The following is a 126,599-nucleotide window of genomic DNA, read 5'->3' as shown; positions in this document are numbered from 1 at the left end:
TACTACTAACATAACTACACAGAAAGTCCTATACTACTAATACCACTACACATACAGCCCTATACTACTAACATAACTACACAGAAAGCCCTATACTACTTATCCAACTACACATACAGCCCTACTACTAATACAACTACTCACACAGCTCCAAACTACTACTACAACTAAACATATTGTCCTGTACAAGTAATTCAACTGAACACACATCTCCACACTTCTAATACAACAACACTTACAGCCCTAAACTACTAATACAACTACTCATACAGTCCTAAACTAATAATACATCTACACATACAGCCCTATACAACTAATACGACTACACACACAGCCCTATAATACTGATCAACTACACACACAGCCCTACTACTAATACAACTACACACACAGCCCAAAACTAATAACACAACTACACATACAGCCCTACTACTAATACAACTACACACACAGCCCCATACTGATAATACATCTACACATTCAGCCCTACTGCGAATATAACTACACACACAGCCCCATACTACTAATACCACTACACACACAGTCCTCTACTACTAATACAACTACACATAAAGCCCTATACTACTAACATAACTACACAGAAAGCCCTATACTACTAATACCACTGCACACACAGCCCTTACTACTAATACAACTACATACACAGCCAAATACCACTGATACAACTACAAACACAGCCACATACTACATTGAAAACTACACATGCAGCCCTACTACTAATACAACTACACCTACTGTCCTAAACTACTAATACAACTGCACACAGCCCTATACTACTAATACCACTACACATACAGCCCTATACTACTAACACAACTAGACACACAGCCCTATACTACTGATACAACTACTCAAACAGCCCCAAACTATTCGTACAATTACACATACTGTCCTGTACTACTAATACAACTGAACACACATCTCCACACTTCTAATACAACAACAGTTACAGACTTAAACTACTAATACAACTACACATACAGTCCTCAACAAATAATGCATCTACACATACAGCCTATACAACTACACACACAGCCCTATAATACTGATCAACTACACACACAGCCCTACTAGTAATACAACTGCACTAGACGGCCCGTACTAATAACACAACTACACATACAGCCATATACTACTGATACAACTACATACACAGCCCCAAACTCCTAATACCACTACACATACAGTCCTATACTAATAATACATCTACACATACAGCCCTATTCAACTAATAAAACTACACACACAGCCCTATACTACTAATACAACGAGACCTACATCTCCATACTACTATCACAACTACACACGCAGCACTATACCACTAATAAAACTAAACACGCAGCCCTATACTACTATCACAACTACACACACAGCCCTATACTACTAATGAAACTACACACACAGCCCCAAACTAATAATACAACAACACATTCAGGCCTACCTCGAATATAACTACACACAGCCCTATACTACTAATACAACTACACACACAGTCCTCTACTACTAATACAACTACACATAAAGCCCTATACTACTAACATAACTACACAGAAAGCCCTATACTACTTATCCAACTACACATACAGCCCTACTACTAATACAACTACTCACACAGCCCCAAACTACTACTACAACTAAACATATTGTCCTGTACAAGTAATTCAACTGAACACACATCTCCACACTTCTAATACAACAACACTTACAGCCCTAAACTACTAATACAACTACTCATACAGTCCTAAACTAATAATACATCTACACATACAGCCCTATACAACTAATACGACTACACACACAGCCCTATAATACTGATCAACTACACACACAGCCCTACTACTAATACAACTACACACACAGCCCAAAACTAATAACACAACTACACATACAGCCCTACTACTAATACAACTACACACACAGCCCCATACTGATAATACATCTACACATTCAGCCCTACTGCGAATATAACTACACACAGTCCTCTACTACTAATACAACTACACACACAGCCCCAAACAACTAATACAACTACACATACAGTCCTATACTACCAATACAACTGCACACACTGCCCCACACTACTAAATCAACTATATTTACAGCCGTATACTTATAACACAACTACAATACAGTCCTATAACACTAATACAACTGCACCTACTGCCCTATACTAATAACACAACTACACACACAGCCCTATAATACAAATACAACTACACACACAGCCCTACTACTAATACAACTAAACTAAACGTCCCATACTAATAACACAACTACACATACAGCCTACTACTAATACAACTACACAGAAAGCCCTATACAACTAATACAACTACACACACAGCCCTATACTACTAATACAACTACACATACAGCCCTATACTGCTAATACAACTACACACATCCCTATAATACTAATTCAAGTACACACATCCCCATACTACTAATACAACTACACACACAGCCCTATAATACTAATACAACAACACACACAGGCCTAATCTACTAATAAAACTTCACATGCAGCCCTATAGTACTAATACCACTACACACACAGCCCTATACTACTAACACAACAAGACACACAGCCCTATACTACTGATACAACTACTCACACAGCCCCAAACTACTACTACAACTACACATACTGTCCTGTACTACTAATACAACTGAACACACATCTCCACACTTCTAATACAACAACAGTTACAGACTTAAACTACTAATACAACTACACATACAGTCCTCAACAAATAATGCATCTACACATACAGCCCTATACTACCAATACAACTACACACACAGCCCTATAATACTGATCAACTACACACACAGCCCTACTAGTAATACAACTGCACACAGGCCCGTACTAATAACACAACTACACATACAGCCCTATACTACTGATACAACTACACTTACTGCCCTATTTTAATAGCATAACTACACACACAGCCCTATAATACTAATACAACTACACTTACTGCCCTATTTTAATAACACAACTACACACACAGCCCAATAATACTAATACAACTACACATACAGCCCTGCTACTAATACAACTATTTGTGTGTGGCTAAAATAAAATAAAATTGATCAGAAATACTGTGTAGACATTGTTAATGTTGTAAATTAATATTGTAGCTGGAAATGGCAGATTTTTTATGGAATATCTACATAGGCGTACAGAGGCCCATTATCAGCAACCATCACTCCTGTGTTCCAATGGCACGTTGTGTTAGCTAATCCAAGTTTATCATTTTAAAAGGCTAATTGATCATTAGAAAACCCTTTTGCAATTATGTTAGCACAGCTGAAAACTGTTGTTCTGATTAAAGAAGCAATAAAGCTGCCCTTCTTTAGACTAGTTGAGTATCTGGATCATCAGCATTTGTGGGTTTGATTATAGGCTCAAAATGGCCAGGAACAAAGACCTTTCTTCTGAAACTCGTCTGTCTATTCTTGTTCTGAGAAATGAAGGCTATTCCATGTGAGAAATTGACAAGAAACGTAAGATCTCGTACATCGCTGTGTACTAATTCCTTCACAGAACAGAGCAAACTGTCAGTTTAGCTGTGCGGTTCTATCAACAGTATTTCTACAATGAATTTCCAGGAGGAGAAAGGAAAACCAATAGGCTAATCTACTACAGACTCTCTGAGTTGGCTGCAGTATAATAATAGCAATAGACTAGGCTACCACTGAAATATCAAGTTCTCTTCATTCATTGTAATACATACTATTTTACTAATACTCCTCTCCTCTCCTCCTTTCTGTCAGCTATACCATTCAACTATTCTGTCATTGAATACAAGTTGAAGCAACAGTAATGCCGGTGTGTGTGTGTGTGTGTGTGTGTGTGTGTGTGTGTGTGTGTGTGTGTGTGTGTGTGTGTGTGTGTGTGTGTGTGTGTGTGTGTGGTGTGTGTGTGTGTGTGTTTTTAGGACTGATGAATGACCACAAGGTGGCAGTATTTGATCAGCAATTGTGAACCACTATGTTCTAGTTTGGCTGGAGTGGACTACAGTACAGTAACCATAAACCCTGACCCTGACCCCAGCCCTAGTAGACCTTACATCCTATGCCCTTGAGGATATCGGAGACGATTTGACAGGTGTAAGAAATGTGTGTAAGCAATTTGAAAACATCATGAATTCAATATTTTTTCAGCATTGACCTTTAAACATGAAGAAGGTAGTGATGGTGATGATGATGATGATGATGATGGTGATTTACATCAATTGGTCATCTCTGGTTTGACTATGAAAATGTAGAAAATGTTGACGACAATGAAAAGTATTACAAAGTGAGAAGCAACTGTTTAACTTCTTTGGGATAGGGGGCAGTATTTTCACGGCCGGATAAAAAACGTACCAGATTTAATCTGGTTACTACTCCTGCCCAGAAACTAGAATATGCATATAATTAGTAGATTCGCATAGAAAACACTCTAACGTTTCTAAAACTGTTTGAATGGTGTCTGTGAGTATAACAGAACTCATATGGCAGGCCAAAACCCTGAGAAGATTCCATGCAGGAAGTGCCCTGTCTGACAATTTGTTGTCCTTCTGTTGCATCTCTATCGACATTACAGCATCTGTGCTGTAACGTGACACTTTCTAAGGCTTCCATTGGCTCTCTAAAGCCGCCAGAAAGTGGAATGGGGTGTCTGCTGTCTCTGGGCAAAGTACAGCAGCAGAGTTTGTAAGTGGTCAGCCTGGGGACAGTGAGACTGGAGATGCGCGTTCACGAGACTTCTAAAAAAAATTATTTCAGTCTTTGAATGAATACAACGTTGCCCGGTTGGAATATTATCGCTATTTCACGAGAAAAGTAGCATAAAAATAGATTTTAAACAGTGTTTGACATGCTTCTAAGTACGGTAATGGAATATTTTGAAATTTTTTGTCACGAAATGTGCTCGCGCGTTACCCTTCGGATAGTGATCTGAACGTACTCAGAATATTGCAAAATGTGCTTTCGCCGAAAAGCTATTTTAAAATCGGACATAGCGATTGCATAAAGGAGTTCTGTATCTATAATTCTGAAAATAATTGTTATGTATTTTGTCAACGTTTATCATGAGTAATTTAGTAAATTCACAGGAAGTTTTCGGTGGGTATGCTAGTTCTGAACATCACATGCTAATGTGAAAAGCTGTTTTTTGATATAAATATGAACTTGATTGAACAAAACATGCATGTATTGTATAACATAATGTCCTAGGAGTGTCATCTGATGAAGATCGTCAAAGGTTAGTGCTGCATTTAGCTGTGGTTTGGGTTTATGTGACATATATGCTTGCTTGGAATCGGACAACGGGGTTCGATTCAGGAGAAGTGTATCTATAAAATGGTGTAAAATAGTCCTATGTTTGAGAACTTTGAATTATGACATTTTGTGGTTTTAAATTTGGTGCTCTGATTTTTCACTGGCTGTTGAAAAGTGTGGGACGATTTTGTCCCAACTCCCCTAGAGAGGTTATTAACATTTCATTTACCAAAGATGTTATGTGGTACTTCACACTACAGAGTTTCATAGTTGGCTCCAGCTGGTGTTTTGTATAAATGACCACTGAACAAAAGGTAACATTGCAGACGGTGCCTTTATTTAAAACAATCTGAGAGCTTCTCCAATGAAGCCTCTCCCAAAATGTGGACATCAGCGCTTACTGGAACACAGGAATGGACGTTTGAGCCAGCAAGGGGCATCATTCTGACCGCGGGAAGCTGGGAAAGAGAAACAGAAAGGTAGGTATTATTTTTGTTTTATAAATATGTAGCTATAAAAGGAATAAATTCCCTTTAAGGTGTATTTTACTACTATCCAAATGATTGATGTATAATGAGCGGGAGACGAGTCTGGGGACAGGAATGTACCTCCATAATTCATCTCCATGCAATGCTCCCGGCCGTTCGTGTTGTCTTTCACAACAAAAGGGTCGGAGTTAGAGGGTTGACCCGGGGCCCAGTTCTGGTAGTTAAACCTGGACCCGTCGCTCCACAGCCAAAGACCCTCCTACAGAGCACACAGGACGATGCATCACCAGCAGACAGTAAACACTATATATACACACTGTAGTTACCTGGAGAAATGTAACCACTCTCAGACTCCTAGACAGAGCTATGGATACCAGGACTGACCATCTATGAGATAAGCATGATTTAACCATGGCTTGAAGCTAGACAGTGTTTGTAATATTAGATAACAAGCTTAGAAAACAAACTGATATGTGGGTTAAGGCACCACCAGGCCTTTATAGGTTCTATTCATCAAGAATCAATGCATCCTATATGTTTCAGGAGTGTTGAACAAACGGTGCTTCTGACCTTGATGGCATCGTTGGCTCCAATCCAGGTGCGCTGGACTTTCCCGGTACTATTACTGATGACAGACTGAAGGAAACGATACTGGGGAAGGCTGTGCACTGACGCCAGGTTACCTCCCAGGAGCAAACATTTCCTCTGGAGAGAGAGAGAGAGAGACAGACAGACAGACAGAGAGGGAGAGAGGGGGAGAGAGAGAGAGAGCCAGAGAGAGAGAGGGGAGAGAGAGACAGAGAGATAGAGAGAGAGACGAGGAGAGGAGAGAGAGAGAAACAGAGAGTGAGTGAGGGGTGGGGATAGAGAGAGAGAGGGGAGAGAGAGAGACACACAGAGACAGAAAGAGAGAGAGAGAGACAGAGAGAGAGAGAGAGACAGAGACACAGAGAGAGAGAGAGACAGAGACACAGAGAGAGAGAGAGAGAGACACAGAGAGAGAGAGAGAGAGACACAGAGAGAGAGAGAGAGAGAGAGAGAGAGAGTGGAGAGAGATAGACGAGGAGAGAAGGACGAGGAGAGAGAGAGAAAAAGAGAGAGAGTGAGGGGTGGGGAGAGAGAGAGAGAGAGAGAGAGAGAGACAGAGACAGAGACAGAAAGAGAGAGAGAGAGAGAGAGGGGAGAGAGAGAGAGACAGAAAGAGAGAGAGAGAGACAGAGAGAGAGAGAGAGAGACAGAGACACAGAGAGAGAGAGAGACAGAGACACAGAGAGAGAGAGAGAGAGAGACACAGAGAGAGAGAGAGAGAGACACAGAGAGAGAGAGAGAGAGAGAGAGAGAGTGGAGAGAGATAGACGAGGAGAGAAGGACGAGGAGAGAGAGAGAAAAAGAGAGAGAGTGAGGGGTGGGGGAGAGAGAGAGAGAGAGAGAGAGAGAGAGAGAGAGAGAGACAGAGACAGAGACAGAAAGAGAGAGAGAGAGAGAGAGGGGAGAGAGAGAGAGACAGAAAGAGAGAGAGAGAGAGAGACAGAGAGAGAGGGGAGAGACGAGGAGACAGGTAGAATATAAAGATAAATAGAAGGAATGGCAAGTCATGATATAGTTGAACATACAGAGTCAACTGCAACCCTGTATGGCCACCAGACAGGGATGGAAATAGCCTCCTCACTAGTCCAACTATAGTGCTTTTCAGACCAGGCTTCTAGATTATGTACAGCAGACATCCAGGTACCTCTGCCTCTGGCCATGTGGTCTGGACGGGGACGTAGTGATAGCAGTGTGTCGCATCGCAGGGCCAGCCAGGTGGGCAGACTCTGTGATCACACTCTGTAGGGGGGAAGAGATCATCATTTAGAAAGATTAAAGATTAATAATAAAATAACATTATTTCAGAATGCTTTTTAAAAGACTTGGGGATCTATTCAATCAGCGTTACAGATTCCATGCTAGAAATTTTAAGGTAATTTCAGATTGAGCAGTTTGCATGCAGCGTTTACCGTGAATGCTGTCTCTGCTGAAGACGGAACATTGCCTTTAAATTTCAAACTGAACGAACCTAGATCAGTTTCAGAACTATGAAACCACAACAGACCTATAAAATAATTCTATTTTAGCGAATACGACGGGGGCCCCAACCAGGAGCTCGGGGTCCAGTGACTGTTAAACCAAAACCTAGGTCACTAGGTGTTAAGGTTGCAACAATAACATCAAATAAAATCTGATGAGTGTGAACAGGTCACCAAAACCTTTGGTCAGAATACCGCTGCTATCCCTTGCATCTCCCAGAGCAAAGACAGCGCTGAGAAGCAGAAGAGTGGTCAACATCGCCATGGTGATAGTCTCCTGAGAGAGAGAGAGAGAGAGAGAGAGAGACACAGACAGAGAGACAGAGAGAGAGAGAGAGAGAGAGAGAGAGAGAGAGAGAGAGAGAGAGAGAGAGACACAGAGACAGAGAGAGAGACACAGACAGAGAGACAGAGAGAGAGAGAGAGAGAGAGAGAGAGAGAGAGAGAGAGAGAGACAGAGAGGGAGAGAGACAGAGAGAAAGAGAGAGACACAGAGAGAAAGAGAGAGACACAGAGAGAGAGAGAGAGAGAGAGAGACAGAGAGAGAGAGAGAGAGAGAGAGAGACAGAGAGAGAGAGAGAGAGAGAGAGAGAGAGACAGAGAGAGACAGAGAGAGAGAGACAGAGAGAGACAGAGAGAGAAAGACAGAGAGAGAGAGAGAGAGAGAGAAAGACACACAGAGAGAGAGAGAGAGAGAGAAGCCGTCAAGACAAATTCATGGAACCAGATATCAAATCAGTGGAACGGCAGGGGGTACTTGGGAGGTCAGGGAAACCCTGTTTGTTACTTAACTTACGGAACTGCTGAGGCAGCGTTTTCCAAACTCGGTCCTGGGGAACCCCAAGCTGTGAATACATATTCATGTGTACTAGGCTAATCTACTGTAATTGGTAGAAAACATGATACCTGAGTTTTGGCAGCTGACTTGAATTCCTTAGCACAGTAGTTCTTAAACTCGGTCCAAAACGTTCACCCATTTGTGTCCCTAGTAACGAGTTTCCAAATGGGACCCTTTTCCCTATGTAGTGCACTACTTTTGACCAGAGCTACATATAACCAGGGCTACATATGCCCTATGGGCCCTTGTCTAATGTAGCTAACTTCAAAGGGAATAGGAGATCAGTTGGGATGAAGACAGGTACAGTATTAGATGAACAGATGTTGAAATCTCACCTTCTGAAGTCTTCAGTTGTAGCTTCACTTCTTCAGAGATCTTCAAAGGTCTTCACTGGGTCTCTCTCTCTCTCTCTGTCCTGCCTGTGAGTTGAGTTCCAGTCTCTCTCTCTCTGTCCTGCCTGTGAGTTGAGTTCTAGTCTCTCTCTCTGTCCTGCCTGTGAGTTGAGTTCTAGTCTCTCTCTCTCTCTGTCCTGCCTGTGAGTTGAGTTCTAGTCTCTCTCTCTCTCTGTCCTGCCTGTGAGTTGAGTTCTAGTCTCTCTCTCTGTCCTGCCTGCGAGTTGAGTTCTAGTCTCTCTCTCTGTCCTGCCTGTGAGTTGAGTTCTAGTCTCTCTCTCTCTGTCCTGCCTGTGAGTTGAGTTCTACCTCTTCCTCCTCTCCTTTTTAAGGACCCATCCAGTCAGACCCCTCCCTCCATTTTTCTCTCTCTCTCTCTCTCTCTCTCTCTCTCATCCTTTACATTGAAATGGAATTTAAATTCACTTCCTGAATTGACTGTGTAATGGGAATATTTAAGATGAATAAAATTCATTATCAGTTTAGAGATTAAACATAATTTATCATATTTAAATATGTTCCCTTTCTGTAATACACACGATGTCCACTGTTCTGTTTGTGACATTTGGGTTGATTTCCACTGTTCTGTTTGTGACATTTGGGTTGATGTCCACTGTTCTGTTTGTGACATTTGGGTTGATTTCCACTGTTCTGTTTGTGACATTTGGGTTGATGTCCACTGTTCTGTTTGTGACATTTGGGTTGATGTCCACTGTTCTGTTTGTGACATTTGGGTTGATGTCCACTGTTCTGTTTGTGACATTTGGGTTGATTTCCACTGTTCTGTTTGTGACACTCGGGTTGATGGTCACTAGACTTGAATCAGAATGTTATGGGTTAAACTCCTATCCGTTGATAGTGATTGACGCCAGACTGGAGGTACAAGGACAGAGGACCCTGATTATTATTGTAGTCTCTGAACACTGTGTGATTCTGCAGCAGGCAGCAAATGAAGTCACTGCTTTCTGTTTTGACTTTTTACAAGCAAATTTGTGAAGAAATGGCTGTTTCTGGTGAATTTTGAATGGTAAATATGCCCACAACTTTCCTGATAATTTGGTCAATATATCCGAAACTCAACTGAAGTACCAACACTTTCTGTATTACTTTAAACCTTTGGTCTAACGAGTTCAGAAAGTCAACACCAAACCCCATGCTTTACCTCAATTTAAATGTCATAACCCATTAATCTATTTGTGTACCCTTCACTACATTTGAAATGCTCCCCTCAAAATGAATTGTAACAAAATGATCCTAACATATAATATAATTATATAACATATAATATAATCCCCTTTAGAAATGGGTCTAACAACATATTGGTCCATATGAACAGGCTGGTGTTTTTCAGCACCTGTAACCCATCTGTTATTCAACATTATCACCTGTAACCCATCTGTTATTTAGCATGATCACCTGTAACCCATCTGTTATTCAACATTATCACCTGTAACCCATCTTTTAATCAGCATGATCACCTGTAACCCATCTGTTATTCAGCATTATCACATGTAACCCATCTGTCATTCAGCATAATCACCTGTAACCCATCTGTTATTCAGCATAATCACCTGTAACCTATCTGTTATTCAGCATGATCACCTGTAACCCATCTGTTCTTCAGCATGATCACCTGTAACCCATCTGTTATTCAGCATGATCCCCTGTAACCCATCTGTTATTCAGCATTATCACCTGTAACCCATCTGTTATTCAGCATGATCACCTGTAACCCATCTGTTAATCAGCATGATCACCTGTAACCCATCTGTAAATCAGCATTATTGTTGTTACCCATCTGTTATTCAGCATTATCACCTGTAACCCATCTGTTAATCAGCATGATCACCTGTAACCCATCTGTTATTCAGCATTATCACCTGTAACCCATCTGTTATTCAGCATGATCACCTGTAACCCATCTGTCATTCAGCATGATCACCTGTAACCCATCTGTTATTCAGCATGATCACCTGTAACCCATCTGTTATTCAGCATGATCACCTGTAACCCATCTGTTAATCAGTATATCACCTGTAACACATCTGTTCTTCAGCATGATCACCTGTAACCCATCTGTTATTCAGCATGATCACCTGTAACCCATCTGTTATTCAGCATGATCCCCTGTAACCCATCTGTTATTCAGCATGATCACCTGTAACCCATCTGTTAATCAGCATGATCACCTGTAACCCATCTGTTATTCACCATTATCACCTGTAACCCATCTGTTATTCAGCATGATCACCTGTAACCCATCTGTTAATCAGCATTATAACCAGTAACCCATCTGTTATTCAGCATGATCACCTGTAACCCATCTGTTATTCAGCATTATCACCTGTACCCCATCTGTTATTCAAAATGATCACCTGTGACCCATCTGTTATTCAGCATGATCAATTGTAACCCATCTGTTAATCAGCATGATCAACTGTAACCCATCTGTTATTCAGCATTATAACCTGTAACCCATGTGTTATTCAGCATGATCACCTGTAACCCATCTGTTATTCAGCATTATCACCTGTAACCCATCCGTTAATCAGCATGATCACCATTAACCCATCTGTAATTCAGCATGATCACCTGTAACCCATCTGTTATTCAGCATTATCACCTGTAACCAATCTGTTAATCAGCATGATCACCTGTAACCCATCTGTTATTCAGCATTATCACCTGTAACCCAGATGTCATACAGCATGATCACCTGTAACCCATCTGTTATTGAGCATGATCACATGTAACCCATCTGTTATTCAGCATGATCACCTGTAACCCATCTGTTAATCAGCATATCACCTGTAACCCATCTGTTCTTCAGCATGATCACCTGTAACCCATCTGTTATTCAGCATGATCCCCTGTAACCCATCTGTTATTCAGCATGATCCCCTGTAACCCATCTGTTATTCAGCATGATCACCTGTAACCCATCTGTTATTCAGCATGATCACCTGTAACCCATCTGTTAATCAGCATGATCACCTGTAACCCATCTGTTATTCAGCATTATCACCTGTACCCCATCTGTTATTCAGCATGATCACCTGTAACCCATCTGTTAATCAGCATTATCACCTGTAACCCATCTGTTATTCAGCATCATCACCTGTAACCCATCTGTTATTCAGCATGATCACCTGTAACCCATCTGTTATTCAGCATTATCACCTGTAACCCATCTGTTAATCAGCATGATCACCTGTAACCCATCTGTTATTCAGCATTATCACCTGTAACCCATCTGTCATTCAGGTTGATGACCTGTAACCATCTGTTATTCAGCATGATCACCTGTAACCCATCTGTTATTCAGCATGATCACCTGTAACCCATCTGTTATTCAGCATTATCACCTGTAACCCATCTGTCATTCAGGTTGATCACCTGTAACCATCTGTTATTCAGCATGATCACCTGTAACCCATCTGTTATTCAGCATTATCACCTGTACCCCATCTGTTATTCAGCATATCACCTGTAACCCATCTGTTAATCAGCATTATCACCTGTAACCCATCTGTTATTCAGCATGATCACCTGTAACACATCTGTTCTTCAGCATGATCACCTGTAACCCATCTGTTATTCAACATGATCCCCTGTAACCCATCTGTTATTCAGCATGATCCCCTGTAACCCATCTGTTATTCAGCATGATCCCCTGTAACCCATCTGTTATTCAGCATGATCACCTGTAACCCATCTGTTAATCAGCATGATCACCTGTAACCCATCTGTTATTCACCATTATCACCTGTAACCCATGTGTTATTCAGCATGATCACCTGTAACCCATCTGTTATTCAGCATTATCACCTGTAACCCATTTGTTTTTCAGCATCATCACCTGTAACCCATCTGTTATTTAGCATGATCACCTGTAAACCATCTGTCATTCTGTAAGATCATTTGTACAATATATCCAAATCCAAGTTCTTCTGTTCAAGGCCACTGGATAATGAATAAGGGCCCAGTTGTTCTACTCTGAGACAATTTGTAAAAAGGGCCCAGATCTTCTACTCTGAGACAATTTGACAACCATAACATCTTTATTAAGGTGACAGAACTACACTACTAATACAACTACACACAGCACTGTACTACCAGTACAACTACACACAGCACTGTACTACTAATACAACTACACACACAGCCCCACACTACTAATACAACTACACACACAGCCATATACTTATAACACAACTACAAACAAAGCACCACTATTACAACTACACACAGCACCATAATACTAATACAACTACAAACAGCACTGTACTACCAATACAACTACAAACAAAGCAGCAAACCTCCAATACAACTACACACACAGCCCTACTATGAATACAACTACACAAGAAGCCCCATACTAATTACACAACTACACATACAGCCCTACTACTAATATAACTACACAAACAGCCCTATACTACTAGTACAACTACACACACAGGCCTATACTACTATTACAACTACACAGAAAGCCCTATACTACTAATACAACTACACACAGCCCTATGCTACCAATTCAACTACACATACAGCCCCTTACTACCAACACAACTACACATACAGCAGTATACTACTAACACAACAAGACACACAGCCCTATACTACTGATACAACTACTCACACAGCCCCAAACTACTACTACAACTACACATACTGTCCTGTACTACTAATACAACTGAACACACATCTCCACACTTCTAATACAACAACAGTTACAGACTTAAACTACTAATACAACTACACACACAGTCCTCAACAAATAATGCATCTACACATACAGCCCTATACTACCAATACAACTACACACACAGCCCTATAATACTGATCAACTACACACACAGCCCTACTAGTAATACAACTGCACACAGGCCCGTACTAATAACACAACTACACATACAGCCCTATACTACTGATACAACTACACTTACTGCCCTATTTTAATAGCATTACTAACTCAACAACACACAGCTCTATTCTGTCACGGCTGTCTGAAGAATAGGACCAAAGCGCAGCGTGCGTTCGGTTACACATTTTATTATAACTGTGAAACTATGCAAGACATACAAATAAACTCATAAACAAAACAACAAACCATGTCGAAGCGGTGCAACATACACTCACTCAAAATACAATCTCCCACAAACCCAGTTGGGAAAAACAACAACTCAAGTATGATCTCCAATTAGAGACAATGATAACCAGCTGCCTCTAATTGGAGATCATCCCAAAAAAACAACAACATAGAAATACAGAAACAAGAACATGACAACATAGAAAATCTAAACTTACCACAACCCAGTCACGCCCTGACCTACTCTACCAAAGAAAATAAAAGCTTCTATGGTCAGGACGTGACATATACTACTAACACAACACCACATACAGCCCTATATTACTAATACAACTACACACACAGCCCAAAACTACTAGTACAACTACACATACAGTCCTGTACTACTAATACAACTAGACACACAGCCATACACTACTGATACAACTACTCACACAACCCCACACTACTAATACAACTACACTTACAGCCCCATAATACTGATACAACTGCAGACACAGCCCCACACTACTAATACAACTACACACAGGCCTAATCTACTAATACAACTACACAGAACGCCCTATACTACTAATACAACTACACACACATCCCTATACAACAACACACAGCCCTATGCTACCAATTCAACTACACATACAGCCACTTACTAATAACACAACCACGCATACAGCCCCGTACTACCAACACAACTACACATACAGCCCCTTACTAATAACACAACCACACATACAGCCCCGTACTACCAACACAACTACACATACAGCAGTATAGTACTAACTCAACTACACAGCTGTAACGGTCGTCGTATGAAAGGGACCAAGGCGCAGCGGGTTGAGTGCTCATTTTAACTTTTCATTTAGAACACTGAAAACACAAGACAAGAAAACGATCGAACGAACAGTAATACAACAACAACTTCTCACAAAGGGACAGGTGAAAACAGGGCTACCTAAGTATGACTCTCAATCAGCAACAACGATGTACAGCTGTTTCTGATTGAGAGTCATACCAGGCCAACACAAAGAAATACACAACATAGAAAACCATAGAAATACAAAACAAGAACATTACCCAAAAACCCCGGAACACATAAATCAAACACCCCTCTTACATAAATACACATCCCATTAAACCCCGAACCACATAAAACAAATACCCCCTGCCAGGTCCTGACCAAACTACAATAACCAATTTTCCCTTATACTGGTCAGGACGTGACAAGAGCCCTATACTACTAACACCACTACACACACACACCTATACAACTAATACAACTGAACACACAGCCCCATACTAATAACACACCTACACATACAGCCCTATACTACTAACACCACTACACACACACACCTATACAACTAATACAACTGAACACACAGCCCCATACTAATAACACACCTACACATACAGCCCTATACTACTAACACCAATACACACACACACCTATACAACTAATACAACTGAACACACATCCCCATACTACTAATACAACTACACATACAGCACAAAACAACTAGTACAACTACACATACAGCCTTATACTACTAACACCACTACACACACACCTATACAATACTAACACCAATACACACACAGCCCCACACAACTAATACAACTGAAAACACATCCCCATACTACTAATACAACTACATACACAGCCCAAAACAACTAGTACAACTACACATAAAGTCCTATACTAATAATACAACTGTACACACATCCCCAAACATCTAATACAACTACACACACAGCCCTTCTACTGATACAACTACATACAAAGCCCTACTAATAACACAACTACACACACAGCCCCATACTAATAACAGAACTACACGTACATCACTACACTACTAATACAACTACACACACAGCCATACACTACTGATACATCTACACACACATCACTATAATACTAATACAACAACACACACAGCCCTACTACTAATACAACTACACCCACAGCAAAAACTAATAACACAACTACACATACAGCCCTACTACTAATACAACTACACACACAGCCATACACTACTGATACATCTACACACACATCACTATAATACTAATACAACAACACACACAGCCCTACTACTAATACAACTACACCCACAGCAAAAACTAATAACACAACTACACATACAGCCCTACTACTAATACAACTACACCCACAGCAAAAACTAATAACACAACTACACATACAGCCCTACTACTAATACAACTACACCCACAGCAAAAACTAATAACACAACTACACATACAGCCCTACTACTAATACAACTACACATACAGCCCTACTACTAATACAACAACACACACAGCCCTACTACTAATACAACTACACCCAGAGCAAAAACTAATAACACAACAACACACACAGCCCTACTACTAATACAACTACACATACAGCCCTACTACTAATACAACAACACACACAGCCCTACTACTAATACAACTACACCCAGAGCAAAAACTAATAACACAACTACACATACAGCCCTACTACTAATACAACTACACATACAGCCCTACTACTAATACAACAACACATTCAGCCCTACTGCGAATATAACTACACACACAGCCCCATACTACTAATACCACTACACACACAGTCCTCTACTACTAATACAACGACACATAAAGCCCTATACTACTAACATAACTACACAGAAAGCCCTATACTACTAATACCACTACACACACAGCCCTGTACTACTAATACAACTACATACACAGCCAAATACCACTGATACAACTACAAACACAGCCACATACTACATTGAAAACTACACATGCAGCCCTACTACTAATACAACTACACCTACTGTCCTAAACTACTAATACAACTGCACACAGCCCTATACTACTAATACCACTACACATACAGCCCTATACTACTAACACAACTAGACACACAGCCCTATACTACTGATACAACTACTCAAACAGCCCCAAACTATTCGTACAATTACACATACTGTCCTGTACTACTAATACAACTGAACACACATCTCCACACTTCTAATACAACAACAGTTACAGACTTAAACTACTAATACAACTACACATACAGTCCTCAACAAATAATGCATCTACACATACAGCCTATACAACTACACACACAGCCCTATAATACTGATCAACTACACACACAGCCCTACTAGTAATACAACTGCACAGAGGCCCGTACTAATAACACAACTACACATACAGCCATATACTACTGATACAACTACATACACAGCCCCAAACTCCTAATACCACTACACATACAGTCCTATACTAATAATACATCTACACATACAGCCCTATTCAACTAATAAAACTACACACACAGCCCTATACTACTAATACAACGAGACCTACATCTCCATACTACTATCACAACTACACACGCAGCACTATACCACTAATAAAACTAAACACGCAGCCCTATACTACTATCACAACTACACACACAGCCCTATACTACTAATGAAACTACACACACAGCCCCAAACTAATAATACAACAACACATTCAGGCCTACCTCGAATATAACTACACACAGCCCTATACTACTAATACAACTACACACACAGTCCTCTACTACTAATACAACTACACATAAAGCCCTATACTACTAACATAACTACACAGAAAGCCCTATACTACTTATCCAACTACACATACAGCCCTACTACTAATACAACTACTCACACAGCCCCAAACTACTACTACAACTAAACATATTGTCCTGTACAAGTAATTCAACTGAACACACATCTCCACACTTCTAATACAACAACACTTACAGCCCTAAACTACTAATACAACTACTCATACAGTCCTAAACTAATAATACATCTACACCTACAGCCCTATACAACTAATACGACTACACACACAGCCCTATAATACTGATCAACTACACACACAGCCCTACTACTAATACAACTACACACACAGCCCAAAACTAATAACACAACTACACATACAGCCCTACTACTAATACAACTACACACACAGCCCCATACTGATAATACATCTACACATTCAGCCCTACTGCGAATATAACTACACACAGTCCTCTACTACTGATACAACTACACACACAGCCCCAAACAACTAATACAACTACACATACAGTCCTATACTACCAATACAACTGCACACACTGCCCCACACTACTAAATCAACTACATTTACAGCCGTATACTTATAACACAACTACAATACAGTCCTATAACACTAATACAACTGCACCTACTGCCCTATACTAATAACACAACTACACACACAGCCCTATAATACAAATACAACTACACACACAGCCCTACTACTAATACAACTACACTAAACGTCCCATACTAATAACACAACTACACATACAGCCTACTACTAATACAACTACACAGAAAGCCCTATACAACTAATACAACTACACACACAGCCCTATACTACTAATACAACTACACATACAGCCCTATACTGCTAATACAACTACACACATCCCTATACTACTAATTCAAGTACACACATCCCCATACTACTAATACAACTACACACACATCCCTATACTACTAATACAACTACACACACAGGCCTAATCTACTAATAAAACTTCACATGCAGCCCTATAGTACTAATACCACTACACACACAGCCCTATACTACTAACACAACAAGACACACAGCCCTATACTACTGATACAACTACTCACACAGCCCCAAACTACTACTACAACTACACATACTGTCCTGTACTACTAATACAACTGAACACACATCTCCACACTTCTAATACAACAACAGTTACAGACTTAAACTACTAATACAACTACACACACAGTCCTCAACAAATAATGCATCTACACATACAGCCCTATACTACCAATACAACTACACACACAGCCCTATAATACTGATCAACTACACACACAGCCCTACTAGTAATACAACTGCACACAGGCCCGTACTAATAACACAACTACACATACAGCCCTATACTACTGATACAACTACACTTACTGCCCTATTTTAATAGCATAACTACACACACAGCCCTATAATACTAATACAACTACACTTACTGCCCTATTTTAATAACACAACTACACACACAGCCCAATAATACTAATACAACTACACATACAGCCCTGCTACTAATACAACTATTTGTGTGTGGCTAAAATAAAATAAAATTGATCAGAAATACTGTGTAGACATTGTTAATGTTGTAAATTAATATTGTAGCTGGAAATGGCAGATTTTTAATGGAATATCTACATAGGCGTACAGAGGCCCATTATCAGCAACAATCACTCCTGTGTTCCAATGGCACGTTGTGTTAGCTAATCCAAGTTTATCATTTTAAAAGGCTAATTTATCATTAGAAAGCCCTTTTGTAATTATGTTAGCACAGCTGAAAACTGTTGTTCTGATTAAAGAAGCAATAGAACTGGCCTTCGTTAGACTAGTTGAGTATCTGGATCATCAGCATTTGTGGGTTTGATTATAGGCTCAAAATGGACAGAAACAAAGACCTTTCTTCTGAAACTCGTCTGTCTATTCTTGTTCTGAGAAATGAAGGCTATTCCATGTGAGAAATTGACAAGAAACGTAAGATCTCGTACATCGCTGTGTACTAATTCCTTCACAGAACAGAGCAAACTGGCTCTAACCAGAATAGAAAGAGGAGTGGGAGGCCCCGGTGCACAACTGAGCAAGAGGACAAGTACATTAGAGTGTCTAGTTTGAAAAACTGACTCTTCACAAGTCCTCAACTGGCATCTTCATTAAATAGTACCCGCAAAACACCAGTCTCAACGTCAGCAGTGAAGAGGCGACTCCGAGATGCTGGCCGTCATTTACAACATTAACAATGTCTACACTGTATTTCTGATCAATTTGATGGTTTTTTTATGCAGTTTTATCAGGTAATTAACAGTTTAGCTGTGCGGTTCTATCAACAGTATTTCTACAATGAATTTCCAGGAGGAGAAAGGAAAACCAATAGGCTAATCTACTACAGACTCTCTGAGTTGGCTGCAGTATAATAATAGCAATAGACTAGGCTACCACTGAAATATCAAGTTCTCTTCATTCATTGTAATACATACTATTTTACTAATACTCCCCTCCTCTCCTCCGTTCTGTCAGCTATACCATTCAACTATTCTGTCATTGAATACAAGTTGAAGCAACAGTAATGCCGGTGTGTGTGTGTGTGTGTGTGTGTGTGTGTGTGTGTGTGTGTGTGTGTGTGTGTGTGTTTTAGGACTGATGAATGACCACAAGGTGGCAGTATTTGATCAGCAATTGTGAACCACTATGTTCTAGTTTGGCTGGAGTGGACTACAGTACAGTAACCATAAACCCTGACCCTGACCCCAGCCCTAGTAGACCTTACATCCTATGCCCTTGAGGATATCGGAGACGATTTGACAGGTGTAAGAAATGTGTGTAAGCAATTTGAAAACATCATGAATTCAATATTTTTTCAGCATTGACCTTTAAACATGAAGAAGGTAGTGATGGTGATGATGATGATGATGATGGTGATTTACATCAATTGGTCATCTCTGCTTTGACTATGAAAATGTAGAAAATGTTGACGACAATGAAAAGTATTACAAAGTGAGAAACAACTGTTTAACTTCTTTGGGATAGGGGGCAGTATTTTCACGGCCGGATAAAAAACGTACCAGATTTAATCTGGTTACTACGCCTGCCCAGAAACTAGAATATGCATATAATTAGTAGATTCGCATAGAAAACACTCTAACGTTTCTAAAACTGTTTGAATGGTGTCTGTGAGTATAACAGAACTCATATGGCAGGCCAAAACCTGAGAAGATTCCATGCAGGAAGTGCCCTGTCTGACAATTTGTTGTCCCTCTGTTGCATCTCTATCGAAAATACAGCATCTGTGCTGTAACGTGACACTTTCTAAGGCTTCCATTGGCTCTCTAAAGCCGCCAGAAAGTGGAATGGGGTGTCTGCTGTCTCTGGGCAAAGTACAGCAGCAGAGTTTGTAAGTGGTCAGCCTGGGGACAGTGAGACTGGAGATGCGCGTTCACGAGACTTCTAAAAAAAATTATTTCAGTCTTTGAATGAATACAACGTTGCCCGGTTGGAATATTATCGCTATTTCACGAGAAAAGTAGCATAAAAATAGATTTTAAACAGTGTTTGACATGCTTCTAAGTACGGTAATGGAATATTTTGAAATTTTTTGTCACGAAATGCGCTCGCGCGTTACCCTTCGGATAGTGATCTGAACGTACTCAGAATATTGCAAAATGTTCTTTCGCCGAAAAGCTATTTTAAAATCGGACATAGCGATTGCATAAAGGAGTTCTGTATCTATAATTCTGAAAATAATTGTTATGTATTTTGTCAACGTTTATCATGAGTAATTTAGTAAATTCACAGGAAGTTTTCGGTGGGTATGCTAGTTCTGAACATCACATGCTAATGTGAAAAGCTGTTTTTTGATATAAATATGAACTTGATTGAACAAAACATGCATGTATTGTATAACATAATGTCCTAGGAGTGTCATCTGATGAAGATCGTCAAAGGTTAGTGCTGCATTTAGCTGTGGTTTGGGTTTATGTGACATATATGCTTGCTTGGAATCGGACAACGGGGTTCGATTCAGGAGAAGTGTATCTATAAAATGGTGTAAAATAGTCCTATGTTTGAGAACTTTGAATTATGACATTTTGTGGTTTTAAATTTGGTGCTCTGATTTTTCACTGGCTGTTGAAAAGTGTGGGACGATTTTGTCCCAACTCCCCTAGAGAGGTTATTAACATTTAATTTACCAAAGATGTTATGTGGTACTTCACACTACAGAGTTTCATAGTTGGCTCCAGCTGGTGTTTTGTATAAATGACCACTGAACAAAAGGTAACATTGCAGACGGTGCCTTTATTTAAAACAATCTGAGAGCTTCTCCAATGTTGTCTCTCCCAAAATGTGGACATCAGCGCTTTCTGGAACACAGGAATGGACGTTTGTACCAGCAGGGGGCATCATTCTGACCGCGGGAAGCTGGGAAAGAGAAACAGAAAGGTAGGTATTATTTTTGTTTTATAAATATGTAGCTATAAAAGGAATAAATTCCCTTTAAGGTGTATTTTACTACTATCCAAATGATTGATGTATAATGAGCGGGAGACGAGTCTGGCGACAGCATTGTACCTCCATAATTCATCTCCATGCAATGCTCCCGGCAGTTCGTGTTGTCTTTCACAACAAAATGGTCGGAGTTAGAGGGTTGACCCGGGGCCCAGTTCTGGTAGTTAAACCTGGACCCGTCGCTCCACAGCCAAAGACCCTCCTACAGAGCACACAGGACGATGCATCACCAGCAGACAGTAAACACTATATATACACACTGTAGTTACCTGGAGAAATGTAACCACTCTCAGACTCCTAGACAGAGCTATGGATACCAGGACTGACCATCTATGAGATAAGCATGATTTAACCATGGCTTGAAGCTAGACAGTGTTTGTAATATTACATAACAAGCTTAGAAAACAAACTGATATGTGGGTTAAGGCACCACCAGGCCTTTATAGGTTCTATTCATCAAGAATCAATGCATCCTATATGTTTCAGGAGTGTTGAACAAACGGTGCATCTGACCTCGATGGCATCGTTGGCTCCAATCCAGGTGCGCTGGACTTTACCGGTACTATTACTGATGACAGACTGAAGGAAACGATACTGGGGAAGGCTGTGCACTGACGCCAGGTTACCTCCCAGGAGCAAACATTTCCTCTGGAGAGAGAGAGAGGGGAGAAAGGGAGAAAGAGAGAGAGAGACAGAGACACAGAGACACAGAGACACAGAGACACAGAGACACAGAGACACAGAGACACAGAGACACAGAGAGACAGAGAGACAGAGAGACAGAGAGACAGAGAGACAGAGAGAGAGACAGAGAGAGAGAGACAGAGACACACAGAGAGAGAGAGAGAGAGAGAGAGAGTGGAGAGAGAGAGACGAGGAGAGAAGGACGAGGAGAGAGAGAGAAACAGAGAGAGAGTGAGGGGTGGGGAGAGAGAGAGAGCGAGAGAGGGGGGAGAGAGAGAGAGAGAGAAAGAGACAGAGACAGAAAGAGAGAGAGCGAGAGAGGGGGGAGAGAGAGAGAGACAAAAAGAGAGAGAGAGAGACAGAGAGAGAGACAGAGAGAGGGGAGAGACGAGGAGACAGAGAGGGAGAGAGGGGAGAAAGAAAGAGAGAGAGAGACAGAGAGAGAGGGGAGAGACGAGGAGACAGAGAGAGAGAGGGGGAGAGAGAGAGAGAGCCAGAGAGAGAGAGATAGAGAGAGAGAGACGAGGAGAGAGAGAGAAAGAGAGAGTGAGTGAGGGGTGGGGATAGAGAGAGAGAGGGGAGAGAGACAGAGAGAGAGGGGAGAGACGAGGAGACAGAGGTAGAATATAAAGATAAATAGAAGGAATGGCACATCATGATATAGTTTCTCAACCCTGTTGAACACAGATTAAACCTACAGAGTCAACTACAACCCTGTATGGCCACCAGACAGGGATGGAAATAGCCTCCTCACTAGTCCAACTATAGTGCTTTTCAGACCAGGCTTCTAGATTATGTACAGCAGACATCCAGGTACCTCTGCCTCTGGCCATGTGGTCTGGACGGGGACGTAGTGATAGCAGTGTGTCGCATATCTGGGCCAGCCAGGTGGGCAGACTCTGTGATGCCTCTCTGTAGAAGGGAAGAGATCATCATTTAGAAAGATTAAAGATAACGATTAATAATATAATCACATCATTTCAGATTGCTTTTTAAAAGACTTGGAGGATCTATTCAATCAGCGTTACAGATTCCATGCTAGAAATTTAAAGGTAATTTCAGATTGAGCAGTTTGCATGCAGCGTTTACCGTGAATGCTGTCTCTGCTGAAGACGGAACATTGCCTTTAAATTTCAAACTGAACGAACCTAGATCAGTTTCAGAACTATGAAACCACAACAGACCTATAAAATAATTATATTTTAGCGAATACGACGGGGGCCCCAACCAGGAGCTCGGGGTCCAGTGACTGTTAAACCAAAACCTAGGTCACTAGGTGTTAAGGTTGCAACAATAACATCAAATAAAATCTGATGAGTGTGAACAGGTCACCAAAACCTTTGGTCAGAATACCTCTGCTACCCCTTGCATCTCCCAGAGCAAAGACAGCGCTGAGAAGCAGAAGAGTGGTCAACATCGCCATGGTGATAGTCTCCTGAGAGAGAGAGAGAGAGACAGAGAGAGAGAGAGAGAGAGAGAGACAGGGAGAGACAGGGAGAGACAGGGAGAGACAGGGAGAGAGAGACACAGAGACAGAGAGAAGCCGTCAAGACAAATTCATGGAACCAGATATCAAATCAGTGGAACGGCAGGGGGTACTTGGGAGGTCAGGGAAACCCTGTTTGTTACTTAACTTACGTAACTGCTGAGGCAGCGTTTTCCAAACTCGGTCCTGGGGAACCCCAAGCTGTGAATACATATTCATGTGTACTAGGCTAATCTACTGTAATTGGTAGAAAACATGATACCTGAGTTTTGGCAGCAGACTTGAATTCCTTAGCACAGTAGTTCTTAAACTCGGTCCAAAGCGTTCACCCATTTGTGTCCCTAGTAACGAGTTTCCAAATAGGACCCTTTTCCCTATGTAGTGCACTACTTTTGACCAGAGCTACATATGACCAGGGCTACATATGCCCTATGGGCCCTTGTCTAATGTAGCTAACTACAAAGGGAATAGGAGGTCAGTTGGGATGAAGACAGGTACAGTATTAGATGAACAGATGTTGAAATCTCACCTTCTGAAGTCTTCAGTTGTAGCTTCACTTCTTCAGAGATCTTCAAAGGTCTTCACTGGGTCTCTCTCTCGCTCTCTCTCTCTCTCTCTCTCTGTCCTGCCTGTGAGTTGAGTTCTAGTCTCTCTCTCTCTCTGTCCTGCCTGTGAGTTGAGTTCTAGTCTCTCTCTCTCTGTCCTGCCTGTGAGTTGAGTTCTACCTCTTCCTCCTCTCCTTTTTAAGGACCCATCCAGTCAGACCCCTCCCTCCATTTTTCTCTCTCTCTCTCTCTCATCCTTTCAATTGAAATGGAATTTAAATTCATTTCCTGAATTGACTGTGTAATGGGAATATTTAAGATTAATACAATTCATAATCTGTTTAGAGATTAAAACATCATTTATCATATTTAAATGTGTGATTCTGCAGCAGTGTCATAACCCACTATAATATTTGTGTACCCTTCACCTGTAACCCATCTGTCATTCAGCATCATCACCTGTAACCCATCTGTCATTCAGCATGATCACCTGTAACCCATCTGTTATTCAGCATCATCACCTGTAACACATCTGTTATTCAGCATGATCACCTGTAACCCATCTGTTATTCAGCATGATCACCTGTAACCCATCTGTTACTCAGCATGATCACCTGTAACCCATCTGTTAATCAGCATTATCACCTGTAAACCATCTGTCATTCAGCATGATCACCTGTAACCCATCTGTTATTCAGCATTATCACCTGTAACCCATCTGTAATTCAGCACGATCACTTGTAAACCATCTGCCATTCAGCATGATCACCTGTAACCCATCTGTTATTCAGCATGATCACCTGTAACCCATCTGTTATTCAGCATTAATACCTGTAACCCATCTGTCATTCAGCATCATCACCTGTAACCCATCTGTTATTCAGCATCATCACCTGTAACCCATCTGAAAACTTACTGTTGTGATGTCACATCCCTTTCAATGAAGACTTACTGTTGTGATGTCACATCCCTTTCAATGAAGACTTACTGTTGTGATGTCACATCCCTTTCAATGAAGACTTTCTGTTGTGATGTCACATCCCTATCAATGAATTGACTACTGAGGGAACGTAACAGACCCGTTTAGTGTACAACATTAAGTTTGTAGGCTACACAACCAGATAAAGCCGATCAAGGAGGGGGAGCGGCAGAGGAGTACTCAGCTACACACAATATATCCAAATCCACAGACACTGGGTTATGAATAAGGGCCCAGATTTCTACTCTGAGATGCTGTGTGAATAAGGGCCTGTTACTTCTACTCTGAGACGCTGTGTGAATAAGGGCCCAGATATTCTACTATGAGACACATTGTGAATAAGGGCCCAGATCTTCTGTGAGTGTATTACAGTTAATAATAGTTAATTAATAAGTACTGAATACAAGCACATAAAAAACAGCTATATTACACCAGACATGTTCAATAATTTTGATGCCAAGCCTGAACAGAGGAATCTAACTGCAATGGGATCAAGGACCTCATTGTTTTGGTTCTGAGGTCTCCATTCCCTTGGAGCACAGGACCCGATGTTCTAGCCTTGACGACGACCTGACGACAACAAAACTAACACATCAAACATTCTGAAACAATTGGGATTGTTTACTCATCGTAACCTAGATAGAGTTACAGAGGACAAGCACAGCATCTTTATTAAGGTGACAGAACTACACTACTAATACAACTACACACAGCACTGTACTACCAATACAACTACACACAGCAATGTACTACCAATACAACTACACACAGCACTGTACTACCAATACAACTACACACAGCACTGTACTACCAATACAACTACACACAGCACTGTACTACCAATACAACTACACACAGCACTGTACTACCAATACAACTACACACAGCCCTATACTACTAATGCAACTACACACAGCACCACACTACCAATACAACTACACACAGCCGATATACTACTAATACAACTACACATACAGCCCTATGCTACTAATTCAACTACACATACAGCCATTTACTACTAACACAACTTCACATACTACTATTACTACTATTTGTTCATTTTTATCAGCTAATTAACAACGTAGTTTTACAGTTTTATCAACTAATCAACAGCGTACACTACCGTTCAAAGGTTTGGTGTCACTTAGAAATGTCCTTGTTTTTGAAAAAAAAGCTATTTTTTGTCCTTTAAAATAACATCAAATTGATCAGAAATACAGTATAGACATTGTTAATGTTGTAAATTAATATTGTAGCTGGAAATGGCAGATTTTTTATGGAATATCTACATAGGCGTACAGAGGCCCATTATCAGCAACCATCACTCCTGTGTTCCAATGGCATGTTGTGTTAGCTAATCCAAGTTTATCATTTTAAAAGGCTAATTGATCATTAGAAAACCCTTTTGCAATTATGTTAGCACAGCTGAAAACTGTTGTTCTGATTAAAGAAGCAATAAAACTGGCCTTCTTTAGACTAGTTGAGTATCTGGAGCATCAGCATTTGTGGGTTTGATTATAGGCTCAAAATGGCCAGGAACAAAGACCTTTCTTCTGAAACTCGTCAGTCTATTCTTGTTCTGAGAAATGAAGGTTATTCCATGCGAGAAATTGCCAAGAAACTGAAGATCTCGTACAACACTGTGTACTACTCCCTTCACAGCTCGGTCCTTAGTTGGTGGGAGATTCTGTCACGGTTGTCGTTAGAAATGGTGGACCAAAACGCAGCAGGTATGTGTATACTCATCTTCTTTATTATAAGGAAAGAAGGCAAACCTAAAATAAACACGTATACAAAAAGAAACACACCGACAATAAACAGTCCTGCTTGACGCGGAACAAAACAAGAAATGATACTCACAACTAACAACGGTGTGGCATGCTCAACAAGCAGTGCTCACAAACAATCTCCCACCAATGACAAACACAAACACACCCTAATATATGGGACTCTCAATCAAAGGCAAATAGACAACACCTGCCTTCAACTGAGAGTCCCAACCCCAATTAACCAAACATAGAAACAGACACACTAGACTAAACATAGAATACATGAAAATCAAAACAGTGCCCAAAAACCCCGGAATACTTAAATCAAATGCCCCTTCAACAAACACACCACCCCGAACCACATAAAACGAATACCCTCTGCCACGTCCTGACCAAACTACAATACCAATTAACCCTTATACTGGCCAGGACGTGACACTCTAACCAGAATAGAAAGAGGAGTGGGAAGCCCCGGTGCACAACTGAGCAAGAGGACAAGTACATTAGAGAGTCTAGTTTGAAAAACTGACTCTTCACAAGTCCTCAACTGGCAGCTTCAATAAATAGTACCCGCAAAACACCAGTCTCAACGTCAACAGTGAAGAGGCGACCCTGAGATGCTGGCCGTCATTTACAACATTAACAATGTCTACACTGTATTTCTGATGAATTTTATGTTTTATTTAATGGACAAAAAATGTGCTTTTCTTTCAAAAAACAAGGACTCTCCTGCACCTGACTTCGCCTCCCGTACACACCCCTAACAGCTGTGCAGTTTTATCAGTTAATCAACAGAGTAGCTGTGCAGTTTTATCAGTTAATCAAAAGAGTAGCAGTGCAGTTTCATCAGTTAATCAAAAGCGTAGATGTGCAGTTTTATCAACTATTCAACAATGTAGCTGTGCAGTTTTATCAGTTAATCAACAGCGTAGCTGTGCAGTTTTATCAACTAATCAACAATGTAGCTGTGCAGTTTCATCAACTAATCAACAACGTAGCTGTGCAGTTTTATCATTTAATCAATGTAGCTGTGCAGTTTTATCATTTAATCAACAACGTAGCTGTGCAGTTTTATCATTTAATCAATGTAGCTGTGCAGTTTTATCATTTAATCAACAATGTAGCTGTGCAGTTTTATCATTTAATCAACAACGTAGCTGTGCAGTTTTATAATTTAATCAACGTAGCTGTGCAGTGTTATCAACTATTCATCAGAGTAGCTGTGCAGTTTTATCAGTTAATCAAAAGCGTAGCTGTGGAGTTTTATCATTTAATCAACTGTAGCTGTGCAGTTTTATCATTTAATCAATGTAGCTGTGCAGTTTTATCATTTAATCAACAATGTAGCTGTGCAGTTTTATCATTTAATCAACAATGTAGCTGTGCAGTTTTATCATTTAATCAATGTAGCTGTGCAGTTTTATCATTTAATCAACAATGTAGCTGTGCAGTTTTATCATTTAATCAACGTAGCTGTGCAGTTTTATCAGTTAATCAAAAGAGTAGCAGTGCAGTTTCATCAGTTAATCAAAAGCGTAGCTGTGCAGTTTTATCAACTATTCAACAATGTAGCTGTGCAGTTTTATCAGTTAATCAACAGCGTAGCTGTGCAGTTTTATCAACTATTCAACAATGTAGCTGTGCAGTTTTATCAACTAATCAACAGCGTAGCTGTGCAGTTTCATCAACTAATCAACAACGTAGCTGTGCAGTTTTATCATTTAATCAACAACGTAGCTGTGCAGTTTTATCATTTAATCAATGTAGCTGTGCAGTTTTATCATTTAATCAACAATGTAGCTGTGCAGTTTTATCATTTAATCAACAACGTAGCTGTGCAGTTTTATAATTTAATCAACGTAGCTGTGCAGTGTTATCAACTATTCATCAGAGTAGCTGTGCAGTTTTATCAGTTAATCAAAAGCGTAGCTGTGGAGTTTTATCATTTAATCAATGTAGCTGTGCAGTTTTATCATTTAATCAATGTAGCTGTGCAGTTTTATCATTTAATCAACAATGTAGCTGTGCAGTTTTATCATTTAATCAACAATGTAGCTGTGCAGTTTTATCATTTAATCAATGTAGCTGTGCAGTTTTATCATTTAATCAACAATGTAGCTGTGCAGTTTTATCATTTAATCAACGTAGCTGTGCAGTTTTATCAGTTAATCAAAAGAGTAGCAGTGCAGTTTCATCAGTTAATCAAAAGCGTAGCTGTGCAGTTTTATCAACTATTCAACAATGTAGCTGTGCAGTTTTATCAGTTAATCAACAGCGTAGCTGTGCAGTTTTATCAACTATTCAACAATGTAGCTGTGCAGTTTTATCAACTAATCAACAGCGTAGCTGTGCAGTTTCATCAACTAATCAACAACGTAGCTGTGCAGTTTTATCATTTAATCAACAACGTAGCTGTGCAGTTTTATCATTTAATCAATGTAGCTGTGCAGTTTTATCATTTAATCAACAATGTAGCTGTGCAGTTTTATCATTTAATCAACAACGTAGCTGTGCAGTTTTATAATTTAATCAACGTAGCTGTGCAGTGTTATCAACTATTCATCAGAGTAGCTGTGCAGTTTTATCAGTTAATCAAAAGCGTAGCTGTGCAGTTTTATCATTTAATCAATGTAGCTGTGCAGTTTTATCATTTAATCAACAATGTAGCTGTGCAGTTTTATCATTTAATCAACGTAGCTGTGCAGTTTTATAATTTAATCAACGTAGCTGTGCAGTGTTATCAACTATTCATCAGAGTAGCTGTGCAGTTTCATCAGTTAATCAACAGAGTAGCTGTGCAGTTTTGTCATTTAGTCAACGACGTAGCTGTGTAGTTTTATCATTTAATTAACGTAGCTGTGCAGTTTTATCAGTTAATCAACAGAGTAGCTGTGCAGTTTCATCAGTTAATCAACAGCGTAGCTGTGCAGTTTCATCAGTTAATCAACAGCGTAGCTGTGCAGTTTTATAATTTAATCAACAATGTAGCTGTGTAGTTTCATCAGTTAATCAACAGCGTAGCTGTGCGGTTCTATCAACAGTATTTCTACAATGAATTTCCAGGAGGAGAAAGGAAAACCAATAGGCTAATCTACTACAGACTCTCTGAGTTGGCTGCAGTATAATAATAGCAATAGACTAGGCTACCACTGAAATATCAAGTTCTCTTCATTCATTGTAATACATACTATTTTACTAATACTCCCCTCCTCTCCTCCTTTCTGTCAGCTATACCATTCAACTATTCTGTCATTGAATACAAGTTGAAGCAACAGTAATGCCGGTGTGTGTGTTTGTGTGTGTGTGTGTGTGTGTGTGTGTGTGTGTGTGTGTGTGTGTGTGTGTGTGTGTGTGTGTGTGTGTGTGTGTGTGTGTGTGTGTGTGTGTGTGTGTGTGTGTGTGTGTGTGTGTGTTTTTAGGACTGATGAATGAACACAAGGTGGCAGTATTTGCACCTAATGTTCAGTACATTAAACCATTAACCCTGACCTCATTCTAAATCTAACCTCTAGTTTGGCTGGAGTGGACTACAGTATTTGCACCTAATGTTCAGTACATTAAACCATTAACCCTCACCTCATTCTAAATCTAACCTCTAGTTTGGCTGGAGTGGACTACAGTACAGTAACCATAAACCCTGACCCTGACCCATGCCCTAGTAGACCTTACATCCTATGCCCTTGAGGATATCGGAGACGATTTGACAGGTGTAAGAAATGTGTGTAAGCAATTTGAAACATAATTAATCAATATGACGATGGTTATGATGATGATGGTGATTTACATCTCTGGATTGACTATGAAAATGTAGACGACAATGAAAAGTATTACAAAGTGAGAAGCAACTGTTTAACATTTCATTTACCAAAGATGTTATGTGGTACTTCACACTACAGAGTTTCATAGTTGGCTCCAGCTGGTGTTTTGTATAAATGACCACTGAACAAAAGGTAATATTGCAGACGGTGCCTTTATTTAAAACAATCTGAGAGCTTCTCCAATGTTGTCTCTCCCAAAATGTGGACATCAGCGCTTTCTGGAACACAGGAAGGGAAATGTAAACCAGCAGGGGGCATCATTCTGACCGCGGGAAGCTGGGAAAGAGAAACAGAAAGGTAGGTATTATTTTTGTTTTATAAATATGTAGCTATAAAAGGAATAAATTCCCTTTAAGGTGTATTTTACTACTATCCAAATGATTGATGTATAATGAGCGGGAGACGAGTCTGGCGACAGCATTGTACCTCCATAATTCATCTCCATGCAATGCTCCCGACCGTTCGTGTTGTCCTTAATAACACCATGGTTATAGTTGGAGGGTTGACCCGGGCCCCAATTCTGGTAGTTAAACCTGGACCCGTCACTCCACAGCCAAAGACCCTCCTACAGAGCACACAGGACGATGCATCACCAGCAGACAGTAAACACTATATATACACACTGTAGTTACCTGGAGAAATGTAACCACTCTCAGACTCCTAGACAGAGCTATGGATACCAGGACTGACCATCTATGAGATAAGCATGATTTAACCATGGCTTGAAGCTAGACAGTGTTTGTAATATTAGATAACAAGCTTAGAAAACAAACTGATATGTGGGTTAAGGCACCACCAGGCCTTTATAGGTTCTATTCATCAAGAATCAATGCATCCTATATGTAAAAGGGCGTGTTGAACAAACGGTGCTTCTGACCTTGATGGCATCGTTGGCTCCAATCCAGGTGCGCTGGACTTTCCTGGTACTCTTCCTGATGACAGACTGAAGGAAACGATACTGGGAAAGGCTGTGCACTGACGCCAGGTTACCTCCCAAGCGCAAACATTTCCTCTGGAGAGAGAGAGAGGGGAGAAAGAAAGAGAGACAGAGAGAGAGAGAGAGAGAGAGAGAGAGAGAGAGAGACAGAGAGGAGAGAGAGTTGTGAGAGACAAACAGAGACACACACACAGAGAGAGAGAGAGATGGGAGAGAGAGAGAGACACAGAGACACACAGAGAGGAGGGAGAGAGCAAGTACCTCTGCCTCTGGCCATGTGGTCATGATGGGGACATAGTGATAGCAGTGTGTCTTATGTCTGTGCCAGCCGTTTGGGCAGGCTCTGTGATGCCACTCTGTAGGGGGGAGAGAGATCCCATGAAATAACATTATTTTACATTTTAGTCAGTTAGCAGACGCTCTTATCCAGAGCGACTTCCAGTAGTGAATGCATACATTTCATACATTTTGTGTATTTATTTATTTTTCCTCCGTACTGGTCCCCCGTGGGAATCGAACCCACAACCCTGGCGTTGGAAACAACTGAGCCACACGGGACCGTTACAGAACAGTACAGTCTGTTCCCACCAGACAATCTGATTCATCAAAAGTGCGTTTCAGCTGTTACTGAGCAACACATCACGGCCAACCGCGTGTTGTTGAAAAAATGACCGATTCACTTTGAAAAGTAACTTTTCGGGCAACATGACAAAATTTGCATAGAAAGGTGTGTTATAGATCTGTAATTCTCATTGAAAGCAAGTCTAAGAAGCGGTAGATCTATGTGCACTATGTCCACGCTTCCCATTATAACATTTTGTTTTTGCGTCTTCATCATTCGGTTTTGGAATAACAGCTGAACATATTATATTTGTGGTTATTGAAAATATATTTCACAGCAGTTTAGATTGTACAATGATTCTCTATATTTAGATCTCTATACTTGCTTGTTTTGTAACATAAACTGTCATTTTTACCGGTTATCAGGTTCTCCATAATATGTTTCTCACCTTTCCGTGGACGAATGTGTTCCTCTGAGTCAGATCGATCTTTTGGAGGAGGAATGTGTTCCTCCGAGTCAGAATAATCTGTCGGAGGAGGAATGTGTTCCTCCGAGTCAGAATAATCTGTCGGAGGAATAATTTGTTCCTCCGAGGGAGAACTGTTTTCCTCTGAGTCATACGGATCTTTCGGAGGAGGAACGATTTCCTCCGAGTCACAGCGATTACGCCGATCCCCTACAACAAAAGAGAGACAAAGAGAGAGGGAATATTGAGACAGGTGCTTTTTAAAAGACTTGGGAATCAATTCTATCAGTGTTACAGATTCCATGCTAGAAATGTTAAAGGTAATTTCAGATTGAGCAGTTTGCATGCAGCGTTTACCGTGAATGCTGTCTCTGCTGAAGACGGAACATTGCCTTTAAATTTCAAACTGAACGAACCTAGATCAGTTTCAGAACTATGAAACCACAACAGACCTATAAAATAATTATATTTTAGCGAATACGACGGGGGCCCCAACCAGGAGCTCGGGGTCCAGTGACTGTTAAACCAAAACCTAGGTCACTAGGTGTTAAGGTTGCAACAATAACATCAAATAAAATCTGATGAGTGTGAACAGGTCACCAAAACCTTTGGTCAGAATACCTCTGCTACCCCTTGCATCTCCCAGAGCAAAGACAGCGCTGAGAAGCAGAAGAGTGGTCAACATCGCCATGGTGATAGTCTCCTGAGAGAGAGAGAGAGAGAGAGAGAGAGAGAGAGAGAGACACAGAGAGAGAGAGAGAAACCGTCAAGACAAATTCAGTGAGTACTTCAGAGGGTATGGGAGTGCAGTGTTACCTCTCAAAGAACCTCCAGCCATTCCACTTATCAGACGTATTCCAGATCTATCATCAAATCAGAGCAGATTTAACTAATGAACGGCTTGGGGATTTAGTTGACCTTGATATCAAATCAGTGGAACGGCAGGGGGTACTTGGGAGGTCAGGGAAACCCTGTTTGTTACTTAACTTACGTAACTGCTGAGGCAGCGTTTTCCAAACTCGGTCCTGGGGCACCCCAAGCTGTGAATACATATTCATGTGTACTAGGCTAATCTACTGTAATTGGTAGAAAACATGATACCTGAGTTTTGGCAGCTGACTTGAATTCCTTAGCACAGTAGTTCTTAAACTCGGTCCAAAACGTTCACCCATTTGTGTCCCTAGTAACGAGTTTCCAAATGGGACCCTTTTCCCTATGTAGTGCACTACTTTTGACCAGAGCTACATATGACCAGGGCTACATATGCCCTATGGGCCCTTGTCTAATGTAGCTAACTACAAAGGGAATAGGAGGTCAGTTGGGATGAAGACAGGTACAGTATTAGATGAACAGATGTTGAAATCTCACCTTCTGAAGTCTTCAGTTGTAGCTTCACTTCTTCAGAGATCTTCAAAGGTCTTCACTGGGTCTCTCTCTCTCTCACTCTCTCTCTCTCTCTCTCTCCTCTCACTCTCTCTCTCTCTCTCTCTCTCTCTCTCTCTCTGTCTCTGTCTCTCTCTCTCTCTCTCTCTCTCTCTCTCTCTCGCTCTGTCCTGCCTGTGAGTTGAGTTCTAGTCTCTCTCTCTCTGTCCTGCCTGTGAGTTGAGTTCTACCTCTTCCTCCTCTCCTTTTTAAGGACCCATCCAGCCAGACCCCTCCCTCCATTTTTCTCTATCTCTCTCTCTCATCCTTTACATTGAAATGGAATTTAAATTCACTTCCTGAATTGACTGTGTAATGGGAATATTTAAAATGAATAAAGTTCATAATCATTTTAGAGATTTAAACAATGTTTATCATATTTAAATATGTTCCCTTTCTGTAAGACACACGATGTCCACTGTTCTGTTTGTGACATTTGGGTTGATGTCCACTGTTCTGTTTGTGACATTTGGGTTGATGTCCACTGTTCTGTTTGTGACACTCGGGTTGATTTCCACTGTTCTGTTTGTGACATTTGGGTTGATTTCCACTGTTCTGTTTGTGACATTTGGGTTGATGTCCACTGTTCTGTTTGTGACATTTGGGTTGATGTCCACTGTTCTGTTTGTGACATTTGGGTTGATGTCCACTGTTCTGTTTGTGACATTTGGGTTGATGTCCACTGTTCTGTTTGTGACATTTGGGTTGATGTCCACTGTTCTGTTTGTGACATTTGGGTTGATGTCCACTGTTCTGTTTGTGACATTTGGGTTGATGTCCACTGTTCTGTTTGTGACATTTGGGTTGATGTCCACTGTTCTGTTTGTGACATTTGGGTTGATGTCCACTGTTCTGTTTGTGACATTTGGGTTGATGTCCACTGTTCTGTTTGTGACATTTGGGTTGATGTCCACTGTTCTGTTTGTGACATTTGGGTTGATTTCCACTGTTCTGTTTGTGACACTCGGGTTGATGGTCACTAGACTTGAATCAGAATGTTATGGGTTAAACTCCTATCCGTTGATAGTGATTGACGCCAGACTGGAGGTACAAGGACAGAGGACCCTGATTATTATTGTAGTCTCTGAACACTGTGTGATTCTGCAGCAGGCAGCAAAAACCTTTTTCTATTGAACAACAACATTATCTATATAATTCTTACTCGTGCTAATGAATTAACCATGGTGTAGTATTTCATTTGTCCCAAGTTAGCTCACAGATTTGACAGTTTGTTAAAGGAAAGATTCACCCATTTTGAATGTTATCGGGGTTTTTTTCGTGCATCTCTGAGCTATGTTCTATCGTTCCCTGGGTCATTTCATGTTTTCCCTTTTGTAGTTGCAGCCTGGTCTCAGTGACTAGACGTAACATACAGTAAGTCGTACTCTAGGCATAAAACTAAAAGAGAGTGGTAAGTCATAGTGGATGGTTGGGGAGCGTCTAACGCGAATGTCTAACAACCCAACTGTTGCCTGTTCAAATCTCATCATGGACAATTTTAGCTAATTACTATAAATAATATCATAATATATTATATAAATATATATAATTACTATAATTACTAATTACTTTTAAGCTCCTTACTACTTTTGTTGCTACTTTACAACTACTTAGCATGTTAGCTAACCCTTCCCCTAACCCTAACCTTAATGTTAGCTAACCCTTCCCCCAACCCTAACCTTAACTTTAGCTAACCCTTCCCCCAACCCTAACCTTAATGTTAGCTAACCCTTCCCCCAACCCTAACCTTAATGTTAGCTAACCCTTCCCCCAACCCTAACCTTAATGTTAGCTAACCCTTCCCCCAACCTTAACCTTAATGTTAGCTAACCCTTCCCCCAACCCTAACCTTAATGTTAGCTAACCCTTCCCCCAACCCTAACCTTAATGTTAGCTAACCCTTCCCCCAACCTTAACCTTAATGTTAGCTAACCCTTCCCCCAACCCTAACCTTAATGTTAGCTAACCCTTCCCCCAACATTAATAACCCAGTGTTTCCCAAACTCGGTCAAATCACATTTATTTGTCACATACACATGGTTAGCAGGTGTTAATGCGAGTGTAGCGAAATGCTTGTGCTTCTAGTTCCGACCATGCAGTAATATCTAACAAGTAATCTAACCTAACAATTTCACAACAACTACCTTGTACACACAAGTGTAAAGGAATGAATACGAATATGTAATAAAAATATATAAATGAGTGATGGCCGAACGGCATAGGCAGGATGCAGTAGATGGTATAGAGTACAGTATATACATATGAGATGATTATTGTAGGGTATGAAAACATATAAAGAGTCATTGTTTAAAGTGGCTAGTGATACATTACATCAGGATGGCAAGATGCAGTAGATGGTATAACGTACAATATATACATATGAGATGAGTAATGCAGGGTAAGTAAACATTATATAATATAAAGTGGCTAGTGATAAATTGATTACATTGATTACATTCCATTTTTGCATTATTAAAGTGGCTGGAGATTTGAGTCAGTATGTTGGCAGCAGCCACTCAATGTTAGTGATGGCTGTTTAACAGTCCAATGGCCTTGAGATAGAAGCTGTTTATCAGTCTCTTGGTCCCAGCTTTGATGCACCTGTACTGACCTCGCCTTCTGGATGATAACGGGGTGAACAGGCAGTGGCTCAGGTGGTTGTTGTCCTTGATGATCTTTTTGGCCTTCCTGTGACATCGAGTGGTGTAGGTGTCCTGGAGGGCAGGTAGTTTGCTCCCGGTGATGCGTTGTGCAGATCTCACTACCCTCTGGAGAGCCTTACGGTTATGGGCGGAGCAGCTGCCGTACCAGGCGGTGATACAGCCCGACAGGATGCTCTTGATTGTGCTTCTGTAAAAATGTGTGAGTGTTTTTGGTGACAAGCCAAATTTCTTCAGCCTCCTGAGGTTGAAGAGGTGTTGCTGTGCCTTCTTCACCACACTGTCTGTGTGGGTGGACCATTTCAGTTTGTCCGTGATGTGTACGCCGAGGAACTTTAAACTCTCCACCGTCTCCACTACTGTCCCGTCAATGTATATGGGGGGCTGCTCCCTCTGCTGTTTCCTGAAGTCCACGATCATCTCCTTTGTTTTGTTGACATTGAGTGTGAGGTTATTTTCCTGACACCACACTCCGAGGGCCCTCACCTCTTCCCTGTAGGCCGTCTCGTCGTTGTTGGTAATCAAGCCTACCACTGTAGTGTCGTCTGCAAACTTGATGATTGAGTTGGAGGCGTGCATGGCCACGCGGTCGTGGGTGAACAGGGAGTACAGGAGAGGTCTGAGAACACACCCTTGTGGGGCCCCAGTGTTGAGGATCAGCGTGGTGGAGATGTTGTTACCTACCCTCACCACCTGGGGGCGGCCCGTCAGGAAGTCCAGGACCCAGTTGCACAGGGCGGGGTCGAGACCCAGAGTCTCGAGCTTAATGACGAATTTGGAGTGTACTATGGTGTTAAATGCTGAGCTGTAATCGATGAACAGCATTCTAACATGGGTATTCCTCTTGCCCAGATGGGGATAGGGCAGTGTGCAGTGTGATGGCGATTGCGTCGTCTGTGGACCTATTGGGTCGGTAAGCAAATTGAAGTGGGTCTAGGGTATCAGGTAGGGTGGAGGTGATATGATCCTTAACTAGTCTCTCAAAGCATTTCATGATGATGGAAGTGAGTGCTACGGGGCGGTAGTCATTTAGCTCAGTTACCTTAGTTTTCTTGGGAACAGGAACAATGGTGGCCTTCTTAAAGCATGTGGGGACAACCACCTTAATTCTACAGACACAAGAGTTTTCACCCACACTCTGCACACAGTAGTTTTTCTAATGTAGCTGATGCTCACACACACCCCTCTCCCTTCACATTTAACTGTTTACTCAGCCTCTGCTGAACCATGGTGATGTAGCGTATGGCCATGTCCCAGAGCATCAAAACGACTACATTCCACTGCCGACTGACTGATCTACAAAATGCATCACAAGTTACGACTCATTATCATTCATAGATCAGTCAGTCAGTCACAATTTACCCATGATACATTGCGGTTTTGATCCTCCATTCCTCGATTTTAACAAACGTTCTAAAAACATATATATATATATATATATATATATATATATATATATATATGTATGTATGTATCTATATATATATATATGTATGTATGTATGTATGTATATATATATTCTGGAGGCTACAATCTATCTGTCTGTCGTAACAGATACTGCAGTTGAACAAGCATGACGCAGTCCCTACACTTTGGACACATTTTTTGTGATGATGTAGGGTAATCTTTATAGTTTGCTGTCACGTCTTCAGTTGCTGAAAAAGATACCACTACTTGACTGACTCCTGCACAGCTTAGCCAATGTTTGTAGTGATGATGAATAAAAGGACATAACATCGCTAATTAGACTGCATGTTTGTGTTCCACCTCTGGGCAACCTAAAGTTTTATATCAAGACCGGTAAAAAAAAAAGTCTTGACAATCGAGCTGGTTCGTTTTGCATCGCCCGGCGCCATAGTTTTGCCATAAAAACAAATATCTTGGCGAGAGTAAATAGTTGCATGTAACTCAGCAGCTAAGTAGAACATTAAATCGTTATTACGTTTGCAATACTGACAACAAAGTTTTGTACGAACATGTCGACAAAAGTATTTTGTGTAAAAACATGTAAATAGCTGCATGTAGCCGATAACCCCACCTGAAAAAAAACTACAGGAAGTCAGATCATTGCGTTTCGGTACACCACAAATACATTCATTTCCAATGGATGCTGCGTTGCTTAAATGGGATTTATCGGTTTGACAGAAATGGTAGCAGACAGGTGAATGTTGAACTTTTGTTGCAGACATACACAGATGATGCTGCGTAGCATTTTGTGCGATAATGCTGTAGTTTTATTTTTTATTTTTGCGACGTGTAAATTTGATAAAGCCAACCTACACACCACACAGAACACACTGCAACTGCCTCTGCGAGACAAACGGCAGCGTTCCCTAGACTACCACAGTATGAGTCATAATACCCATAAGACCTAGCGGTCGAACAGGGAAATGGTTCCCAATCGTTCCCTAGACTACCACAGTATGAGTCATAATACCCATAAGACCTAGCGGTCGAACAGGGAAATGGTTCCCAATCGTTCCCTAGACTACCACAGTATGAGTCATAATACCCATAAGACCTAGCGGTCGAACAGGGAAATGGTTCCCAATCGTTCCCTAGACTACCACAGAATGAGTCATAATACCCATAAGACCTAGCGGTCGAACAGGGAAATGGTTCCCAATCGTTCCCTAGACTACCACAGTATGAGTCATAATACCCATAAGACCTAGCGGTCGAACAGGGAAATGGTTCCCAATCATTTTTCCACCATACATTTTTTCCCATAGGGGATTTTTAGAAACACTTAAAAATAAGGTCTGTTTCATTTTTTTATAAAACGTTTTTTTTTTCTCACCTTTATTTATTAATGTAGGTTTACCATGACGTGACGTTTTGATAACCATGTAAATCCCTCTTTGACAAGGTGACTTTTATCAATATATTCGCCTGTATTTACCCCCCCCCCCCAAAAAAAAAATATAATATGCAAATTAGTTGCTAATGTGGCTTTCATAAAGAACTACAAATGATGATACTGCTGAATCGAGGCAAAGGTAAGAATCTCTGGATTCACTATCTAATGTTTGTTAAATGTAGTCATTAATAAATTGGCAAGTATTCTTTTTTTTAAAATGGTATCTGGTATTTCCAAGCGGTCTCCCGTCCCAGGACTAACCAGGCCTGACTATGACCAGGTGTATACAGGTTTGTATGACCATAAGCTTATTTTCTTTACCCCGTTTTGACCCTTGGCTTATATTTGCAACTCCTCAATGGGCTCGGAAAGAGGCGAAGGTCAAGTCATAAGTCCTATCTTAAATACATACACCCGCCTGGCCACCTAATTCTCATCACACTGCTCTCTTAACCCGGATGTCAGCCGCACCAATGTGTCGGAGGAAATACCTCCACTGTGGTGAGATATATACGAAATGAAGGTAATTCTCGTGTATCAAAAGGCAATGACGATTTTGGTGTGATCGAGGCGTGAGATAAGAAATGCAACAGTTTGGTGTACAACATGAAGTTTGTAGGAAATCCCCCTTATGCTTCATAGACTACTGAGGGAACGTAACAGACCCGTTTAGTGTACAACATGAAGTTTGTAGGAAATCCCCCTTATGCTTCATAGACTACTGAGGGAACGTAACAGACCCGTTTAGTGTACAACATGAAGTTTGTAGGAAATCCCCCTTATGCTTCATAGACTACTGAGGGAACGTAACAGACCAGTTTAGTATACAACATGAAGTTTGTAGGCTACACAACCAGATAAAGCCGATCAAGGAGGGGGAGCGGCAGAGGAGTACTCAGCTACACACAATATATCCAAATCCACAGCCACTGGGTTGTGAATAAGGGCCCAGATTTCTACTCTGAGACGCTGTGTGAATAAGGGCCCAGATTTTCAGTGACTGTATTGCAGTACATAAGTACTGAATGCAATCAAACGTCATATTACACCAGACATGTTCAATAATTTCGATGCCAAGCCTGAACAGAGGAATCTAACTGCAATGGGATCAAGGACCTCATTGTTTTGGTTCTGAGGTCTCCATTCCCTTGGAGCACAGGACCCGATGTTCTAGCCTTGACGACGACCTGACGACAACAAAACTAACACATCAAACATTCTGAAACAATTGGGATTGTTTACTCATCGTAACCTAGATAGAGTTACAGAGGACAAGCATAACATCTTTATTAAGGTGACAGAACTACACTACTAACACAACTACACACAGCACTGTACTACCAATACAACTACACACAGCACTGTACTACCAATACAACTACACACAGCACTGTACTACCAATACAACTACACACAGCACTGTACTACCAATACAACTACACACAGCACTATACTACCAATACAACTACACACAGCACCACACTACCAATACAACTACACACAGCACTGTACTACCAATACAACTACACACAGCACCGTACTACCAATACAACTACACACAGCACTATACTACCAATACAACTACACACAGCACCACACTACCAATACAACTACACACAGCACTGTACTACCAATACAACTACACACAGCACTGTAATACCAATACAACTACACACAGCACTGTACTACCAATACAACTACTGTGTTTGTTTGTGTGTGGGTGTGTATGTTGGTTGTTGATAAGGCTCTGTGAAACTCACAGGGAGATTGGGGGGGGGGGGGGGGGGGGGAATTTACTTCTTTCACCATTCTGTAAAACTTGATTATGTGGATCACAAAGGTGGGTCATTACCTAATAATAAACCAGGTGATGAGAGAGTAATAATTAGTTAAGGGAAATAAATAGTATATATATATATATATAAATGTTATGTAGTGGATGAGGAGCTTTGAAAGTCATTCCTCAGCCTGACGTGTTCCCCCAGTTGAAGAAGGCCTAATAGCACGACGGGTATAGAGACTCTTCAGGAGGAACGGTCACGTGTGTTTGGGTAGGCAGAGCGGTTCAGAGTTTCAGCGAAATCAGGGGGAAAGTGGTACTCGTCAAGCAAGTACCACATACGTCCTTTCTTCGCGCGTACCGCGACGTCCTTTACAGTAAACGTGAAGCAGTTGAATGCAACATTCTGATATGTCTGAAATGACACAAACGTTCACTACTGTGTGCTTTTCATAATAGCTTACACTTCATATGTTTTGATCAATTCATTTCAGGTTGTTAAATGTACTAAATTATTCGTCTGAGTAAAACTGCACCAGGCTGGACATCAGCAAGCTGCTATGTAGCCCAAATAACTCTGTATATAGTGCCCATAGGCTTCAGTGAAAAGTGGTGCACTATATAGAGAATAGGGAGCCATTTGTAACCAAGCCAATGAACAATGATAATTCTATTTTCTTAAATTCCTCAAGAGGTTGACGAGTTTCATTTGTTTTGAATTTCATAAGGAAGTGTGATTAGAATGTACTTGTCACGTACTGTTCTCTCCAGATAAAGGTGGAAAGCTGTCGACTTCAAAGTAAACAGATTCTTCTGGCATCGCTACAGTGCGTTGATAAAATAACCCCCAATCAAACCAGTAGCCTAAACTACGGCAGACTCTGTGGCTTCAGTTGGCTGCAATAGATTGCTTTTGGTCTCTCAGTCAACTATTACCAAACAACTATTCTGTCATTCAATGTGGGTTCCCGAGTAGTGCAGGGGTCTTAAGGCACTTCATGTCAGTGCTAGAGACGTCACTACAGACACTCTGGTTCGAATCCAGGTCGTATCACAACCGGCCGTGATTGGGAGTCCCATAAGGCGGCGCACAATTGGCCCAGTATCGACCAAAACCAAACTGTTCTAGTGTAACAGTATTGTTTTCCTTGCTCAAACCAGGGATCCTTTGATCTCATCAGCAACCATCACTCACAAAGAATCATTACCGATCGCTCCCCATGTGGAGCAAAAGGAAACATCTAGGTCTCAGAGCGAGTGACGTGAACGCTAACTAGCTAGCCACTTCACACCGCTAACTAGCTAGTCATTTCACACCGCTAACTGGCTAGTCACTTCACACCGCTAACTGGCAAGCCACTTCACACCGCTAACTAGCTAGTCATTTCACACCGCTAACTGGCTAGTCACTTCACACCGCTAACTGGCAAGCCACTTCACACCGCTAACTAGCTAGTCATTTCACACCGCTAACTGGCTAGTCACTTCACACCGCTAACTGGCTAGTCATTTCACACCGCTAACTAGCTAGTCATTTCACACCGCTAACTAGCTAGTCATTTCACACCGCTAACTGGCTAGTCACTTCACACCGCTAACTGGCTAGTCATTTCACACCGCTAACTGGCTAGTCATTTCACACCGCTAACTGGCAAGCCACTTCACACCGCTAACTGGCTAGTCACTTCACACCGCTAACTGGCTAGTCATTTCACACCGCTAACTGGCTAGCCACTTCACACCGCTAACTGGCTAGCCACTTCACACCGCTAACTGGCTAGCCACTTCACACCGCTAACTGGCTAGCCACTACACACTGCTAACTGGCTAGTGTTAAGCTCAGAGAGATGCAAGAGGAAGCTGGTCTCTAAGGAGCTGTTCCTATAGCAGGGTCTCTCATTCCTGGTGGGCTGTGTCGTTTGTCTGCAGACTTTTGCTATTTCCTTTCCACAACCAGGTGAAAGGTGTCCCTAACTAATCAACGACCTTAATTTATTCATCAAGTATAAAGGGAGGAGCGAAAACCCCCAGAAGCTCGGCCCTCCAGCAACTAAGTGTGCCACCCCTACACTAAAGGTTTTTGTCCCACTGTAAAGTGTTCAACTTCTTACTTAGACACCAGCGGACCAAAAAAAGAGCATCTCAACGGCTGTTTTTAAATAATAAAAAAAAAAAATTAAAACAGGAAGTCCCGTTGATGTCAGAAGTGTTAGCCTGGTCCCAGATCGTTTTTTGGGGATAAATACCTTTCAGATGAATATCTTTGTAAATTATTGACAGTATTCTGCTAATAACCTATCTAGGTTGGGAGATTAGTTGTTTACAGGAAGAATAACAACATGTGTTTATTGAAACGTGGTGACACACGTGGTCCTATGATGGGTAATTGAGCAACTCTGGGGCCCAGTTTTTCTAAAATTCTAAATCTCTCTGGATTTCGCCTATAAAATACATAGAAATGGAATGAATAGAACGGAAGTGCCCATTCAGTTCAATGATTTGCCAGTTCTATTCATTTAATCCTATTTGAGAAACGAAATCCAGACACTTTTAGAAAAACTGGGCCCTGGTGAACCTTTGGGTTCACATTGATGATGCTTATTATGATGATGATGATGATTTGAAAAATAAAAAGAAGATGAAATGTAGTCTCAGATTATTCAGGGAAAAAACGTCCCTTGGCGCTACTCATACAATCCGTGGCTACACACAGATTCCCACTAGATAGCACAGCCACAAAGTCCACCTTTGGCGATAGTAATAATTCTAGAAAACAAAGCTTCGTTTTTTAAAATCTTAATTTAAGTTTAGGGTTAGCCATAAAGTTGTCAGTGTGGTTAAGGTTAGGTTTAAAATCTGATTTTAACAAGATCAATTCTAGAAATAGTCGGGTGTTAATGACTTTGTGGCTGTGTTAACTAGTTACGACCTTACACACGGTAAGGTAGAACTACTTCCGGGATTTGAATGTAGTTTTGATATTTTGTTTTACTTTTCCGGTTTTCAGAAAAGTTCCAATTGTACTTTTGTCCCAAAGTCTCTAATAGTTTCCTGCTGCAGTTTTACATTGATAAATTTAATCTAGAGATTAAATCCAAAGGAAACGGACGAAGAAAATACATCTGAAAGAAATAGAAGGTAAAACTTTGCACATTTTTCCCGGTCGTTGTTTACGTTTTGTTCGCCAGGAGACATTCATAACTAACAATGGGTAGTCTACAAGTTTTACTTTAAGCAGGCCTAATTTATACTTCTAATCACGGAAACAGAAGATGTTGTTTAGAGAAATGGATTGTGAATGATTTCTAATTGATATGACTTATCTCTCTTCGCAGTCGTGTGACTAGTAGTCAGATGAGAGGAAGACAAAGAAACTAACTTCTCACTGCTCTGGCCAACTTGTTGTATAATATGAATGGCCAGTAACTGTTGTGAATGTTTCAGGGGGTTATTTGCAATAGGCCCAGCTTATTATAATATAATTATAGACGTTTTATCCGGTTGTTATGTAAATGATTTTACGAGACAACTATTCTGTCATTGAATAACAGTAACGTTACTAGTTTATGTGTGTGTTTGTAGTATTGGTGAATAACCGCAGGTGGCAGTGTATGCTAACCAAACCAGAACGACCCTGTGGTAGTTGGACAGCTGGAGTGGAGAGGAGGAAGGCTCAGTCAGAGAGGAGAGAAGGCTCAGTCAGAGAGGAGAGAAGGAGGAGGAAGGCTCAGTCAGAGAGGAGGAGGAGGAAGGCTCAGTCAGAGAGGAGGAGAGGAGGAGGGCTCAGTCAGAGAGGAGGAGGAGGAGAGGAGGAAGGCTCAGTCAGAGAGGAGAGGAGGAGGAGGAAGGCTCAGTCAGAGAGGAGAGGAGAGAGGAGGAGAGGAGGAAGGCTCAGTCAGAGAGGAGGAGAGGAGGAAGGCTCAGTCAGAGAGGAGAGGAGGAGGAGGAGAGGAGGAAGGCTCAGTCAGAGAGGAGGAGAGGAGGAAGGCTCAGTCAGAGAGGAGAGGAGGAGGAGGAGAGGAGGAAGGCTCAGTTAGAGAGGAGGAGAGGAGGAAGGCTCAGTCAGAGAGGAGGAGAGGAGGGGCACGACACTCAAAAGGAAGTGTTCAGCTTGAAAATGAAAGGAAGTAGAATCTAATAATTATATTTCCATGTTTCTACTTCTCCCGTTTGACTGTCTGTAAAATGTGTATTCTGTCAAAAAGAGAGGAAGGATGATGGTGGAGGGGGAGAACCAGAGAGGGGAGACCTTCATACCCAGTGAGGGAGAGGGGTCTGGTGGACAGGAGACCTTCCATATGGTAAGAACCACCAGGTATCCAGGACACTAGTGTCTGTTGATGATAATATGTTTGGGACAAGAAGAGAACACATTAAAACTGCATTCTGGGATTTGAAAAACAACAAAACCGGAGTCCCCACCGTAGAATTTCATATAGTAATTAAATATCTCTATGGTCTCCTCTGGATATTCTTCCAGAATCAATTTGGCTGGATAGAAAGATTTAAAGTGACCATTGGAGAGGTTTTCCAGATCCCCGAGTCTACTTTAACAATATGAACAATGTGTTATGTTAAATATAGTATGTACTATACATTAACAATATTAGACAACACTGTATCATGTCAAGGATATCAGCATTTAGTGCTTATCGGCTTCATAATATCTAGAATAGATGAGTTACATCACTAGTTCATTCAGCCTGTCTACTGTTCTGATCCGTGGATTTATGAGATAAGACTACCATTGTCCAGTGATGTGGCAGGTAAAGGGTGTGGCACAATGATGTCATCAACAGGTGACTCACCTGTGAAAAGTGTAGTAGCAAACACACACACACACACACACATCTCCCCGTCTCTCTGTCTGCTAACCTCCCCTTCTCTCTGTCTGCTAACCTCCCCGTCTCTCTGTCTGCTAACCTCCCCTTCTCTCTGTCTGCTAACCTCCCCGTCTCTCTGTCTGCTATCCTCCCCGTCTCTCTGTCTGCTAACCTCCCCTTCTCTCTGTCTGCTAACCTCCCCGTCTCTCTGTCTGCTAACCTCCCCTTCTCTCTGTCTGCTAACCTCCCCGTCTCTCTGTCTGCTAACCTCCCCGTCTCTCTGTCTGCTAACCTCCCCGTCTCTCTGTCTGCTAACCTCCCCGTCTCTCTGTCTGCTAACCTCCCCTTCTCTCTGTCTGCTAACCTCCCCGTCTCTCTGTCTGCTAACCTCCCCGTCTCTCTGTCTGCTAACCTCCCCGTCTCTCTGTCTGCTAACCTCCCCGTCTCTCTGTCTGCTAACCTCCCCGTCTCTCTGTCTGCTAACCTCCCCGTCTCTCTGTCTGCTAACCTCCCCGTCTCTCTGTCTGCTAACCTCCCCGTCTCTCTGTCTGCTAACCTCCCCGTCTCTCTGTCTGCTAACCTCCCCGTTCTCTCTGTCTGCTAACCTCCCCTTCTCTCTGTCTGCTAACCTCCCCGTCTCTCTGTCTGCTAACCTCCCCGTCTCTCTGTCTGCTAACCTCCCCTTCTCTCTGTCTGTTAACCTCCCCGTCTCTCTGTCTGCTAACCTCCCCGTCTCTCTGTCTGCTAACCTCCCCGTCTCTCTGTCTGCTAACCTCCCCGTCTCTCTGTCTGCTATCCTCCCCGTCTCTCTGTCTGCTAACCTCCCCGTCTCTCTGTCTGCTAACCTCCCCTTCTCTCTGTCTGCTATCCTCCCCGTCTCTCTGTCTGCTATCCTCCCCGTCTCTCTGTCTGCTAACCTCCCCGTCTCTCTGTCTGCTATCCTCCCCGTCTCTCTGTCTGCTAACCTCCCCTTCTCTCTGTCTGCTAACCTCCCCTCCTCTCTGTCTGCTAACCTCCCCGTCTCTCTGTCTGCTAACCTCCCCGTCTCTCTGTCTGCTAACCTCCCCGTCTCTCTGTCTGCTAACCTCCCCTTCTCTCTGTCTGCTAACCTCCCCGTCTCTCTGTCTGCTAACCTCCCCGTCTCTCTGTCTGCTAACCTCCCCTCCTCTCTGTCTGCTAACCTCCCCGTCTCTCTGTCTGCTAACCTCCCCGTCTCTCTGTCTGCTAACCTCCCCGTCTCTCTGTCTGCTAACCTCCCCGTCTCTCTGTCTGCTAACCTCCCCGTCTCTCTGTCTGCTAACCTCCCCGTCTCTCTGTCTGCTAACCTCCCCGTCTCTCTGTCTGCTAACCTCCCCGTCTCTCTGTCTGCTAACCTCCCCGTCTCTCTGTCTGCTAACCTCCCCGTCTCTCTGTCTGCTAACCTCCCCTTCTCTCTGTCTGCTAACCTCCCCTTCTCTCTGTCTGCTAACCTCCCCGTCTCTCTGTCTGCTAACCTCCCCGTCTCTCTGTCTGCTAACCTCCCCGTCTCTCTGTCTGCTAACCTCCCCGTCTCTCTGTCTGCTAAGCTCCCCGTCTCTCTGTCTACTCTCTCTGTTTTGTCTTTCTTCTTTTTGCTTACGCACACACACACACACACACACACACACACACACACACACACACACACACACACACACACACACACACACACACACACACACACACACACACACACACACACACACACAGCAGTGTTTGTCCAAGGTGACTCAGTGTGTCCGGACTGTAAGGTGACTCAGCACAGGTGTTCTATTCTTTCTTTCTTTCTGTTTGTCTGTTTTCACTTCCTACCAGAAGGAGTCCGTTGTTGAGGACAACACAGAACCGGATGAGGGTAAGGCAGTAATAAAATCAATTAATCACCTCTCACCCTCACCCCTCACCCCTCACCTCTCACCCCTCACCCCTCACCTCTCACCCCTCACCTCTCACCCCTCACCCCTCACCTCTCACCCCTCACCCCTCACCCCTCACCTCTCACCCCTCACCTCTCACACCAGACCCTATAGCAGTGGTCCCAAACTAGTGACCCGTGGGCCTCATTTTTTTTTAGACATAGGACTAAAAATCTCATGTTATTTGTCACATTCTTCGTAAACAACAGGTGTGGACTAACAGTGAAATGCTGACTTACGGGTCAGAGATAAAGAAAATAGAGAATTAATAGAAAAGTAGTAATGAATCCACAAAGAGTAACTATATTTATGTATACAACAGCAAACCAGATCCAAGTAATTTTCATTTTGGAAATCAAAGTTTTCCCACGCGTTAGAGAGATATGTGATCGTATACAAACGGAAGCATAGTTTTGTAAATAATGTTCTCGTCAAATATTATATCTGTTTGGGCTTCTTGATCCCTACCATGTAGGTTCACGGAAGCCAACCACAGGACCAGTGGTTGTCACGGGAAACCAGAAAATTCCCGCCATTGAGAAACTGGAACAGGTTCGCAAATGGAGCATCACTACTTATAAGGTGAGAGAGGGGGAGGGAGGGAGGGAGGGAGGAGAGAGAGAGGGAGGGAGGGGGGGGAGGAGAGAGGAAGGGGGGAGGGAGAGAGGAGGGGGGGAGGGAGGGGGGGGAGGAGAGGGGGAGGGGGGGAGGAGAGAGGAAGGGGGGAGGGAGGGAGGGGGGAAAGAGAGAGGAGGGGGGGTAGGAAAGGGGGTAGGAGACGGAGGGGGGAGAGGGAGGGTAGGAGACGGAGGGGGGAGAGGGAGGGGGAGGGAGGGTAGGAGACAGAGGGGGGAGAGAGTGAGGGGGGAGGAGACGGAGGGGGGAGGAGACGGAGGGGAGAGGGAGGGAGGGGGGAGGGAGGGAGGGGGGGAGGAGACGGAGGAGAGAGGGAGGGGGGAGGAGAGAGGGAGAGGGGGGTAGGAGACGGAGGAGAGAGGGAGGGGGGAGGAGACGGAGGGGAGAGAGAGGGAGGGGGGAGGGAGGGAGGGGGGAGGAGACGGAGGAGAGAGGGAGGGGGGAGGAGAGAGGGAGAGGGGGGTAGGAGACGGAGGAGAGAGGGAGGGGGGAGGGAGGGAGGGGGGGAGGAGACGGAGGAGAGAGGGAGGGGGGAGGAGAGAGGGAGAGGAGACGGGGGGAAGTGAAAGGGAGGGAGGGGGAAGAAAAGAGAGAGAGGGGGGAGGAGAGAGAGAGAGGGAAGGAGGGAGGAGGGGGAGAGCAAGTTACTCTTTAAGAAACTCCTTTCTCTGCTTGTCCTGCATGTTACGTCTCTTTCTATTCCTCTCTTCCTCACCTCCCTCTCTCTCCTTTCCCTCCTCTCCCCTTCCTCTGTCCCTCTCTCCCTCCACCCCTCCTCCCCAGTGTACCAAGCAGGTTCTGTCAGAGAAGATGGGTCGTGGATCCCGTACGGTCGACCCAGAACTCGAGGCCCGCATCGACATTCTCCGTGATGACCGCCGCCGTTATGATCACGTGACCTGCCTGGCCCAGACACTCGCCACGCAGCTCGCCCAGGTCACACAGACGCAAAGGACTCTGGGCGATGCCTTCACCGAGCTCAGCCTCAAAACGCCGCCACTACACGTGAGACATTTTAATACCTTTTATTTTGAAAGAACATTCCTCTAGCCTGGGTACCAGTCCTCTAGTCTGGGTACCAGTCCTCTAGTCTGGGTACCAGTCCTCTAGCCTGGGTACCAGTCCTCTAGCCTGGGTACCAGTCCTCTAGCCTGGGTACCAGTCTGTTTAGATACCAGTCCTCTAGCCTGGGTACCAGTCCTCTAGCCTGGGTACCAGTCCTCTAGCCTGGGTACCAGTCCTCTAGTCTGGGTACCAGTCCTCTAGTCTGGGTACCAGTCTGTTTAGATACCAGTCCTCTAGCCTGGGTACCAGTCCTCTAGCCTGGGTACCAGTCCTCTAGCCTGGGTACCAGTCTGTTTAGATACCAGTCCTCTAGCCTGGGTACCAGTCCTCTAGCCTGGGTACCAGTCCTCTAGCCTGGGTACCAGTCTGTTTAGATACCAGTCCTCTAGCCTGGGTACCAGTCCTCTAGTCTGGGTACCAGTCCTCTAGTCTGGGTACCAGTCCTCTAGTCTGGGTACCAGTCCTCTAGTCTGGGTACCAGTCCTCTAGTCTGGGTACCAGTCCTCTAGCCTGGGTACCAGTCTGTTTAGATACCAGTCCTCTAGCCTGGGTACCAGTCCTCTAGTCTGGGTACCAGTCCTCTAGCCTGGGTACCAGTCCTCTAGTCTGGGTACCAGTCCTCTAGTCTGGGTACCAGTCCTCTAGTCTGGGTACCAGTCTGTTTAGATACCAGTCCTCTAGCCTGGGTACCAGTCCTCTAGTCTGGGTACCAGTCCTCTAGTCTGGGTACCAGTCCTCTAGTCTGGGTACCAGTCCTTTAGCCTGGGTACCAGTCCTCTAGTCTGGGTACCAGTCCTTTAGTCTGGGTACCAGTCCTCTAGCCTGGGTACCAGTCCTCTAGTCTGGGTACCAGTCCTCTAGTCTGGGTACCAGTCCTCTAGTCTGGGTACCAGTCCTCTAGCCTGGGTACCAGTCCTCTAGCCTGGGTACCAGTCCTCTAGTCTGGGTACCAGTCCTCTAGTCTGGGTACCAGTCTGTTTAGATACCAGTCCTCTAGCCTGGGTACCAGTCCTCTAGCCTGGGTACCAGTCCTCTAGCCTGGGTACCAGTCTGTTTAGATACCAGTCCTCTAGCCTGTGTACCAGTCCTCTAGCCTGTGTACCAGTCCTCTAGCCTGGGTACCAGTCTGTTTAGATACCAGTCCTCTAGCCTGGGTACCAGTCCTCTAGTCTGGGTACCAGTCCTCTAGTCTGGGTACCAGTCCTCTAGTCTGGGTACCAGTCCTCTAGTCTGGGTACCAGTCCTCTAGCCTGGGTACCAGTCTGTTTAGATACCAGTCCTCTAGCCTGGGTACCAGTCCTCTAGTCTGGGTACCAGTCCTCTAGCCTGGGTACCAGTCCTCTAGTCTGGGTACCAGTCCTCTAGTCTGGGTACCAGTCCTCTAGTCTGGGTACCAGTCTGTTTAGATACCAGTCCTCTAGCCTGGGTACCAGTCCTCTAGTCTGGGTACCAGTCCTCTAGTCTGGGTACCAGTCCTCTAGTCTGGGTACCAGTCCTCTAGTCTGGGTACCAGTCCTTTAGCCTGGGTACCAGTCCTCTAGTCTGGGTACCAGTCCTTTAGTCTGGGTACCAGTCCTCTAGCCTGGGTACCAGTCCTCTAGTCTGGGTACCAGTCCTCTAGTCTGGGTACCAGTCCTCTAGCCTGGGTACCAGTCCTCTAGCCTGGGTACCAGTCTGTTTAGATACCAGTCCTCTAGCCTGGGTACCAGTCCTCTAGTCTGGGTACCAGTCCTCTAGCCTGGGTACCAGTCCTCTAGTCTGGGTACCAGTCCTCTAGTCTGGGTACCAGTCCTCTAGTCTGGGTACCAGTCCTCTAGTCTGGGTACCAGTCCTCTAGCCTGGGTACCAGTCCTCTAGCCTGGGTACCAGTCTGTTTAGATACCAGTCCTCTAGCCTGGGTACCAGTCCTCTAGTCTGGGTACCAGTCCTCTAGTCTGGGTACCAGTCCTCTAGCCTGGGTACCAGTCTGTTTAGATACCAGTCCTCTAGTCTGGGTACCAGTCCTCTAGTCTGGGTACCAGTCTGTTTAGATACCAGTCCTCTAGTCTGGGTACCAGTCCTCTAGCCTGGGTACCAGTCCTCTAGCCTGGGTACCAGTCCTCTAGTCTGGGTACCAGTCTGTTTAGATACCAGTCCTCTAGTCTGGGTACCAGTCCTCTAGCCTGGGTACCAGTCTGTTTAGATACCAGTCCTCTAGCCTGGGTACCAGTCCTCTAGTCTGGGTACCAGTCCTCTAGCCTGGGTACCAGTCCTCTAGCCTGGGTACCAGTCCTCTAGTCTGGGTACCAGTCCTCTAGTCTGGGTACCAGTCCTCTAGTCTGGGTACCAGTCCTCTAGTCTGGGTACCAGTCCTCTAGTCTGGGTACCAGTCTGTTTAGATACCAGTCCTCTAGTCTGGGTACCAGTCCTCTAGTCTGGGTACCAGTCCTCTAGTCTGGGTACCAGTCCTCTAGCCTGGGTACCAGTCCTCTAGTCTGGGTACCAGTCCTCTAGTCTGGGTACCAGTCCTCTAGTCTGGGTACCAGTCCTCTAGTCTGGGTACCAGTCCTCTAGCCTGGGTACCAGTCCTCTAGCCTGGGTACCAGTCCTCTAGTCTGGGTACCAGTCCTCTAGTCTGGGTACCAGTCCTCTAGCCTGGGTACCAGTCCTCTAGCCTGGGTACCAGTCCTCTAGTCTGGGTACCAGTCCTCTAGTCTGGGTACCAGTCCTCTAGCCTGGGTACCAGTCCTCTAGTCTGGGTACCAGTCCTCTAGCCTGGGTACCAGTCCTCTAGTCTGGGTACCAGTCCTCTAGTCTGGGTACCAGTCCTGTCTGGGTACCAGTCCTCTAGCCTGGGTACCAGTCCTCTAGTCTGGGTACCAGTCCTCTAGTCTGGGTACCAGTCCTCTAGTCTGGGTACCAGTCCTCTAGCCTGGGTACCAGTCCTCTAGTCTGGGTACCAGTCCTCTAGTCTGGGTACCAGTCCTCTAGCCTGGGTACCAGTCCTCTAGTCTGGGTACCAGTCCTCTAGTCTGGGTACCAGTCCTCTAGTCTGGGTACCAGTCCTCTAGCCTGGGTACCAGTCTGTTTAGATACCAGTCCTCTAGCCTGGGTACCAGTCCTCTAGTCTGGGTACCAGTCCTCTAGCCTGGGTACCAGTCCTCTAGTCTGGGTACCAGTCCTCTAGTCTGGGTACCAGTCCTCTAGTCTGGGTACCAGTCCTCTAGTCTGGGTACCAGTCCTCTAGCCTGGGTACCAGTCTGTTTAGATACCAGTCCTCTAGCCTGGGTACCAGTCTGTTTAGATACCAGTCCTCTAGTCTGGGTACCAGTCCTCTAGTCTGGGTACCAGTCCTCTAGTCTGGGTACCAGTCCTCTAGCCTGGGTACCAGTCTGTTTAGATACCAGTCCTCTAGTCTGGGTACCAGTCCTCTAGTCTGGGTACCAGTCTGTTTAGATACCAGTCCTCTAGTCTGGGTACCAGTCCTCTAGCCTGGGTACCAGTCCTCTAGCCTGGGTACCAGTCCTCTAGTCTGGGTACCAGTCTGTTTAGATACCAGTCCTCTAGTCTGGGTACCAGTCCTCTAGCCTGGGTACCAGTCTGTTTAGATACCAGTCCTCTAGCCTGGGTACCAGTCCTCTAGCCTGGGTACCAGTCCTCTAGCCTGGGTACCAGTCCTCTAGTCTGGGTACCAGTCCTCTAGTCTGGGTACCAGTCCTCTAGTCTGGGTACCAGTCCTCTAGTCTGGGTACCAGTCCTGTAGTCTGGGTACCAGTCCTCTAGTCTGGGTACCAGTCCTCTAGTCTGGGTACCAGTCCTCTAGTCTGGGTACCAGTCCTCTAGTCTGGGTACCAGTCCTCTAGTCTGGGTACCAGTCCTCTAGTCTGGGTACCAGTCCTCTAGCCTGGGTACCAGTCCTCTAGCCTGGGTACCATTCCTCTAGTCTGGGTACCAGTCCTCTAGTCTGGGTACCAGTCCTCTAGTCTGGGTACCAGTCCTCTAGCCTGGGTACCAGTCCTCTAGTCTGGGTACCAGTCCTCTAGCCTGGGTACCAGTCCTCTAGTCTGGGTACCAGTCCTCTAGCCTGGGTACCAGTCCTCTAGTCTGGGTACCAGTCCTCTAGTCTGGGTACCAGTCCTCTAGTCTGGGTACCAGTCTGTTTAGATACCAGTCCTCTAGCCTGGGTACCAGTCCTCTAGTCTGGGTACCAGTCCTCTAGTCTGGGTACCAGTCCTCTAGTCTGGGTACCAGTCCTCTAGTCTGGGTACCAGTCCTCTAGTCTGGGTACCAGTCCTTTAGCCTGGGTACCAGTCCTCTAGTCTGGGTACCAGTCCTTTTGTCTGGGTACCAGTCCTCTAGCCTGGGTACCAGTCCTCTAGTCTGGGTACCAGTCCTCTAGTCGGGGTACCAGTCCTCTAGTCTGGGTACCAGTCCTCTAGCCTGGGTACCAGTCTGTTTAGATACCAGTCCTCTAGCCTGGGTACCAGTCCTCTAGTCTGGGTACCAGTCCTCTAGCCTGGGTACCAGTCCTCTAGTCTGGGTACCAGTCCTCTAGTCTGGGTACCAGTCCTCTAGTCTGGGTACCAGTCCTCTAGTCTGGGTACCAGTCCTCTAGCCTGGGTACCAGTCTGTTTAGATACCAGTCCTCTAGCCTGGGTACCAGTCTGTTTAGATACCAGTCCTCTAGTCTGGGTACCAGTCCTCTAGTCTGGGTACCAGTCCTCTAGCCTGGGTACCAGTCTGTTTAGATACCAGTCCTCTAGTCTGGGTACCAGTCCTCTAGTCTGGGTACCAGTCTGTTTAGATACCAGTCCTCTAGTCTGGGTACCAGTCCTCTAGCCTGGGTACCAGTCCTCTAGCCTGGGTACCAGTCCTCTAGTCTGGGTACCAGTCTGTTTAGATACCAGTCCTCTAGTCTGGGTACCAGTCCTCTAGCCTGGGTACCAGTCTGTTTAGATACCAGTCCTCTAGCCTGGGTACCAGTCCTCTAGTCTGGGTACCAGTCCTCTAGCCTGGGTACCAGTCCTCTAGCCTGGGTACCAGTCCTCTAGTCTGGGTACCAGTCCTCTAGTCTGGGTACCAGTCCTCTAGTCTGGGTACCAGTCCTCTAGTCTGGGTACCAGTCTGTTTAGATACCAGTCCTCTAGTCTGGGTACCAGTCCTCTAGTCTGGGTACCAGTCCTCTAGTCTGGGTACCAGTCCTCTAGCCTGGGTACCAGTCCTCTAGTCTGGGTACCAGTCCTCTAGTCTGGGTACAAGTCCTCTAGTCTGGGTACCAGTCCTCTAGTCTGGGTACCAGTCCTCTAGTCTGGGTACCAGTCCTCTAGCCTGGGTACCAGTTCTCTAGCCTGGGTAACATTCCTCTAGTCTGGGTACCAGTCCTCTAGTCTGGGTACCAGTCCTCTAGTCTGGGTACCAGTCCTCTAGCCTGGGTACCAGTCCTCTAGTCTGGGTACCAGTCCTCTAGTCTGGGTACCAGTCCTCTAGCCTGGGTACCAGTCCTCTAGCCTGGGTACCAGTCCTCTAGTCTGGGTACCAGTCCTCTAGCCTGGGTACCAGTCCTCTAGTCTGGGTACCAGTCCTCTAGTCTGGGTACCAGTCCTCTAGTCTGGGTACCAGTCCTGTTTAGATACCAGTCCTCTAGCCTGGGTACCAGTCCTCTAGTCTGGGTACCAGTCCTCTAGTCTGGGTACCAGTCCTCTAGTCTGGGTACCAGTCCTCTAGTCTGGGTACCAGTCCTTTAGCCTGGGTACCAGTCCTCTAGTCTGGGTACCAGTCCTTTAGTCTGGGTACCAGTCCTCTAGCCTGGGTACCAGTCCTCTAGTCTGGGTACCAGTCCTCTAGTCTGGGTACCAGTCCTCTAGTCTGGGTACCAGTCCTCTAGCCTGGGTACCAGTCTGTTTAGATACCAGTCCTCTAGCCTGGGTACCAGTCCTCTAGTCTGGGTACCAGTCTGTTTAGATACCAGTCCTCTAGTCTGGGTACCAGTCCTCTAGCCTGGGTACCAGTCCTCTAGCCTGGGTAACATTCCTCTAGTCTGGATACCAGTCCTCTAGTCTGGGTACCAGTCCTCTAGTCTGGGTACCAGTCCTCTAGTCTGGGTACCAGTCCTCTAGTCTGGGTACCAGTCCTCTAGCCTGGGTACCAGTCCTCTAGCCTGGGTACCAGTCCTCTAGTCTGGGTACCAGTCCTCTAGTCTGGGTACCAGTCCTCTGGTCTGGGTACCAGTCTGTTTAGATACCAGTCCTCTAGTCTGGGTACCAGTCCTCTAGCCTGGGTACCAGTCCTCTAGCCTGGGTACCAGTCCTCTAGTCTGGGTACCAGTCCTCTAGTCTGGGTACCAGTCCTCTAGTCTGGGTACCAGTCCTCTAGCCTGGGTACCAGTCCTCTAGCCTGGGTACCAGTCCTCTAGTCTGGGTACCAGTCCTCTAGCCTGGGTACCAGTCCTCTAGCCTGGGTACCAGTCTGTTTAGATACCAGTCCTCTAGTCTGGGTACCAGTCCTCTAGTCTGGGTACCAGTCCTCTAGTCTGGGTACCAGTCCTCTAGTCTGGGTACCAGTCCTCTAGTCTGGGTACCAGTCCTCTAGTCTGGGTACCAGTCCTCTAGCCTGGGTAACATTCCTCTAGCCTGGGTACCAGTCCTCTAGTCTGGGTACCAGTCCTCTAGTCTGGGTACCAGTCCTCTAGCCTGGGTACCAGTCTGTTTAGATACCAGTCCTCTAGCCTGGGTACCAGTCCTCTAGCCTGGGTACCAGTCCTCTAGCCTGGGTACCAGTCCTCTAGTCTGGGTACCAGTCCTCTAGTCTGGGTACCAGTCCTCTAGTCTGGGTACCAGTCCTCTAGTCTGGGTACCAGTCTGTTTAGATACCAGTCCTCTAGTCTGGGTACCAGTCCTCTAGTCTGGGTACCAGTCCTCTAGTCTGGGTACCAGTCCTCTAGTCTGGGTACCAGTCTGTTTAGATACCAGTCCTCTAGTCTGGGTACCAGTCCTCTAGTCTGGGTACCCGTCTGTTTAGATACCAGTCCTCTAGCCTGGGTACCAGTCCTCTAGTCTGGGTACCAGTCCTCTAGTTTGGGTACCAGTCCTCTAGCCTGGGTACCAGTCCTCTAGTCTGGGTACCAGTCCTCTAGTCTGGGTACCAGTCCTCTAGTCTGGGTACCAGTCCTCTAGTCTGGGTACCAGTCCTCTAGCCTGGGTAACATTCCTCTAGTCTGGATACCAGTCCTCTAGTCTGGGTACCAGTCCTCTAGTCTGGGTACCAGTCCTCTAGCCTGGGTACCAGTCCTCTAGCCTGGGTACCAGTCCTCTAGTCTGGGTACCAGTCCTCTAGTCTGGGTACCAGTCCTCTAGTCTGGGTACCAGTCTGTTTAGATACCAGTCCTCTAGCCTGGGTACCAGTCCTCTAGCCTGGGTACCAGTCCTCTAGCCTGGGTACCAGTCCTCTAGTCTGGGTACCAGTCCTCTAGTCTGGGTACCAGTCCTCTAGTCTGGGTACCAGTCCTCTAGTCTGGGTACCAGTCTGTTTAGATACCAGTCCTCTAGTCTGGGTACCAGTCCTCTAGTCTGGGTACCAGTCCTCTAGTCTGGGTACCAGTCCTCTAGTCTGGGTACCAGTCCTCTAGCCTGGGTACCAGTCCTCTAGCCTGGGTACCAGTCCTCTAGCCTGGGTACCAGTCCTCTAGCCTGGGTACCAGTCCTCTAGTCTGGGTACCAGTCCTCTAGTCTGGGTACCAGTCCTCTAGTCTGGGTACCAGTCTGTTTAGATACCAGTCCTCTAGCCTGGGTACCAGTCCTCTAGCCTGGGTACCAGTCCTCTAGTCTGGGTACCAGTCCTCTAGCCTGGGTACCAGTCCTCTAGCCTGGGTACCAGTCTGTTTAGATACCAGTCCTCTAGCCTGGGTACCAGTCTGTTTAGATACCAGTCCTCTAGTCTGGGTACCAGTCCTCTAGTCTGGGTACCAGTCCTCTAGTCTGGGTACCAGTCCTCTAGTCTGGGTACCAGTCCTCTAGTCTGGGTACCAGTCCTCTAGCCTGGGTAACATTCCTCTAGCCTGGGTACCAGTCCTCTAGTCTGGGTACCAGTCCTCTAGTCTGGGTACCAGTCCTCTAGCCTGGGTACCAGTCTGTTTAGATACCAGTCCTCTAGCCTGGGTACCAGTCCTCTAGTCTGGGTACCAGTCCTCTAGCCTGGGTACCAGTCCTCTAGCCTGGGTACCAGTCCTCTAGTCTGGGTACCAGTCCTCTAGTCTGGGTACCAGTCCTCTAGTCTGGGTACCAGTCTGTTTAGATACCAGTCCTCTAGTCGGTACCAGTCCTCTAGTCTGGGTACCAGTCCTCTAGTCTGGGTACCAGTCTGTTTAGATACCAGTCCTCTAGTCTGGGTACCAGTCCTCTAGTCTGGGTACCCGTCTGTTTAGATACCAGTCCTCTAGTCTGGGTACCAGTCCTCTAGTTTGGGTACCAGTCCTCTAGTTTGGGTACCAGTCCTCTAGCCTGGGTACCAGTCCTCTAGTCTGGGTACCAGTCCTCTAGTCTGGGTACCAGTCCTCTAGTCTGGGTACCAGTCCTCTAGTCTGGGTACCAGTCCTCTAGTCTGGGTACCAGTCCTCTAGCCTGGGTAACATTCCTCTAGTCTGGATACCAGTCCTCTAGTCTGGGTACCAGTCCTCTAGTCTGGGTACCAGTCCTCTAGCCTGGGTACCAGTCCTCTAGTCTGGGTACCAGTCCTCTAGTCTGGGTACCAGTCTGTTTAGATACCAGTCCTCTAGCCTGGGTACCAGTCCTCTAGCCTGGGTACCAGTCCTCTAGTCTGGGTACCAGTCCTCTAGTCTGGGTACCAGTCCTCTAGTCTGGGTACCAGTCCTCTAGTCTGGGTACCAGTCCTCTAGTCTGGGTACCAGTCCTCTAGTCTGGGTACCAGTCCTCTAGTCTGGGTACCAGTCTGTTTAGATACCAGTCCTCTAGTCTGGGTACCAGTCCTCTAGTCTGGGTACCAGTCCTCTAGTCTGGGTACCAGTCCTCTAGTCTGGGTACCAGTCTGTTTAGATACCAGTCCTCTAGCCTGGGTACCAGTCCTCTAGTCTGGGTACCAGTCCTCTAGTCTGGGTACCAGTCCTCTAGCCTGGGTACCAGTCCTCTAGTCTGGGTACCAGTCCTCTAGTCTGGGTACCAGTCCTCTAGTCTGGGTACCAGTCCTTTAGCCTGGGTACCAGTCCTCTAGTCTGGGTACCAGTCCTCTAGCCTGGGTAACATTCCTCTAGTCTGGATACCAGTCCTCTAGTCTGGGTACCAGTCCTCTAGTCTGGGTACCAGTCCTCTAGCCTGGGTACCAGTCCTCTAGCCTGGGTACCAGTCCTCTAGCCTGGGTAACATTCCTCTAGCCTGGGTACCAGTCCTCTAGCCTGGGTACCAGTCCTCTAGCCTGGGTACCAGTCCTCTAGCCTGGGTACCAGTCCTCTAGTCTGGGTACCAGTCCTCTAGTCTGGGTACCAGTCCTCTAGTCTGGGTACCAGTCCTCTAGCCTCGGTACCAGTCCTCTAGCCTGGGTACCAGTCCTCTAGTCTGGGTACCAGTCCTCTAGTCTGGGTACCAGTCCTCTAGTCTGGGTACCAGTCTGTTTAGATACCAGTCCTCTAGTCTGGGTACCAGTCCTCTAGTCTGGGTACCCGTCTGTTTAGATACCAGTCCTCTAGCCTGGGTACCAGTCCTCTAGCCTGGGTACCAGTCCTCTAGTCTGGGTACCAGTCCTCTAGTTTGGGTACCAGTCCTCTAGCCTGGGTACCAGTCCTCTAGTCTGGGTACCAGTCCTCTAGTCTGGGTACCAGTCCTCTAGTCTGGGTACCAGTCCTCTAGTCTGGGTACCAGTCCTCTAGCCTGGGTAACATTCCTCTAGTCTGGATACCAGTCCTCTAGTCTGGGTACCAGTCCTCTAGTCTGGGTACCAGTCCTCTAGCCTGGGTACCAGTCCTCTAGCCTGGGTACCAGTCCTCTAGCCTGGGTACCAGTCCTCTAGTCTGGGTACCAGTCCTCTAGTCTGGGTACCAGTCCTCTAGTCTGGGTACCAGTCTGTTTAGATACCAGTCCTCTAGCCTGGGTACCAGTCCTCTAGCCTGGGTACCAGTCCTCTAGTCTGGGTACCAGTCCTCTAGTCTGGGTACCAGTCCTCTAGTCTGGGTACCAGTCCTCTAGTCGGTACCAGTCCTCTAGTCTGGGTACCAGTCCTCTAGTCTGGGTACCAGTCCTCTAGTCTGGGTACCAGTCTGTTTAGATTCCAGTCCTCTAGTCTGGGTACCAGTCCTCTAGTCTGGGTACCAGTCCTCTAGTCTGGGTACCAGTCCTCTAGTCTGGGTACCAGTCTGTTTAGATACCAGTCCTCTAGTCTGGGTACCAGTCCTCTAGTCTGGGTACCAGTCCTCTAGTCTGGGTACCAGTCCTCTAGTCTGGGTACCAGTCCTCTAGTCTGGGTACCAGTCCTTTAGCCTGGGTACCAGTCCTCTAGTCTGGGTACCAGTCCTCTAGCCTGGGTAACATTCCTCTATTCTGGATACCAGTCCTCTAGTCTGGGTACCAGTCCTCTAGTCTGGGTACCAGTCCTCTAGTCTGGGTACCAGTCCTCTAGCCTGGGTACCAGTCCTCTAGCCTGGGTAACATTCCTCTAGCCTGGGTACCAGTCCTCTAGCCTGGGTACCAGTCCTCTAGCCTGGGTACCAGTCCTCTAGTCTGGGTACCAGTCCTCTAGTCTGGGTACCAGTCCTCTAGTCTGGGTACCAGTCTGTTTAGATACCAGTCCTCTTGCCTGGGTACCAGTCCTCTAGCCTGGGTACCAGTCCTCTAGCCTGGGTACCAGTCCTCTAGTCTGGGTACCAGTCCTCTAGTCTGGGTACCAGTCCTCTAGCCTGGGTACCAGTCCTCTAGCCTGGGTACCAGTCCTCTAGTCTGGGTACCAGTCCTCTAGTCTGGGTACCAGTCTGTTTAGATACCAGTCCTCTAGCCTGGGTACCAGTCCTCTAGCCTGGGTACCAGTCCTCTAGCCTGGGTACCAGTCCTCTAGTCTGGGTACCAGTCCTCTAGTCTGGGTACCAGTCCTCTAGTCTGGGTACCAGTCCTCTAGTCTGGGTACCAGTCCTCTAGTCGGTACCAGTCCTCTAGTCTGGGTACCAGTCCTCTAGTCTGGGTACCAGTCTGTTTAGATACCAGTCCTCTAGTCTGGGTACCAGTCCTCTAGTCTGGGTACCAGTCTGTTTAGATACCAGTCCTCTAGCCTGGGTACCAGTCCTCTAGTCTGGGTACCAGTCCTCTAGTCTGGGTACCAGTCCTCTAGTCTGGGTACCAGTCCTCTAGCCTGGGTACCAGTCCTCTAGTCTGGGTACCAGTCCTCTAGTCTGGGTACCAGTCCTCTAGTCTGGGTACCAGTCCTTTAGCCTGGGTACCAGTCCTCTAGTCTGGGTACCAGTCCTCTAGCCTGGGTAACATTCCTCTAGTCTGGATACCAGTCCTCTAGTCTGGGTACCAGTCCTCTAGTCTGGGTACCAGTCCTCTAGTCTGGGTACCAGTCCTCTAGTCTGGGTACCAGTCCTCTAGCCTGGGTACCAGTCCTCTAGTCTGGGTACCAGTCCTCTAGCCTGGGTACCAGTCCTCTAGCCTGGGTACCAGTCCTCTAGTCTGGGTACCAGTCCTCTAGCCTGGGTACCAGTCCTCTAGTCTGGGTACCAGTCCTCTAGTCTGGGTACCAGTCCTCTAGTCTGGGTACCAGTCCTCTAGCCTGGGTACCAGTCCTCTAGTCTGGGTACCAGTCCTCTAGTCTGGGTACCAGTCCTCTAGCCTGGGTACCAGTCCTCTAGCCTGGGTACCAGTCCTCTAGCCTGGGTACCAGTCCTCTAGTCTGGGTACCAGTCCTCTAGTCTGGGTACCAGTCTCTCTCTGCTAACATTCAAATCAAACTTTTAGTCACATGTGCCGAATACAACAGGTGTAGATCTTACAGTGAAATGCTGACTACCAGCCCTTAACCAACAATGCAGTTTTAAGAAAATATGTTTTAAGAAAATATTTACTAAAATAAAAACAATACAAAATAAAAAGTAACACAGTAAAATAACAGTAACAAGGCTATATCAATCACATGTATTTATAAAGCCCTTCTTACATCAGCCTAGAGAGAGAGAGAGAGAGAAACATACTTAAATTCACAAGGGGTAATGGTACTGAATCAGTGTGCGGGGTACAGGTTAGTCGAGGTAATATGTAGATGGTGGTAAAGTTACCAGCACCGTCCTCAGACAATTGCTTTTATTTTTTGGTTTAATTCTCATTTCTGGATAAGGCTTAAAATACAGACTTGACTGTTTTTAAACAGGTTTTTGTGTGTAAATGTCTTCTCAAAGCCTCTTGTTCTGGTCTGCGTTTGTCAGGTAGAGTTTGGTCTGAACGGGAACACCCAGAGGTTTCTGTCGAAGAGAGGAGAGGTCCTGGTCTCGGCTATAAACTCTTTCACCTCCGATATGAACACACTGGTTAACAAAACTATAGAGGACACCATGGTTAACGTCAAACACTATGAGACAGCCAGGTAACACACACACACACTAACACACACACTAACACACACACACTAACACACACTAACACACACACACTAACACACACTAACACACACACACTAACACACACTAACACACACACACACTGACACACACACACTAACACACACACACTAACACACACACACTAACACACACTAACACACACACACTAACACACACTAACACACACACACACTGACACACACTAACACACACACACACTAACACACACACTAACACACACACACTAACACACACTAACACACACACACTAACACACACTAACACACACACACACTGACACACACTACACACACACACACACTAACACACACACACTAACACACACACACTAACACACACACACTAACACACACACACTAACACACACACACTAACACACACACACACTAACACACACACACACTAACACACACTAACACACTAACACACACACACTAACACACACTAACACACTAACACACACACACACACACACACTAACACACACTAACACACACACACACACACACTACACACACACTAACACACACACTAACACACACACTAACACACACACTAACACACACACTAACACACACACACACACTAACACACACACACACACTAACACACACACACACACACACACACACTAACACACTAACACACACTAACACACACACACACTAACACACACACACACTAACACACACACACACTAACACACACTAACACACACTAACACACACTAACACACACACTATCACACACACTAACACACACACACACTAACACACACACACACACACTAACACACACTAACACACACACACACACACACACACACTAACACACACACACACACACTAACACACACACACACACACTAACACACACACTAACACACACTAACACACACACTAACACACACTAACACACACACTAACACACACTAACACACACACACACACTAACACACACACACTAACACACACACACTAACACACACACACTAACACACACACACTAACACACACTAACACACACACACTAACACACACACACACACACTAACACACACACACACACACACACACAAACACACACTAACACACACACTAACACACACACTAACACACACACTAACACACACTAACACACACTCACACACACACACACTAACACACACTAACACACACACTAACACACACACTAACACAAACACACACACTAACACAAACACACACACTAACACAAACACACACACTAACACACACACACTAACACACACACACTAACACGCACACACTAACACACACACACTAACACACACACACTAACACACACTAACACACACTAACACACACACACTAACACACACACACACACACACACACACACACACACACACACACAGAGACCAGGCAACACAACAGTCTTTCCGTCATCTCACTAGGCCAGGGACCATTTTTGGCTCGAGGGCCACACCGGGATGTAGAAATTCAACACAATGAATGTCTTACAGGATAGAGTATGATGCATACCGTTGTGACCTGGAGGACTTGAACCTGGGACCTCGAGACACTGCCACCTTGCCCAAACTAGAGCAGGCCCAGAGAACCTTCCAGAACCAGAGAGAGAAGTATGAGAAGAGCCGAAACAACCTGTCAGTCAAACTCAAACTACTGGAGGAGAATAAGGTAAGGAGACGAGGTCAAATAAGGGGGGTGCATTTATTAGGCCTGTTTCACTGCCCCAAGACCGCTGGCTAACTGGGACCGCTGGCTAACTGGGACCGCTGGCTAACTGGGACCGCTGGCTAACTGGGACCGCTGGCTAACTGGGACCGCTGGCTAACTGGGACCGCTGGGTAACTGGGACCGCTGGCTAACTGGGACCGCTGGCTAACTGGGACCGCTGGCTAACTGGGACCGCTGGCTAACTGGGACCGCTGGCTAACTGGGACCGCTGGCTAACTGGGACCGCTGGCTAACTGGGACCGCTGGGTAACTGGGACCGCTGGGTAACTGGGAACGCTGGCTAACTGGGACCGCTGGCTAACTGGGACCGCTGGCTAACTGGGACCGCTGGCTAACTGGGACCGCTGGCTAACTGGACTGGGACCGCTGGCTAACTGGGACCGCTGGCTAACTGGGACCGCTGGCTAACTGGGACCGCTGGCTAACTGGGACCGCTGGCTAACTGGGACCGCTGGCTAACTGGGACCGCTGGCTAACTGGGACCGCTGGCTAACTGGGACCGCTGGCTAACTGGGACCGCTGGCTAACTGGGACCGCTGGCTAACTGGGACCGCTGGCTAACTGGGACCGCTGGCTAACTGGGACCGCTGGCTAACTGGGACCGCTGGGTAACTGGGACCGCTGGCTAACTGGGACCGCTGGCTAACTGGGACCGCTGGCTAACTGGGACCGCTGGCTAACTGGGACCGCTGGCTAACTGGGACCGCTGGCTAACTGGGACCGCTGGCTAACTGGGACCGCTGGCTAACTGGGACCGCTGGCTAACTGGGACCGCTGGCTAACTGGGACCGCTGGCTAACTGGGACCGCTGGCTAACTGGGACCGCTGGCTAACTGGGACCGCTGGCTAACTGGGACCGCTGGCTAACTGGGACCGCTGGCTAACTGGGACCGCTGGCTAACTGGGACCGCTGGCTAACTGGGACCGCTGGCTAACTGGGACCGCTGGCTAACTGGGACCGCTGGCTAACTGGGACCGCTGGCTAACTGGGACCGCTGGCTAACTGGGACCGCTGGCTAACTGGGACCGCTGGCTAACTGGGACCGCTGGCTAACTGGGACCGCTGGCTAACTGGGACCGCTGGCTAACTGGGACCGCTGGCTAACTGGGACCGCTGGCTAACTGGGACCGCTGGCTAACTGGGACCGCTGGCTAACTGGGAACGCTGGCTAACTGGGACCGCTGGCTAACTGGGACCGCTGGCTAACTGGGACCGCTGGCTAACTGGGACCGCTGGGTAACTGGGACCGCTGGCTAACTGGGACCGCTGGCTAACTGGGACCGCTGGCTAACTGGGACCGCTGGCTAACTGGGACCGCTGGCTAACTGGGACCGCTGGCTAACTGGGACCGCTGGCTAACTGGGACCGCTGGCTAACTGGGACCGCTGGGTAACTGGGACCGCTGGGTAACTGGGACCGCTGGGTAACTGGGACCGCTGGCTAACTGGGACCGCTGGGTAACTGGGACCGCTGGCTAACTGGGACCGCTGGCTAGCTGGGACCGCTGGCTAGCTGGGACCGCTGGCTAACTGGGACCGCTGGCTAACTGGGACCGCTGGCTAACTGGGACCGCTGGCTAACTGGGACCGCTGGCTAACTGGGACCGGTGGGTAGGCCGGACCGCTGGGAAATGGAAATGTTCTTTTTTTGCATATCCCAACTCCTTCTGAGTCACCCTCAGAGAGTGGAGTCATGGCCAGGGATCAGCTCTTACTGAGTCACCCTCAGAGAGTGGAGTCATGGCCAGGGATCAGCTCTTACTGAGTCACCCTCAGAGAGTGGAGTCATGGCCAGGGATCAGCTCTTACTGAGTCACCCTCAGAGAGTGGAGTCATGGCCAGGGATCAGCTCTTACTGAGTCACCCTCAGAGAGTGGAGTCATGGCCAGGGATCAGCTCTTACTGAGTCACCCTCAGAGAGTGGAGTCATGGCCAGGGATCAGCTCTTACTGAGTCACCCTCAGAGAGTGGAGTCATGGCCAGGGATCAGCTCTTACTGAGTCACCCTCAAGAGAGTGGAGTCATGGCCAGGGATCAGCTCTTACTGAGTCACCCTCAGAGAGTGGAGTCATGGCCAGGGATCAGCTCTTACTGAGTCACCCTCAGAGAGTGGAGTCATGGCCAGGGATCAGCTCTTACTGAGTCACCCTCAGAGAGTGGAGTCATGGCCAGGGATCAGCTCTTACTGAGTCACCCTCAGAGAGTGGAGTCATGGCCAGGGATCAGCTCTTACTGAGTCACCCTCAGAGAGTGGAGTCATGGCCAGGGATAACCCTAACCCTGGAGGGAGAGTGGGGGGGTAGAGGATTTCGATGGAACACACTCATTCACCCCTTTCCCTCCCTCTCCCACCCTCCCTCCCTCCCTCTCCCACCCACCCTCCCCCTTCCCTCCTTCTCCCCTCTCTCTCCCCCCTCTCTCTCCTCCCTCTCCCTCCCTCTCTCCCTCCCACTTTCTCCCCTCTCTCTCCCCTCCCCCCCTCTCTCTCCCCTCTCTCTCCCCTCACCCTCTCTCCCCTCCCTCCTCTCCCCTCTCTCCCCCCCCTCTCTCTCCACTCTCTCTCCCTCCTTTCCCTCCCCTCCCTCCCCCCTCCCTCCCCCCTCCCTCCCCTCTCTCTCCCCTCCCCTCCCTCCCTCCTCCCCCCCTCCCTCCCTCCTCTCCCCTCCCTCCTCTCCCCTCCCTCCCCCCTCCCTCCCTCCTCCCCCCTACCCTCACCCCCCCCTCTCTCTCCCTCCTCTCCCATCTCTCTCTCCCCCCCAGGTAAAGGTTCTCCAGCATCAGTTGGTATTGCTCCATGGTGCTGTAGCTTCCTACAGCACCTCCAACCACCAGCACCTGGAGCTCAGCCTGCAGCAGGCAAGCACCAAGCTACCCATGCCCGGCACGGAGCCTCCTTCCTGGCTAGAGGAGAGCTAATCACCCCAATAACCATCCACCATGTCTGGGGGTCCATGAAATCTTCCGGTATCTAAATGCAAGTTGGGGCTTCTCAACTGCCACGTCTGTGGGCCAAAACAGAGGGTATTGTCGACACTCCTGTTCTCTTACCATACAGGACCTATAGGTTCTCCTCTTACCCTATAGGTTCTCCTCTTACCATATAGGTTCTCCTCTTACCCTATAGGACCTATAGGTTCTCCTCTTACCCTATAGGTTCTCCTCTTACCCTATAGGACCTATAGGTTCTCCTCTTACCCTATAGGTTCTCCTCTTACCATATAGGTTCTCCTCTTACCCTATAGGACCTATAGGTTCTCCTCTTACCCTATAGGTTCTCCTCTTACCATATAGGTTCTCCTCTTACCCTATAGGACCTATAGGTTCTCCTCCTACCATATAGGTTCTCCTCTTACCATATAGGTTCTCCTCTTACCCTATAGGACCTATAGGGTTCTCCTCTTACCATATAGGTTCTCCTCTTACCATATAGGTTCTCCTCTTACCCTATAGGACCTATAGGTTCTCCTCTTACCATATAGGTTCTCCTCCTACCATATAGGTTCTCCTCTTACCCTATAGGACCTATAGGTTCTCCTCTTACCCTATAGGTTCTCCTCTTACCATACCTATAGGTTCTCCTCTTACCCTATAGGTTCTCCTCTTACCATATAGGTTCTCCTCTTACCCTATAGGACCTATAGGTTCTCCTCCTACCCTATAGGTTCTCCTCTTACCCTATAGGTTCTCCTCTTACCATACAGGACCTATAGGTTCTCCTCTTACCATATAGGTTCTCCTCTTACCCTATAGGTTCTCCTCTTACCCTATAGGACCTATAGGTTCTCTCTTACCATATAGGTTCTCCTCTTACCATATAGGTTCTCCTCTTACCCTATAGGACCTATAGGTTCTCCTCTTACCCTATAGGTTCTCCTCTTACCCTATAGGTTCTCCTCTTACCCTATAGGTTCTCCTCTTACCCTATAGGACCTATAGGTTCTCCTCTTACCCTATAGGTTCTCCTCTTACCCTATAGGTTCTCCTCTTACCCTATAGGACCTATAGGTCTCCTCTTACCCTATAGGTCTCCTCTTACCCTATAGGTTCTCCTCCTACCCTATAGGACCTATGGGTTCTCCTCCTCTCACTGTTGTTTCTCCTACTTGTATACTGTGTTGTCCTCCTATTCACTGACTGTATAGGAGTTCTGTTTGGCAGTAGCATTGTGTCTAATTGTTAGTATCACAGCGTTTATCTTGTGTTTTATACAGTATGTACAGCTCTCCTGTATTGACTAAGCCTGCGTCCAAAATGGCACCCTGTTCCCTACGTCGTTCACTACTTTTGGAGCTCTATAAAGGGAAGTGCGTAGCATTTGGGACGCAGTCTACAACTAAAGGACCAAGCTAACATGTGGTGCTGAGATATGGAACCAAAGCCAGAGACTGTAGAATGTTCTAGACTGTTAGAACCTTTTTCACTCTAGAACCTCCTGGACTTTAAGGACATTTTAGATCCAGAATTAACTACACTGAACAAAAATGTAAAAACGACAAACAATTTCAAAGATTTTACTGAGTTTCAGTTCATATAAGGAAATCAGTCAATGTAAATAAATGTATTACGTCCTAATCTATGGATTTAACATGACTGCAGCCTTGGCAGACAGGCCCAGCCAAACATAATGAGTTTTTCCACACAAAATGGCTTTATTACAGACAGAAATACTCCTCAGCACCCCCCAATCCTGCAGGTGATGAAGCCGGATGTGGAGGTCCTGTGCTGGCGTGGTTACACGCTGTCTGCGGTTGTGAGGCCGGTTGGACGTACTGCCAAATTCTCTAAAACGACATTGGAGGTGGCTTATAGTAGAGAAATTAACATTCAATTATCTGGCAACAGCTCTGGTGGACATTCCTGTTGTCAGCATGCCAATTGCACGCTCCCTCAACTTGAGACATCTGTAGCATTTTTAGAGTGGCCTTTTATTGTCCCCCAGCACAAGGTGCACCTGTGTAATGATCATGCTGTTTAAATCAGCTTCTTGATATGCCACACCTGTCAGGTGGATGGATTATCTTGACAAAGGAGAAATGTTCACTAACAGGGATGTAAACAAATTAGTGCACAAATTTGAGAGAAATAAGCTTTTTGCGCATATGGGAACATTTCTGGGATCTTTTATTTCAGCTCATGAAACATGGGACCAACACTTTACATGTTGCGTTTTTATATTTTTGTTCAGTGTAATTCCAAAACGCATGTTTTGCACTTGTCTAGCTACCAAAAATAACAATTGTGTAATTGTGTGTTTTTGAATATAAACACAATTTAATGCCAAATATTGTAATCGAGATCAACATTATTCTTCATGTATGGTATACTTGTTTGTGTTTTCAATCTTTAAAATAGGAAATTCAAAAAGCACATCTGAGCTATCTCTGTTGCAGGTGCATGGTAACAGTTGAATAAAACGAGACAAAAAGGATAAACCTACACACTGCTACATACTCGATAGTATCACTGCTCTTTAATAAGCTTTACGAATCGTCCTCACATCCAATCAGAGGCTGATACGTAAAGCTCATTACAGAGCAGTGAGCAGGTTTCACATTGTTTTTCTCCAATCTTAAAATGGGGAAAGCACTTGCACATGTGAGTGGGCTTGTTGCGTGGGAATCATTTGACTTGCACACTGCTCTTGCCAGTGTTACTTAGATTTGTTAAGCTTTTATGTGTTGGCCTTCCTCAGAGCTTCTGGTGTGTTTTTGAATCTTGCCCATTAAAAATGTTGTGAACAATTTGGTTTTATTGTGTCTTTGTCATGTCAGAAAAATGGAGTGTTGAATGTTAATGTTTATTTTCTTCACTTCTTATAATTCCCAATCAGTGTTTATCCAGTCATGTGATCAGCTCATTAACATAACGTTATCTATTTATAAGGTGAATGCACCAATTTGTAAGTCGCTCTGGATAAGAGCGTCTGCTAAATGACTTAAATGTAAATGTATATATATTTTAGTACAGCATTTATGACATCACTCACTATGACATCATTTTCCCCATTCTCAGGGTTCCATAGGCAGTGTTCTAGAACGTCTCATTGTGCTGTGTGCAGTGTTCTAGAATGTCTCATTGTACTGTGTGTGCAGTGTTCTAGAACGTCTCATTGTACTGTGTGTGCAGTGTTCTAGAACGTCTCATTGTGCTGTGTGTGCAGTGTTCTAGAACGTCTCATTGTGCTGTGTGTGCAGTGTTCTAGAACGTCTCATTGTACTGTGTGTGCAGTGTTCTAGAACGTCTCATTGTGCTGTGTGTGCAGTGTTCTAGAACGTCTCATTGTACTGTGTGTGTGCAGTGTTCTAGAACGTCTCATTGTACTGTGTGTGTGCAGTGTTCTAGAACGTCTCATTGTACTGTGTGTGTGCAGTGTTCTAGAACGTCTCATTGTACTGTGTGTGCAGTGTTCTAGAACGTCTCATTGTACTGTGTGTGCAGTGTTCTAGAACGTCTCATTGTGCTGTGTGCAGTGTTCTAGAACGTCTCATTGTGCTGTGTGTGCAGTGTTCTAGAACGTCTCATTGTACTGTGTGTGCAGTGTTCTAGAACGTCTCATTGTGCTGTGTGTGCAGTGTTCTAGAACGTCTCATTGTACTGTGTGTGTGCAGTGTTCTAGAACGTCTCATTGTGCTGTGTGCAGTGTTCTAGAACGTCTCATTGTACTGTGTGTGTGCAGTGTTCTAGAACGTCTCATTGTACTGTGTGTGTGCAGTGTTCTAGAACGTCTCATTGTACTGTGTGTGCAGTGTTCTAGAACGTCTCATTGTACTGTGTGTGCAGTGTTCTAGAACGTCTCATTGTGCTGTGTGCAGTGTTCTAGAACGTCTCATTGTGCTGTGTGTGCAGTGTTCTAGAACGTCTCGTACTGTGTGTGCAGTGTTCTAGAACGTCTCATTGTGCTGTGTGTGCAGTGTTCTAGAACGTCTCATTGTACTGTGTGTGTGCAGTGTTCTAGAACGTCTCATTGTATACTGTGTGTGTGCAGTGTTCTAGAACGTCTCATTGTACTGTGTGTGTGCAGTGTTCTAGAACGTCTCATTGTACTGTGTGTGTGCAGTGTTCTAGAACGTCTCATTGTACTGTGTGTGTGCAGTGTTCTAGAACGTCTCATTGTACTGTGTGTGCAGTGTTCTAGAACGTCTCATTGTACTGTGTGTGTGCAGTGTTCTAGAACGTCTCATTGTACTGTGTGTGTGCAGTGTTCTAGAACGTCTCATTGTACTGTGTGTGCAGTGTTCTAGAACGTCTCATTGTACTGTGTGTGCAGTGTTCTAGAACGTCTCATTGTACTGTGTGCAGTGTTCTAGAACGTCTCATTGTGCTGTGTGTGTGCAGTGTTCTAGAACGTCTCATTGTACTGTGTGTGTGCAGTGTTCTAGAACGTCTCATTGTACTGTGTGTGTGCAGTGTTCTAGAACGTATCATTGTACTGTGTGTGCAGTGTTCTAGAACGTCTCATTGTGCTGTGTGCAGTGTTCTAGAACGTCTCATTGTACTGTGTGTGTGCAGTGTTCTAGAACGTCTCATTGTACTGTGTGTGTGCAGTGTTCTAGAACGTCTCATTGTACTGTGTGTGCAGTGTTCTAGAACGTCTCATTGTACTGTGTGTGCAGTGTTCTAGAACGTCTCATTGTGCTGTGTGCAGTGTTCTAGAACGTCTCATTGTACTGTGTGTGCAGTGTTCTAGAACGTCTCATTGTACTGTGTGTGCAGTGTTCTAGAACGTCTCATTGTACTGTGTGTGCAGTGTTCTAGAACGTCTCATTGTACTGTGTGTTTACATAGCAACCATCAGATGCCTAAACAAAGAGACTAGGGGCTGTTCTCTCCACAGAGCTAATTGGTCTGTTTTCAGCCAGCTAGTTCCCAACGCTAAGACTTCATCCCGTTTTCTCCACCCTTCTCCCAAAGTGTACACTTGCGGACTTCCCGTCATGGATTTAACAATGGTGGAAACTCTGTCCAGCCTATGCTTACAGCAATCCAATGCTTTTAAATCCATGATTGTGGATTGTGCACTGTGCACACTTTGGGAGAAAGGGTGGAGAATGTTGTTTCCACGTCATTTCAATGAAACGTGGAAATAGACGTTGAATTGATGTCTGTACCCGGTGGGTAAGGTCTGGTTTCAGGCACAGTCTCGGGACTGTCCAGCTATTTCCCGTGGAATAAAACGGGACATTTAGAAACATTAAAATAACCATTGGTATTAGGAAAGTGCTATAGTAATTGGAGAGTTGATTGGCCAATGGAGAACAACATATCTTCACTGCTAAACCTGTTTTGACGATCTGCTGTGTGGTCGCGTCGGTGTATGTCCGTATCTAGAGGGTCATTTTGACAAGTATTTCTCCAGAGAGCAGGAGGAGCTCTGTCCACTGGGCAGCGGCGGCTAATCTGGGATACTGACAACTCTATTCTCTACACTGACTTTACCCAGCGCAGTGTTTTCAAGATGACTTAAAGGGACGATCTGTGGTGCAGCACTTGAACTAAGTTCATGAGGCATTCATAAGTTATTATTTAACAATCACAATGGCTATTTTATTAAAACACTTGTACCAATTACAGGTTGCACCCTTTAATTGTGACTGATACAGTGGCACACACTTGCAGTTAATTACTGGGAGGGGAACCGCTTTAATTCAAAGACAAGTGCCATGGTGCCAAAGGGAGGGACAGGCTGAGCTGTTATCTACCCTTCACACACTCCCTTCACACACAGCCTGTCCACTGCATGACATCATGGCACACAGAGGCTGCGTCAGATTGTAGGCAACCCTCATTCATTCGTTCATTTCATATTGTATTATTCTACAGTCAATATATTGTGCTATCAACAATGAGCGACTCCACTCTCTCTCTCTCGTCACACCTGAACGAGCAGCGTCCACGCATGCGCACCACTCTCCCTACGCACTCGCGCTCAACCGGTGTCCGGGAGAAAGCTCGTGCCAGTTTTACGGGGTAGGTCGGTGGGAGAGGTCTACTCTGTGAGCGTGTGTAACACTGGCACGGGATCCGTTTCTTCTATACCGAACAACATTCTCCTCGGTTTTGACTAGGAATATATCTACGTGTGCATGCTCCGATTTAACGGTAAGTTTTTGGACAATAAAACCGTATTTGCACTTTTTTTTTTAAATTAATTTTTATTGTTGTCGCCAACGGTTTGGAATTGGAACTACTCATCTCGTACTCGGTCATGTGGTTAGCTGTGTCTACCATGTCATAAAACGATGACACTTCATGGGGATTGTAGTGTATAAACTGGTGTTTAGTGATCACACTGTCATCCTCAGCTGTCCTTTTTTTGGCGTTAGTTTGGTTCAATAATAATAGTGACCATGTGCAGCTGGATTTCCGGTGATCTGCGTTTGTTTGATTAGCTTCATTTAAAAAAATAAATAATGTTTTATTCTAAAATAATTGCCACCGCAGGTCTCAATATGGTGTAATTGCAGACCCGCAATTCGGGGCGTTTCTTGATATGGGCGTTTCTTGATATCAGGGAACAACCTGCCATTGGTCAGTCCGTTGACACCTACCATTCGGTCAGTTCCGGTGTTATGAGACTGATTGTTTTTAGACACAGATGATTTGTTTACATAGCAGGTTAGGTGATTTAGCATGGCAGGTTAGGAGAATGAGGTTAAGGTTAGGAAAAGGGGTAGGCTTAGCTACAATCATACACGAAAGGAACGTCCACAGACCAATGGCGAGCGCCAATGCGTGTAATTTCCCATCAATAAACACCGATATCAGAAAACATCCCTAATTGCGGTCTGCAATTACACCCTTCTCACGATCTGACCAATGACGTACATAAACCCTGTATTGCTGATGCTATGTTTTAGCCAATGAGAGGCTTTGAAGCCAGCATTCGGCCAACCAATAGGAGAAGTCCTCCGTAGGAATGAATGGTATTCTACAGTATTTAATTTAAATGTTACGAGGACAAAATGAAATGTATTTATGTATTTTTTTTTTGGTTGTTGTTGTGTGGACAGTAATATTAGAACTTTCAAACAGATTATACTGTAATAAGGAAGTTTTGTAAAGTTTATTTTTAATTTACTCACCTCATAATATACCTTTTTTTTTTTTAAAGTAAGCATTAAGGTGTCTATAATAGAATACACGAATGTAGACATTAATAACTGCATTTCTATAACTTCCTAAATATGTTTACAATGGAGGAGGAGAACCAAGATGGCGGCAAGTTGGCTTCAAAACTGCACTTCCTGTCAGTCATCTAGTGTGTATAAATCATTGAATCTGATCTGATCTGTAATATTGTTGTCAATGACCAGCCTCTGTATGGAGTAAATAGGGCCAACGTTATGAGCGGACCTTAAAGGGCCTGGCCCGCCCGTCCAAATAAAATATTGAAGTATTGTTCAGACGCGCCTCGACAGAAAACACATCAATCTCTGATAAGAGCACCACTCTGTCTCAGTATGTGTAGACCATGTATCTGATGCTGTCTGGACAGTGAAACAGCACCTCTCTGTCTCAGTATGTGTAGACCATGTATCTGATGCTGTCTGGACAGTGAAACAGCACCTCTCTGTCTCAGTATGTGTAGACCGTGTATCTGATGCTGTCTGGACAGTGAAACAGCACCTCTCTGTCTCAGTATGTGTAGACCATGTATCTGATGCTGTCTGGACAGTGAAACAGCACCTCTCTGTCTCAGTATGTGTAGACCATGTATCTGATGCTGTCTGGACAGTGAAACAGCACCTCTCTGTCTCAGTATGTGTAGACCATGTATCTGATGCTGTCTGGACAGTGAAACAGAGCCCCTCTGTCTCAGTATGTGTAGACCATGTATCTGATGCTGTCTGGACAGTGAAACAGCACCTCTCTGTCTCAGTATGTGTAGACCAGGTATCTGATGCTGTCTGGACAGTGAAACAGAGCCCCTCTGTCTCAGTATGTGTAGACCATGTATCTGATGCTGTCTGGACAGTGAAACAGCTCCTCTCTGTCTCAGTATGTGTAGACCGTGTATCTGATGCTGTCTGGACAGTGAAACAGCACCTCTCTGTCTCAGTATGTGTAGACCGTGTATCTGATGCTGTCTGGACAGTGAAACAGCTCCTCTCTGTCTCAGTATGTGTAGACCATGTATCTGATGCTGTCTGGACAGTGAAACAGCACCCCTCTGTCTCAGTATGTGTAGACCATGTATCTGATGCTGTCTGGACAGTGAAACAGCACCCCTCTGTCTCAGTATGTGTAGACCATGTATCTGATGCTGTCTGGACAGGGAAACAGCTCCTCTCTGTCTCAGTATGTGTAGACCATGTATCTGATGCTGTCTGGACAGGGAAACAGCTCCTCTCTGTCTCAGTATGTGTAGACCATGTATCTGATGCTGTCTGGACAGTGAAACAGCACCTCTCTGTCTCAGTATGTGTAGACCATGTATCTGATGCAGTCTGGACAGTGAAACAGCACCTCTCTGTCTCCAGTATGTGTAGACCGTGTATCTGATGCTGTCTGGACAGTGAAACAGCACCCCTCTGTCTCAGTATGTGTAGACCATGTATCTGATGCTGTCTGGACAGGGAAACAGCTCCTCTCTGTCTCAGTATGTGTAGACCATGTATCTGATGCTGTCTGGACAGTGAAACAGCAAATCTCTGTCTCAGTATGTGTAGGCCATGTATCTGATGCTGTCTGGACAGTGAAACAGCACCTCTCTGTCTCAGTATGTGTAGACTATGTATCTGATGCTGTCTGGACAGTGAAACAGCAAATCTCTGTCTCAGTATGTGTAGGCCATGTATCTGATGCTGTCTGGACAGTGAAACAGCACCTCTCTGTCTCAGTATGTGTAGACCATGTGTCTGATGCTGTCTGGACAGTGAAACAGCACCTCTCTGTCTCAGTATGTGTAGACCAGGTATCTGATGCTGTCTGGACAGTGAAACAGAGCCCCTCTGTCTCAGTATGTGTAGACCATGTATCTGATGCTGTCTGGACAGTGAAACAGCTCCTCTCTGTCTCAGTATGTGTAGACCGTGTATCTGATGCTGTCTGGACAGTGAAACAGCACCTCTCTGTCTCAGTATGTGTAGACCGTGTATCTGATGCTGTCTGGACAGTGAAACAGCTCCTCTCTGTCTCAGTATGTGTAGACCATGTATCTGATGCTGTCTGGACAGTGAAACAGCACCCCTCTGTCTCAGTATGTGTAGACCATGTATCTGATGCTGTCTGGACAGTGAAACAGCACCCCTCTGTCTCAGTATGTGTAGACCATGTATCTGATGCTGTCTGGACAGGGAAACAGCTCCTCTCTGTCTCAGTATGTGTAGACCATGTATCTGATGCTGTCTGGACAGGGAAACAGCTCCTCTCTGTCTCAGTATGTGTAGACCATGTATCTGATGCTGTCTGGACAGTGAAACAGCACCTCTCTGTCTCAGTATGTGTAGACCATGTATCTGATGCAGTCTGGACAGTGAAACAGCACCTCTCTGTCTCCAGTATGTGTAGACCGTGTATCTGATGCTGTCTGGACAGTGAAACAGCACCCCTCTGTCTCAGTATGTGTAGACCATGTATCTGATGCTGTCTGGACAGGGAAACAGCTCCTCTCTGTCTCAGTATGTGTAGACCATGTATCTGATGCTGTCTGGACAGTATGTGTAGACCATGTATCTGATGCTGTCTGGACAGTGAAACAGCTCCTCTCTGTCTCAGTATGTGTAGACCATGTATCTGATGCTGTCTGGACAGTGAAACAGCACCTCTCTGTCTCAGTATGTGTAGACCATGTATCTGATGCAGTCTGGACAGTGAAACAGCACCTCTCTGTCTCCAGTATGTGTAGACCGTGTATCTGATGCTGTCTGGACAGTGAAACAGAGCCCCTCTGTCTCAGTATGTGTAGACCATGTATCTGATGCTGTCTGGACAGTGAAACAGCACCTCTCTGTCTCAGTATGTGTAGACCGTGTATCTGATGCTGTCTGGACAGTGAAACAGCACCTCTCTGTCTCAGTATGTGTAGACCGTGTATCTGATGCTGTCTGGACAGTGAAACAGCACCTCTCTGTCTCAGTATGTGTAGACCATGTATCTGATGCTGTCTGGACAGTGAAACAGCACCTCTCTGTCTCAGTATGTGTAGACCGTGTATCTGATGCTGTCTGGACAGTGAAACAGCACCTCTCTGTCTCAGTATGTGTAGCCCATGTATCTGATGCTGTCTGGACAGTGAAACAGCATCTCTCTGTCTCAGTATGTGTAGACCGTGTATCTGATGCTGTCTGGACAGTGAAACAGCACCTCTCTGTCTCAGTATGTGTAGACCGTGTATCTGATGCTGTCTGGACAGTGAAACAGCACCTCTCTGTCTCAGTATGTGTAGACCGTGTATCTGATGCTGTCTGGACAGTGAAACAGCACCTCTCTGTCTCAGTATGTGTAGACCGTGTATCTGATGCTGTCTGGACAGTGAAACAGCACCCCTCTGTCTCAGTATGTGTAGACCGTGTATCTGATGCTGTCTGGACAGTGAAACAGCACCTCTCTGTCTCAGTATGTGTAGAGCGTGTATCTGATGCTGTCTGGACAGTGAAACAGCACCTCTCTGTCTCAGTATATGTAGACCGTGTATCTGATGCTGTCTGGACAGTGAAACAGCACCTCTCTGTCTCAGTATGTGTAGACCGTGTATCTGATGCTGTCTGGACAGTGAAACAGCACCTCTCTGTCTCAGTATGTGTAGACCATGTATCTGATGCTGTCTGGACAGTGAAACAGCACCTCTCTGTCTCAGTATGTGTAGACCATGTATCTGATGCTGTCTGGACAGGGAAACAGCTCCTCTCTGTCTCAGTATGTGTAGACCATGTATCTGATGCAGTCTGGACAGTGAAACAGCACCTCTCTGTCTCAGTATGTGTAGCCCGTGTATCTGATGCTGTCTGGACAGTGAAACAGCTCCTCTCTGTCTCAGTATGTGTAGACCATGTATCTGATGCTGTCTGGACAGTGAAACAGCACCTCTCTGTCTCAGTATGTGTAGACCATGTATCTGATGCAGTCTGGACAGTGAAACAGCACCTCTCTGTCTCAGTATGTGTAGACCATGTATCTGATGCTGTCTGGACCAAAAGAGTATGGAATGTCATACTAGAGGTGAAGGGAGAGGACTCAGTCTCATTTTAAATGGTTTCAGATTAAGCCCGATGTGTTTCTATGGGTGTGTTCTGCAGACCTAAGCTTGTCGCCTGCCTTTTGCACTTCATTAGCGATAGCTCAAGACTGACGGACAGGTGGAATAAAGCGAGAACGAACCCACATTTTCATCAGGATATTTTCTGTTTTTATTTGTTGGCTTTAGGCCTATGTATTTTACTTAGTTGACGATGGAAGTTATAGGCCTACTGCTGCACTGGCCTATAGGCCATCTCTGAGTTAATAGGCCTACTGCTGCACTGGCCTATAGGCCATCTCTGAGTTAATAGGCCTACTGCTGCATTGACCTATAGGCTATCTCTGAGTTCTATGGAAGTTATAGCCTATAGACCTATGCAGTAGTAGGTCTATCTCTGAGTTCTATGGAAGTTACAGCCTATAGACCTATGCAGTAGTAGGTCTATCTCTGAGTTCTATGGAAGTTACAGCCTATAGACCTATGCAGTAGTAGGTCTATCTCTGAGTTCTATGGAAGTTATAGCCTATAGACCTATGCAGTAGTAGGTCTATCTCTGAGTTCTATGGAAGTTATAGCCTATAGACCTATGCAGTAGTAGGTCTATCTCTGAGTTATATGCTGTAATTTATTTTTCCGCCAATGGATCATGGTGTCGATGTGTCCATACGGCAGAGGTTGGTGATCTCACAAATAATTTAAACCTTTTTAGATTTGATCATTTTAATTCAGATTTTTATGATTTAATCACGTGACAATGATTTTAAGAAAGTAAAAACATTAATTGAAACGAAACTGTTCTGAGAAAGTGTGCAGAAGAAAGTCACGACTGGCACGCAGATCAGTAGAAATGGTACAATAAAACTTCCCAAAGCTTGAAACTCGCCCCTTGTGGTCTTTACCATAACACACGCATAGGTCTCATCCTATGGAAATCTGTCCGTGACCCAACTCTCTGACGGTGTGTCGGGGAGTTGCAAAAAAACACATTTGAATTTCACACCTCACACTGGTCCGGGTTACCCCACTGGTCCGGGTTACCCCACTGGTCCGGGTTACCCACTGGTCCGGGTTACCCCACTGGTCCGGGTTACCCCACTGGTCCGGGTTACCCACTGGTCCGGGTTACCCCACTGGTCCGGGTTACCCACTGGTCCGGGTTACCCCACTGGTCCGGGTTACCCCACTGGTCCGGGTTACCCCACTGGTCCGGGTTACCCACTGGTCCGGGTTACCCCACTGGTCCGGGTGACCCACTGGTCCGGGTTACCCCACTGGTCCGGGTTACCCCACAGCAAATTGCAGTAGTCCAGACAGAAGAGAACAAGTGTCTGGAGTAGGACCAGCGCCGCTTCCTGTGTTGGGTAGCGTCATACTCTACGGATGTTGTAGAGCATGAACCTGCAGGAACGAGGCACTGCTTTGTTTGCAGAGAACGACAGGGTGTGGTCCAGAGTCACGCCAAGTTTCTTTGCATTCGGGGGAGGAGGGGGACAATGTGGAATTGTCAACCATGATGGAGAGGTCTTGGAGCGGGAAGACCTTCCCCGGGAGGAAGAGCAGCTTCGTCTTGTTTAGCTTGAGGCGGTGGACTGACAGAGAAGCATGTTGCCACCTGGGTGTCAGAAGGGGGGGAAAGAGAAAAGTAGTTGAGTGTCATCCGCATAGCAATGACAGGAGAGGATATGACCAGTGACTTGGTGTATAGAGAGGAGAGGTCCTTCCTCATAGCAATGACAGGAGAGACCATGTGAGGATATGACAGAGCTGAGTGACTTGGTCTATAGAGAGGAGAGGACCTAGAACCGAGCCCTGGGGGGACACCAAAAGCGAGAGTACGTGGTGCAGATACAGATCCTCTCCACGTCACCTGGTAGGAGCGGCCTGCCCGGTAGGATGCAATCCAAGAGTGTGCAGAGCCAGAGACGCCCAACCCTGAGAGGGTGGAGAGGAGGATCTGATGGTTCACGGGGGTCGAAGGCAGCGGATAGATCTAGGAGGATGACAACAGAGGAGAGAGAGTCAGATTTGGCAGAGCAAAGAGTCTCAGTGACACAGAGAAGAGCAGTCTCAGTTGAGTGACCTGTCTTGAAGCCTGATTGGTTAGAGTCAAGAAGATGGTTCTGAGAGAGATAACGAGAGAGTTGGTCAGAGACAGTACAATCAAGTTGTGGGTGGAAGGGGATACTGGTCTGTGGTTTCCTGAGGAGGGGAGCGACTTGGCCATGTTGAAGTCAGAGAGGATGCAGCCAGTGGTCAGGGATGTGTTGATGAGGAATGGGAGAAGATTCTCCAGAGATGGTCTGGAGCAGGGGATGGAGTTGTGTGGTCAGGTTGTCGAGCAGCCAGACCCTCACTAGTCACAGGATTTCATCTGGAGAGAGAGAGAGAGAGAGAGAGGGGAGAAAGAGGTCAGGGCCTAGGGTAGTTCTGTGTGAGTGCACAGAGGAGGAGGAGGGTGGAAAGAGTTTCAGTGGACAAGTGACAGTGACAACATGGAATTCAAATTGGCAGACAGGTGAGAGGGGGAGATGAACAGGTGAGAGGGAGAGTAATGAGTAGCCCTGTGCCACCACCGCGACGACCAGAAGCTCTCGGACTATGAGAGAAAACAGATGAAGAGAGAGCAGCTGGTGTAGCAGTGTTCTCTGGGATGATCCATGTCTCCTTCAGGGCCAAAAAGTCAAGGGACTGAAGGGCAGCGTAGGCTGAGATGAACTTGGCGTTCTTGACCGCATATCGTTCCAAACGCTGCCGGAGAACAGGAGTTCTACATGGGTTGTGCGCATGGTACACCATACTAGAAGGGTTACAGTCTGCAGGGGAGGGGAGAGTCTGTACAGTCTGCAGGGGAGGGGAGAGTCTGTACAGTCTGCAGGGGAGGGGAGAGTCTGTACAGTCTGCAGGGGAGGGGAGAGTCTGTACAGTCTGCAGGGGAGGGGAGAGTCTGTACAGTCTGCAGGGGAGGGGAGAGTCTGTACAGTCTGCAGGGGAGGGGAGAGTCTGTACAGTCTGCAGGGGAGGGGAGAGTCTGTACAGTCTGCAGGGGAGGGGAGAGTCTGTACAGTCTGCAGGGGAGGGGAGAGTCTGTACAGTCTGCAGGGGAGGGGAGAGTCTGTACAGACTGCAGGGGAGGGGAGAGTCTGTACAGTCTGCAGGGGAGGGGAGAGTCTGTACAGTCTGCAGGGGAGGGGAGAGTCTGTACAGTCTGCAGGGGAGGGGAGAGTCTGTACAGTCTGCAGGGGAGGGGAGAGTCTGTACAGTCTGCAGGGGAGGGGAGAGAACCGGGGTAGAAAACACACACAGTTGCCAAAGCTACAAAAATAGCAAATTGAGAATCTATGAATAACAAGGTGAGATACTGAAGTGAGAGAGTGGAGCTTTCCTCTCTCTCCTTCCTCGACTGAAGAACCGTCTTTGTTTTCAGCGACGGTCTTAGTTTTGACGACGAGACGTCGATTACCAAAACCACAAAAAGTCACAAATTGCCCTGCCCCTTAATCCTGGTTGATGTCATCAATCTGCAAGTTATAAGCAGTCAGCAGTTTAATTCACACGCCAAGTAGGCTACTGTGCTGGGCTCTACTGTGCTGGGCTCTACTCTGCTGAGCTCTACTGGGCTCTACTGGGCTCTACTGTACTGAGCTCTACTGTACTGGGCTCTACTGTGCTGGGCTCTACTGTGCTGAGCTCTACTGTACTGGGCTCTACTGTGCTGGGCTCTACTGTGCTGGGCTCTACTGTACTGAGCTCTACTGTGCTGGGCTCTACTGTACTGGGCTCTACTGTGCTGGGCTCTACTGTGCTGAGCTCTACTGTGCTGGGCTCTATTGTGCTGGGCTCTACTGTACTGGGCTCTACTGTACTGGGCTCTACTGTACTCTACTTTGATGTCTAAACTTATGAAACATAAATGTCTATGATTGGTTAAGATTTGGTCCGGACCAATCAAATTTGGTCTTGTTAGGGGGCAGAGGTCATTCAAATGTATTGCCAGTGTGTAGAATAATACCCAAATATGCAAGGAGTATATTGCATATTTCTACCCTTTTTGTGTATTTAGGATACGTCACTATGAAGAGAATGACATTCATATCCATTATTATGCGTTTCTGTGTAGTACAGATCAAGGATCCATGATGAAATTACTTTACCGTAATTCTGTTACCGTGTGTAAATCCACTTCACTTACTGTAGTTCATTAACCAAAAGAGCCGTTATCGTGTTAACACCCCGTTCTTTCTGCAGACGTCTTTGAAAACTCAATTTGGAGTTTTGGGAAAATGTGGGCGAATTAAAAAAAATAAAAAAATATATATATAAAATTCAAAAAAACGGAGGGAGATTTTACCGAAATTCTGTTACCCAACTTTTCATCTGTACATTTCTACCAGTAAATAAGAATTTATTCTTAACTTATTTGCCAAGATAAATAAAATACATGTGTTTTTGTAAAATGTTAAAAGTTGTCCTTGTGCAAGAGTTGTAATGTTTGTTAAGCTTTGAAATCAATGATTTTTGTTTGGCATTTTATGTTTAACATTTTAAGTGAAAAATCGGAGTCTTGGCTCAATTCCATTGCCGTGGAATTACCCTACTGTTGAGGGAGGGAGGGAGGGAGGGAGGGGGAGAGAGGGATGTCCCCGGGCGGTACGGTGCCCTCTCTGGGGGTTGCATGTTATCCAGGACACCCCTGCTTTGAACCAAGCTCTGGATGACCCAGGGATAATGACCCAGGGATAATCTCTTTACAAAGAGGCAGTTTCTGTCTCTCTCTGTCTCTCTCTGTCTCTCTCTCTCTCTCTCTCTCTCTCTCTCTCTCTCTGTCTCTGTCTCTCTCTCTCTCTCTCTCTCTCTCTCTCTGTCTCTGTCTCTGTCTCTCTCTGTCTCTGTCTCTCTCTCTGTCTCTCTCTCTGTCTCTCTCTCTCTCTCTCTGTCTCTCTCTCTCTCTGTCTCTCTCTCTCTCTCTCTCTCTCTCTGTCTCTCTCTCTGTCTCTGTCTCTCTCTCTGTCTCTCTCTCTCTCTGTTTCGCTCTCTCCCCTCTCTCCCCTGACATTTCAAAGCTCAGTGAATAGTTCTCCGCAGGTCGGTCTCAAAGTGGTTGGCATTTATGTATGTCCCCATTACCAGTAAAACATCATCAGAATCTATTTATTTCCCTTACATGCTGTTTCCTTGTTCGTTTGTTCAGTGGTTTCATTCTCAACCAGGATTTCTATGGAAACGCCGTCTGGGTCTTTGGGTGTCAAAAAATACTATTTTGACGTGTGAAATCAGCTTGTTGACCAATCAGGACCTGAATATGACTGCACGTCACATAATAATTTAACTCGTTCTTACGTTTTTTTTACGTAGTTATTACATATTGATTACACTATCACTCGTATTTCATATGTCAACACCGATTCATCGGTACGTATGCTATGATGCTGGTAAAGTTGCCTTGCGCGCCAACAGTGCTGGTCATTAAAAAAAAGCTAGCTAGCTAATGGATGCAAACAATGTTCTTCCCATAAACACATAGCAAAACGACAATCTGTTTCAGTAGCTATAGTTAGCTAGCTAACTATCTAGCTAGGTGTCATCATCTAAAATAACCCTCATTTATAAGACAGTTCTTATTTGATTAATGGTGGTCGGTCCCCGTCTATGTGAAGCTAGCCACAGTAGTGGACTTTGCGGTTTTGCCTTCAAAATAAAAGTATGACATAAATATGCTATTTGTATTCATTTGCATCACTGTCAATGACATACTTTTATTTTGAAGGCAAAACGCAAATTCCACTATTGTGCCTAATCCTTATTGTGGCTAACTTCACAACCCATAACCCGGTCCAGTTGAGCCTCACTAGCCAGATGAAGCTAGATGGCTGCTGATAACGTTAGCTTTGGGCAACAGGGTTAAGTAGCTGGCTAGCTCTTTATTTTCATGAACTGAAGTTCAATTTCAATAGGCGAACAACATGTGGCAGCCTAGCTAATACTTAACTCACAAGATTCCCAGAAGTTGCAGTCAAACAAATGACGCTTTATTACCAACGCGGTATTGTAAACACATCGTTCGTGGCCGGTGTTTGCTTGTTGGCAAACTTTTTTTTGGAACAGAGCTTAGTCACTAACCAAAGACGGCATCACACAGCCTAGTCACTAACCAAAGACGGCATCACACAGCCTAGTCACTAACCAAAGACAGCATCACACAGCCTAGTCACTAACCAAAGACAGTCTCACAGCATCACACAGCCTAGTCACTAACCAAAGACAGCATCACACAGCCTAGTCACTAACCAAAGACAGCATCACACAGCCTAGTCACTAACCAAAGACAGCATCACACAGCCTAGTCACTAACCAAAGACAGCATCACACAGCCTAGTCACTAACCAAAGACAGCATCACACAGCCTAGTCACTAACCAAAGACAGCATCACACAGCCTAGTCACTAACCAAAGACAGCATCACACAGCCTAGTCACTAACCAAAGACAGCATCACATAGCCTAGTCACTAACCAAAGACAGTCTCACAGCATCACACAGCCTAGTCACTAACCAAAGACAGCATCACATAGCCTAGTCACTAACCAAAGACAGCATCACATAGCCTAGTCACTAACCAAAGACAGCATCACACAGCCTAGTCACTAACCAAAGACAGCATCACACAGCTTAGTCACTAACCAAAGACAGCATCACACAGCCTAGTCACTAACCAAAGACAGCATCACACAGCCTAGTCACTAACCAAAGACAGCATCACACAGCCTAGTCACTAACCAAAGACAGCATCACACAGCCTAGTCACTAACCAAAGACAGCATCACACAGCCTAGTCACTAACCAAAGACAGCATCACACAGCCTAGTCACTAACCAAAGACAGCATCACACAGCCTAGTCACTAACCAAAGACAGCATCACATAGCCTAGTCACTAACCAAAGACAGTCTCACAGCATCACACAGCCTAGTCACTAACCAAAGACAGCATCACATAGCCTAGTCACTAACCAAAGACAGCATCACACAGCCTAGTCACTAACCAAAGACAGCATCACACAGCCTAGTCACTAACCAAAGACAGCATCACAGCATCACACAGCCTAGTCACTAACCAAAGACAGCATCACACAGCCTAGTCACTAACCAAAGACAGCATCACACAGCCTAGTCACTAACCAAAGACAGCATCACATAGCCTAGTCACTAACCAAAGACAGCATCACACAGCCTAGTCACTAACCAAAGACAGCATCACACAGCCTAGTCACTAACCAAAGACAGCATCACACAGCCTAGTCACTAACCAAAGACGGTCCACACTCAGAATGAGACGTTTCTTGTCAACGATATGAGAACTGGTTAAATTGGTTGGGTGCCAGCGCTGTGTGGGGGGGTCACTAGCAGCGGGCATAGACCCACCTCGCCCCCTCACAGCGCAGCACGACGGGGGACCGGGCATGCTACTAAAGCTCTTTCACCAACCTCTTTAAAGTTACGCCCTCACTGGGGAGCAATCCGGGGTTACCCCGGTGACCACTGAGTGAGTTCATGGTGTGTGTGTGTGTGTGTGTGTGTGTGTGTGTGTGTGTGTGTAAGGGGACAGACAGAGGAGAGGTCAAATTCAGAGTGAAGTGAAATAGCAGACTAGACAGCAGAAATCCTCTAGTGTAAACCCTTCCTAAGAAATGCATGCTACTCTTTCTTCTCTCTCGATATCAAATCAAAGTGTTTCTCTCTCATCACTCTCTCTCTCTCTCTCCTCAGTCGCTCGCTCGCTCTCTCTCTTCAGTCTCTCGCTCGCTCGCTCTCTCTCCTCAGTCTCGCTCTCTCTCCTCAGTGGCTCGCTCTCTCTCCTCAGCCTCTCTCTCCTCAGCCTCTCTCTCCTCAGTCTCTCTCTCTCTCCTCAGTCTCTCTCTCTCCCTCAGCCTCTCTCTCTTCCTCAGCCTCTCTCTCCTCAGCCTCTCTCCCTCAGCCTCTCTCTCCTCAGCCTCTCTCTCCTCAGTCTCTCTCTCCTCAGCCTCTCTCTCCTCAGCCTCTCTCTCCTCAGCCTCTCTCTCCTCAGTCTCGCTCTCTCTCCTCTCTCTCTTCTCAGCCTCTCTCTCCTCAGCCTCTCTCTCCTCAGTCTCTCTCTCCTCAGCCTCTCTCCTCAGTCTCTCGCTCGCTCGCTCTCTCTCCTCAGCCTCTCTCTCCTCAGTCTCTCTCTCTCTCTCTCTCCCCTTGTTCAAAGAGATGCTGCTGGTCTGTTGGTTAGTCAGTTTCTGTTGGAAAAGTCACACTAGTGCTTGGACTGTGTGTGTGTTCCTGCACGTGTGTCTAACTGTGGTTGTGTGTTAGGACTGGTGTGTGTTCCTGCACGTGTGTCTAACTGTGGTTGTGTGTTAGGACTGTGTGTGTTCCTGCACGTGTGTCTAACTGTGGTTGTGTGTTAGGACTGTGTGTGTGTTCCTGCACGTGTGTCTAACTGTGGTTGTGTGTTAGGACTGTGTGTGTGTTCCTGCACGTGTGTCTAACTGTGGTTGTGTGTTAGGACTGTGTGTGTGTTCCTGCACGTGTGTCTAACTGTGGTTGTGTGTTAGGACTGTGTGTGTGTTCCTGCACGTGTGTCTAACTGTGGTTGTGTGTTAGGACTGTGTGTGTTCCTGCACGTGTGTCTAACTGTGGTTGTGTGTTAGGACTGTGTGTGTTCCTGCACGTGTGTCTAACTGTGGTTGTGTGTTAGGACTGTGTGTGTTCCTGCACGTGTGTCTAACTGTGGTTGTGTGTTAGGACTGTGTGTGTGTTCCTGCACGTGTGTCTAACTGTGGTTGTGTGTTAGGACTGTGTGTGTGTTCCTGCACGTGTGTCTAACTGTGGTTGTGTGTTAGGACTGTGTGTGTGTGTTCCTGCACGTGTGTCTAACTGTGGTTGTGTGTTAGGACTGTGTGTGTTCCTGCACGTGTGTCTAACTGTGGTTGTGTGTTAGGACTGTGTGTGTTCCTGCACGTGTGTCTAACTGTGGTTGTGTGTTAGGACTGTGTGTGTTCCTGCACGTGTGTCTAACTGTGGTTGTGTGTTAGGACTGTGTGTGTGTTCCTGCACGTGTGTCTAACTGTGGTTGTGTGTTAGGACTGTGTGTGTGTTCCTGCACGTGTGTCTAACTGTGGTTGTGTGTTAGGACTGTGTGTGTGTTCCTGCACGTGTGTCTAACTGTGGTTGTGTGTTAGGACTGTGTGTGTTCCTGCACGTGTGTCTAACTGTGGTTGTGTGTTAGGACTGTGTGTGTGTTCCTGCACGTGTGTCTAACTGTGGTTGTGTGTTAGGACTGTGTGTGTGTTCCTGCACGTGTGTCTAACTGTGGTTGTGTGTTAGGACTGTGTGTGTGTTCCTGCACGTGTGTCTAACTGTGGTTGTGTGTTAGGACTGTGTGTGTTCCTGCACGTGTGTCTAACTGTGGTTGTGTGTTAGGACTGTGTGTGTGTTCCTGCACGTGTGTCTAACTGTGGTTGTGTGTTAGGACTGTGTGTGTGTTCCTGCACGTGTGTCTAACTGTGGTTGTGTGTTAGGACTGTGTGTGTTCCTGCACGTGTGTCTAACTGTGGTTGTGTGTTAGGACTGTGTGTGTGTTCCTGCACGTGTGTCTAACTGTGGTTGTGTGTTAGGACTGTGTGTGTGTTCCTGCACGTGTGTCTAACTGTGGTTGTGTGTTAGGACTGTGTGTGTGTTCCCGCACGTGTGTCTAACTGTGGTTGTGTGTTAGGACTGTGTGTGTGTTCCTGCACGTGTGTCTAACTGTGGTTGTGTGTTAGGACTGTGTGTGTGTTCCTGCACGTGTGTCTAACTGTGGTTGTGTGTTAGGACTGTGTGTGTTCCAGACAAATACAAATATTTGTTATTTTCTCCTCTCTGCTCCTGGCTGCATGTGTTACCATAGAAATGAAATGAATAGAATTACATCCCCATTCAACTCTATGACGGCATAGTGGGTGGACTGGCGGCCATTGAAGTGAAAGCAGGAAGTAAAAGCAGTAAGTGTGCCTATCAAAATGTGCTGTGATTTGTTCCGTTTGCATGAGCCCCATTAAAGGGCGACTGCGCTTGTTGATTTGGTTTTAGATTTGGTGAATTAAGAAATGCTAGTGTCCGTGACTGAATTCAAACGTGAGTTGGTTTTGGAGGAGAAGGAGTATTTCTGTCTGTAGTAGTAGTAGTAGTAGTAGTAGTAGTCATCATTTATAATATAGAATAATCATCATTAATAATATATAATAATCATTAATAATAATAATAATTTATATTAATAATAATACTCATTTATAATAATAATAATAATAATAATAATAATTTATTATAATAATAATAATTTATAATAATAATATTATAATAATAATATAATAATAATTTATAATAATATAATAATAATAATAATAATCATGAATAATAATAATAATAATATAATAATAATTTATATTAATAATAATACTCATTTATAATATAATAATAATAATAATCATTTATTATAATAATATAATAATAATAATAATATAATAATAATCATTAATAATAATAATAATTTATTATAATAATATTATAATAATAATTTATAATAATAATAATAATCATTAATAATAATAATAATAATAATTTATTATAATAATAATAATTTATAATAATATTATTATAATAATAATATTATAATAATTTATAATAATAATATAATAATAATAATAATAATAATCATTAATAATAATAATAATTTATTATAATAATATTATAATAATAATTTATAATAATAATAATAATAATCATTAATAATAATAATAATTTATTATAATAATATTATAATAATAATTTATAATAATAATAATAATTTATAATAATAATAATAATAATTTATTATAATAATAATAATTTATAATAATAATATTATAATAATTTATAATAATAATATAATAATAATAATAATAATAATCATTAATAATAATAATAATAATAATAATCATTTATAATAATAATAATAATAAGTCCTTTTAAATTGACTGATTTCCTAATATGAACTGTAACAGTAAAATATTTGAAATTGTTACATGTTGCATTTTATATTTTTGTTCAGTATACTTTAATGCACACATGTGCATTTGTCCCGATACTTTTGGACCCTTTAAAATGTGAGGGACGATGTACAAAAAGGGCTGTAATTTCTAAACGGTTCACCCGATATGGAAAACAACAAAGAAATGAGTACGGAGCCAAAACAACAAAGAAATGAGTACAAAACAACAAATAATGAGTACAGAACAACAGAACAAATAATGAGTCACCGTCCCAGTACTTCTGGAGCTCACTGTATCATGAGTTAGAATATTGTCAAGTTAATATTTAAAACCATTGACTATTAAATCACAGTAAGTAAAAAAAAAAAAAAAAAAACACGTTTTTTTTAAATCAAGCTAGCTAAATAGCATATTTACATCAATTATCAATGATCAGCTGATAGCCCCATAGGAATCATGTGTTTTGGAGGCACTCGCTTACAATTTGTGATGATGAGTGTGTTGTTGCAGAAATAAATAGGCCTTCGCTACAGAGGCAGTTGATGTTGTGAATTATTAATTTTTTTAACCTGGGGGGGTGCACCCTTTTTGAATTTTGAGCACTTGCCGTGTGTGTGTGTGTGTGTGTGTGTGTGTGTGTGTGTGTGTGTGTCCGTCCGTCCCAGCTACCAGTGTTAGGGCTTCCATGTGTTACTGTGGTAACCCTCATAACAGCAGCCGTCCCTATGGTTACGGACTGTGTGCCAACCACAAATGGCTGCTTGTTTACAAACCCAAACAAACCCTCCCCTCTCTTTCTCCTTCCCTCCCTCTCTCCAAACGGGGTCAGGATCGACACCAAACCCTCCCCTCTCTTTCTCCTTCCCTCCCTCTCTCCAAACGGGGTCAGGATCGACACCAAACCCTCCCCTCTCTTTCTCCTTCCCTCCCTCTCTCCAAACGGGGTCAGGATCGACACCAAACCCTCCCCTCTCTTTCTCCTTCCCTCCCTCTCTCCAAACGGGGTCAGGGTTGAAACCAAACCCTCTAACCTCTGTTAGTCTCTCTCTCCCTCCTTTATATCCCTCTCTCCATTCAAAGGGTCAAAGACCAAAATAATTTGGTTCGCTGGTCTTTTATGCCACTTCCTAGTCTCCCTCCCTCCCTCCCTCCCTCCCTCCCTCCCTCCCTCCCTCCCTCCCTCCCTCCCTCCTTCCATGGGTAGTGCTCGTAAAACAAAGGTGGTGAAATTGGAAGGAGTGCCAGCGATGACATCAACCCAATCACGTGACAGAGATGTAAAACCTTTTTTTTTTAATTGCCTGGGCCTTCCTGGTGACCTCACAATGTGGTTCCGAGGGCTCTGATTGGTTGATGGGGTGTTTAGAGAACCCCTGTGACGTTCTACTAACATCGTCCCCCCCCCCCCCCCCCCTCGTCGTTGCTACTGGCTGCGATGTTATCATTACTGTGAGCCTATTGTCACAGAGAACCCTGTCCACGATGATGCACTAGGACAAAGCATTCTGGGATAGGGTGGGGTGGGAGATGACATTGCTGAGCAGTGACGACCTGAGCTGATCACACACTCGTTAGTTAGCTTTTCTCAACCAACCTAATTATGCCCCCCCCCCCCCCCCCCATTGTGGGCCCTGACCTATATATTCAGAGATGCTGAGAGAAACCATTAGAGAGAGATGCTGAGAGAAACCATTAGAGAGGGATGCTGAGAGAAACCATTAGAGAGGGATGCTGAGAGAAACCATTAGAGAGAGATGCTGAGAGAAACCATTAGAGAGAGATGCTGAGAGAAACCATTAGAGAGAGATGCTGAGAGAAACCATTAGAGAGGGATGCTGAGAGAAACCATTAGAGAGAGATGCTGAGAGAAACCATTAGAGAGAGATGCTGAGAGAAACCATTAGAGAGAGAGAGATGCTGAGAGATGCTGAGAGAAACCATTAGAGAGGGATGCTGAGAGAAACCATTAGAGAGGGATGCTGAGAGAAACCATTAGAGAGAGATGCTGAGAGAAACCATTAGAGAGAGATGCTGAGAGAAACCATTAGAGAGGGATGCTGAGAGAAACCATTAGAGAGAGATGCTGAGAGAAACCATTAGAGAGAGATGCTGAGAGAAACCATTAGAGAGAGAGAGATGCTGAGAGATGCTGAGAGAAACCATTAGAGAGGGATGCTGAGAGAAACCATTAGAGAGAGAGATGCTGAGAGAAACCATTAGAGAGAGAGAGATGCTGAGAGATGCTGAGAGAAACCATTAGAGAGGGATGCTGAGAGAAACCATTAGAGAGAGATGCTGAGAGAAACCATTAGAGAGAGATGCTGAGAGAAACCATTAGAGAGAGATGCTGAGAGATGCTGAGAGAAACCATTAGAGAGGGATGCTGAGAGAAACCATTAGAGAGAGAGAGATGCTGAGAGATGCTGAGAGAAACCATTAGAGATGCTGAGAGAAACCATTAGAGAGAGAGATGCTGAGAGAAACCATTAGAGAGAGAGATGCTGAGAGAAACCATTAGAGAGGGAGATGCTGAGAGAAACCATTAGAGAGGGATGCTGAGAGAAACCATTAGAGAGGGATGCTGAGAGAAACCATTAGAGAGGGATGCTGAGAGAAACCATTAGAGAGAGATGCTGAGAGAAACCATTAGAGAGGGATGCTGAGAGAAACCATTAGAGAGGGATGCTGAGAGAAACCATTAGAGAGAGATGCTGAGAGAAACCATTAGAGAGAGATGCTGAGAGAAACCATTAGAGAGAGAGATGCTGAGAGAAACCATTAGAGAGGGATGCTGAGAGAAACCATTAGAGAGGGATGCTGAGAGAAACCATTAGAGAGGGATGCTGAGAGAAACCATTAGAGAGAGAGAGAGATGCTGAGAGAAACCATTAGAGAGATGCTGAGAGAAACCATTAGAGAGGGATGCTGAGAGAAACCATTAGAGAGAGAGAGATGCTGAGAGAAACCATTAGAGAGAGATGCTGAGAGAAACCATTAGAGAGAGATGCTGAGAGAAACCATTAGAGAGAGAGAGATGCTGAGAGAAACCATTAGAGAGAGATGCTGAGAGAAACCATTAGAGAGGGATGCTGAGAGAAACCATTAGAGAGAGAGGGATGCTGAGAGAAACCATTAGAGAGAGATGCTGAGAGAAACCATTAGAGAGAGAGGGATGCTGAGAGAAACCATTAGAGAGAGAGAGAGGGATGCTGAGAGAAACCATTAGAGAGAGAGAGAGGGATGCTGAGAGAAACCATTAGAGAGAGAGGGATGCTGAGAGAAACCCCTTGGAACCTCTAACCCTGGCCACCAGTTGTATGTGTTTCTTTGAGTCCTGCCCTCCGCTGGCAGAACCAGTGATCATCCATTCAGAGCTGCGAACAACGATCATAATGCCATGCTCAATTTGGTTTCACATTGGATATCCCTACGGGGCTAGTTAGGGACCATCAGTAAATTACACAATGTACACTGAACAAAAATATATAAATGCAACATGCAACAATATCTAAGATTTCATTGAGTTATAATTCATAGAAGGAAATCAGTCAATTTGAAATAAATAAATTAGGCCCTAATCTATGTTGGTCACAGATACCTTTAAAAGAAAGGTAGGGGTGTGGCTCAGAAACCAGTCAGTATCTGGTGAGACCATTTGCCTCATGCAGCGAGACACATCTCCTTCACATAGAGTTGATCAGGATGTTGATTGTGGCCTGTGGAATGTTGTCCCACTCCTCTTCAACGGCTGTGTGAAGTTGCTGGATATTGGTGAGGAACTGGAACACGCTGTTGTACACGTCAATCCAGAGCATTCCAAACATGCTCAATGGGTGACATGTCTGGTGAGGATGCAGGCCATGGAAGAACTGGGACATTTTCAGCTTCCAGGAATTGTGTACAGATCCTTGCGACATGGGGCTGTGCATTATCATGCTGAATCATGAGGTGATGGAGGTGGATGAATGGCACGACAACGGGCCTCAGGATCTCGTCACGGTATCTCTGTGCATTCAAATTACCATGGATAAAATGCAACTGTGTTCATTGTCTGTAGCTTATGCCTGCCCCGTACCATAACCCCACCGCCACCACGGGGCACTCTGTTCACAATGTTGACATCAGCAAACTGCTTGACCACATGTCTGCCATCTCCCCGGTACTGTTGAAACCGGGATTCATCCGTGAAGAGCACACTTCTCCAGTGGCCATTGAAGGTGAGCATTTACCCTCTGAAGTCGGTTACGACGCCGAACTGCAGTCAGGTCAAGACCCTGGTGAGGATGACGAGCACGCAGATGAGCTTCCCTGAGACGGTTTCTGACAGTTTGTGCAGAAATTCTTCGGTTGTGCGAAACCCTCAGTTTCATCAGCTGTTCAGGTGGCTGGTCTCAGACGAACCCGCAGGTGAAGAAGCCGGAGGAGGAAGAGTACGAAGGAGGAACAGCGCTGTGGAATGTTGTAGTCATCATGCTGTTTAATCAGCTTCTTGATTGATTGACACCTGTCAGGTGGATGGATTATCTTGGTGATGGATAAAAAGCTCACTAACAGGGATGTAAACAAAGTTGTGTAGTTGGTATGATCTGGTGAGCTGAAGATTCACACTGAGCTCAGAGATGTTGCATAAGACTGCACACACACACACACACACACACACACACACACACACACACACACACACACACACACACACACACACACACAGTTGAAGTTTACATACACCTTAGCCAAATGCATTTAAACTCAGTTTTTCACAATTCCTGACATTTAATCCAAGTAAAAATTCCCTGTCTTAGGTCAGTTAGGATCACCACTTTACTTTAACCTCTTGCATCTAGATGTTCTGCTAGCGGAACGCCTCACCAATATCCAATGGTATAGCGTGGCGCGAATTACAAATACCTAAAAAATGCAAAAACTTCAATTTTTCAAACATATGACTATTTTACACCATTTTAAAGACAAGACTCTCCTTTATCAAACCACATTGTCCGATTTCAAAAAGGCTTTACAACGAAAGCAAAACATTAGATTATGTCAGCAGAGTACCAAGCCAGAAATAATCACACACACATTTTTCAAGCTAGCATATATGTCACAAAAACCAAAACCACAGCTAAATGCAGCACTAACCTTTGATGATCTTCATCAGATGACACTCCTAGGACATTATGTTATACAATACATGCATGTTTTGTTCAATCAAGTTCATATTTGTATCAAAAAACAGCTTTTTACATTAGCATGTGACGTTCAGAACTAGCATACCCACCGCAAACTTCCGGTGAATTTACTAAATTACTCACGATAAACGTTCACAAAAAACATAATTATTTTAAGAATTATAGATACAGAACTCCTTTATGCAATCGCGGTGTCCAATTTTAAAATAGCTTTTCGGTGAAAGCACATTTTGCAATATTCTGAGTAGATAGCCCGGCCATCACAGGATAGCTAATTTGACACCCACCAAGTTTGGGACAACCTAAACTCAGAATTACTATTAGAAAAATTGGATTACCTTTGCTGTTCTTCGTCAGAATGCACTCCCAGGACTTCTACTTCAATAACAAATGTTGGTTTGGTTCCAAATAATCCATAGTTATATCCAAATAGCTGCGTTTTGTTCTTGCGTTCAAGACACTATCCGAATGGTAAAGAAGGGTGACGCGCCGGCGCATATCGTGACAAAAAAATTCAAAATATTCCATTACCGTACTTCGAAGCATGTCAAACGCTGTTTAAAATCAATTTTTATGCAATTTTTCTCGTAAAATAGCGATAATATTCCAACCGGGAGACGTTGTATCTGTTCAAACACTGAAAGAAGTAAAATGGAGTCATCACATGCACGCGCGCACCAGTGTCATTGTTCTCAGAACGACCACTTTCCAAAACCCCTACTGTTTTTCGCTCAGAGACTGCAGAGTCATCATTCCCCGTTCTGGCGCCTTCTGAGAGCCTATGGGAGCCTTAGAAAATGTCACGTTACAGCAGAGATCCTGTATTTTTTATAAAGAGGCTACAGAAGGCCAAGAAATGGTCAGACAGGGCACTTACCATATAGAATCTTCTCAGGTTTTTGCCTGCCATATGAGTTCTGTTATACTCACAGACACCATTCAAACTGTTTTAGAAACTTTGGGGTGTTTTCTATCCAAATCTACTAATTATATGCATATTCTCGTTACTGGACAGGAGTAATAACCAGATTAAATCGGGTACGTTTTTTTTATCCGGCCGTGAAAATACTGCCCCCTATACCACAACAGGATAAGAATGTGAAATGTGAAGGTTTTATTTCAGCTTTTATTTCTTTCATCACATTCCCAGTGGGTCAGAAGTTTACATACACTCAATTAGTATTTGGTAGCATTGCTTATAAATTGTTGAACTTGGGTCAAACGTTTCGGGTAGCCTTCCACAAGATTCCCACAATAAGTTGGGTGAATTTTGTCCCATTCCTTCTGACAGAGCTGGTGTAACTGAGTCAGGTTTGTAGGCCTCCTTGCTCGCACACGCTTTTTCAGTTCTGCCCACAAATGTTCTATAGGATTGAGGTCAGGGCTTTGTGATGGTCACTCCAATACCTTGACTTTGTTGTCCTTAAGCCATTTTGCCACAACTTTGGAAGTGTGCTTGGGGTCATTGTTCATTTGGAAGACCCATTTGCAATCAAGCTTTAACTTCCTGACTGATGTCTTGAGATGTTGCTTCAATATATCCACATAATTTTCCTTCCTCTCTTCGGCTTGCAAGCCTCCCCCTTTTTCCTCCAAACAGTTCTATTTTTGTTTCATCAGACCAGAGGACATTTCTCCAAAAAGTACGATCTTTGTCCTCATGTGCAGTTGCAAACCGTAGTCTGGCTTTTTTATGGCGGTTTTGGAGCAGCGGCTTCTTCCTTGATGAGCGGCCTTTCAGGTTATGTCGATATAGGACTCTTTTTACTGTGGATATAGATGTGGACGTAGATATTTTTGTACCTGTTTCCTCCAGCATCTTCACAAGGTCCTTTGCTGTTGTTCTGGGATTGATTTGCACTTTTCGCACCAAAGTACGTTCATCTCTAGGAGACAGAACGCGTCTCCTTCCTGAGCAGTATGACGGCTGCGTGGTCCCATGGTGTTTATACTTGTGTACTATTGTTTGTACAGATGAACGTGGTACCTTCAGGCATTTGGAAATTGCTCCCAAGAATGAACCAAACTTGTGGAGGTCTACAATTTGTTTTCTGTGGTCTTGGCTGATTTCTTTTGATTTTCCCATGATGTCAAGCAAAGAGGCACTAAGTTTGAAGGTAGGCCTTGAAATACATCCACAGGTACACCTCCAATCGACTCAATGACATCATTTTCTGGAATTTTCCAAGCTGTTTAAAGGCACAGTCAACTTAGTGTATGTAAACTTCTGAACCACTGGAATTGTGATACAGTGAATTATAAGTGAAATAATCTGTCTGTAAACAATTGTTGGAAAAATGACTTGTGTCATGCACAAAGTAGATGTCCTAACCGACTTGCCAAAACTATAGTTTGTTAACAAGGAATTTGTGGAGTGGTTGAAAAAACGAGTTTTAATGACTCCAACCTAAGTCTAGGTAAACTTCCGACTTCAACTGTATATACACACACACACACATACACACACACACACACACACACACACACACACACACAAACCCTCGGGCTGGGCATGCAGTGTGTGTTAAACTGGACTAGTGCTAGTGGCTGCATACACACATACACACACACCCCGACACACACACACACACACCCCGCCACACACACACACACATACGTTCCACCTTCCTGTTAGGAGCCACATCACCAGCTGCAGACACACTTCCTGACAATGAATAATGAATAAATGAAGGAAGTATGTGTTCAGTGTGTGTGTCGGGGTGTCGGTATCGGGGTGTGTGTCGGGTGTGTGTGTGTGTCGGGGTGTGTGTCTGTGTCAGTGGGTGTGTGTGTGTTACCAGAGTGTAAAGTGAATCCCAAGGCTGCTGGTGACTGAAATATTAAAGGGGCAGTGCAGTTGAAAAAGTAATCTTCTTGTTTTTTAAATATTTTGTATATAACTACAGTGCATTCGGAAAGTATTCAGAGCCCTTGACTTTTTCCATATTTTGTTACATTACAGCTTTATTCTAAAATGTATCAAATTTAAGTTTTTCCCTCATCAATCTACACACAATACCCCATAATGACATCACAATACCCCATAGTGACATCACAATACCCCATAATGACATCACAATACCCCATAGTGACATCACAATACCCCATAATTACATCACAATACCCCATAATGACAAAGCGAAAACAGGTTTTTAGAAATGTTGGCAAACTGATTTACTATGAGACTCGACATTGAGCTCAGGTGCATCCTGTTTCCATTGATCATCCTTGAGATGTATCTACAACTTGATTGGAGTCCACCTGTGGTAAATTCAATTGATGGGACATGATTTGGAAAGGCACACACCTGTCTATATAAGGTCCCACAGTTGACAGAGCATGTCAGAGCAAAAACCAAGCAATGAGGATGACGGAATTGTCCGTAGAGCTCCTAGACAGGATTGTGTCGAGGCACAGATCTGGGAAGATTATTTATAATTTCAAAAAACCATTTTTTTTATTTGTCATTATGGGGTATTGTGATGTCATTATGGGGTATTGTGTGTAGATTGATGAGGGGGGAAACTATTTAATACATTTTAGAATAAGGCTGTAATGTAACAAAATGTGGGTGTCTGAATACTTTCCGAATGCACCGTGTTTAAAACAAATATCGACACACCCACAAGATCAGACTGATCATTTAAATGGCAAAAGGAGGCTCAGGGAAGTAAATCATAAAAAATATATTTTGGACTTATTTTAAAAAGAAAATCAACACACAATTATTTATTAGATATGCAAAAATTCTATTAAAAAGACTACATGGGGCCTTTTTTAAATAAGTAATGTGCAGAGGGATCGTGACTGGACGTCTTTCTATCTGGTCTTATGTATTCCACTTGGTTGTTCTCTCAAAGCATTCTGCTTGTAATGGCAAACAAGGACTTGAATAGAGAACACTCTCTCTCTCAATTCAATTCAAAGGGGCTTTATTGGAGTTTCAAAAGAATAGAGACATTTCAAAATGTTATATTATTGGCTATGTACAGTGTTGTAACAATGTGTAAGTCATTGAAGTACAAAAGGGAATATCTCTTTCTCTCCTCTCTTTCTCTCTCCCCCTCTCTCGCTCTCCCCCTGTCTCTCTCTCTCTCCTCCCGTCTCTTTCTCTCCTCTCTTTCTCCCCCCTCTCTGTCTCCCCCCCTCTCTTTCTCTCCTCTCTTTCTCTCCTCTCTCTTTCTCTCCCCTACCTCTCTTTCTCCCTCCTCTCTTTCTCCCCCCTCTCTTTCTCCTCCCTCTCTTTCTCTCCTCTCTTTCTCCCCCCTCTCTTTCTCTCCCCCTACCTCTCTTTCTCCCCCCCTCTCTTTCTCCCCCCTCTCTTTCTCTCCCCTCTCTTTCTCTCCCCTCTCTTTCTCTCCCCTCCCTCTCTTTCTCTCTCTTTCTCTCTCTCTCTCTCATTCTCTTTCTCTCCCTTCTTTCTCCCCCCCTCTCTTTCTCTCCCCTCTCTTTCTCTCCCCTACCTCTCTTTCTCCCCTCCCCTCTTTCTCCCCCCTCTCTTTCTCTCCTCTCTTTCTCCCCCCTCTCTTTCTCTCCCTCTCTTTCTCTCCCCTCTTTCTCCCCTCTTTCTCCCCCCTCTCTTTCTCCCCCCTGTCTTTCTCTCCCCTCTTTCTCCCCCCCTCTCTTTCTCTCCTCTCTTTCTCTCCCCTCCCTCCCTCCCTCTCTCAGCACAGATTTATTCTGTCTTCAAACGGAGCGCTAGTGTTTTGAAATGTTTCCGGAGCTGATTGAGGTTAATGTAGTCTAGACGTGTTGGAATATCCCCCAGCCCTTCATGATAATACCAGACACCTTGTTTAACCCTAACCTAACTAAATATTTAACCCTTCGTGATAATACCAGACACCTTGTTTAACCCTAACCTAACTAAATATTTAACCCTTCATGATAATACCAGACACCTTGTTTAACCCTAACCTAACTAAATATTTAACCCTTCATGATAATACCAGACACCTTGTTTAACCCTAACCTAACTAAATATTTAACCCTTCGTGATAATACCAGACACCTTGTTTAACCCTAACCTAACTAAATATTTAACCCTTCATGATAATACCAGACACCTTGTTTAACCCTAACCTAACTAAATATTTAACCCTTCGTGATAATACCAGACACCTTGTTTAACCCTAACCTAACTAAATATTTAACCCTTCATGATAATACCAGACACCTTGTTTAACCCTAACCTAACTAAATATTTAACCCTTCGTGATAATACCAGACACCTTGTTTAACCCTAACCTAACTAAATATTTAACCCTTCATGATAATACCAGACACCTTGTTTAACCCTAACCTAACTAAATATTTAACCCTTCATGATAATACCAGACACCTTGTTTAACCCTAACCTAACTAAATATTTAACCCTTCATGATAATACCAGACACCTTGTTTAACCCTAACCTAACTAAATATTTAACCCTTCATGATAATACCAGACACCTTGTTTAACCCTAACCTAACTAAATATTTAACCCTTCATGATAATACCAGACACCTTGTTTAACCCTAACCTAACTAAATATTTAACCCTTCGTGATAATACCAGACACCTTGTTTAACCCTAACCTAACTAAATATTTAACCCTTCATGATAATACCAGACACCTTGTTTAACCCTAACCTAACTAAATATTTAACCCTTCATGATAATACCAGACACCTTGTTTAACCCTAACCTAACTAAATATTTAACCCTTCGTGATAATACCAGACACCTTGTTTAACCCTAACCTAACTAAATATTTAACCCTTCATGATAATACCAGACACCTTGTTTAACCCTAACCTAACTAAATATTTAACCCTTCATGATAATACCAGACACCTTGTTTAACCCTAACCTAACTAAATATTTAACCCTTCATGATAATACCAGACACCTTGTTTGTGAAATTAAAAAGAAACGGACTAGAGGTGTGTCATAGACTCAACACTAAAACACTGAAGGAGATTATATGTATATAGTATATGTATATGTATGTATATATGTGTATATATATGTCATATGTATATGTATGTGTGTATATGTATATGTATGTGTGTGTATATGTATATATATATATGTGTGTGTATATGTATATATATATATGTATGTATATATGTGTATATATGTAGATGTGATATATATGTATGTATATATGTGATATATATGTATGTATATATGTATATATATATATGTATGTATATATGTGTATATATATATGTATGTATATATGTGTATATATATATGTATATATGTGTATATATATATATGTATATATGTGTATATAGTATATATATATGTATATATGTATGTGTATATATATGTATGTATATATATATATATATATATGTATATATGTGATATATATGTATATGATGTATATATGGATATGTGTATATATATGTATGTATGATATGTGTATATATGTATATATGTATATGTATATATATGTATATGTATGTATATATGTGTGTGTGTGTGTGTGGTGTGTGTGTGTGTGTGTGGTGTGTGGTGACTGAAATATTGTTCTTAGATATTGATTTTGATGTGTTTTTTATTTTATTTCTTGGGGAAAAAACTGGACAAAATGCAGAAGGTTTTTAGCAGTTATCTGAACGTTGTTGTTTACAGTGGAAATATCTACCCTGTAGGCCTCAACCAGACTATCCAGTCTGATCCCTCAACTTTGCCTCACTCCCCTTTCCTTGCTTTGACCAATCAGCAGCTGGGATGCATGTGATGAGCAGAATCACTCCAGCCAATGAGAAAAGAGTTTCCAGAAAGTGGATGCGTTTGAAGTTATGTCTCTGCCCCCTGCCTCTACAATTCCCGTCCCTGATGGCAACAAGACGGGACCTCCTCTCCCCCCTCCTCCTCCCCCCTGCGGTCCTCCTCCTCCCCCACCTCCCCCACCCGGGGTGGTAGACCCCGTAGGAGGGATAAAGAAGAGGAGGGTCCGGAGCTTCTTCTGGAAACCCATACCTGAAGACCAGGTTAGTTACCCTCTGTTCTTATACCAGTAGACACACCACCAGTTACCTTCAACACCCCCCCACTCCATACTCCCTTAAAAACCTTCACTTGTAAAACTAGAAAAAAAAAGCAGCAATTGTACTGTTTGTCCATTTTGAGACACCGTAGCCAGTATACACTTCCTCAAAATAGTCAGAATGAATCTAAGATAACTCCAGAAATCTGTCATTAATTTGGACGGTTTTTTTTAATGCAGTTTTTCTCAATGATAAAAAATGTACATGAAAATAAGTTATCCCCATTGAATTATAACAGAAACCTACTGTTGACCAATCACTGACGAAGGGGCGTAGACTTCTGCTCCCGACTTCGGCTTGGCTCTCGAAAAAATGTTGTGTGCCCGAAAAGCCGATTTTAAACCGAAGTCTAAAACAAACAATATAGGCATAAACCTTTCGTAACTGTTTCATCTGGGAAGCATGCGGGGAACCCTTAACTGCTATGTAACGGTCTCCAGGTGAAGGGGCGGGCCAACCTGTGGACACAGCTTCCTGTGCAGCAGCAGCAGTACTACATAGACGTCCAGACCATCGAGGAGCTGTTTAGTCAGACGGACTGCCAATCATCTGGGGTTACCTCTGTGACTAGGGGGGGGAAGGCCCGAGGCTCCCTCAGAGAGACCAAAGATGAGGTGAGGAGGAAAGAGGACACACACCCTTATGGCCAATGAGGTGTGATGTTATGTCAAACAGATATATTTCCATCTTGGCTCTGAGTTAGCGAAGTGTTGCATTTGTGTTTTCATTCTCTCTGTTCTCTCTCTATCTCTGTTCTCTCTCTCTTTCTCTCTGTTCTCTCTCTATCTTTGTTCTCTCTCCATCTCTGTTCTCTCTCCATCTCTGTTCTCTCTCCATCTCTGTTCTCTCTCCATCTCTGTTCTCTCTCCATCTCTGTTGTTTCTCTCTCTTTCTCTCTGTTCTCTCTCTATCTTTGTTCTCTCTCCATCTCTGTTCTCTCTCTATCTCTGTTCTCTCTCTATCTCTGTTCTCTCTCTATCTCTGTTCTCTCTCTATCTCTGTTCTCTCTCTATCTCTGTTCTCTCTCCATCTCTGTTCTCTCTCTATCTTTGTTCTCTCTCTATCTTTGTTCTCTCTCCATCTCTGTTCTCTCTCTCTCTGTTCTCTCTCTATCTCTGTTCTCTCTCTATCTCTGTTCTCTCTCTATCTCTGTTCTCTCTCTATCTCTGTTCTCTCTCTATCTCTGTTCTCTCTCTATCTCTGTTCTCTCTCCATCTCTGTTCTCTCTCCATCTCTGTTCTCTCTTTCTCTCTGTTCTCTCTCTATCTTTGTTCTCTCTCCATCTCTGTTCTCTCTCCATCTCTGTTCTCTCTCCATCTCTGTTCTCTCTCCATCTCTGTTCTCTCTCCATCTCTGTTCTCTCTCCATCTCTGTTCTCTCTCCATCTCTGTTCTCTCTCTATCTCTGTTGTCTCTCTCTCCATCTCTGTTCTCTCTCTATCTCTGTTCTCTCTCTTTCTCTCTGTTCTCTCTCTATCTTTGTTCTCTCTCCATCTCTGTTCTCTCTCCATCTCTGTTCTCTCTCCATCTCTGTTCTCTCTCCATCTCTGTTCTCTCTCCATCTCTGTTCTCTCTCCATCTCTGTTCTCTCCATCTCTGTTCTCTCTCCATCTCTGTTCTCTCTCCATCTCTGTTGTTTCTCTCTCTTTCTCTCTGTTCTCTCTCTATCTTTGTTCTCTCTCCATCTCTGTTCTCTCTCCATCTCTGTTCTCTCTCCATCTCTGTTCTCTCTCCATCTCTGTTCTCTCTCCATCTCTGTTCTCTCTCCATCTCTGTTCTCTCTCCATCTCTGTTCTCTCTCCATCTCTGTTCTCTCTCTATCTCTGTTGTCTCTCTCTCCATCTCTGTTCTCTCTCTATCTCTGTTCTCTCTCTTTCTCTCTGTTCTCTCTCTATCTTTGTTCTCTCTCCATCTCTGTTCTCTCTCTATCTCTGTTCTCTCTCCATCTCTGTTCTCTCTCTATCTCTGTTCTCTCTCTATCTCTGTTCTCTCTCTATCTCTGTTCTCTCTCTATCTCTGTTCTCTCTCTATCTCTGTTCTCTCTCCATCTCTGTTCTCTCTCCATCTCTGTTCTCTCTCCATCTCTGTTCTCTCTCCATCTCTGTTCTCTCTCCATCTCTGTTCTCTCTCCATCTCTGTTGTTTCTCTCTCTTTCTCTCTGTTCTCTCTCCATCTCTGTTCTCTCTCCATCTCTGTTCTCTCTCCATCTCTGTTCTCTCTCCATCTCTGTTCTCTCTCTATCTCTGTTCTCTCTCCATCTCTGTTCTCTCTCTATCTCTGTTCTCTCTCCATCTCTGTTCTCTCTCTATCTCTGTTCTCTCTCTATCTCTGTTCTCTCTCCATCTCTGTTCTCTCTCCATCTCTGTTCTCTCTCTATCTCTGTTCTCTCTCTATCTCTGTTCTCTCTCCATCTCTGTTCTCTCTCCATCTCTGTTCTCTCTCCATCTCTGTTCTCTCTCCATCTCTGTTCTCTCTCCATCTCTGTTCTCTCTCCATCTCTGTTCTCTCTCCATCTCTGTTCTCTCTCTATCTCTGTTCTCTCTCCATCTCTGTACTCTCTCCATCTCTGTTCTCTCTCCATCTCTGTTCTCTCTCCATCTCTGTTCTCTCTCTATCTCTGTTCTCTCTCTATCTCTGTTCTCTCTCTCTTTCTCCCTGTTTATCTTTGTTCTCTCTCAGTTCAAGTCAAAGTGCTTTATTAACATGGGAAACATATGTTAACGTTGCCAAAACAAGTGTAATAGATAATAAACAAAAGTGAAATAAACAATAAAAAATTAACAGTAAACATTACACTCACAGAAGTTCCAAAAGAATAAAGACATTTCAAATGTCATATTATGTCTATATACAATGTTGTAACGATATGCAAATAGTTAAAGTACAAAAGGGAAAATAAATAAACATAAATATGGGTTGTATTTACAATGGTGTTTGTTCTTCACTGGTTGCCCTTTTCTTGTGGCAACAGGTCACACATCTTGCTGCTGTGACGACACACTGTTGTATTTCACCCAGTAGATATGGGAGTTTATCAAATTTGGGTTTGTTTTCAAATTCTTTCTCTCTCCCTCTGTTTTCTCTCTCTCAGATCAGTATCCTGGACTGGAAGAGAGGGATGAATGTGGGAATTTACCTCAAACAGTTCAAGAAGTAAGTCTATCCTCATAATACTCTCTCTCTCTCCATCATATAAATCAATATATATATATACACACACATGTACAGATCATTTGGGAAAGTATTCAGACCCCTTACAGCCTTAATCTAAAATGAATTAAATTGTTTTTTTCTCATCAATCTACACACAATACCCAATAATGACTCAGTGCTCCATAATGACTCAATACCCCATAATGACTCAGAGCCCCATAATGACTCAATACCCCATAATGACTCAATACCCCATAATGACTCAAAACCCCATAATGACTCAATACCCCATAATGACTCAATACCCCATAATGACTCTATACCCCATAATGACTCTATACCCCATAATGACTCAGAGCCCCATAATGACTCAATACCCCATAATGACTCAATACCCCATAATGACTCAATACCCCATAATGACACAATACCCCATAATGACTCTATACCCCATAATGACTCTGTACCCCATAATGACTCAATACCCCATAATGACTCTGTACCCCATAATGACTCAGAGCCCCATAATGACTCAATACCCCATAATGACTCAATACCCCATAATGACTCTATACCCCATAATGACTCTATACCCCATAATGACTCAATGCCCCATAATGACTCAATGCCCCATAATGACTCTGTACCCCATAATGACTCAATACCCCATAATGACTCAATACCCCATAATGACTCTGTACCCCATAATGACTCAGAGCCCCATAATGACTCAGTGCCCCATAATGACTCAGTGCCCCATAATGACTCAGTGCCCCATAATGACTCAGTGCCCCATAATGACTCTGTACCCCATAATGACTCAGAGCCCCATAATGACTCAGTGCCCCATAATGACACAATACCCCATAATGACTCAATACCTCATAATGACTCAATACCCCATAATGACTCAATACCCCATAATGACTCTATACCCCATAATGACACAATACCCCATAATGACTCTATACCCCATAATGACTCAGTGCCCCATAATGACTCAATACCCCATAATGACTCTATACCCCATAATGACTCTATACCCCATAATGACACAATACCCCATAATGACTCTATACCCCATAATGACTCTATACCCCATAATGACTCAATACCCCATAATGACTCTATACCCCATAATGACTCAATACCCCATAATGACACAATACCCCATAATGACACAATACCCCATAATGACTCTATACCCCATAATGACTCAGTGCCCCATAATGACTCAATACCCCATAATGACTCAATACCCCATAATGACTCAATACCCCATAATGACTCAATACCCCATAATGACTCTATACCCCATAATGACTCTGTGCCCCATAATGACTCTATGCCCCATAATGACTCTGTGCCCCATAATGACTCTATACCCCATAATGACTCTATACCCCATAATGACTCTATACCCCATAATGACTCAATACCCCATAATGACTCAATACCTCATAATGACTCAATACCTCATAATGACTCAATACCCCATAATGACTCAATACCCCATAATGACTCAGTGCCCCATAATGACTCAGTGCCCCATAATGACTCAATGCCCCATAATGACTCAATACCCCATAATGACTCTATACCCCATAATGACTCTGTGCCCCATAATGACTCTGTGCCCCATAATGACTCAATACCCCATAATGACACAATACCCCATAATGACTCAGTGCCCCATAATGACTCAGTGCCCCATAATGACTCTATACCCCATAATGACTCTGTACCCCATAATGACTCTATACCCCATAATGACTCAATACCCCATAATGACTCAGTACCCCATAATGACTCTGTGCCCCATAATGACTCTGTACCCCATAATGACTCTGTACCCCATAATGACTCTGTGCCCCATAATGACTCTGTACCCCATAATGACTCAGTGCCCCATAATGACTCTGTACCCCATAATGACTCTATACCCCATAATGACTCTATAGCCCATAATGACTCAATACCCCATAATGACTCTATACCCCATAATGACTCTGTGCCCCATAATGACTCAATACCCCATAATGACTCTGTGCCCCATAATGACTCAATACCCCATAATGACTCAATACCCCATAATGACTCAGAGCCCCATAATGACTCACTACCCCATAATGACTCTATACCCCATAATGACTCTGTGCCCCATAATGACTCTGTGCCCCATAATGACTCTGTACCCCATAATGACTCAATACCCCATAATGACTCTGTACCCCATAATGACACAATACCCCATAATGACTCAGTGCCCCATAATGACTCTATACCCCATAATGACTCAATACCCCATAATGACTCTGTACCCCATAATGACTCTGTGCCCCATAATGACGCAAGGTGAACCTTCACCCCAGTCTGAGGTCCTGAGCGCTCTGGAGCAGGTTTTCATCAAGGATCTCCCTGTACTTTGCTCCGTTCATTTTTCCCTCAATCCTGACTGGTCTCCCGGTCCCTTCCGCTGAAAAACATCCCCACAAAATGATGCTGCCACCACCATGCTTCATCATAGGGATGGTGCCAGGTTTCCTCCAGACGTGACGCTTGGCATTCAGACCAAAGAGTTCAATCTTGGTTTCATCAGACCAGAGAATCTTGTTTCTCATGGTCTGGGAGTCCTTTAGGTGCCTTTTGGCAAACTCCAAGCGAGGCTGTCATGTGCCTTTAACTGAGGAGTGGCTTCCAGTTTGGCCGGGCGGCCAGCTCTAGGAAGAGTCTTGGTGGTTCCAAACTTCTTCCATTTAAGGATGATGGAGGCCACTGTGTCCTTGGGGACCTTCAATGTTGCAGAAATGTTTTGGTACCCTTCCCCGGATCTGTGCCTCGAGCTCTCTGAGCTCAATTCCTTCGACCTCATGGCTTGGTTTTTGCTCTGTCAACTGTGGGACCTTATATAGACAGGTGTGTGCCTTTCCAAATCATGTCCAATCAATTGAATTTACCACATGTGGACTCCAATCAAGTTGTAGAAACATCTCAAGGATGATCAATGGAAACAGGATGCACCTGAGCTCAATTTAGAGTCTCATAGCAAAGGGTCTGAATACTTACGTAAATAAGGTAGTTCAGATCTTTAGTTTTTAATACTTTTACAAAAATGTCTAAAAACTGTTTTTGCTTTGTCATTATGTGTTATTGTGTGTAGATAAAGGAAAACATTTAATCAATTTTAGAATAAGTCTGTAACGTAACAAAATGTGGAAAAAGTGAAGGGGTCTGAATACTTTCCGAATGCATTGTGTCTATACAGTGAGGAGGGAAAAAAGTATTTGATCCCCTGCTGATTTTGTACGTTTGCCCACTGACAAAGAAAGGATCAGTGTATAATTTAATGTTAGTTTTATTTGAACAGTGAGAGACAGAATAACAACAAAAAAATCCAGAAAAACGCATGTCAAAAATGTTATATAATGATTTGCATTTTAATGAGGGAAATAAGTATTTAAGCACATTCAGTCATTTGTAAACAGTTAAACATGCTAGTTAGTTACCACATGTTCTTGTCAAACTGTTAACAGAGTAGCTAGCAAACAACAAATGCTAAACTACTGGAGGGCAAATAAATCAGATTTGACCATTCAGACAAGTCACATGGTCAGAAATCAGATTTTTGTATCAGACTTCAAACCACCTACGAAGGTGGTTTGAAAGGTGGCTTGAAATATCCGATTCCATATGCTTTTTGGCTGTTCAGACTGCAGGAAAAAGAACAGATTCAAATCGAATCGGCGAACTAATAGGATTTGAGTCACTTCGACAAGGCTTTAGACTGAACACACACACACACACACACACAGACACACACACACACACACACACACACACACACACACACACACACACACACACCGTTGGATGAGTTGGTGTTTGGAGAAGAATGCAGAGTACTTTCCAGTTTGTGTTGACTGCGTCAATAGCCTATACCACCAGTTAACGCTCTCTGCTGCCACAACACAACACACAGGGAGAGATATGAGGGAGAGATATGAGGGTGATATATGAGGGTCATATATGAGGGTGAGATATGAGGGTGAGATATGAGGGAGAGATATGAGGGTGATATATGAGGGTCATATATGAGGGTGAGATATGAGGGTGAGATATGAGGGTGAGATATGAGGGTCATATATGAGGGTGATATATGAGGGAGAGATATGGGGGTCATATATGAGGGTCATATATGAGGGTGAGATATGAGGGTGAGATATGAGGGAGAGATATGAGGGTGAGATGTGAGGGTGAGATATGAGGGTGAGATATGAGGGTGAGATATGAGGGAGAGATATGAGGGAGAGATATGAGGGAGATATATGAGGGTGATATATGAGGGAGAGATATGGGTGATATATGAGTGAGATATGAGGGTGATATGAGGGTGAGATATGGGTGATATATGAGGGTGATATATGAGGGTGAGATATGGGTGAGATATGAGGGTGATATGAGGGTGAGATATGAGGGTGATATATGAGGGTGATATGAGGGTGAGATATGGGTGAGATATGAGGGTGATATATGAGGGAGAGATATGGGTGATATATGGGTGATATATGAGGGTGAGATATGGGTGATATATGAGGGTGATATATGAGGGTGATATGAGGGTGATATGAGGGTGAGATATGGGTGATATATGGGTGAGATATGAGGGTGAGATATGGGTGAGATATGGGTGAGATATGAGGGTGCGATATGGGTGAGATATGGGTGAGATATGAGGGTGATATGAGGGTGAGATATGGGTGATATATGAGGGTGATATATGAGGGTGATGCGTCCGGTCTTGTCTCTCCCCAGATTCTATCCACACGTGTGGTGTGAGTTTGTGACACGACGACTTTCATGCAGGTTCAGTGTTGAGATCAAACACCTCTTTTTCCCCTCCCTTGACCAATCAAAGCATTTTGCTACATAAGCAGCCATCTGTCTGACTAAAACATAGGTTTGACCCCCCCCACCCACCCTCTCTCCCACCTCTCTCCCCCTCCCCTCTCTCATCTCCCCTCCTTTCCCTTCCCTCTCTCCCCTCCTCTCTCCTCTTTTCATGTCTTTCCCCCTCTCTCAGTTGTAATCCTACAGAAGTTAGCCACTCTTAGCCAATCTGCAGTCTTTGTTGTGTTGACTGGATTAAACTGTGGTTCGGTTTCCTGGTACGGAGGGAGTACCCGCTTTATAATTGCAGGGAGACCCAGCTGAGGTATTGTGGGAAAAATCCCAGTTATTAAAACTGAAGAGACAGAGAGAAAATGGTTTCGAGAGGTTCTAGAACTTTCTTTCTGGGTTTAGAGAGAAGGGTTCTAGAACTTTCATTCTGGGTTTAGAGAGAAGGGTTCTAGAACTTTCATTCTGGGTTTAGAGAGAAGGGTTCTAGAACTTTCATTCTGGGTTTAGAGAGAAGGGTTCTAGAACTTTCATTCTGGGTTTAGAGAGAAGGGTTCTAGAACTTTCATTCTGGGTTTAGAGAGAAGGGTTCTAGAACTTTCATTCTGGGTTTAGAGAGAAGGGTTCTAGAACTTTCATTCTGGGTTTAGAGAGAAGGGTTCTAGAACTTTCTGGGTTTAGAGAGAAGGGTTCTAGAACTTTCTGGGTTTAGAGAGAAGGGTTCTAGAACTTTCTGGGTTTAGAGAGAAGGGTTCTAGAACTTTCATCAATCCATCCTTTGACTTGCCTAGTTAAATAAAGGTTAAATAAAGAAATATTAAATCCTGACTGTGTCTGTTCCAGGTCCAACCAGGACATAATAGAGGATATTCGCTATGGCAACAGTCATTCATACGGAGCGGAGCTTCTTAAAGAGCTGCTCAAACTACTACCTGAGACTGAAGAGGTGAGACACACACACACACACACACACACACACACACACACACACACACACACACACACACACACACACACACACACACACACAGCACGGCAAACACACACACACACACACACACACACACACTATGTTGATTCTATGTCCCTGTCTCTTCCTCTCAGGTGAAGAAACTTAAAGCGTTCCGAGGCGATCCCTCTAAACTCTCATTGGCCGATTCCTTCATGTTCCTGCTCACCCAAGTGCCCAGGTGAGAGGTCATGGCATTTAGTGACCTGACCCTAGCCCCAGTCTGGACCCTACTTTCTGATCGATTAACATGCCATTCACTATTGAACTATTATGCAAAAGCCAAGTGTGTGTGTGTGTGTGTGTGTGTGTGTGTGTGTGTGTGTGTAGTTTTGGGGTGCGTATCAAGGCCATGGTACTGAGAGAAGAGTTTCCCCCAGCCTGTGAGAACATGAGTCGCGACATCGCTGTCCTACGAACCGCCACAAAAGGTGAGGTCCCTCTCCTCCCTAAATCCCACTAAAACCACCATAACCTCCTCTAAAGGGCAGGTTATTATTATTATCATGGGTATTATTCATATTATTGTTATTATCATGGGTATTATTCATATTATTGTTATTATCATGGGTATTATTCATATTATTATTATTATCATGGGTATTATTCATATTATTGTTATTATCATGGGTATTATTCATATTATTATTATTATCATGGGTATTATTCATATTATTATTATTATCATGGGTATTATTCATATTATTGTTATTATTATGGGTATTATTCATATTATTGTTATTATCATGGGTATTATTCATATTATTGTTATTATCATGGGTATTATTCATATTATTGTTATTATCATGGGTATTATTCATATTATTATGGGTATTATCATGGGTATTATTGTTATTATCATGGGTATTATTCATATTATTGTTATTATCATGGGTATTATTGTTATTATCATGGGTATTATTCATATTATTATCATGGGTATTATTCATATTATTATTATTATCATGGGTATTATTGATATTATTATTATCATGGGTATTATTCATATTATTATTATTATCATGGGTATTATTGTTATTATTTTATTATCATGGGTATTATTCATATTATTGTTATTATCATGGGTATTATTGTTATTATCATGGGTATTATTCATAGTTATTATCATGGGTATTATTATTATTATTGTTATTATCATGGGTATTATTGTTATTATCATGGGTATTATTCATATTATTATCATGGGTATTATTATTATTATTGTTATTATCATGGGTATTATTGTTATTATCATGGGTATTATTCATATTATTGTTATTATCATGGGTATTATTCATATTATTGTTATTATCATGGGTATTATTCATATTATTATTATTATCATGGGTATTATTGTTATTATCATGGGTATTATTCATATTATTGTTATTATCATGGGTATTATTATTATTATTGTTATTATCATGGGTATTATTCATATTATTGTTATTATCATGGGTATTATTGTTATTATCATGGGTATTATTGTTATTATTGTTTATTATCATGGGTATTATTGTTAATATCATGGGTATTATTCATATTATTGTTATTATCATGGGTATTATTCATATTATTGTTATTATTATGGGTATTATTGATATTATTGTTATTATTATGGGTATTATTCATGTTATTATTATCATGGGTATTATTATTAATATCATGGGTTATTATTGTTATTATCATGGGTATTATTGTTATTATCATTGTGGTATTATTCATATTATTATTATTATCATGGGTATTATTATTATGATGATGGTTAGTGTTATTATGGTTTATTATTGTTATTGTTATTATTGTTATTGTTGTTATTATTTATTGTTGTTATTATTATTGTGGTTGTTATTATTATTGTGGTTGTTATTATTCTTGTTGTTGTTATTATGATGATGGTTAGTGTTATTATGGTTTATTATTGTTATAATACTATAGGAGTGCTATCAGAAGTGAAAGATGTGAAGGTATTTGAGGATGAACAGTAGTGTCATATTAGTCTCCCCAGAAAACAGCTTTCTGATATAAATATCATGTTCATGGACCTACACTAACAGATAAGCACTGGTGGGATGCTTCAGCAAATGGATAAATGGAAGAAACCACTCCCTCTCTTCTCTCTCCTTTTCTCTCCGTTAATTCTCTTCCTGTGTCATGCTGAGAGCAGTTTAATGTCTGTCTCCTTTCTTTATCTCTCTCTCTCTCTTTTTCTCTCTGTCTTTCTTTCTCCTCCATCACTCTCTCTGGCTTCCTGTAACACTATATATTTAAATGAAGGGCTTTTGGTGTGTTTACTGTGCTAGTTTCAGTGATATATTAACAGTATCTCTCTGTAGAGCTCCTGGTCTGTGAGGAGCTTCATGCCATCCTACACCTGGTGCTACAGGCTGGAAACATCCTCAACACTGTGAGTCAGAGAGAGAGAGAGAGAGAGAGTGTTTGTGTGTGACTCCACCAAAGGGCTCTGTCTAAAGTGTTGACTGATTTGATTGTGTCTACAGGGTGGTTATGCTGGTAATGCTGTGGGTTTCAAGCTGTCCTCTCTCCTGTCTCTGGCTGACACCAAGGCCAACAAACCTGGCATGAACCTGCTGCACTTTGTAGCTCTGGTGAGGAGAGGAGAGGTGTCTGTCTGTCTGTCTGTCTGTCTGTCTGTCTGTCTGTCTGTCTGTCTGTCTGTCTGTCTGTCTGTCTGTCTGTCTGTCTGTCTGTCTGTCTGTCTGTCTGTCTGTCTGTCTGTCTATCTGTCTGTTTATCTGTCTATCTGTCTGTCTATCTGTCTGTTTGTCTGTCTATCTGTCTGTTTGTCTGTCTATCTGCCTGTTTGTCTGTCTATCTGCCTGTTTGTCTGTCTGTCTATCTGCCTGTCTGTCTGTCTGTCTGTCTGTCTATCTGCCTGTTTGTCTGTCTATCTGCCTGTTTGTCTGTCTATCTGCCTGTCTGTCTGCTTATCTGCCTGTCTGTCTGCTTATCTGCCTGTCTGTCTGCTTATCTGCCTGTCTGTCTGCTTATCTGTCTATCTGCCTGTCTGTCTCTGTGGGATGACCTGGTCCTTTCTGGTCCTCTTAGGAAGCACAGAAGAAGGATGATAAACTTCTAGAGTTTCCTGGAAAACTTCAGCATGTCCAGTATGCAGCACGGTGAGACACAGGCACAATAATACTACACTATATATACTGGCTGGGCTCTGGTCAATAGAACTACACTATATATACTGTAAGGGCTCTGGTCAATAGAACTACACTATATATACAGGCTGGGCTCTGGTCAATAGAACTACACTATATATACAGGCTGGGCTCTGGTCAATAGAACTACACTATATATACAGGCTGGGCTCTGGTCAATAGAACTACACTATATATACAGGCTGGGCTCTGGTCAATAATACTACACTATATATACAGGCTGGGCTCTGGTCAATAGAACTACACTATATATACAGGCTGGGCTCTGGTCAATAGAACAACACTATATATACTGGCTGGGCTCTGGTCAATAGAACTACACTATATATACAGGCTGGGCTCTGGTCAATAGAACTACACTATATATACAGGCTGGGCTCTGGTCAATAGAACAACACTATATATACTGGCTGGGCTCTGGTCAATAATACTACACTATATATACAGGCTGGGCTCTGGTCAATAGTACTACACTATATATACTGGCTGGGCTCTGGTCAATAGTACTACACTATATATACTGGCTGGGCTCTGGTCAATAGTACTACACTATATATACAGGCTGGGCTCTGGTCAATAGAACTACACTATATCTACAGGCTGGGCTCTGGTCAATAGTACTACACTATATATACAGGCTGGGCTCTGGTCAATAGTACTACACTATATATACTGGCTGGGCTCTGGTCAATAGTACTACACTATATATACAGGCTGGGCTCTGGTCAATAGGACTACACTATATATACAGGCTGGGCTCTGGTCAATAGAACTACACTATATATACTGTAAGGGCTCTGGTCAATAGAACTACACTATATATACAGGCTGGGCTCTGGTCAATAGTACTACACTATATATACAGGCTGGGCTCTGGTCAATAGAACTACACTATATCTACAGGCTGGGCTCTGGTCAATAGTACTACACTATATATACAGGCTGGGCTCTGGTCAATAGTACTACACTATATATACTGGCAGGGCTCTGGTCAATAGTACTACACTATATATACAGGCTGGGCTCTGGTCAATAGTACTACACTATATATACTGGCAGGGCTCTGGTCAATAGTACTACACTATATATACAGGCTGGGCTCTGATCAATAGTACTACACTATATATACAGGCTGGGCTCTGGTCAATAGTACTACACTATATATACTGTAAGGGCTCTGGTCAATAATACTACACTATATATACAGGCTGGGCTCTGGTCAATAATACTACACTATATATACAGGCTGGGCTCTGGTCAATAGTACTACACTATATATACTGGCTGGGCTCTGGTCAATAGTACTACACTATATATACTGTAAGGGCTCTGGTCAATAGTACTACACTATATATACTGGCTGGGCTCTGGTCAATAGTACTACACTATATATACTGGCTGGGCTCTGGTCAATAATACTACACTATATATACAGGCTGGGCTCTGGTCAATAGAACTACACTATATATACAGGCTGGGCTCTGGTCAATAGTACTACACTATATATACAGGCTGGGCTCTGGTCAATAGTACTACACTATATATACAGGCTAAGGGCTCTGGTCAATAGTACTACACTATATATACAGGCTGGGCTCTGGTCAATAGTACTACACTATATATACAGGCTGGGCTCTGGTCAATAGTACTACACTATATATACTGGCTGGGCTCTGGTCAATAGTACTACACTATATATACTGTAAGGGCTCTGGTCAATAGTACTACACTATATATACAGGCTGGGCTCTGGTCAATAGTACTACACTATATATACTGTAAGGGCTCTGGTCAATAGTACTACACTATATATACAGGCTGGGCTCTGGTCAATAGTACTACACTATATATACAGGCTGGGCTCTGGTCAATAGTACTACACTATATATACTGTAAGGGCTCTGGTCAATAGTACTACACTATATATACAGGCTGGGCTCTGGTCAATAGTACTACACTATATATACAGGCTGGGCTCTGGTCAATAGTACTACACTATATATACTGTAAGGGCTCTAGTCAATAGTACTACACTATATATACAGGCTGGGCTCTGGTCAATAGTACTACACTATATATACAGGCTGGGCTCTGGTCAATAGTACTACACTATATATACAGGCTGGGCTCTGGTCAATAGTACTACACTATATATACTGTAAGGGCTCTGGTCAATAGTACTACACTATATATACAGGCTGGGCTCTGGTCAATAGTACTACACTATATATACAGGCTGGGCTCTGGTCAATAATACTACACTATATATACAGGCTGGGCTCTGGTCAATAATACTACACTATATCTACAGGCTGGGCTCTGGTCAATAATACTACACTATATATACTGGCTGGGCTCTGGTCAATAGTACTACACTATATATACAGGCTGGGCTCTGATCAATAGTACTACACTATATCTACAGGCTGGGCTCTGGTCAATAGTACTACACTATATATACTGGCAGGGCTCTGGTCAATAGTACTACACTATATATACAGGCTGGGCTCTGGTCAATAATACTACACTATATATACAGGCTGGGCTCTGGTCAATAGTACTACACTATATATACTGTAAGGGCTCTGGTCAATAGTACTACACTATATATACAGGCTGGGCTCTGGTCAATAGTACTACACTATATATACTGTAAGGGCTCTAGTAAATACTACTACACTATATATACTGTAAGACCATAGGGCTCTGGTCAATAGTACTACACTATATATACTGTAAGGGCCCTGGTCAATAATACTACACTATATATACTGTAAGGCTGATCTGACTTCAGTAATCATTATCGTGACATAGTGACTCACTGCTACCGTGAACCTTCTTTGCCCTGTGACCTTTCACCCTTTCCCTCCAGGATATCGGTGGAGAACGTAGATGCAGAGTTCCAGTCGCTGTCGTCTCGTATATGCTCAGTAGAGGAGAGCATCCAGGGAGAGACAGAGCTGCTGCTGCAGCTGGACCAGTTCCTACAGGTCAGACATGGAGAGAGAGGACAGGGACACGGAGAGAGAGGACAGGGACACAGAGAGAGAGGACAGGGACACAGAGAGAGAGGACAGGGACACGGAGAGAGAGGACAGGGACACGGAGAGAGAGGACAGGGACACGGAGAGAGAGGACAGGGACACGGAGAGAGAGGACAGGGACACAGAGAGAGAGAGGACAGAGAGAGAGAGAGGACAGAGAGAGAGAGAGGACAGGGAGACAGAGAGAGAGAGAGGACAGGGACACAGAGAGAGAGAGAGGACAGGGACACAGAGAGAGAGAGAGGACAGGGACAGAGAGAGAGAGAGGACAGGGACACGGAGAGAGAGAGGACAGGGAGACAGAGAGAGAGAGAGGACAGGGACACAGAGAGAGAGAGGACAGGGAGACAGAGAGAGAGAGAGGACAGGGAGACAGAGAGAGAGAGAGGACAGGGAGACAGAGAGAGAGAGAGGACAGGGAGACAGAGAGAGAGAGAGGACAGGGACACAGAGAGAGAGAGGACAGGGACACAGAGAGAGAGAGGACAGGGAGACAGAGAGAGAGAGGACAGGGAGACAGAGAGAGAGAGGACAGGGAGACAGAGAGAGAGAGGACAGGGAGACAGAGAGAGAGAGAGGACAGGGAGACAGAGAGAGAGAGGACAGGGAGACAGAGAGAGAGAGAGGACAGGGACACAGAGAGAGAGAGAGGACAGGGAGACAGAGAGAGAGAGAGGACAGGGACACAGAGAGAGAGAGGACAGGGAGACAGAGAGAGAGAGAGGACAGGGAGACAGAGAGAGAGAGAGGACAGGGACACAGAGAGAGAGAGGACAGGCAGACAGAGAGAGAGAGGACAGGGACACAGAGAGAGAGAGGACAGGGACACAGAGAGAGAGAGAGGACAGGGAGACAGAGAGAGAGAGGACAGGGAGACAGAGAGAGGAGAGGTCAGGGACACAGAGAGAGAGAGGACAGGGACACAGAGAGAGAGAGAGGACAGGGAGACAGAGAGAGAGAGGACAGGGACACAGAGAGAGGAGAGGTCAGGGACACAGAGAGAGAGATGTCAGGGATTGTATTTGAGTGTAAGTAAGTGTCTGTACGAGTATAGTAGGCTGAGTGGGTCACGACTTTAGTGTGTGTAACGTGTGTGTAGTAGTAACGTGTGTGTGTGTGTGTGTGTGTGTGTGTGTGTCTGTGTGTGTGTGTGTGTGTAGTAACAGAGTGTGTGTGTAGTAACACAGTGTGTGTGTGTGTGTGTGTGTGTGTGTGTAGTAACAGTGTGTGTGTGTGTGTAGTAACTTGTGTGCATCCTCTTCCTCTCCTAGAATTCGACAGCAGCCCTGGTTGAGTTGCGAAGGCAGAGACAGGAGTTAAGGAACGAAGGGAACAATCTGATCGACTTCTTCTGCGAAGACAGAGAGTCCTTCAGGCTGGACGAGTGTTTCAAAGTGTTCCAAGACTTCTGCCTGAAATTCCAGAAAGCAGTCAAGGTACGAGACCATCGCCCTGTTAGTCTGGAAGACCAGAATAAATCAAAACTGGATGTCAAGGTACGAGACCATCGCCCTGTTAGTCTGGAAGACCAGAATAAATCAAAACTGGATGTCAAGGTACTAGACCATCGTCAAGGTTACCTCACTGTGAATATACAAACAAGCTGTTACAGTTAAATAATGTTAAAACCTTTGGACTGTGTCTCTGCTACTAAATGTGTACTGTTACTCCCCCTGGTGTTCAACAAGTGTTATTACACCTGTAAATACTTTTACACTGTTCTGTCTGTCTCTCTCTACCTCTCCCGTCTCTCTCTCCCCCTCTCTCCCGTCTCTCTCTCTCTACCTCTCCCTACCGCTCCCCCTCTCTCCCGTCTCTCTCTCTCTACCTCTCGCTACCGCTCCCCCTCTCTCCCGTCTCTCTCTCTCTCTACCTCTCACTACCGCTCCCCCTCTCTCCCGTCTCTCTCTACCTCTCGCTACCGCTCCCCCTCTCTCCTGTCTCTCTCTCTCTCTACCTCTCACTACCACTCCCCCTCTCTCCCGTCTCTCTCTCTCTACCTCTCACTACCGCTCCCCCTCTCTCCTGTCTCTCTCTCTCTACCTCTCACTACCGCTCCCCCTCTCTCCCGTCTCTCTCTACCTCTCGCTACCGCTCCCCCTCTCTCCTGTCTCTCTCTCTCTCTACCTCTCACTACCACTCCCCCTCTCTCCCGTCTCTCTCTCTCTACCTCTCGCCACCGCTCCCCCTCTCTCCCGTCTCTCTCTCTCTCTCTACCTCTCGCTACTGCTCCCCCTCTCTCCCGTCTCTCTCTACCTCTCGCTACCGCTCCCCCTCTCTCCCGTCTCTCTCTACCTCTCGCTACCGCTCCCCCTCTCTCCCGTCTCTCTCTCTCTACCTCTCACTACCGCTCCCCCTCTCTCCCGTCTCTCTCTCTCTCTCTCTACCTCTCACTACCGCTCCCCCTCTCTCCCGTCTCTCTCTACCTCTCGCTACCGCTCCCCCTCTCTCCTGTCTCTCTCTCTCTCACCTCTCACTACCACTCCCCCTCTCTCCCGTCTCTCTCTACCTCTCGCTACCGCTCCCCCTCTCTCCCGTCTCTCTCTCTCTACCTCTCACTACCGCTCCCCCTCTCTCCCGTCTCTCTCTCTCTCTCTACCTCTCACTACCGCTCCCCCTCTCTCCCGTCTCTCTCTCTCTCTACCTCTCCCTACCGCTCCCCCTCTCTCCTGTCTCTCTCTCTCTCTCTACCTCTCGCTACCGCTCCCCCTCTCTCCCGTCTCTCTCTCTCTCTACCTCTCACTACCGCTCCCCCTCTCTCCCGTCTCTCTCTCTCTCTACCTCTCACTACCGCTCCCCCTCTCTCCCGTCTCTCTCTCTCTCTACCTCTCACTACCGCTCCCCCTCTCTCCCGTCTCTCTCTACCTCTCGCTACCGCTCCCCCTCTCTCCCGTCTCTCTCTCTCTCCCAATTTCAATTACATTTCAGTTTAAGGGGCTTTATTAGCATGGGAAACATATGTTAACATTACCAAAGCAAGTGTAATAGATAATAAACAAAAGTGAAATAAACAATAAAAAAAATGAACGGTAAACATTACACTCACAAAAAGTTCCAAAAAGAATAAAGACATTTCAAATGTCATATCGTTCCCCTCTCTGCTCTCTAGGACAACCTGGAGCGTGAGCTGAAGGAGGTGTCTCGTCGTCGGATACAGGAGCTCGAGGAGAAACGCCACTCGTGGGCGGGCGGAGAGGAGGTGGGCGGGGTCTTCGGAATGCGCAGCAGCAGCGAGACGGACATAGAGGTGGCTCTTTCCCAGGAGGAAGGGCTCATCGAGCTTCTCAAGTCCCGCCCATGCTCGCCGCACAGCCCCAAGAATGCACTGGGGCGTTCCGGAAGCGTCCGCCGTTCTCGCGGTTCTGCATCTGCAGCGGCTGACCGTCAGCTGACTAGCCTGCTAACTCTAGGCATCACCTCTGACGTTAAGGTCGTAGGGGGGTCACCGAATCCCGGGCGCCGACTGTGGAGGGGGGCCGAGCAGCGGGATTCCTCCCCCATGAGGTCACCTGAAACTGGGCTGAGGAGTCCAAACATCTCCCCTCTGAACCGGCTTCAGACCCAGGGACCTGCGGGTCACACTCAACCCCAGAATCAGCACCCTCAGGTAGACTGGCCTGGTCCACACTCACCTTCCTCTATACCCACCTCCTTAGGTCCGAGGTACAGTCACCATAAACCTCAACCTGGCGTCAACTCAAATCACAGCCCTCAGACAGCAACCACAGACCACAAACCTGGCACAGACCTGAACCGGACCACTGACCCTGACAACAACCACAAACAACCCAGTAGTCTGACCGCCAACCTTGAACGACACAATCTGGTTCCTAAGCTACAAGCGTTCGACCTCGTCTTGACCCCACACGGTCACGACCTGGGAGATGTCGTCACCGACACAGACCTGGAGAAGGACATTCCCAGGGACTCTAACCTCACGGATACACAGAAGAATTCCCAAGGGCGTTCTGAGGGGTGGGAACAGAGGGAGGAAGAGGTGGATGGGAATAGTAGGATGGTGGCTGCAGGGATAGTGAATGAGGAGCCTCCTGTGGGTGAAGTAGAGGAGAAGAAGGGTGTGTCTCAGACAGAGACTGATCGATCTCCATCCACAGCTATTATAGACCTCTCCTCACACGCACAGAGCGGTGACGACCACACGCACACTGACGAGGCTGAGAGTCCAACACACCAGGTATCCGCTTCTTCTATGGCTGAGTCCCCAGCCAATAGCATGCCTTCAGAATCTCAACCCACAAATGAGTACTCAGTGCCTGTGTCCACCACTGACCAGTCAGTGCCTGTCTCCTCCGATGAGTCATCGGTTCCAGCAGTGTCTACCTCAACCAATGAGCTGCCTGCGTCAGTCACCGCTGGTGCCTCTGATAGGTCAGCCCAGGGTACGAATCCCAAGACCAGCCAGGTCTCTAAGCCTTCCAGACCCGCCTCGACCACCACCACCACCACCAGCGGGCGAAAAACTGTCATCCGCACCCTCAACTCCTCAGAGAACCAGGGCATGAGGCGTGTGGTCCCTATCTTCAAGGCCAGTCGACGTGGCTCGATCCCGGGTAAACAGGTGGAGAAACCCCCTGGTCACCAGAGCTCTGGTCCACGGACCACCACCACCACCACCACCTCTAGCCCAGCCAACCGCTCTCTTAGACGGGCAGAGAGGAGCTCCGCCACACCCCGTCGCAATAGCCTCCAGGTCGACGACCCCAAGGCCGTGACCACCACGGGTGTCCACGGCAGTGCCCGAGACCAACCCCAACCTTCCACCCTCCAGAGGAAGCCGTCCGTCCGAAAGCCTCTCCGCCCCGTCGCCCCCAGACCGCCTCCAGAGGAAAAGATGTGCCGCTCCACCCTCCGAGCCCTCGCTGCCGCCGGTGGGGCTGTTCCAATAGCGGAGGGTGGAGGAGGTAACAGCCTCAGTGCCCCCTCGACCCCCTCCCACCGTGGAGGCGTCTCCAACCCCACCCCCCTCCCTGGATTTGCCAGAAACACGGCCGCTTCCTCTTTCAGACGGACCGCTCTCGCCCCCCCGGGGAGTACCCTCACCCCTTCTAAAAACTCCCCCCGTTCCTCCCCTGTCCCCTCTCCCGGACCGTCACCCCTCAGCCGGGCGGGGTCGTTGAGACACCACAGGGTGACCCCCGCGGGCCCCCCAGGCACAGACAACCCCATCAGGAGAACACAAAGTATCAAGGGACCCCTCCGCGCCCCGATCCCCAACTCCCTGCCCCCACAGACCCTCCCTGACTCGCTGGCGCAGCCTAAAGGGCATGCAGGTAAAAACAGCAGCAGTTTCTCTGACAAGTCCACCCACTACAGAGACTTCAGTAAAGCACTGAAACCCACCTGGAGATAGAGGCCTAGTTCCAATACCGACAACATACTTCCTTTTCTCTGGCCTAGTTCCAATACAGACGACATACTTCCTTTTCCCCGGCCTAGTTCCAATACTCACAACATATTTCCTTGCTTCCTTTTCCCCGGCCTAGTTCCAATACAAACTACATGTCACATCAATTATCTTATGTTCTCCAGATCTACAGGGTCGAGTCTTTCAAAATTTATAGAAATAGAATTAAAGGACTTTTTAAAGATGTAAATTAAGTCTAGATTTGTATTTTTGTGATCGTGATTTATCTATCTCTATCTTATAATGTTGTCATTGTATGAAAGAAACCTTTCTACGTCCCAAATAGCCCTCTATTCACTTTATATTCACCTTTATTCACCTTTATCCAGGGCCCATAGGGCTATAGTGCACAATGTAGGGAATAGGGGTCCATTTGGGACAGATCCATGAGTAAGTTTGATCTAGCTGTGTTTTCTGTAAAGCCTGTTCCCAAATTTGTTTGTTTGTATTAGACCAAGTCCCCTGATTTATCAACTGTCATGTCCCGGGCCTGTATTCATAAAGCCTCTCCTAGTAGGAGTGCTGATCTGGGATCAGGTCCCCCCGTTTGTTTATATCATCTTATTCATTGGCTGCATTAAAAACAGGCAGCCCAATTCTGATATTTTGCCCAGTCAAAAGACCAATTATTGCCAAATAGATCAGAATTGGGCTGCCTGTGTAAACGCAGGCCATCGTGATCTAAAATACTAACCTGATTCTAGATCAGCACTCCTCCTCGGAGATGCTTTATGAATACAGGCCCAGGACATGTTGGCTGAAGCACAAACTGATCTGGGACCTGGCTATATCGTTTTTTTTGTATATTTGATTAATGATACAATGAATAAACGTGTACACTTTAACCACTTGTTTAGAGACGTTGTCTGTGTGTGAAATGGCGCCCTGTTCAAAGATAGTGCCTAAAAGAGATATATATTTAACCTCGGCAAGTCAATGACGGCCGACTGAGTTACCTGCCTTACCTTCCTTGTTCAGGGGCAGAATGCCTTTTTCTACTTTGTCAGCTCGGGGATTTGATCCAGCAACCTTTAGGTTACTAGTCCAACGCTCTAACCACTAGGCTACCTGCTCTAACCACTAGGCTACCTGCTCTAACCACTAGGCTACCTGCTCTAACCACTAGGCTACCTGCTCTAACCACTAGGCTACCTGCTCTAACCACTAGGCTACCTGCTCTAACCACTAGGCTACTTGCTCTAACCACTAGGCTACCTGCTCTAACCACTAGGCTCTAACCACTAGGCTACCAGCTCTAACCACTAGGCTACCTGCTCTAACCACTAGACTACCTGCTCTAACCACCAGGCTACCTGCTCTAACCACTAGGCTCCCTGCTCTAACCACTAGGCTCCCTGCTCTAACCACTAGGCTACCTGCTCTAACCACTAGGCTCTAACCACTAGGCTACCTGCTCTAACCACTAGGCTACCCGCTCTAACCACTAGGCTACCTGCTCTAACCACTAGACTACCTGCTCTAACCACCAGGCTACCTGCTCTAACCACTAGGTTACCTGCTCTAACCACTAGGCTCTAACCACTAGGCTACCAGCTCTAACCACTAGGCTACCTGCTCTAACCACTAGGCTCTAACCACTAGGTTACCTGTTCTAACCACTAGGCTAGCTGCTCTAACCACTAGGCTCTAACCAATAGGCTCTAACCAATAGGCTACCAGCTCTAACCACCAGGCTAGCTGCTCTAACAACTAGGTTACCTGTTCTAACCACTAGGCTACCTGCTCTAACCACTAGGCTACCTGCTCTAACCACTAGGCTCTAACCACTAGACTACCTGCTCTAACCACTAGGCTACCTGCTCTAACCACTAGGCTCTAACCACTAGACTACCTGCTCTAACCACTAGACTAGCTGCTCTAACCACTAGGCTACCTGCTCTAACCACTAGGCTAATTGCTCTAACCACTAGGCTACCTGCTCTAACCTCTAGGCTACCTGCTCTAACCACTAGGCTACCTGCTCCAACCACTAGGCTCTAACCACTAGACTACCAGCTCTAACAACTAGGCTAGCTGCTCTAACCACTAGACTACCTGCTCTAACCACTAGGCTACCTGCTCTAACCACTAGACTACCTGCTCTAACCACTAGGCTCTAACCACTAGGCTACCTGCTCTAACCACTAGGCTACCTGCTCTAACCACTAGGCTCTAACCACTAGGCTACCTGCTCTAACCACTAGGCTACCTGCTCTAACCACTAGACTACCTGCTCTAACCACTAGACTCTAACCACCAGGCTACCAGCTCTAACCACTAGGCTACCTGCTGTGCCATTTCAGACGATCAAATCAAATCAAATTTATTTTTATATAGCCCTTCGTACATCAGCTGATATTCTCAAAGTGCTGTACAGAAACCCAGCCTAAAACCCCAAACAGCAAGCAAAGCATGTGAAAGAAGCACGGTGGCTAGGAAAAACTCCCTAGGAAAAACTCCCTAGAAAGGCCAAAAACCTAGGAAGAAACCTAGAGAGGAACCAGGCTATGAGGGGTGGCCAGTCCTCTTCTGGCTGTGCAGGGTGGATATTATAACAGAACATAGTCAAGATGTTAAAATGTTCATAAATGACCAGCATGGTCAAATAATAATAATCATAGTAGTTGTCGAGGGTGCAACAAGCACGTCCGGTGAACAGGTCAGGGTTCCATAGCCGCAGGCAGAACAGTTGAAACTGGAGCAGCAGCACGGCCAGGTGGACTGGGGACAGCAAGGAGTCATCATACCAGGTAGTCCTGAGGCATGGTCCTAGGGCTCAGGTCCTCCGAGAGAAAGACAGAAAGAGAGAAAGAGAGAATTAGAGAGAGCATATTTAAATACACACAGGACACCGGATAAGACAAGAGAAATACTCCAGATGTAACAGACTGACCCTAGCCCCACGACACATAAACTACTGCAGCATAAATACTGGAGGCTGAGACAGGAGGGATCAGAAGACACTGTGGCCCCATCCGGCCCCAACGATGTGTTTTTCACAAGGGGCTTTTCTAAGAATCTGGTTTTCAACAGAAACATATTCAAATAATTCTTAAAACAGATTTTGTATTATAGTTTGTCCATATTTGTTTGTTACATTTTGTAAATAATAATTTTAAAAACAGCTCATTCCTCTCTCCAATGCTGCTCTCTATCTCTCACACAGTGACTTGCGTTTTTTATACTAGGTCATAATGGTATGAGACTTCTGAATGTGAGAGAGTGTGATTAATTCAATATTCTTCCAAATAAAGTTTTTCATGTCAATATTTTTTTTTCACCTTTATTTAACCAGGTAGGCAAGTTAAGAACAAGTTCTCATTTACAATTGCGACCTGGCCAAGATAAAGCAAAGCAGTTTGACAACATACAACAACACAGAGTTACACATGGAGTA

At 44.6% G+C, this 126,599-nt stretch overlaps 4 protein-coding genes and 1 non-coding gene across 16 annotated transcripts; 2 read left to right on the top strand and 3 right to left on the bottom strand.

Annotated features, from left to right (window-relative positions):
- Positions 1–5,685: 5,685 nt before the first annotated feature.
- On the bottom strand, positions 5,686–7,812 carry LOC123739381 (ladderlectin-like). Its single transcript, XM_082964608.1, has 5 exons — positions 7,781–7,812; positions 7,516–7,597; positions 6,354–6,488; positions 5,904–6,042; positions 5,686–5,753 (listed from the first exon to the last, which is right to left on the bottom strand). The coding sequence occupies exons 1-5, from the start codon at positions 7,810–7,812 to the stop codon at positions 5,686–5,688; spliced, it is 456 nt and encodes a 151-aa protein (XP_082820734.1).
- A 14,259-nt stretch (positions 7,813–22,071) lies between these two features.
- On the bottom strand, positions 22,072–25,124 carry LOC106596064 (galactose-specific lectin nattectin). Its single transcript, XM_045713767.2, has 6 exons — positions 25,001–25,124; positions 24,339–24,420; positions 23,803–23,897; positions 22,815–22,949; positions 22,365–22,503; positions 22,072–22,214 (listed from the first exon to the last, which is right to left on the bottom strand). Exons 2-6 carry the CDS (start codon positions 24,406–24,408, stop codon positions 22,147–22,149), a joined length of 507 nt encoding a protein of 168 aa, XP_045569723.1. The 5' UTR covers positions 24,409–24,420; positions 25,001–25,124; the 3' UTR covers positions 22,072–22,146.
- Positions 25,125–31,731: 6,607 nt separating this feature from the next.
- On the bottom strand, positions 31,732–32,586 carry LOC123739378 (uncharacterized). Its single transcript, XR_014381307.1, has 3 exons — positions 32,460–32,586; positions 32,009–32,147; positions 31,732–31,858 (listed from the first exon to the last, which is right to left on the bottom strand). It is a non-coding gene; the product is annotated as an uncharacterized LOC123739378 (transcript).
- Positions 32,587–45,212: 12,626 nt separating this feature from the next.
- Positions 45,213–70,793, top strand: LOC106578212 (arfaptin-1). Of its 10 annotated transcripts, none has more exons than XR_014381512.1 (9): positions 45,213–45,407; positions 46,475–46,570; positions 48,926–48,965; positions 49,502–49,608; positions 50,446–50,667; positions 63,119–63,276; positions 64,818–64,992; positions 67,813–69,028; positions 69,116–70,793. XR_014381512.1 is itself a non-coding variant. In XM_082965406.1 (8 exons), exons 2-8 carry the CDS (start codon positions 46,484–46,486, stop codon positions 67,966–67,968), a joined length of 942 nt encoding a protein of 313 aa, XP_082821532.1. In that variant the 5' UTR covers positions 45,213–45,407; positions 46,475–46,483; the 3' UTR covers positions 67,969–69,053. The 10 variants fall into 10 exon arrangements, 2 of the variants coding, with proteins under 2 accessions (XP_082821532.1, XP_082821531.1); XR_014381517.1 differs by lacking the exon at positions 69,116–70,793 and having other exon boundaries at positions 67,813–68,136; positions 68,186–69,053; XR_014381518.1 differs by lacking the exon at positions 69,116–70,793 and having other exon boundaries at positions 67,813–68,205; positions 68,255–69,053.
- Positions 70,794–73,800: 3,007 nt separating this feature from the next.
- On the top strand, positions 73,801–124,047 carry LOC106578213 (uncharacterized). 3 transcript variants are annotated; one of them, XM_082965403.1, is made up of 13 exons: positions 73,801–74,151; positions 102,164–102,431; positions 102,929–103,102; positions 105,579–105,640; positions 111,380–111,482; positions 111,641–111,726; positions 111,876–111,976; positions 113,882–113,952; positions 114,047–114,154; positions 114,615–114,685; positions 117,606–117,723; positions 119,049–119,213; positions 120,887–124,047. In XM_082965403.1, exons 2-13 carry the CDS (start codon positions 102,240–102,242, stop codon positions 123,146–123,148), a joined length of 3,513 nt encoding a protein of 1,170 aa, XP_082821529.1. In that variant the 5' UTR covers positions 73,801–74,151; positions 102,164–102,239; the 3' UTR covers positions 123,149–124,047. The 3 variants fall into 3 exon arrangements, with proteins under 3 accessions (XP_082821529.1, XP_082821527.1, XP_082821530.1); XM_082965401.1 differs by having other exon boundaries at positions 102,161–102,431; XM_082965404.1 differs by having other exon boundaries at positions 102,090–102,431.
- Positions 124,048–126,599: the final 2,552 nt, after the last annotated feature.

Source organism: Salmo salar, chromosome 18 (assembly GCF_965601325.2).
Source record: "Salmo salar chromosome 18, fSalSal1, whole genome shotgun sequence".
NCBI lineage: Eukaryota > Metazoa > Chordata > Actinopteri > Salmoniformes > Salmonidae > Salmo > Salmo salar.
The sequence above is the reverse complement of the archived record's forward strand: the minus strand, read 5'-3'. Positions and strand labels throughout refer to the sequence as shown.

Bases quoted from the DNA above. Each gene is read 5' to 3' on its own strand.
- LOC123739381 (XM_082964608.1), bottom strand. From the start codon at position 7,812: ATGTTCCGTCTTCAGCAGAGACAGCATTCACG. The intron at 7,598-7,780 runs GTAAACGCTGCA...GTGTGATCACAG, and splicing joins CAGCAGAGACAGCATTCACG to AGTCTGCCCACCTGGCTGGC. The intron at 5,754-5,903 runs GTACATTCCTGT...TCTCTTTCCCAG, and splicing joins CATGGAGATGAATTATGGAG to CTTCCCGCGGTCAGAATGAT.
- LOC106596064 (XM_045713767.2), bottom strand. From the start codon at position 24,408: ATGGCGATGTTGACCACTCTTCTGCTTCTCAGCGCTGTCTTTGCTCTG. The intron at 22,950-23,802 runs GTACCTGGATGT...CTCTCTCTCCAG, and splicing joins CCACATGGCCAGAGGCAGAG to AGGAAATGTTTGCTCCTGGG. The intron at 22,215-22,364 runs GTACAATGCTGT...TCTCTTTCCCAG, and splicing joins CATGGAGATGAATTATGGAG to CTTCCCGCGGTCAGAATGAT.
- LOC106578212 (XM_082965405.1), top strand. From the start codon at position 46,484: ATGATGGTGGAGGGGGAGAACCAGAGAGGGGAGACCTTCATACCCAGT. The intron at 50,668-63,118 runs GTGAGACATTTT...TGCGTTTGTCAG, and splicing joins TCAAAACGCCGCCACTACAC to GTAGAGTTTGGTCTGAACGG. The intron at 63,277-64,817 runs GTAACACACACA...AATGTCTTACAG, and splicing joins AAACACTATGAGACAGCCAG to GATAGAGTATGATGCATACC.
- LOC106578213 (XM_082965403.1), top strand. From the start codon at position 102,240: ATGTCTCTGCCCCCTGCCTCTACAATTCCCGTCCCTGATGGCAACAAG. The intron at 111,727-111,875 runs GTGAGAGGTCAT...GTGTGTGTGTAG, and splicing joins CTGCTCACCCAAGTGCCCAG to TTTTGGGGTGCGTATCAAGG. The intron at 114,686-117,605 runs GTGAGACACAGG...CTTTCCCTCCAG, and splicing joins CATGTCCAGTATGCAGCACG to GATATCGGTGGAGAACGTAG.